General features: G+C 44.8%; 1 protein-coding gene across 2 annotated transcripts; it reads right to left on the reverse strand.

Annotated features, from left to right (window-relative positions):
* Positions 1-30871: 30871 nt before the first annotated feature.
* LOC143930643 (transient receptor potential cation channel subfamily V member 6-like) lies at positions 30872-116706 on the reverse strand. 2 transcript variants are annotated; one of them, XM_077455138.1, is made up of 16 exons: positions 116619-116706; positions 116394-116538; positions 108317-108414; positions 83617-83739; positions 81363-81503; positions 75309-75407; positions 74330-74502; positions 72544-72687; positions 72126-72338; positions 67663-67749; positions 63359-63435; positions 62541-62706; positions 60331-60397; positions 55384-55652; positions 47742-47842; positions 30872-34324 (listed from the first exon to the last, which is right to left on the reverse strand). In XM_077455138.1, the coding sequence occupies exons 2-16, from the start codon at positions 116483-116485 to the stop codon at positions 34108-34110; spliced, it is 2067 nt and encodes a 688-aa protein (XP_077311264.1). In that variant the 5' UTR covers positions 116486-116538; positions 116619-116706; the 3' UTR covers positions 30872-34107. The 2 variants fall into 2 exon arrangements, with proteins under 2 accessions (XP_077311264.1, XP_077311263.1); XM_077455137.1 differs by lacking the exon at positions 116619-116706 and having other exon boundaries at positions 116394-116609.
* Positions 116707-139782: the final 23076 nt, after the last annotated feature.

Genomic DNA, 139782 nt, shown 5'->3' on the forward strand with positions numbered 1-139782 from the left:
TCCGAATCTTTGAATAAAATAGTAATGAATAGTAACAAATTTTGTTGAAATACCTTAAAATTATTTTCGTTTATTTGCTGTCTAATGAATTCCAACTTTTCAGAACAATTGGAATTTGGATCCATGGAAAAACTATTGACCGATCTGAATTTTGTGTGAAGAAATAGCTGGTTTTTAGTCAGTGGCTTCCCCACTGACAGATGAATGCAAAGAGAAGAATGCCAGCAATTGCCCGGCAATAGAAAAATGTTTTAAAAAACAGTGTAGGGTACCCCCCCAGTCCATACTAGGCCCTCTGGGTCTGGTATTGATTTTAAGGGGAACCCCAATTTAAAAAAAAAAGTGTAGGGTCCCCTCCAAAATACATACCAGACCCTTACCTAAGCATGCAGCCCATCCGGTCAGGAAAGGAGGGTTGCGAGTGAGTGCCACCCCTCCTGAACCATACCAGGTCACATGCCCAAAGCCCCTTGTCCCCATGTTGATGGTGATAAGGGCCTCTTCCTGACATCCCTGGGCTGTGGTTGTTGGGGTTTGCGGGCAGAGGGCTTATCAAAATCTGGAAGCCCCCTTTGACAAGCAGGCCCCAGATCCCTGCCCCTCCCCCCCATGTGAATGGCACATCATAACCCTACCCATTTACTAAAAAAGTTCTAAAAAGTAATAACCACAAGAAAAAGCTAATTTTTTCTCAGTTTAAGCCAATATGTATTCTTCTACGTATCTTTGGTAAAAAAAATAAAAAGAAATCACAATAAGAGTATATTGATTGGTTTGTGCAAAATTTATAGCATCTACAAAATAGGGGATAGATTTATAGCATTTTTTTTTTTTTTTACTAGTAATGGCGGTGATCTGTGATTTTTTTTTATCATGACTGCAACATTATGGCAGACACATCAGACAATTTTGACACATTTTTGGGACCACTGGCATTAATACAGCGATCAATGCTATAAAAATGCATTGATTACTGTAAAAATGTCACCGACAGTGAAGGGGTTAACACTAGGGGGCAATCAAGGGGTTAACTGTATTCCCTGGGAGGTGATTCTAACTGAAGGGGAGGGGACTGACAAGAGGAAGTGAAGGATTAGGGTTCCTAGCTAACAGGAATAGGGATGGCCGAACTGTTCGCCCAGTGGTCGGTTTGCAGCGAATTTGGCGTGTTTGCGATTCGCCCGATCGGCGGACTATTGCCACTGTTCGCCCAGTGGACATATGTGTTTACAGTGTGAAAGAACTTTGACCCATGATGACACATCCATCATGGGGTACAGGACAGCCAATTGAGACATTTCAGCACATGGACAATTGGACATTCCCCCTACCTTATAAATAGACTTGATCTGGTGGCCATTTTAAATTCTGTCTTATGTCATTGTAGGGAGAGGACGCTGTGTGGAGCAGGAAGAGACTGTAGTGACACAAATCGCTAGCTATTCGGTCCACAAAAGTCCTTTTAAGGACTGGTATAGGTGTAGTACAGTATATAGGGTTCAGTGCACTGCTGTACTGGTGATTGCAGCAGCCTGTCTTTTGTCAGTGTAGGGAGGGACAGGACGCTGTGTGCAGCAGGGACAGTCAGTTTAATCACTAGCTAGCTATTACTATTAGGTCCACAAAGGTCCTTTTAAGGACTGGTATAGGTGTACAGTATATAGGGTTCTGGTGCACTGCTGTGCTGGTGATCGCTGAGTGCACTGCTGACTGATTCTGCAGCTGTCTTTTGTCAGTGTAGGTACAGGACGCTGTGTGGAGCAGGCACAGTCAGTTTAATCACTAGCTATTACTATTAGGTCCACAAAGGTCCTTTTAAGGACTGGTATAGGTGTACAGTATATAGGGTTGTACATGTATAATATACTTTCTTCCAACTATAGAAAGAATATTATACTTGACTGCTGCCTATTTCTGCAGCTGTCTTTTATCAGTGTAGGGACTGAGGGACAGTCTGCAAATCACTAGCTACTAGGTCCACAAAGGTCCTTGTAAGGACTGGTATAGGTGTACAATATATAGGGTGCTGGTGCAGGACTGTGCTGCAGATTACTGCCCTATTCTGCAGCAGTTTTTTATCACTGTAGGGACTGAGGTAAAGTCTGCAAATCACTAGCTACTAGGTCCACAAAGGTCCTTGTAAGGACTGGTATAGGTGCACAATATATAGGGTTGTGGTGCACTGCTGCTGACTGCTGCCCTATTCTGCAGTAGTCTTTTATCAGTGTAGGGACTGAGGTACAGTTTGCAAATCACTAGCTACTAGGTCCACAAAGGTCCTTGTAAGGACTGGTATAGGCAGGGCCGCTGTTAGAAATCATGGGGCCCCCTACAGCCTACCTGACAGGGCCCCCTTCAACCACGCCCTTGCCCCCACCCCTGACCCCGACCTGAAGTGAAATGCAGGTTTGTTGCCGTTTACATATGCGGGGGTGAAGCCAACAAATGTTTGCAATTAGTAAGCATGAAGGAGCAGGGGGCAGTTTAAATTTATTTTCAACAGTATTTTATTAATTACAGATAAAAACAAATCTTACACTGTATCTTTACATTTTTTATTGTCATTTTTGCTTTCACAGGGGATGGACAACATTCCTTGTGATAGCAAGGGCCATAACAGGTCCTCTTTATAGGGAGATATGAGGTCTTTTAGACCCCATATCTGTCCTCTGGCCTCCAAAGCATCTGCTCAAGCTAAGATCAGTTTGATCATATGCTTGTTCAAGTCAGTAATGGCTTCTTTACATGAGACCGAAACCAGAAGTGATAAAATCTTCATCACTTCTGGTTTCTAATGTCACACGGTGGGAGGAATGACAACCCTTCCCTCTCACTGTGTCCTAGTAACTGGATGCTACTGGTCACATCTTAAAAGCAGTAAAGGTGGTGGTGGGACCCCTTTCCACTGCCTGTAAAAGTAATCCAGGGGCTTCTTAGCCACTACGATTACTTTTACCTTTTGCAGAGTTGATGGGGCTAAAAAACGATATCTCGATCATTGCTGTAGTGATGACCGAGATGTCATCAACCTTCCAATCCAGCAACGATGGGAAGCAATTAAAGGGGATTGGTTGGGGGGGGCAGTAAAAATGCAGCTCCGCTGCACGTTTACTGCCCCTCCAAATTAATTTTTTAAAGTAGCATGTTTCTTATTATCATCAGGTTACAATTATCACACAGGCAGCACAGTAAGCAGGGCTCTATCATGACATTATCATGAATTTATCATGACTTTATGTCACTTGGCTGTTGAGTGCTGGCTTAGTTAACTTATGGCGGTATTGTATATAACAGACTGTAACAGTACAACCATAACAAAGTCAGCACCCAAAAGCAATGTAACACAGAGCCATGACAGAGACCCTGCTGTGCTGCCTGTGTGATGATTGTACCCTGCTGTGCTGTGAGATATATAATAGGACACAATGAGTATTCTTTCCTATATTCCCCACTCACTGTGTCCAGTGCAGCCACGATCTCCTCCTGCTCTTCCCTGTCAGCCACACAGCTTCTTCAGATCTGGTGAGGAATGCAGCCGAACGGAGAATCACAATATCACTCCGCCAGCCGGGACTAATAAAATAGTGGGGCGGCATGATGTATATGCGCCCCGAAAATAAAGAAATAGTCCCTCTGCTGTGCTCCCCTCCTGAGCCCCTGCGTTGACCAGATGAGGCCCAGGAAAACAATTTACCCACTCTGTAAGCAAGTGGAAGCAGGGAAGAGTTCAGAAAAAGTTTTTTTTTAAATGCAGTAACAAATTGTCATGATGCCAGGGCCCCACTGTGTAGCTGATCTGGGCGGGCCCAGTACATCAGGGCTGGTTGGACTGCCCTATCAGCGGCCCTGGGTATAGGTGTACAATATATAGGGTTGTGGTGCACTGCTGCTGACTGCTGCCTTGTTCTGCAGCAGTCTTTTATCAGTGTAGGGACTGAGGTACAGTGTGCAAATCACTAGCTACTAGGTCCACAAAGGTCCTTGTAAGGACTGGTATAGGTGTACTATTTGGTGTGCAGTACATAGGTGTGTAATACACGTATAAAATACTTGCACATATAGAAAGCATAGTATAGTGCAATTCCACTGTGCAGCATTGTGACTGCTGAGCGGTTCTGCAGCGATACTACAAAGAGTGACAAACTCAATAAAAAAAAAGTATTATAACTGGTGTGATAGACCAGTGGCCCCCAAAAACGACAGATTGAAGCGGGGTATTATATACCTTCTTCCACATACATACTGAACTTCTCTAGAGACCTAGTAGCTGGTAATAACACAAAAACTTTTCTTTCATCATTGGTTAGTGTTTAGTTGAAGCCATTTATTATCAATCAACTGTGTTTATGCTTTTTAAATCATAATGACAACATAAACTACCCAAATGACCCTGATCAAAATTTACATATCCCAGTTCTTAATACCATGTATTGCCCCCTTTAACATCAATGACAGCTTGAAGTCTTTTGTGGTATTTGTGGATGAGGCCCTTTATCTTCTCAGATGGTAAAGCAACCCATTCCTCTTGGCAAAAAGCCTCCAGTTCCTGTAAATTCTTGGGCTGTCTTGCATGAACTGCATGTTTGAGATCTCCACAGAGTGGCTCAATGATATTGAGGTCAGGAGACTGAGATGGCCACTCCAGAACCTTCCCTTTGTTCTGTTGTAGCCAATGACAGGTCAACTTGACCTTGTGTTTTGGATTATTGTCTTGTTGGAATGTCCAAGTATGTCCCATGCACAGCTTCCTGGCTGATGAATGCAAATGTTCCTCCATTATTTTTTGATAACATACTGAATTCATCTTGGCAACAATTTTGACCAAATTTCCTGTGCCTTTGTAGCTCACACATCCCCAAACAATCAGGGATCCACCTCTGTACCTTTCATCATAGGCCTTGTTGACTCCTCTCCAAATGTAGCTTTTTGGTGGGGGGAGAAGCTGCTGGCAAAGATGGCTGCATGCTGAGACAGCACGCCGCATCATTGAGTGCTAGGAAAAGCCTGAGCAAGCAAACAGAATGGAAGCATACGAGAAATAAGTAGATATCATGGATATCATAGACCCCCTACTTTATGCAATAAAGCTGCAGCAAAAGGATATAACCTGGACGGGAGTGATCCAGTGGCTAACGTTTTGTGGACCCCAGTGGACCCCGGTCTCGTCTTCTATCGTAGAGCTGGTGGATGGCCAACGAGCGTGAGTGATGCGGCAAGGATTTTTTCTGGAGGGGATCGGCACAGGTAAGGGCTTTTCGGCTCCTTTTGTCCTCGTCCGATGACGTAGTATTTGGCCAGCTTCGGCTCCCCCCGGGCAGTATTAAAAAAGGAGGAACTGTCTAGCAGGGTTGGAGCCAGGAGGAAAGGTGCTGGGTTAGGGCTGTTGTCGGAGCCCGGGGAGATCGGAGGGAAGATACCTCGGAAACCTGCGAGCCGCAGGACAAAATATTAAGGAGCTAAAGGGGGGGATCAAACAGGAGGGTCTTGAAGGCCTTGTGGAGACCGGCCGGCCTGGCAGAGGTATACTGGAAAAGAGTAATACATCAGGGACCATACATTATCTGTGGATACAGGCGGAGGAAGGGGAAAAAAAACGGAGTAATCCTGAAAATGGACGATTAAGGATGGTTAAGGAATAAGGGAAAAATAATGACAAGAAAATGATAAATTAAAGCATTATAATAGCCATTGATACTGGAGATAAAGAATAAGAAAAATAAGAAAATGAGGGTATTGTATATGGGATAATTTGTTAAAACAATAGTTTGGCATATTATATTGATCTAGTGAAAAAAATCTATGTACACCAACAATATGTACTATGTTACATATACAACTATTAAATATACATTGTAACATATACAACTATTAGTATATATTGTTGTACTATGTACAACAATATGTACTAATGTACTATTTGTCCTAGTGCATTTTTGAAAATCTACCATCAGTATGAAACTGCGATCTTAGAAATACTGTGAATGTGTTTGATAAAATAGAAAGAGCGATTGTTTTCCTTTTCTTTTTCTTCCTTTTGCTGATATGGCACCCAAAAAAAAAAAAAAACGCCTCAATCTCAGCAGAAAGGAAGTGATAAGAAGAAAAAAATAAAAGTCACAAAACAAAGGGGCACAGTCAACCCAAACAATGGATATAAAAGAGTATTTTCAACAAATGCAGTCCTCACAGTCATCACAAATATCACAAAATTCACAAAGGCTACTGAAAATAATAGAATAATAGAATGAAATCATCAACTACAGAGGAGGAAGAGGTAGATCAAATCAGGAATAGTTCACCAATTGAGGTGAATAGACTGCCAACAGAGACGGAGGACATGGAGAAAGAAAAATGGGATATGAAAGCTTATATTTGCTCTTACCCACAAGGGAAGCTATGGATCAATATGTGTGTATCGGCGGCTCCCGATGAGCACACACTATGTGGTTTTTCCAAAGTTAAAGTTTGCCTAAACTGCAGTTTTGGTTTGGGTACAATTGTCTAAATTAGACTTCAGCATCAGTCTGACTGGACCGTGAGATGTTCAGCCTGGCCACAGGAGGCACTGTCTCTTCTGGCAGGCATGGAACTATGGTCTGGTTGGGTGCTTAAAATACTCTCTCTCGGAGTCCGTCCAGTGGTAGTGGTACTCTAGCTGTGCTTTCTGGGAGAGGGTACTTAAGATGCGGACATCATGTGGTTTGGGGGTTCTGGTCCAGAATGATGTACTGACTTCATGGTCCTGGTCCTCCTGACCAGCCCCCAGGAAGGCTATGGCCTGGGGTGTGGATCCGCCTGACTTTGATGTCTCGGGGTTGGCTAGCCTGAGGCAAGGAAACTAAAAGAAGGATTCTGAGGTGGTTGGGTGCTTTCTCCAGTTCGGGAGAGACCCAGTGACTTCAAGCATTCCAGGGGAGGACTCTTCAGAAGAACACCACGTGCAGTTGGTTTCTTAGCAAGAGCCCTGAAGGGCTGAAGTAACCGAGAGAATCTGGTCTTGTGGATATTGCCAAGCTGGCTGAAAGATCCAGGTATTCTACAAGTGTTTCAAGTTTAGTTTTCCTACGTGTTCTACAACAACGTCTATGGCAGAGACATTATCTTGTACAGTCTACAACAATGTCTGTGGCAGAGACTTGTTCCTAAAGTAAGCACCTTGTTGGCTGCTAGGCCTTGTGAAAGAAGGACTGTCCAACCTGAGTGATCATGCAGTTGTGAATGGCTATTCTCTGGATGCAGTCAAAGTAAGCAAGTTCTTCAGCAAATTTGACTTTGACATTAAGAGTACCTGAATTTCTTTTTCAACCCTCTGATCCCAATTCAAGAGACTGTTTCATTGTCTACGTTTTTGCAAATAAAATCCACTCAAGTGGATCTGTTGCCAGTCTCTAAGTTACTGGGCCATCTACCATGGGAACCCCTAGACGTACAACAAGGAGAACGGGAGGTAACGGTAAGCCCAAATCTAACCAGCAGCTCCTTCGGGGGTTAGTGCTACATGTGTATACACTAGAAAACACATATAAAAAAAGAGCTATATGAGCTTAAAACATCTATACAAAATACTCAAGACAACATAGAAACAATTGATGGGAGAATGGCAGCTATGGAATTAAAAATGGGACAAGCAGGGGAAATTGCTTAAAACAGGCTATAAACATCATAGACGATCAAGAAAATAGAAACAGAAGAAATAATATCAGGATTAGAGGTCTGCCTGAAAAGGTGAGCCAAAAATAGTTAATGCCAACATTACAAAATATATTAAACAAATTAATACAATACAAAATATATTTAACAAATTAATACAAAACTCTTCTACAGCGGAAATAATATAGGATCAAGCCCATCGAATATTGGGGCCTAAGACATCAGACCCCGTAAGATCAAGAGATGTGATATGCAGGACACATCATTATCAAATAAAAGAGAAGATTATGTTAGCTGCTCGACAGAACAAAAATATAGATTATGAAGGGACACAACTTACATTATTTCAGGACCTCTCCAAACATACATTAGAGCTAAGAAGAGCAACGAAGCCCCTGTTGTAACCTCTTCAAAAAAAAATAACATACAATATAGATGGAAATATCAGTTTTGGCTTCAAGTACAACATGAAGACCTAGTTACATCATTTAGAGATTTGGAAGATCTACCTGAATTTTTAAAAAATCTCCAACTTCCAAAAGTAAAGCTACCATATTGGCCTAGATTATATTTCAAAACGTTGACTAAAAACTGCAAAAAAGTTTAAGAAATAATCAGGAGATATGGAAGAAATGTGAAGGCAAGAAAAGAAAAAAGAGTGACTTTTGAAGATGGGAAGGGGGGGCAGGAGGGGGGTGGGAGCAAGAGTAAGGGGGAGGGGGATGGAGTAAGGAGTGGGTAGAGAGAGAAAAGGGAAAGTAAATACAGAAGGGAAGGGGTAAAAGAAGTAATATCATGGAGATATAAATAATAATAACACACGGATAATAAATAGCACATATACACAGTAAATACAAGAATTTTATTTAATAACACATGCACACAATTCTTCAATTGGAGATAATGAAAGGTGAGGGGGGAGAGGGGAGGTAGGCAAATGGAATATAAATTCAATGTAGGGATGGGTAACAGGGATGTTATTTTGAAATTAAATGGATTTGCACATAAAATATATATATATATATATATTAATACTGAATACTAAGACACTACCAGGTGAAAGGGATTCCCTCTCTCTCCCAGCCCCCCTTCTTCCCCCCTCCCTTTTATTTTTATTTTTTCTATATGGGGGCTCCCATTATCATCCCAACGGTCTTCTGAAAAAAGAGCCTTTTTTGAAAGTAGCAGACATAAAAAAGGGAAGGAAAAAATTAAGAAAAAAGTGTTGCATACTAATGTGAAAATGATATAAGTAAAAACAGTAAGGAGACTATAAATAAGAAAAGAAAAAAAAAAAACAAAGTAAAACAGAAAATAAATAGATGTTGAAGATACCACAATGATGCTAGATGGATGGTCTCATTCTCAGGGCATGTGAAGAGGATTTTTTTTTTTTTTAGCCTTGGGAACGGAAAAACCTTAAACTAAGACAAAAGTTAAAAGAATAAAATAGAATAAATATTGCTCATAAAAAGAACTGACAAATAAAATAATGGCATGCAGCAGATTAGGAGGCAGCAGACTCAGACTCCCCCTATTAGGGATCTTACTAAATAGTAAGAAAGACTTTCAGATAAGTCTGATAGTTTTGGAGTGAGAGATAGTAAAGACTGTAGTTAGATTGGTGTGATTGTAGTTGTATAAATACTTTTTTTTTCTCTTCTCTTCTCTTTTTCTTTATGGATATGGTGATATTTTGTTCCTATAATGCAAGAGGCCTTAACGTTCCCTCTAAAAGAGCGCAAATCTTAAATTCATTTCATAAACAGAGAATTGGTATTATTTTGTTTAAAGAAACACATTTTTTATATAGTAGAAGTTCCCTTCCCATACTCTAAGTCACGAGCCGTGTCTATTGCAATACACAAAGACATACCTCATCAAATATTGCAAACATGGAAAGGTAGAGATGGTAGGTCCTTAAAGTGGTTGTATACCCACATTTTTAACTTTTACCTACAGGAAAGCCTATAATAAGGCTTACCTGTAGGTAAAAAAAATATCTCCTAAACCTGTACGGTTTAGGAGATATTCCCCTCGGTATGCGCCGCTGACTGCAGCGGCGCATGCGCACAAGGGGTTTCTCGCCGTCAAAATCCGGCAGCGGCCGAGCGGCCGGACTGAAATCTCCCGCGCGCACGCGCGGGAGTGACGATATCGCGGCTCCGGCCACTCACAGCGCCGGAGCCGCGATACCCGGAAGAAACGCCGAGGGAGCATGTCAGCTCCCTCGGTGTGGATCGGGCCAGATGTCGGGGCCTCGTTCTAAGGTAAGTATTTCATAATGAGCTAGTATGCGGTGCATACTAGCTCATTATGCCTTTTGCTTTGCAGGTTTAAAAAAAAAAAAAATGTGCGGGTTTACTACCGCTTTAATATTAAGGATCTTGTTTTATGGAAAGATGTTTACAAATATACATTTTTACCTAACAAATTATGACCAAATTAAAAATGGAATAAAGGCCTTTGTGGATGCAATGGATAAAAAAGCAGGAGTAGTAGTAATGGGAGGAGATTTCAACATTATAATGAATCCAAAAACAGACACAACAGCATCTCATTCATATAGGAAAAATAAACAACTAAAATAATTTAAACAACTACTGGAAACATATCAAATGGTGGATATTTAGAGAATGCAACATCAATTGGAAAAAAAATATTCATATTATTTATTTATACATAATATATATAACAGAATAGACTACTTTTTTATTGATCAAACAGGGTTAATGATCACACAAATTACTCATATTGGAAATTTTCTTTGGTCTGACCATGGCCCAATATATATGGAACTAAAGATAATTGAATATAAGAAACCATTAGGAAAATGGCGGCTAAATGATAACCTGATTGAGGACTGAGTACGGGATACCACATGTGTGGGACTTTTTGGGAGCCTAGCTGCGTACGGGGCTCCGAAAACCAATCTCCGCCTTCAGGATTTCTAAGGGCGCAAATTTTTGATTTCACTTCTCACTACCTATCACAGTTTCGAAGGCCATAAAGTGGCAAGATAGCACAAAAGTCCCCCAAATGACCCCATTTTGGAAAGTAGACGCCCAAAGCTATTTGCTGAGAGTCATGGTGAGTATTTTGCAGCTCTCATTTGTTTTTGAAAATGAAGAAAGTAAAGAAAAATACTTTTTTTCTTCTTTTTTTCAATTTTCCAAACTTTTTCACAAAAAGCGAGATCTGCAAAATACTCACCATACCTCTTAGAAAATAGTTTGGGGTGTCTACTTTCCAAAATGGGGTAATTTGGAGGGGTTATGTGCCATCTGGGCATTCCATGGCCTCCGAAACTGTGATTGGCAGTGAGAAGTGAAATAAAAAATGTACCGTACATACTCGAGTATAAGCCGAGATTTTCAGCCTCTTTTTTGAGGCTGAAAGTGCCCCCCTCGGCTTATACTCGAGTCATCGCTGTCTGCCTGCTCGATCAGCGTGTCGAGCAGACAGACAGCGGCCATTCTATTCAAAAGCCGCGCCTCCGGCTCCGCCTTCGCCTGTGATAGGCGGAACACTGAATTTCCCAGCAGCCTGTGTTCCGCCTATCACGGACATCGTATCATCCTCGTACTACGGACGAGGATGATACGACGTCTGTGATAGGCGGAACACAGGCTGCTGGGAAATTCAGTGTTCCGCCTATCACAGGCGAAGGCGGCGGCGCAGCTTTTGAACTTTACAATGGCCGCCGACGAAGAGGGCACGGGACGGCACGGCACGGGACGGGACGGGACGGGGGCAAGGCAAGGCACGACACGGGACGGATGCAAGGAGGCAAGGCACGGCACGGGACGGAGGCAAGGAGGCAAGGCACGGGACGGAGGCTCGGGACAAAGGTAGGCTGGACACACACACACACACACACACACACACACACACACACACACACACACACACACACACACACACACACACACACACGGATGGAGACACACACAGGGATGGATGGATGGATGGATGGAGACACACACACACAGGGATGGATGGATGGATGGATGGAGACACACACACACAGGGATGGATGGATGGATGGATGGAGACACACACACACAGGGATGGATGGATGGATGGACACACACACACACAGGGATGGATGGACGGACACACAGGGATGGACGGACACACAGGGATGGACGGACACACAGGGATGGACGGACACACAGGGATGGACGGACACACACACAGGGATGGACAGGCATGTCTCACCCTCGGCTTATACACGAGTCAATAAGTTTGCCAGTTTTTTTGGGGGTAAATTGGGGGCCTCGGCTTATATTCGGGTCGGCCTATACTCGAGTATATACGGTACACCCTTAATATATAATTTACACCAATATATTATTTAGTGACAACTTTGTGCAAAAAAAAAAAAAAAAAAAAAATTTTTCCAGCAACTTGTGTCAAACTATAAAATATTCCATGGACTCGACATGCCTCTCAGCAAATAGCTTGGGTGTCTACTTTCCAAAATGGGGTCATTTGGAGGGGGGTTTGAACTGTCCTGGCATTTTATGCACAACATTTTGAAGCTTATGTCAAACACTCTTCTAACCACTTGAAGGCACAGCCCTTTCTGACACTTTTGTTTACATGAAAACATATTTTTTTTACAAAAAAAATATGTTGAACCCCCAAACATTATATATATTTTCAAAGAAAAGGCCCTACAGATTAAAATTGTGGGCGTTGCATTTTTTTTCCACACAGTATTTGCGCAGCGATTTTTCAAACGCATTTTTTGGGGAAAAAATACACTTTTTTAAATTTTAATGCACTACAACACACTATATTGCCAACATTTTGGATGTAATAAAAAAGGTGATCTTAGGCCAAGTACATGGATACCAAACACAACATGCTTTAAAATTGCTTACAAACGCGCAGTGGCGACAAACTACATACATTTTTAAAAGCCTTTAAACATTAGATTTACAGAGGAGGTCTACTGCTAAAATTACTGCCCTCGATCTGACCTTCACGGTGATACCTCACATGCATGGTGCAATTGCTGTTTACACCAACGACCATATTGTGCCCATCCAGAACCTTTAGTGCGCAGTATTCCTTTTGTGCAGTTTCTGCGGTTGCGCAGAAACTGCAGCTTGGATACGGATTTTAAGATCCAGGCCGATGCCTTACATGACCGACTACTGGCGAGGGGCTATTCCTCCACCAGTTTGAGAAAAGCTTTTAATAAAGCTGTGTCACGTCCTAGAAGTACATTATGACATCAACGTCCTAAAACCACAGGCAATGAATCTGTGAAATGTATTACAACCTATTCTGCCCATCATAATACACTTCGGAAAATTCTAACTAAAAACTGGCATCTCCTTACGGACCACCATATTTTGGCAAAACATGTACGTCCGAACCCGGAGTTAGTTTTTCGTAGAGCATGTTCTCTCCGTGATCGATTAACACATAGTCATTATTCACCTACTGGCCCTACACGCAATGCCCCTGGTGGTACATTAAAATGTAACAATTGCCCCCGCTGTCCATGTGTTATGGAGGGCAAACAATTCGTTTTACCAAACGGAGAATTATCTTCACCACGTACATACTCTGATTGTAGCACCAGAGGCGTTGTGTATACATAATGATCTGTAGGTGTAAAGCATTTTATATTGGACAGACCACCCGTGAATTTAGACAACGTATTGGGGATCGCCTTTATTATTCGGAAAGCGGTAAACTTACAACAATTGGTAGACACATTGGTTTCCACCATCGCTTTGATACATCGGTGATCCAGTTCTTCATTTTCGAAGTGGTCTTTCCACCTCCAAGGGGTGGCTATTGGGACCGAACAATCCTACAGAGGGAGACCCTGTGGATCAAGCGGCTGAACGCCACCCTACACCCAGACAATTTCTTATAAGCCTTTTCTATAAATTCGATCTAACACGTCATCTTTATCTCTTAATACTTTTTCTTTATTATAGTCACCTGGTCTACTGCGTTTGGCATCACTATCCAGGCGTTATATAGCCTTGATATGCAAATTGTTTTATTCATAATTGTAACATGATATAAACAATATCTATATATTATTATGTTGTATTATGCTATTTTTATTGTATAAGGAGCCCAGCTCGACCACTATTTTTGAACAATGGTCCTTTCCCCCTTTTTCCCGCTCTCCCCCTTTTTTTTTTTTTCGCCCCCCCCCCCTCATTGTGGATGAGATACTAGAGGCCTCCTGTTTTTTATCCCCCCTCGGCGGACATGTGTTCCTCCTGGCTTTGGGACGGATACTATTCCTCCCTGGCTTGCAGGGTTAGCGCTGTGATCATTTGATCAGACGGCGCTCGTTTCCCCTGCGCACTTGCGTGGTAGCAGCTTGAGTACTGCACCTTTTCGCAATGTGGGGGAACTAACCACATGACGTCAGACGCCTGACGTGGAGTGTGTTGGAGAGCCTATTTAGCGGTCTCTCTGATCGCTGAACAGGTAGGCTGCACCGATCTCCGTTACTGACTTTGGCGTGTCTTGACTATCCCTGCTTGCCTGTGACCCTGACCTTTTGGCGTGTACCCGACTATCCTTCTCTGCTTGTGGCCCCGATCTTGGCTTTGTCCCTCACCATCCCTATCCTCCTGTTGCCTACTGTGGGTGTGAGCTGGGGGACCCTGGGGGGTCGCGACCTGGAGCCAGTTGCAGCCAAGTCCATCCTCACCACTGGAGGCTCTGGTGAACACCTGCTGGCTCTTAGACTCCGCGCCCCAGGGAATCTCACGCTCTATCCCCAGTGGGATCTGTCCCCCGTCTGCAGCAGTCAGCCGTAGGGTCCACAACCTTGCGGTGCACTCCGGATCCCTACGGTGTGCACCTGTCACCTCGCCTCAAGGTGACCTGACAAGTTGTAGTTAATTATCTGCTTTTGTTTTTTCCATTCTCTGTTAGTCATAAAGTTTAAGCTCCAGAAGAAGCGTGCATACACGCGAAACATGTAGAGAAATCAATGGCCGCCCCCTCATTATGGATCGCTCCTGAAGCGAAACGGACGCTGCCGCCACCGGGGGGGTCCAATTGGACCCCCCACCCACTGGAAGGCAGGCACGTACAGGTACGTTCATGTGCCTGTCCGTGCCATTGTGCCGACGTATATGTACAGGCGGCGATCATTAAGTGGCTAAAATGTGTATTAGGGGACTGTTCATCAAACACGGAGTTAGATTAAAAAAAGAAAAAGTGAACAAAAGGATACAATTAGTGGGAGAAATTTTAGGATTGGAAACAATTCATAAACAAAACTGTAAACCAATGGATGAAATAAGATTAAATGACAAATGCATTGAATTACAAAAGCTGTTTTATGAACAGTCCTTACAATTAAGGGATAAAAATAGAGCCAGGTCTTATGGGAATAAGACTGGAAAAATTCTAGGTAGAACATTAAAACAACAACAAGCCACAACCTCCATAGTAAAAATCTTAAAAACTTCTGGAGAAATAGCATATGATCCTAGAGAAATCTCCGGCATATTTCACAAATATTATTCTATTTTATATAATATAAAAGGCACAACAAATAAATGTTAGGGGAAAAAAAATTATAGAATAAATACGTCAATATATTAAGGATATAGCATTAACTACCCTATCTAAAGAAGTAACGGAAGACTTAGAAAAATAAATAACAGAAGAAATTAGACATGTGCAGAGTGAAATATTTTGTGTCGGAATTTTGTTTTCGTCTGAAAAATGTATTTATGTAGTTACTCCCGAAATTCGTTTTTATTTATTCTGTTTTTCGTTCAATAATTGCATTCATCCGAAAATCCACATGAATTACGGTCGAATCTGTCTTGGAAGGCTTATGGTGTCTGTCGAATGTATAAAGAAGATTCGACGGAGCTGCTAAACTCTGTATAGCCTATAGGCGGAATATTTGACTCCGGAAATGTACGTTTGCAGTGTCTTACAGTTTAGATTCTCCGTTGAATATTATTATAACCGCGTGTGCTTTTCGTTGCTTTGTCAAATCTCCGTCATTCATGTTGAATGAATGGTCTCACAGTGTCAGGTGTCAGATAGTGAGTGACTGATAATAACGAATTGGCGGCAACCCATTGTGAGAGCTACATGGAGGCATTGGAGGAGGTTCCTGGGCCATCTACAAGTGTTTCTGTATATATATATATATATATATATATATATATATATTATATACAGTGTTCCTTTGCATGTTTGTCACACTTAAGTGTTTCGGAACATCAAACCAATTTAAACAATAGTCAAGGACAACACAAGTAAACACAAAATGCAATTTGTAAATGAAGGTGTTTATTATTAAAGGTGAAAAAAAATCCAAACCATCATGGCCCTGTGTGAAAAAGTGATTGCCCCCTAAACCTAATAACTGGTTGGGCCACCCTTAGCAGCAACAACTGCAACCAAGAGTTTGCGATAACGTGCAATGAGGCTTTTACAGCGTCCTGGAGGAATTTTGGCCCACTCATCTTTGCAGAATTGTCCTAATTCAGTTACATTAGAGGGTTTTCGAGCATGAACGGCCTTTTTAAGGTCATACCACAACATCTCAATAGGATTCAGGTCAGGGCTTTGGCTAGGCCACTCCAAAGTCTTCATTTTGTTTTTCTTCAGCCATTCGGTGGTGGACTTGCTGGTGTGTTTAGGATCATTGTCCTGCTGCAGAACCCAAGTTCGTTTCAGCTTGAGTACACGCAGGGCCGCTGTTAGAAATCATGGGGCCCCCTACAGCCTACCTGACAGGGCCCCCTTCAACCACGCCCTTGCCCCCACCCCTGACCCCGACCTGAAGTGAAATGCAGGTTTGTTGCCGTTTACATATGCGGGGGTGAAGCCAACAAATGTTTGCAATTAGTAAGCATGAAGGAGCAGGGGGCAGTTTAAATTTATTTTCAACAGTATTTTATTAATTACAGATAAAAACAAATCTTACACTGTATCTTTACATTTTTTATTGTCATTTTTGCTTTCACAGGGGATGGACAACATTCCTTGTGATAGCAAGGGCCATAACAGGTCCTCTTTATAGGGAGATATGAGGTCTTTTAGACCCCATATCTGTCCTCTGGCCTCCAAAGCATCTGCTCAAGCTAAGATCAGTTTGATCATATGCTTGTTCAAGTCAGTAATGGCTTCTTTACATGAGACCGAAACCAGAAGTGATAAAATCTTCATCACTTCTGGTTTCTAATGTCACACGGTGGGAGGAATGACAACCCTTCCCTCTCACTGTGTCCTAGTAACTGGATGCTACTGGTCACATCTTAAAAGCAGTAAAGGTGGTGGTGGGACCCCTTTCCACTGCCTGTAAAAGTAATCCAGGGGCTTCTTAGCCACTACGATTACTTTTACCTTTTGCAGAGTTGATGGGGCTAAAAAACGATATCTCGATCATTGCTGTAGTGATGACCGAGATGTCATCAACCTTCCAATCCAGCAACGATGGGAAGCAATTAAAGGGGATTGGTTGGGGGGGGCAGTAAAAATGCAGCTCCGCTGCACGTTTACTGCCCCTCCAAATTAATTTTTTAAAGTAGCATGTTTCTTATTATCATCAGGTTACAATTATCACACAGGCAGCACAGTAAGCAGGGCTCTATCATGACATTATCATGAATTTATCATGACTTTATGTCACTTGGCTGTTGAGTGCTGGCTTAGTTAACTTATGGCGGTATTGTATATAACAGACTGTAACAGTACAACCATAACAAAGTCAGCACCCAAAAGCAATGTAACACAGAGCCATGACAGAGACCCTGCTGTGCTGCCTGTGTGATGATTGTACCCTGCTGTGCTGTGAGATATATAATAGGACACAATGAGTATTCTTTCCTATATTCCCCACTCACTGTGTCCAGTGCAGCCACGATCTCCTCCTGCTCTTCCCTGTCAGCCACACAGCTTCTTCAGATCTGGTGAGGAATGCAGCCGAACGGAGAATCACAATATCACTCCGCCAGCCGGGACTAATAAAATAGTGGGGCGGCATGATGTATATGCGCCCCGAAAATAAAGAAATAGTCCCTCTGCTGTGCTCCCCTCCTGAGCCCCTGCGTTGACCAGATGAGGCCCAGGAAAACAATTTACCCACTCTGTAAGCAAGTGGAAGCAGGGAAGAGTTCAGAAAAAGTTTTTTTTTAAATGCAGTAACAAATTGTCATGATGCCAGGGCCCCACTGTGTAGCTGATCTGGGCGGGCCCAGTACATCAGGGCTGGTTGGACTGCCCTATCAGCGGCCCTGAGTACACGAACAGATGGTCGGACATTCTCCTTCAGGATCGCTTGGTAGACAGCAGAATTCATAGTTCCTTTTATCACGGCAAGTCTTCCAGCTCCTGAAGCAGCAAAACAGCCCCAGACCATCACACTACCACCACCATATTTTACTGTTGGTATAATGTTCTTTTTATAAAATGCAGTGTTCCTTCTACGCCAGATATTCTTGGACACACACCTTCCAAAGAGTTCCACTTTTGTCTCATTGGTCCACAGAATGTTGTCCCAAAAGTCTTGGGGATCATCAAGATGTATTGTGGAGAAATTGAGACGAGCTTTGATGTTCTTTTTGCTCAGCAGTGGTTTTCTCCTTGGAACTCTGCCATGCAGGCCATTTTTGCCCAGTCTTTTCCTGATGGTGGAGGCATGAACGCTGACCTTAACTGAGGCAAGTGAGGCCTGCAGTTCCTTGGACGTTGTTGTGGGGTCTTTTGTGACCTCTTGGATGAGTCGTCGCTGCGCTCTTGGGGTAATTTTGGGCAGCCGGCCACTCCTGGGAAGGTTCACCACTGTTCCATGTCTTCGCCATTTGTGGATAATGGCTCTCACTGTGGTTCGCTGGATTCCCAAAGCTTTGGAAATGGCTTTATAACCCTTTCCAGACTGATAGATCTCAATTACTTTCTTTCTCAATTGTTCCTGAATTTCTTTGGGTCTCGGCATGATGTGTAGCTTTTAAGGATCTTCTGGTGGACCTTACTGTGTCAAGCAGCTCCTATTTAAGTGATGCCTTGATTGTGAACAGGTGTGGCAATAATCAGGCCTGGGTGTGGCTAGAGAAATTGAACTCAGGTGTGGACAACCACAGTTATAGTATGTTTTAACAAGGGGGGCAATCACTTTTTCACACAGGGCCATGATGGTTTGGATTTTTTTTCACCTTTAATAATAAACACCTTCATTTACAAATTGCATTTTGTGTTTACTTGTGTTGTCCTTGACTATTGTTTAAATTGGTTTGATGTTCCGAAACACTTAAGTGTGACAAACATGCAAAGGAACAGGAAATGAGGAAGGGGGCAAACACTTTTTCACACCGCTGTACTCGTTCAAACAGAAACTGGTGGACTGGTGATAGCAATCACTGATCAGACAGGTAACAAGATTCTATAATAATAAATGTCCCCCACAACACAGGTAGCCTCTGAGGCTATCACAACAACACTAGCAACAATAATAGTATCATATAAGGTTGTCACACTAACACAATAGCAGCAGATTATTAGGAAAAAGCTAAGTTGAACTGTAACTTGTTTCACTATTGTTCTGCTGCTGTGCTTATGCTTAATAATAATTTGGGTTCTCTGACAAGTGACAATTCAAAGGGATCAGCTAAGATTGACTGTCTTCTGAAATGATTCAGTGTCTGTGTCTCTCTCTGCTAGCAATCGTAAGTGAAAGTAAGTTGGCTGTACGTGTGTATTTAGTTCTAGCTATTTTACTGCTCCTCCTCTTTGGTTACAATCAGCCAATAACATTCATCATCATCATTATTTTTATTTTACTTCCCCCACCCAATTCCAGAATCTTTTCTCTCTGTCGAATCATTTCTCTCTATGTCGAATATTTTCTCTCTGTCGAATCTTTTCTCTATATAATCTTGGACTAATAGATATAAGGTTAGGCACATTCGACCACAGGTTCAATAGACACAGATTGTTATTGTCAGAGTCACGTCGAATCTCCTATTCTATATCAAACTGTTGTAACAATGAAAACGAAAATAAAGCATTTATTTATGTTGAATCTTTTGTTTTTCAGATTCTGCGCTTTCGTTATCGTTTGTCAAAACGAAAATGAAAATACCTGATGTTGCCTTATGAGGAGTTTATGAGTAATCTCCATTAGCAAGGGGGAATATTTGTATTATAGATGTATATATTAGTATAAGAAATAAAGAAGTAGTTTAGCTTAACCTGCCCAGATGGTTTGATTTACAGGAACAGACGTCTGGTCAGCGTATATAATTCAATTAACAATACCTTTGTCTCACAGGTATGCTAAGTGTGGGTGTGAGGGAGATGTCCTGCTGTTTACCTAATGTAATAATCAAAACCCACGAACAGATACCATTTGGGGTGTGTAGTCGGTACGGAGCCGAATTCATTTGCTAGATAAAGGCTTGTGTATTCTTCCGTGCTAATCAACCATTTATCCATTTCAAAGGGTGGTTGATATGCTTAAAATATTTCTTTGATCTGTTCAGGAATGGACAATTTACCCCGGCTGGGACTATGCATAGTTAAGTGTCCTATTCAAGAGCAAACTTCCTCTTTAATTAAGTGGGCTTCAGACTAATTATCACTTACCAATTAAACCCAAAAGAGGAGGTGCTATTGAGGGGAGGAGAGGGCTAACCAATCAGTGTGGTCCTATGCAAGTCAATGAGAGATGGCCCTTTTTAAGGGGACCCCAACCCTAGGATAGTGGCAGATGAGACTGACCAGAGAGTAGGTAAATTATCAGATCATCTCCCAGCACTTACAAGGTATACCTAATTGTCATATGTCCTGTTTTGTATTGTAATGAATGTATTGTACTCTTGTTGTATTTTAAACTAATATTTTACTCCCTCACTTAGACTATAGATATTTTCTGTGTATTAGATAAACCTGTAACGTACTCTAATAAATGGTGTTATGTTAATAAGAATTCTCTTTTCAACCCATATCATATCTTCTGATTAATAAATCAGAAATATAGATTTTGAAGGTTAACACTGAAATTAGGACGAAAATGCATTTGGACGAAAATGAATGCACATGTCTAGAAGAAATACAACAAGCTATATCAGCACTGGTCCTGGGCAAAAGACCAGGCCCGGATGGATATACCCCCAAGTTTCATAAAAAATTTTAAGAGATAATTATACACATTCTAAAAAAAACATATAATTCGATATCTGCATCGCAAACTTTTTCACTACAAGGGATGGAAGCATTTATCTCACTTATCCCTATGCCAGAAAAAGATCACACATTGTGTGGTGATTACCGACCAATCTCTCTTACAAACATAGATGTATGCCTATATTCTAAGTTTATTGCTAATAGGTTTGCAGGTATTTTACCTAAACATATAAATTTAGATCAACCTGGCTTTTCAATGGGGAGAGAAACGAGGGATAACATAATTTAAACATGTACATTAGTAGAATACGCTCAGAGGATCGCCATCCCAGTGTGTCTTCTGTCGATAGACGCTGAAAAAGAATTTGACAGGGTGGGATGGTGGTTTTTGGAAGAAACCTTAATTCAATTTGAGATTGAACCGAAGATGCTAAGTAAAATTATGGCACTATGTTCCAATCCCAGACTGAAAATACAAACAAATGGAATGCGTTCCGAAATATATAGCAGTAACAAATGGTACTAATGGTCCCCATTGTTATATGTGTTAGTAATGGAACATCTTACCACAGCAATACAGAAGAATGAGGATATTCAAGGGATAAAGGTTAAAGGAAAGGAATATAAAATGGCAGTGTATGCGGACGACTTGTTAATATACTGTATGTCACCAATCCAATTGTTACATTTAAAGTTAATTACGACAAATTAACTTCAAAAGGACTTTCCCTTTAATTGGCAAAAAAGCAACAATAAAGTATTTAGGGATATTAATCCCAAGGGATTTGACCCATTTACAGGAATTAAATCACTCTGTGATAATTGGTAAAACCATAAAAGCACTTCAAAGATATGATAAGATAATTCATTCTTGGATAGGAAGAGTTAATGTATTAAAAATTGACACATTGCCCAAACTATTATACGTATTTCAAGCTATACCTATAACCCTTCCAAAAAAAATTAATAACACAATTAATAACACAACTACGTAAAGATATAGGAAATTTTATATGGAATCAAAAAACACCAAGAATAAAAAGAGAAATCTAAATTAGAATAAAAAAAGATTAAACCTCAATTTTGGCCCAGAAAAAAAGATTTAACTATTTTTATGTTAGCAACTTTAAAAATTTGGGATACAGTATTGAAAAAGGGGGGACTCTCTACAATGAATGGGCCTATGACTCCATTGTTCTCCAACCCTGAATTACCTCTAGCAGTAACAGCATTTAATTTTATTAAAAGGAACAGGTTGGAGAACACAAGACTAGTTCAGACCCTAAAAGAAGGAAAACTTCTAAGATTGCACAAATCGGGGTCAGAATATAATAATAAATGGATGCAATATTATCAATTAACCACTTGCCTACTGGGCACTTAACCTCCCTGGCGGTATGATTCAGTCTGGAATTAGGTGCTGAAAGCGGTACAATTATTTTGCATGGAAATCTGGCGTTTTTTTTGTAGTCCTGTAATTCTTAGGAATAACGCTCTTAAATCTCTTCAAACCAGAGTCTAGCAGACATCCCGGGTATGATAAGGTTTATAATATAATAAAGAATAATAAAACATTTTCAATAATGTAATCAAATCCTAAAACACTGAAAAAGGGACACTTTTTGGTTGCTATGGACAATCTCCAAATTCCAGGCAGAAAAAACTGTATTTATAATATAAAAGTGCATGCAGGGCACTGCACAGACCACTAGGGACAAAGGGGGTGTGTAATTTTTTAATACAGCACTGTAATCTGTAAGATTACAGTGCTGTGTGTGTTTTGTGTGTTTTTACTTTTTTGAATTTGCCGCCGTTCTCTGCTCCCGTGCGGCACTGTGAATCGAGCGGAGGATGGCTCGATCACACAGCGCGGGGGACATCGCTGGATCCAGGGGACAAGGTAAATAAGTCTCACTGTGTCCTCCCTGTATCCAGCGATGCAATCCCGAGTTTGGCTCGGGGTTACCGCTCCTGCTAGTAAATTCCCAACCCGAGCCCGACTCGGGATTACCGCTAGGGAGGTTAAACCCCCCTCCTGCCCAGACCAATTTTCAGCTTTCAGTGCTCTCACAATTTGAATGACAATTACTCAGTCATGTAATACTGTACCCAAATGAATTTTTTGTCATTTTTTTCATACAAATAGAGTTTTCTTTTGGTGGTATTTGATCACCTCTGGGTTTTTAATTGTTTGCGCTATAAATGAAAAAAGACTGAAAATTTAAAAAATAAATTCTGGCCACACTTTATACTGTTACATACCTTTGGTAAAAATAACCCAATTTTGTGCATATTATTTGGTCTATGTGAAAGTTAGAGAGTCTACAAGCTGTGGTGCAAATCATAAAAAAAATGATCACACCTGATGTACTGGTGGCCTATCTCATTTCTTGCAACCCAAACAAGCCAGGAAAGTACAAATACCCCTCAAATGTCCCCTTTTTTGAAAGTAGACATTACAAGGTATTTAGTAAGATGCATGGTGAGGTTTATTATTTATTTTTTCCCACAATTCTTTGCAAAATGAAGATTTTTTTCCCACAAAATTGGCATTTTAATAGGTTATTTCTCTCACGTGGCATGTGTATACCACAAATGACGACCCAAAATACATTCTGCTACTCCTTTTAAGTATGGCGATGCCACATGTGTGGGAATTTTTCATAGCCTAGCCACATAGAGAAGGTCCAACATGCAGGGAGCACCATCAGGTGTCCTAGGAGCATAAATTACACATCTAACTTGTTGACTACCTATTACAGTTTTGAAGGCCCTGGAGCACCAGTGTCTTCACCATGGCAAAAAATGTCCGCCGCCATGGTGAAGATACCTTTTAAACAAAATGGCCGTTAATTCACTTCCTTTTCCTACACCTAAATAGAATAGCTCAACAGCCAATCCGGTTACGCTGATGAAGTCATGTGTTGTGATAAAACATGCGTAGGGATTGGCCGGGAGTCTGAGAGACAGGAAGTAATGCAAGGAGCGTGTTTGACACATGGATACAAACAGATAAGCTTGTTTTTATCTTTTTAAATGTAAGGGGCAACTTGGCATTTCTAATACACTGTATTATCTTTACATATTACACTATGGGAGGCCTGTTTTCTTTTATTTCTTTTAATGGCGAATATTGAACGTACTTAATGGAACCACAAGATCCTGAGGCTATCCAAGCTGTCAGCAGGGAGAAGGTTTATTCAGCAGGTGGCAAACCACGTCCATAACCATCCACACGGACATCGATTGGAAACACCTACGATATACAGGCGATCCCATCTCAGGATACCGATCTAAGGCTTATTGTTCTCCATCTGGAGGTAAGAGCTCTGAGAGTATTACGTGATTATTTAGTGACAAAGATTAACATCAATTTCACAACATAATTGTCTATTTAGAAGATTCACCAGGATTATGGACACTCATGATTATTGTCACTAATTTATCACTTTGATTTGGACTTTTTTTTTATATATAAACTTTCATTTTGGATTTCATTTACTGTGATTACTTTTTTACCAATGATTTGGATTATTTCACCTCAATATTAATGTGTTAGAAGTCTGCGCAGATCACTTTTAGACCATTAACTAAATTCAAACAATTATTAATAGAAGAACGAGAACCGACCCATAATCTAAAATTTATAAACTTCTACTTCCTGCGGGTCCCCTTAATGAAATAGCAAATATTAGAACATGGGAAAGTGAAATTGAGAGTCTTATATCTAGTAGAATGGGATAAAGCATTTTTATTAACACATAAATTATCGTTGGCAGTCAAGCAACAAGAATGTAATTATAAACTTTTGATGAAATGGTACTGGAGCCCAGTAGATATGAATAGGATGAATAAAGACAATACAGAAAAATTTTGGAGATGCCTAAGGGATAAAGGAACAATCACACATATTTGGTATGAATGTCATGTGGTGAAGGAATTCTGGTATAAAATATTCTAAATATACAATCTGGTGTCTGAAAACGAGACACAACCAAGTATTAAGGTCTCAATATTGTCTATATGGAAGAACAGATAAGTCCATAATGTGGCATCAATGGGATATGTTTCGGACCTCGATAAAAATGATGCAATTTTTGTGAATGGGAACAAAACATTTCGAAGAGGAAGGGAGAGAAATTCATTTTTTTTTTAATATGAATGGAAAACAAGTTAGTAAAGAATGATATAGATGGGAACAAATGTAAGAATAAGAATGTATATAAAATAAGGAAGACTGAGATGAATGGAGTATGGACATGGTAAATAAATATATATCAGATGGTTCCGTTTGGAACAGGTCATTAGAATGTAGGATGGAAAAATTATATTTTAAGGAAAGCATGCTGTATAATAATATAACGTTCAACTTGATGATGAAAGATATTTATATGTATTTTTATAATTGTTTTAAAAATTAATAAAGAAGGATTGAAAACAAATGTAGCTTTTATGGTTGTGGCCAAAAAGCTCAATTTTGGTCTCATCACTCCTAATGACTTTGTGCCAGAAGGTTTGAGGCTTGTCTCTGTGCTGTTTGGTGTATTGTAAGTGGGATACTTTGTGGCATTTGTGTAGTAATGGCTTTCTTCTGGCGAATCGACCATGCCGCCCATCTTTCTTCAAGTGCTTCCTTATTGTGCATCTTGAAACAGCCACACCATGTTTTCAGAAAGTCCTGTATTTCTCCTGAAGTTATTTGTGTGTTTTTCTTTGCATCCGAAAACAATTTTCCTGGCAGTTGTGGCTGGAATTTTAGTTGGTCTACCTGACCGTGGTTTGGTTACAACAGAACCCCTCATTTTCCACTTCTTGATTAGAGTTTGAACACTGCTGATTGGCATTCTCAATTCCTTGGGTATTTTTTTATATCCCTTTCCTGTTTTATACAGTTCAACTACCATTTTCTGCAGATCCTTTGACAATTAATTTGCTTTCCTCATGACTCAGAATCCAGAAATGTCAGTGCAGCACTGGATGAAAGATGCAAGGGTCTGTCAGGAGTCCAGGAACTTTAACATACACTTGATCAGACTTTTTGACAACAATGGTCCGACGGACCTGTTTTATCAGACAATCTGACTGCGTGAATGCTCCATCGGACAATTGTTTTCGGTTTTTCAACGAACAAGTGTTCACTGTGCATGCTCTCAAACTTTCCGGCAACAAATGTCCGATGGAGGATAATCCGATCGTGTGCACATAACTCCATGGGACTAAAGTATAAACACACATGCTCAGAACCATTGCTAAAGATCGTACAACAATATCAAAAGTTGCCCAAAGGGTGGCGGTAAAGAGCTGAAAAAACACGCAATTTGGTGAAAGTTGGCTGAAAGTTGGCTGAAAATGTTCTGCCATGTGTATGCATACCAAGTTCGCGGTCAATGCCCTTCCGGACCAAAATCCACGATAAAGTCCGTTGGAAGTCCGATCGTGTGTATGGGGCCTTATACACACACTAAAAATCAACTCGTGTGCATGTTATCAGGCTAAGATTACCAGGGTATGTAAACTTTTGACCAGAGCCATTTTGGTAGTTTCTGTTGCCATTATGATTTAAAGAAAGTAAACACAGTTATTTGATAATAAATGGCTTAAGCCAAACACTAAACATGAGTAAAAGAAAAGTTTTTGTGTTATTCATATTCTCTGAAAAATGGCTAAGATATCATAAATTCTGGCAGGGTATGTAAACTTATAAGCACAACTGTATCTGCACAGATTTTTGTTCTCCCATCCTCCTGAAGAAGATGGACAACCTGTGAAACACTTAAGCCGCGTACACACGTAGCCGTCTGTCCGACGTACTTAGTCTGGCGGACGTCCGCCAGACTGTCCGTCGGAATTTCCGAACGGGCTACTTGCCCACACACGGCACTTTTTCAGCGGACTAATACGGCGTACTAAGTCCGCCGTACTTTCGAAATGAACGGACTCGCCCACACACGCGGAGGAAAGTCCGCTCATTTTGAGCGCGTCTCCAGGTAGGCAGGGCCCGCGAAGGAGACGTCGCTGGCCCCGTCGCCTGGTATGGACTTAAAGGGGAACCCCCAACGCTGAAAAAAATCGGTGTGGGGGTCCCTCCCAAGTCCACAACAGACCCTTGTCTGAACACGCTACCCGGCCGGCCAGGAAAGGGGGGCGAGCGAGCGTCCCCCCTCCTGAGCCGTACCAGGCCGCGTGCCCTCAACATGGGGGGGTGCCTTGGGGAAGGGGGGGCCACGCGGCCCCCCCACCCCAAAGCACCTTGTCCCCATGTTGATGAGGACAAGAGCCTCTTCCCGACAACCCTGGCCGTTGGTTGTCAGGGTCTGCGGGCGGGGGGCTTATCGGAATCCGGGAGCCCCCTTTAATAAGGGGGCCCCCGGATACCGGCCCCCCACCCTATGTGAATGAGTATGGGGTACAATGTACCCCTACCCATTCACCTGTAAAATAAAAGTACAAAAAAAAACACAACACACAAGATAAAATACTTTATTGCACAGCTCCGGGGGTCTTCCGTCTTCGGGGGTCTTCTCGCCGGACTCCTCCGCTATCTTCTTGTAGCTCTTTTGCTAGCGGAGGAGTCCGGCTTTCTTCCTCGCCGCTGGCCTCTTCTCCCGACTTCGGGGGTCTTGTCCCCCTCTTCGGTTCTTCTGCCGGGCCACCGCGCCTTCTTATAGCTCTTTTACAGGCGGTGGCCCGGTCTTCTGTCGCCGCCGCCGCCTTCCGTTCTTCTTCTTCTTCTCCAGGAGATGTTGACTCGACGATCTCTCCGGCCGCAATGCCAGGGACGCCCTGCGCTGCCACTTATATAGGGACAAGGGGCGGTGTCACATGGCTTTATGTCACATGGGTTGGTCACATGGGTTGATGTCACATGGGGACTGTGACATCATAAGGGGGCGGGGTCACCATGTGACACCAACCCATGTGACATAAAGCCATGTGACACCGCCCCTTGTCCCTATATAAGTGGCTGCGCAGCGTGTCCCTGGCATTGTGGCCGGAGAGAGCATCGAGTCAACATCTCCAGAAGAAGGAGAAGAAGAAGAAGAAGAAGAAGAACGGAAGGCGGCGGCGACAGAAGACCAGATTGTTTGACCGTGTGTACGCGGCAATAGAGGAAGACTGATGATAACATAGGCTGATTGGCTTATCTGGATGTATACAGTAAGAGACTGCAAATAGGAGTCCACAAGAGAGGAGCATAGCTCCCAACTGTCCCTGATTTTGAGGCACTGCCCCTCATTAAAAACAATAACCCTCTGTCCTTCCTTCCTCCTTATTTGTCCCTGCACAGCCATGATTGGGTAAAACTTTGCCCAATCAGGGCGCAATAAAAGCTGGTTGTTAAGAATCAGGATCATGTGTCAATGGGCTGCCCTGCTGGCAGCTGAATAAAAACCAAGAAAATTGTTAAAAAAATGGGGTGGGTTCCCGGGTCCATACCAGACCGGTATGAATTTTAAGGGGAACCCCATGCTAAAATTAGAAAAAAACGAGGTGGGGCCCCCCAAAATCTATACCAGACCCTTATCCAAGCAAACAGCCTTGCAGATGAGAAAAGGTGAGGTTAGGGAAGTCGCCTCCCCCCGAACTATACTAGGCCACATGCTCTCAGCATGGAGGAGTGGGTGCAGGTGACGTTGCCAGGTGGCTCTGCCAGAACTGTCAGACGGCAGAGCCTGCAGTAGGTTTTACATTGAGGGCTTTTTTGGTGACCTGCCAGGCTGCTTATTTTGGCGTGGGGTTCCCTCGGGGGGGACCCCATTCCTTTTTTTCTTTATTTTTTTCAATAGCCGGGTGCCAGTAATTGCAACCGCGAGTCGATTTAAACGTGATTTTCTTTAGAAATATAATTTTTGCTGCAGCAGGTTCTATAAACAGTACAGATGCGCCACTTTACAGGCAGATTAATTGGACCCTCCAGGCAATTTTTCATTTTTATTATTGCACTTTAACCACTTCAGCCCCGGAAGGTTTCACCCCCTTCCTGACCAGGCCATTGTGTTAATTTAACTGACAATTGCGTGGTTGTGTGATGCTGTAACCAAATAAAATTGATGTACTTTTTTCCCCACAAATATAGCTTGGTGGTATTTGATCACATCTGCATTTTTTTATTTTTTGCGCTATAAAAAGTAAATTTAAAAAAAAAAAAAAAATTTTTGCTTTCTGCTACAAACCATATCCAATACAAAAAAATAAAATAAAAATCAAAGTTCTTCATCAATTTAGGCCAATATGTATTCTGCTACATGTTTTTGGTAAAAAAAAAAAAAAAAAAAAAATCCTAAGTACTTGCATCTACAAACTTTGGGATATGTTTATGCCATTTTTATTAATACTAGTAATGGCGATGATCAGCGATTTTTAGCACAACTGCGACATTGCGGTGGACAAATCTGACACTGATGTCGCATACACACGACCAGACTTTCCAGCAGACTAGGTCTGACGGGATCAGTCCGTAGGACAATCCGATTGTGTGTGGACTAATACGATCATTTTTTTTTTATAAAAATCTGACGGACCTGGAAAAAGAACATGTTTTATATCTGTCCGACAGACTCAATTCCTATCGGGAAAACCATTTGTCTGTATGCTGGTCCGACGGACCAAATACAACGCAAGGGAAGCTATTGGCTACTGGCTATTGAACTTCCTTTTTTAGTCTCGTCTTACATCATCACGTTCAAAATGAACAGACTTTCGAACAAACTCAGTCCGTTCATGTGTGGTCAAGTCTGTTCGTTCGGAAGTTTGTCGGAACTCCGCTGAAAAGTCAGCCGGGAAGACTGTCGGACCTAGTCTGCCAGAAAGTCCAGTCATGTGTACGCGGCATAAGTGACACTTTTTGGGGACCAGCGCCACCCATTCTAATAAGTGGAGTCTTCTGTATGCTGCGGATTGATATCTGTTGGAGGGAGAGTGTCAATGCAGCGGCCACCCATTGCAGGAGAACAGCTGAGGAGGAAGGTAGGAGCTGGGGGTGGAATGCATTCTTCTATTCTGTGGCAGCCCGGCTCCAGCATAAGTAACATGTTGGCTAAAAAATATAATATATATTCTTTGCAGGGGGGAGCTTAATTACAGCTCTGAAAGTTGAAAATTGGCCTATGCCAATGGGTAAAAGTGCCCAGTGTTTGGTTAAAGTCTATGGGCACAAGCCCAATAGAAGTCGCCTTGAAGTAGTATAGGAACCTTTTCTAAAGTCATAGTGACTTCAGTAGTACTAATTGAGACAGCTCCGATTGACTAACATGGGATTTCACATGTCATGCAACTTTGGGTCTCACAAGTCAGATCCCAAGTCGTAGCAGTGTGTATGTGGAAGTGTTCAGCCTAAATGAAAATGTTACTATGTAACAATAATGTTGTTACGCTGTACTTCTGAATGAAGCTTCAAAACAGTGTCCCAAAACCTGTCCTAAAAGCTTCAATTTAGAGCGTAAAGTCTGCAGTCACTGCTCTGATAAAGTTCCATCTTTCATTTTAACTGCAGGGATTTGTTTATAAGAGCTGCAGGTAATGTGGCAGGGGAAGAGAAGGATGGCCTTGTCAGTCAAAAAGGTCCCCCAGGCAGCCTGTTGGAAAACCCTGGTCTACAGAATAACCATTGACTCCAAATAGAAAATTCATTGAGAATGCCTTACAAACCTTAAACTCCAAGTCCGAAAATTTCACTTAAACTGATAGTCATGAAATTGAAGGTGGATTTTTTATACACTTGACATTGAATAAACCGATTAAGATTCTCCAACATTATGTTGTATTGAAGACAAATTATAATGGATGGCTGGATGGGTTCCTTGGGTGGCGTTACAGCATCTCTTTAGATCGAATATTTAAAGGAGGAATTTGAAGTGACAGAGAGGGTCTGTTTGGCTTTCCATTTCCATAGCTAAACCATCTTTTGGGTCGCAAGCAGCTGACACAGTTATTTGCATGGACGCTGCAAACAGTTATTTCAAATAGTCACACTTGTAATTAATTTATTATAGTGTGAAATAAACATAGGCAGAGACATAGCTTGAAGCTTGTGGGCCCTGAGGCAAAAGTTGACCTGCCCCCCCCCCCCCCCCCCCCCCACTACTTTCAACATGTGTGCAAATACATCCACCGCATGCAAGATACTCAAAGTGGCTCAAGAGTTTTGGTTCAGAGAGTTCCTCTTTACATCAGAGGACAGGGATCACCGCTGGAGAATCAGAGAACAGGGTCCCCTGGCAGGTCACTTGGCAGAGCGCCTTTCTCATCCCAGCACTGTATACAGCTCCACCCCCCCACACACATACTACACAGGGCTGAAATCACATTCCTTTACACACAGTCTATCAGTCTTCACAGGGTGTATCTGGCTTTTATGTTGCCCTTCTGACCTGTGAAAATCTCTGGTCAGAATGGAAAAGTAGTTACAGTAGGCAGATACACCCTGTGCAGATCATGGCTAACTGACTCTGGCTGTGTTGTACAGGAATGTAATTTCAGCCCTGCAGAGGAGGAACAGTATAGAGTGCTGTAATGGGAAAGGAGCTCAGCAGCCGGGCATAGCATGCAGGGTGGAGGTGGTGGTCAGGGGGCTTTGGGGGGGGGGCAACTTAGATCTGGGAGGGCAAAGCCATGTGACACAAAATCTGCAGCCTGCAGCCCCTCAGGGCCCCCCGGAGGAGGTATTAAGGGATTTGTTTTAGCAATTCCTGAAGGTTTCTCTGTCAGTGTTGGCAGGTGTTGGGGGAAGGTCACCTCTCGAACGGGTGTGTCTTTTTTCCCCAGCTTTCAAGGAAGTGTTGTAAGTAGACATCCCCGGTTGGGGGGGTACAGAGAATCCCAGCTGGTGACTAGGAGACACTGAGCGGTGTCATACCTTACCAGTGATATCAGTCCCATTGTGGCTACAGGATGGCACTTACCTCCTCTTGCCTTGCTGAGCTTGGTTACCTCTCACCTCATGCTCCTCTCCATTCAGGCAATGGCTCACAGTTTTTTCCCAGCCAATGGGAACAGATGGGTGTAGACTGTGGAAAGCTAAGTAGAAGCCCAGTACTGGACCGTGGCTGTGGGGCCCTAAAGCAGATCGGAGCTGGACTTTGTGGAGGATATTATAATATGACCAGGAGGATGTAGGGGCCCCCTGGAGCTAGGGACGGGGTTGCAATTGTGACCCTTACAACCCCTTATGCTACACCTATGAACATAGGCATTATTAGGCCCAAACCTGCCTTCTTTATTATTTCTTTCAGGGAGATTTTCTTTAAATGTTCAGTCTGAAATATTTAACATAAAATATATATATAAAAGCAACAGTTCTGACTATCCTAGCAATGCTTGAGTACACAAAGCCTGGACCTTCACCTTATAAAACCCATACCTAAAATGTGTTATTCTGGGAAAAGCTCTTCCTAACCAAGTCAGGGATTCACAGTCCAGCCCACACGGGTTTGTTTGCAGTCTTTCCTTACCAATTGTATTCTACAGCAGTGGTCATCCAGCCTCAGTCCTCACATACCGCCAACAGGCTATGTTGTGGAAATTTCCCTTATATAAAATAGCTGTCATGAATACCATGCCATTGACGTTAATTTTAAACACTTATACAAGGTGGAGGAGTTCCTCAAAACATGACCTCTTGTAGGTACTTGAAGACTGAGGTTATGAACTATTGCTAGATGAAACACCATATTCTTCATCCCTGCCTAGAGGAAACTCCCTAGAGGAAACTCCCTAGAGGAAACATAGAATGTCCTCCATCACCGCCTACCACACGTCCTAGAGGAAACGTAGCATGTTCTTCATCACCACCCACCACACTCCCCAAAGGAAACATAGCATGTTCTTCATCACCACCTACCACACTCCCCGTAGGAAACATAGCATGTTATTCATCCTTTCTCACCACACTCCCAGGAGGAATAATAGCATGTTTTTCATCACCGCCCACAACAATTTCTAGAGGAATCATAGCATGTTCTTAATTCTTGTTTATCACACACGCATGTTTCTCATCACTGTCCTTCACACTCCCTAGAGTAAACATAGCATGTTCCTCAACACTGCCCATCACATTCCCTCGAGGAAACATAGCATGTTCTTCATCACTGCCCACCACACTCCCCAGAGGAAACATAACATGTTCTTCATCCTTGCTCACCACACTCCCTAGAGGAATCATAGCATTTTTTTCATCACCACCCACCACAATTTCTCAAGGAAACATAGAATGTTCTTTATCACCACCCACCACACTCCCCAGAGGAAACATAGCACATTCTTCATCCTTGCTCACCACATTCTCTGTAGGAAAAATAGCATGTTCTTCATCCTTGCTCACCATACTCCCCAGAGGAATCATAGCATGTTCTTCATCACTATCCACCACACTCCCTAAAGGAAACATAGCATATTCTTCATCGTCACGCACCCCACTTTCTAGAGGAAACCCCCTTTCTTATCAGAAGCCAACTTTACATGAGTGAGTCACCCCTTCACACCAAAGTTCCCTCATCACATCAGAGGCCCCCTATACATAACAGTCACCCCTTCACATCAGAGTCCACACTGTACATCAATGGCTCCCATAAGGGCCCCTCATCACATCAAACTCATCCCTATACAAGAGAAACACTTATACATGAGTTCCCCCATCACACTAGAGCCCCCCACCACATCAAAGTAACCCCATCCAGAGCCCCCCAGTCACACAGCCCCCCTTCAGTCAGTCAGTTATTGTCTCCTCTTCACACCAGAGCCCCAACTTTTGCCTTCAGAAGCACAGCAGGGGGAAGGAGGTAGAGGAAATGTGGATGAGGCAGACTTACATCTTCTCCTAAAGGATATAGGTGGCCCTGAATGTCACCTGCCCTGGATCAGATTCATGCCTTGCAATGGTGTGGACAAGCCAGGGGCCATCACTATAGCAATGAATGATTACGTCCTGGCTTTAGAACGTTAATGGTTGTTATAGTGCTGGCAGATAGCTGGCCTGCATCATAGAAACTTATGATGCTGATTTGGGGCAAACTGGATCCTGTGCTCACCGCACCCAGGGGAAACCTAGATGGCGACCCAATGTAGAGCAGCACTATGGTTGGGAAACACTGATCTCTGGTCTAGAGGTAACATTATATGCAAAAGGTTTTAAAACTACTGGAGGAAAGTTGCACTGCCTAGAAGAGGCTGCAGTCCCACCCTTGTTCAAACCCTTCTCAATTTGCTAATAACAACAATACATGCCAATAAAAGTATATACAGATACATTTCTAGCTTTAGCACAATGGTAATGTAGCAGTTCATCCAATGATATTACTTGATGACTGAAGTTGATTTTTAAATCTGATAACTTTCCTTTTCCCATGTACTCTCTTGATTTTGTTTTAATTTTCCTGCTGCTCCCCCTCTCTCAGTAACATCTACAGTAATCTCTTCCCCGGCAAGCTCATGACTATCCTCTGTAGGCTTGCAAGATTCAGTGTCCCCCTCTGACTCTTCACTGGAGTCGCTGGTCTCACGCGGCTGGAAGGGGTACCATTTTCTTTCTTCCACACTAAAAAAAAGGGAGGTAATTTTGATTAGATAAAATGTTATACAAGAGGACAATTTTTGTTGAGTTTAATTATTTTGCAGTGTTGACACATCTAACATAGAACTGCAAAACTCTTTCTTCCCCTTATCTTTTCTATAACACAGGAGAGGTAGGGAGGTTTTGTATTCCATATAGAGAGTAAAAGGAACCATTGTACTGGAAATTGTAATAGGAAATTGTACTGTAATTAACCACTTGACCACTGGGCACTTAAACACCCTTAATAACCAGACCAATTTTCAGCTTTCGGTGCTCTCACATTTTGAATGACAATTACTCAGTCATGCAACACTGGACCTATATGAAATTTTTGTCCTTTTTTCACACAAATGGAGCCTTCTTTTGGTGGTATTTAATCACCGCTGGGTTTTTTATTTTTTGTGCTATAAAAGAAAAAATACAGAAAATTCTGTAAAAAAATGAATTTTTCTTCATTTCTGTTATAAAATTTAGCAGATTAGTAATTTTTTCTTCATAAATTTTGGCCAAAATTTATACCACTACATATCTTTGGTAAAAATAAGTACAAATTGGTGGATATTATTTGGTCTTTGTGAAAGTTATAGAGTCCACAAGCTGTGGTGCCAATATCTGAAAATTGATCACACCTGAAGTACTGACAGCCTATTTCAATTCTTGAGACCCTAACATGCCAGAAAAGTACAAATACCCCCCAAATGACCCCTTTTTGGAAAGAAGACATTCCAAGGTATTTAGTAAGAGGCATGATGAGTTTTTTGAAGTTGTCATTTTTTCCCACAATTCTTTGCAAAATCAAGATTTTTTTTACTTTTTTTTTTTTTTTTCACAAAATTGTCATATTATTAGTTTATTTCTCACACAGCATATGCATACCACAAATTACACCCCAAAACACATTCTGCTATTACTCCCGAGTACGGCGATACCACATGTGTGAGACTTTTACACAGTGTGGCCACATACAGAGGCCCAACATGCAGGGAGCGCCATCAGGCGTTCTGGAGCACCCAGGACAATTCTGACATTTCTCTCCTACATGTAAAAATCATCATTTATTTGCTAGAAAATTACATCGAATCCCAAAACATTATATATGTTTTTTTAGCAAACACCCTGGAGAATACAATGGTGGTTGTTGCAACTTTTTATCTCGCACGGTATTTGCGCAGCAATTTTTCGAATGCTTTTTTTGGAAAAAAAACAGTTTTGTGCTTAAAAAAAAAAAAAACACAGTAAAGTTAGCCCAATTTTTGCATAATGTGAAAGATGAAGTTACACCGAGTAAATCGATACCCAACATGTCACTCTTCAAAATTGCACAGGCTCGTGGAATGGCGCCAAACGTCGCTACTTAAAAATCCCCATAGGCGACGATTGAATTTTTTTTTTACTGGTTATATGTTTTGAGTTACAGAGGAGGTCTAGGGCTAGAATTATTGCTCTCGCTCTAACGTTCGCAGCGATACCTCACATGTGTGGTTTGAACACCGTTTTCATATGTGGGCGGGACTTACGTATGCGTTCGCTTCTGCATGCGAGCACATGGGGACAGGAGCGCTTTAAAAAAAAAAAAAAAAATATTGTTCATTTTACTTTATTTATTTTAGTTTGACATTTTTTTCCCCAAAAATAAATTTTTTGATCACTTTTATTCCTATTACAAGGAATGTAAACATCCCTTGTAATAGGAATATGGCATGACAGGTCCTCTTTACAGTGAGATATGGGGTCAATAAGACCCACATCTCACCTCTAAGCTGAGAAGCCTGAAAAAAAAAAAAAAGATTCTGGATTTGATCGTATTGGCGAGTCGGTAGAAGCACCGGAGGGCAGCGGGAGGGGGGGGGGGGGTGTCTATGGCTGGGTATTGCAGGGTATCACCGACTATGGCTGGGTATATCAGAGTATGGCTGGGTATCTCAGAGTATAGCGTTGCAGAGTATTGCGTTGCAGAGCATTGCAGGATATTGGCAGGTGTTGCAGAGCACTGCAGAGTGTTGCACGGTATTGGCGGGTGTTGCAGAGCATTGCAGAGTGTTGCAGAGCATTGCAGAGTGTTTCAGAGCGTTGCAGAGTGTTGCAGAGGGTTGCAGAGTGTTGCAGGGTATTGCAGAGTGTTGCAGGGTATTGCAGAGTGTTGCAGAGTATTGCAGGGTATTGCAGAGTAATGCAGAGTATTGCACGGTATTGCACGGTAATGCAGAGTATTGCAGAGTATTGCAGGGTATTGCAGGGTTATTGCAGGGTTATTGCAGGGTTATTGCAGAGTTATTGCAGGGTTATTGCAGGGTTATTGCAGGGTTATTGCAGAGTTATTGCAGGGTTATTGCAGGGTTATTGCAGAGTTATTGCAGGGTTATTGCAGGGTTATTGCAGGGTTATTGCAGGGTTATTGCAGAGTTATTGCAGGGTTATTGCAGGGTTATTGCAGAGTTATTGCAGGGTTATTGCAGGGTTATTGCAGAGTTATTGCAGGGTTATTGCAGGGTTATTGCAGGGTTATTGCAGGGTTATTGCAGGGTTAATTTTCGGTGAGCAGCGATGTGGGCACTGCAGATGCAGCCCACATCGCTGCTGACACCGATCTCTTCCCCCTCCGCTGTTCCGATCGGTACAGAGAGGGGGAGGGAGGAACCGGCGTCATAACATGACGCCGTTTGTTTACAAGTGATCGCTCCGTCATTTGACGGAGCGATCACGTGGTAAACGGCCGCTATGAGCTGCCGAGCAGCCGTGATCTGTGGACCCGGCGGTCACGGATGCTCTCGAGTGCGCGCCCCAGGGGGCGCGGGAGAGCGGAATTCTGGGAGGACGTCATATGACGGCCTCCCAGAGTTAAGAAACCGCCCTGAAGCCATCATTCGGCTATAGGGCGGTTATTAAGTGGTTAATAAAAGTGCAGCAAAAGCAATGAGCGCAGAGGGTGATCTGCTCAAAAGATTTCTGGCAGGATCTACAGTTATTTTTTCAGAACAGATGTAACAAAACACTTTTGATGGTATAGTTATTAAACCAAAAGGGTTGCAGCTGTGTGCTTTACCAGCTGGCAAAAGTCTTTCTAAAAACGTCACGTGATCACTCTAATGGGGCTCTCAAAGTCCCCTGCCCCCCGATTCCTCCTGAGACTAATGAACCCAGAAGAAATGTGTAATACATCACTTCCAGAGTAACAGCTTGGCTAGTGTAGTCAAAGATGCAGCTGTTCCAGCACAATTTGTGTTTGAATAGCTGCATTGGAGGGCTGGGAAGACATTGGGAGCCTAATAAATCCTCTAAATAAATGTCACCATAAAGAGGACCTGTCACCTGCCCATGCTATCACATACGAGTCCCCCTGTTAGTTAAAAAAATAAAATAAAAAGTATGTGAAAAAAATAAATAAAAAATAGAATTATATACAATAGATAAAAATAATGTAAAAACATTTCTAATGCACCTCTGTCACACCCTATTTAACCACTTGCTTACTGGGCACTTAAACACTCTTCCTGCCCAGACCAATTTTTAGCTTTCGGTGCTCTCACACTTTGAATGACAATTACTCAGTCATGCAACACTGTACCGAAATAAATTTTTTGTCCTTTTTTTCCCACAAATAGAGCTTTCTTTTGGTGGTATTTGATCACCTCTGGGGTTTTTATTTTTTGCGCTATAAATGAAAAAAGACCGAAAATTTTGAAAAAAAATCCATATTTATTTGTTTCTGTAACAGAATTATGCAAATTATAAATTTTTCTTCATACATTTTGGCCACAATTTATACTGCTACATATCTTTGGTAAAAATAACCCAAATTAGTTAGCCTGTGAAAGTTAGAGAGTCTACAAGCTGTGGTGCGAATCGCACAAAATTGATCACATCTGATGTACTGGTTGCCAATCTCATTTCTTGTGACCCGAACAAGTCAGGAAAGTACAAATACCCCGCAAACCCCTTTTTGGAAAGTAGACATTCCAAGGTATTTAGTAAGAGGCATGGTGAGCTTTTTGATGTTGTCATTTTTTTCCCACAATTCTTTGCAAAATTAAGATTTTTCATTTTTTTTATCTTTTTCCACAAAATTGTCATTGTAATAGGTTATTTCTCTCACATGGCATGTGTATACCACAAATGAGACCCCCAAAAAAATTCTGCTACTCCTCCTGAGTATTACAATACCACATGTGTGGAACTTTTTCACAGCCTGGCCACATAGAGAGGCCCAACATGCAGGGAGCGCCATCACGTGTTCTAGGAGCATAAATTATACATCTAACTTGTTGACTACTGATTACACTTTTGAAGGCCCTGGAGCACCAGGACAATTACACGTGACACTGATGACAGATGGCACTGATACGTGGCACTGATGACACTTATACATGGCACTGATGACACGTGGCACTGATGACAGATGGCACTAATATGTGGCACTGATGACAGATGGCACTTATACGTGGCACTGATGACACGTGGCACTTATACATGGCACTGATGACACGTGGCACTAATACGTGGCACTGATGACAGATGGCACTAATACGTGGCACTAATACGTGCCACCGATGACAGATGGCACTAATACGTGGCACCGATGACATGTAACACTGATGACAGATGGCACTGATAAGTGGCATTGATGACACGTGACACTGACAACAGATGACACGTGACACTGACAGGTGGCACTGATGACAAATGGCACTGATACGTGGCACTGATGACAGATGGCACTAATATGTGAAACTGATGACAGAGGGCACTATGTGGCACTGATGACACGTGGTACTGATGACAGATGGTACTTATACGTGGCACTGATGACAGATGGCACTGGGGACAAATGGCACTGACAACAGGTGGCACTGGGGACAGATAGCACTAACAGGTGGCACTGGAGGCAGGTAGCACTGGGGGGTATGGCACTGGGGTGGATGGCACTGGGGCGGATGGCACTGGGGTGGATGGCACTGGGGTGGATGGCACTGGGGCAGGATGGCACTGGGGCGGATGGCACTGGAGTGGATGGCACTGGGGCAGGATGGCACTGGGGCGGATGGCACTGGGGCAGGATGGCACTGGGGCGGATGGCACTGGGGCGGATGGCACTGGGGAAGGATGGCACTGGGGAAGGATGGCACTGGGGGAGGATGGCACTTTTTTTTCCTTTTTTTTTTTTATTTACACTTACGGCCGCTGCAGCCGTTCATCTCTTCCCTCTCACACGCTGTCTGTGTGAGGAGGGAGAGCGCCGCTGAGAGATGATCTCATATGTTTACATATGAGATCATCTCACATTGGACACGCCGATCGCGCTGTAAACGGCCGCTGTGATTGGCCGTTTACAGCGATCTGTGTTTGCCTGTCTCCGGGAGACATGGCAAACATAGAACTTCCCCGATGCGCGCCCGCGGCGGCGCGCATTGCGGAAGTAAACAACAGGACGTCCAGGGACGGCCACCCGGACGAAAGCGCCTGCTCTATGGCCGTCATTCGGCTATAGGGCGGGCGCGAGGTGGTTAAAAAGCGCAGATGTATGAAAACATCAGATGTGCCACACATGTCAGGTTTAGTTGTGAACGCCAGAGTGAGAGCAATAATTCTAGGAGCATAATTTATGGTTAACTTTAAATTGATAACCTGTAAAGGCTTTTAAAGTTTAGTCTAAGTTTAGTCTAAGGAGAATTTTGGGTACTATAGTGTTTTTGCAATTTCACAGGCATTCACAATTTTAATTCTTGACACAACCCAATGTTTTATATTTTACAAAAAATGGGTTTTGTATTGTGTTTGTTTGCAATAAATTTTATTTTAGTGTATTTTTTACTGAATATATGTGTTTGATAAATAGCTGAGCAATTATTGTGCAACATAAAAAATTTGCAGCTACCACTAGTGATGGACGAACTTCCGACGGGACGTTTCGCGAACGCGAAACGCGAACGGGCACAAACGTTCGCGAAAACGACCGTTCGCCGCGGGCTCCATTGACTTCAATGGGAGGCGAATTTCGCAAACCTTTAGGTCGAATTTGCGGCCACGGGGTAATTATTAGGGGGTAGCACGTAGTCCCACCACCTGGACAATAGCATAATACATGTATGAGGTGAATTTGGGATCGATAACTACAAGCATTTTTTTTTTATTTGGGAAATTGTTCTGACAATTCAGGACTATGGAGCTAATGAAGGCAATGGAGGAGAGGGAAGGTCAGGGACCAGGGTAGGCAAACAAGAGGGTGCAGGAGATACAGAGCACTGACAGCAGCACCGTAATACAGAGCACTGACATCAGCACCGTGACATACAGCGCTGACAGCAGCTCCGTGACATACAGCGCTGACAGCAGCTCCGTGACATACAGCGCTGACAGCAGCTCCGTGACATACAGCGCTGACAGCAGCTCCGTGACATACAGCGCTGACAGCAGCTCCGTGACATACAGCGCTGACAGCAGCACCGTGACATACAGCGCTGACAGCAGCTCCGTGACATACAGCGCTGACAGCAGCTCCGTGACATACAGCGCTGACAGCAGCTCCGTGACATACAGCACTGACAGCAGCTCCGTGACATACAGCGCTGACAGCAGCTCCGTGACATACAGCGCTGACAGCAGCACCGTGACATACAGCGCTGACAGCAGCTCCGTGACATACAGCGCTGACAGCAGCTCCGTGACATACAGCGCTGACAGCAGCTCCGTGACATACAGCGCTGACAGCAGCTCCGTGACATACAGCGCTGACAGCAGCTCCGTGACATACAGCGCTGACAGCAGCACCGTGACATACAGCGCTGACAGCAGCTCCGTGACATACAGCGCTGACAGCAGCTCCGTGACATACAGCGCTGACAGCAGCTCCGTGACATACAGCACTGACAGCAGCTCCGTGACATACAGCGCTGACAGCAGCTCCGTGACATACAGCGCTGACAGCAGCACCGTGACATACAGCGCTGACAGCAGCTCCGTGACATACAGCGCTGACAGCAGCTCCGTGACATACAGCGCTGACAGCAGCTCCGTGACATACAGCACTGACAGCAGCTCCGTGACATACAGCGCTGACAGCAGCTCCGTGACATACAGCGCTGACAGCAGCACCGTGACATACAGCGCTGACAGCAGCTCCGTGACATACAGCGCTGACAGCAGCTCCGTGACATACAGCGCTGACAGCAGCTCCGTGACATACAGCGCTGACAGCAGCTCCGTGACATACAGCGCTGACAGCAGCTCCGTGACATACAGCGCTGACAGCAGCTCCGTGACATACAGCGCTGACAGCAGCTCCGTGACATACAGCGCTGACAGCAGCTCCGTGACATACAGCGCTGACAGCAGCACCGTAAGCAGCCCCAGGAGGAAGTCAGCACAGCACAGGGATGGTGTGATCCCCTCATAATAAGAACCCCCAGGAGGAAGTCAGCACAGCACAGGGATGGTGGGAGCCCCTCATAATAAGAACCCCCAGGAGGAAGTCAGCACAGCACAGGGATGGTGGGAGCCCCTCATAATAAGAACACCCAGGAGGAAGTCAGCACAGCACAGGGATGGTGGGAACCCCTCATAATAAGCAGCCCCAGTAGAAATATGACACCGCTCAACCTCTTCAAAGAGGAGGGTAGGGGCATATAGTACGGTGTGCTTTTTTGGGTCAGGGAAGTGAGCCAAATGAATTAAGAAGGTCTGTGTGCTTGATTCCAAAAATTGTTTATAGACATATACATGGTCTACTGATCACATGTGTTGAATTCCTCCGAGATCCATGCCTCATTCATTTTTAGAAATGTGAGGTAGTTAACACTGTCGTGAGCTAGGCGAGTACGCTTATCGGTCACAATCCCCCCTGCTGCGCTGAACGTCCTTTCGGACAGGACACTGGATGAGGGGCAAGCCAACAGTTCGATTGCAAATTGGGCAAGCTCTGGCCAGAGGTCAAGCCTGCCCACCCAGTAGTCTAGGGGTTCATCACTCCTCAGAGCGTCCACATCGGCCGTTAACCCAATGTAGTCGGACACCTGACGGTCTAGGCGTTCCCTGATGCTGGATCCGGATGACACCTGTCGATGGGTCGGCTGAAAGAATGACCTCATATCCGAAGTCACCAACACATCTTCAAACCGGCCTCTTCTTGCAGGCGCTGTTGGATTGGTACCCGCAAATCCTTCTCTGGGAGTGGGAATTGCTCCTCTGCCAGCGCACGCAAAAGCAGAATGCAGCATTTCTCGAAGCAAGGCCTGGAAGTGCTGCATTCTGACAGCCCTCTGCGACGGCGGTAACATTTCCGCCATTTTGTGTTTGTACCGGGGATCTAAGTACGTTGCCACCCAGTACTGGTCCTTGACCCTCATGCTTTTTATACGGGGGTCCCTATTAAAACACTGGAGCATGAAGGCCCCCATTTGCACTCAAGCGGAAGGTATGTGGTGGTGGTGGTGTTGTTGGTGGTAGTGTCTTTGGGGGTGCACATAGCAGAGAGTGAAGAAGAGGGTGCAGATCGAGAGGATGAGGAGGGTGCAGAAGAATAAGGCTGAGTGAGCCACTCAACCAAGTCTGGTGCGTCCTTTAAAGTAATTGAACGCACCTTCTGCAACTTCCCACTTTGGCTCAAGGCTGTTGCTCCTGCCCTACCCCTACCACCCCTGCGGAAGGGCCTGCCTCTTCCTCTGCCTGTCATTTTTTAAATCACCCTGTGACAAAACTCTTAGTCCCTATACCGCTGAAGGACTGCTGCAGTATAGGGCAGCGGTCAGCAGTAGTGCACGTCAACCCTATGTATTGTGGACCGATAGCGGTCCTTACAGAACAGCAGACTGTACTGCACTCAGGCCTATGTACCGTAGCACCCTATACCAAGTTACCAGTCCTTATAAAAACTTTTGTGGACCAAGCAGGTTGTGTGTTAGTGATTAGCAGACTGTACGTCAGTCCCTATACCAATGAAGGACTGCTGCAGTATAGGGCAGCGGTCAGCAGTAGTGCACGGCAACCCTATGTATTGTGGACCGATAGCGGTCCTTACAGAACAGCAGACTGTAACGCACTCAGGCCTATGTACCGTAGCACCCTATACCAAGTTACCAGTCCTTATAAGAACTTTTGTGGACCAAGCAGGTTGTGTGTTAGTGTTTAGCAGACTGTGCGTCAGTCCCTATACCGCTGAAGGACTGCTGCAGTATAGGGCAGCGGTCAGCAGTAGTGCACGGCAACCCTATGTATTGTGGACCGATAGCGGTCCTTACAGAACAGCAGACTGTAACGCACTCAGGCCTATGTACCGTAGCACCCTATACCAAGTTACCAGTCCTTATAAGAACTTTTGTGGACCAAGCAGGTTGTGTGTTAGTGATTAGCAGACTGTACGTCAGTCCCTATACCAATGAAGGACTGCTGCAGTATAGGGCAGCGGTCAGCAGTAGTGCACGGCAACCCTATGTATTGTGGACCGATAGCGGTCCTTACAGAACAGCAGACTGTACTGCACTCAGGCCTATGTACCGTAGCACCCTATACCAAGTTACCAGTCCTTATAAGAACTTTTGTGGACCAAGCAGGTTGTGTGTTAGTGATTAGCAGACTGTACGTCAGTCCCTATACCAATGAAGGACTGCTGCAGTATAGGGCAGCGGTCAGCAGTAGTGCACGGCAACCCTATGTATTGTGGACCGATAGCGGTCCTTACAGAACAGCAGACTGTAACGCACTCAGGCCTATGTACCGTAGCACCCTATACCAAGTTACCAGTCCTTATAAGAACTTTTGTGGACCAAGCAGGTTGTGTGTTAGTGTTTAGCAGACTGTGCGTCAGTCCCTATACCGCTGAAGGACTGCTGCAGTATAGGGCAGCGGTCAGCAGTAGTGCACGGCAACCCTATGTATTGTGGACCGATAGCGGTCCTTACAGAACAGCAGACTGTAACGCACTCAGGCCTATGTACCGTAGCACCCTATACCAAGTTACCAGTCCTTATAAGAACTTTTGTGGACCAAGCAGGTTGTGTGTTAGTGATTAGCAGACTGTACGTCAGTCCCTATACCAATGAAGGACTGCTGCAGTATAGGGCAGCGGTCAGCAGTAGTGCACGGCAACCCTATGTATTGTGGACCGATAGCGGTCCTTACAGAACAGCAGACTGTAACGCACTCAGGCCTATGTACCGTAGCACCCTATACCAAGTTACCAGTCCTTATAAGAACTTTTGTGGACCAAGCAGGTTGTGTGTTAGTGTTTAGCAGACTGTGCGTCAGTCCCTATACCGCTGAAGGACTGCTGCAGTATAGGGCAGCGGTCAGCAGTAGTGCACGGCAACCCTATGTATTGTGGACCGATAGCGGTCCTTACAGAACAGCAGACTGTAACGCACTCAGGCCTATGTACCGTAGCACCCTATACCAAGTTACCAGTCCTTATAAGAACTTTTGTGGACCAAGCAGGTTGTGTGTTAGTGATTAGCAGACTGTACGTCAGTCCCTATACCAATGAAGGACTGCTGCAGTATAGGGCAGCGGTCAGCAGTAGTGCACGGCAACCCTATGTATTGTGGACCGATAGCGGTCCTTACAGAACAGCAGACTGTACTGCACTCAGGCCTATGTACCGTAGCACCCTATACCAAGTTACCAGTCCTTATAAGAACTTTTGTGGACCAAGCAGGTTGTGTGTTAGTGTTTAGCAGACTGTGCGTCAGTCCCTATACCGCTGAAGGACTGCTGCAGTATAGGGCAGCGGTCAGCAGTAGTGCACGTCAACCCTATGTATTGTGGACCGATAGCGGTCCTTACAGAACAGCAGACTGTAACGCACTCAGGCCTATGTACCGTAGCACCCTATACCAAGTTACCAGTCCTTATAAGAACTTTTGTGGACCAAGCAGGTTGTGTATTAGTGTTTAGCAGACTGTGCGTCAGTCCCTATACCGCTGAAGGACTGCTGCAGTATAGGGCAGCGGTCAGCAGTAGTGCACGGCAACCCTATCTATTGTGGACCGATAGCGGTCCTTACAGAACAGCAGACTGTACCGCACCCAAGCCTATGTACCGTAGCACCCTAGACAGACCAAGTTACCAGTCCTGATAAAGAGCTTTGTGGAACAAGTGAGTTGTGAATGATTAGCAGACTGCAGCAGAAGGGCAGCAGTCAAGTATAATATTCTTTCTATATTTGGAAGAAAGAATATTATACGTGTACAAGCCTATTACCGTACCACTGATACCAGTCCTGAAAAGAACCTTTGTGGAACTAATAGTAACAGCAAGTCTTTAAAATTATCCTCACTGCCTGACAACACTGCTTCCTGCCTGTCCCTATACAAATTGGCAAAAAAGAGTAGGCTGGAACGATTAGCTGGAACAGCTCTTTTGTGGACCTGATAGTAACAGCTAATGATGATGATGATGATGATGATGAAGAAAGACTAATCTGGCTGAGCTGTCCCTAAAATAGCAGCATACAGCGCTCTGTCCCTTTATCTAAACTGACAAAAGAAACTCAGGCTGCTGACCTAACACCTATACCAGTCCTGAAAAGAACTTTTGTGTACCAAATAGCTAGCGTTTTCTCTGTCCCTACTCCACACAGGATCCTTTCCCTACAGTGACAGAAGAAAGAATGTAAAATGGCCACCGGATCGGGTGTATTTATAGGTTAGGGGGAATGTCCAAGTGTCCATGAGCTGTCATGTCTCAATTGGTTGTCCTGTAACACATGATAAACGTGTCACGAAAGGTTAAAGTTCTTGTATACATTAAACACGTAAGTCCGCCGGGGCGAACGACGGAAAAAGGCGTTCGAACCCGCGGACGGCGAAAGTCGGAAATTCGCCGCGAAACGACCGCCGGGCGAACCGTTCGGCCATCACTAGCTACCACCATTTTATTCTCTGGGGCCTCTGCAGATTTTAAGGTGTGCAAATAAGTGCCATGGTAGGTAAGTGGTTAATCATAACCCAGCCCTGCGCAGAAACTTAAAGGAGTTGTAAAGGTAAAAGTTTTTTATTTATCTTAATGCATTCTATTCATTAAGATGAAAAAACGTTGGTGTGTAGCAGGCTACCCAGCACCCCCTAATACTTACCCTGAGCTCCTTCTCTATATAGCGATGTCCCCGATTCCCTCAGCCATCCAGGACTCTCCTCCTGATTGGCTGGGACACAGCTGCGGCGTCATTGGTTCCCGTGGCTGTAAATCAAAGTCAGTTAGCCAATCAGGGGAGAGAGGGGCGGGGCTGGATCAGGACTCCATGTCTGAATGGACGCACAGAGCTCTGACCTCGGCTCGGGTGCCCCCATAGCAAGCTGATGGTCTATGGAAGGCCTTGTCAGGAAGGAGGGTCAAGAAGCAGCGAAGAGGGACCTAAGAAGAGGAGGATCCGAGCTGCTCTGTGCAAAACCAACTACACAGAGGAGGTAAGTATAACATGTTTGTAATTTAAAAAACGAGAATTTATGATCACTTTAACCTCATTCATAAAGCTGGCCATAGATGGTAGCTTGTTTTCAGCATTAAAGTATACTTTTTTTGTTCTACCAGGTTAAAAGAGAAGTATAGCCAAAGCTATTATGGCTACACTTCTTCTATAGATAGTGAAGTTCGTTGTGCACTTCTGTGACTCATTTTCAGCTGACAGCGGGCTTAGCTCCCCTGTCAGCTGACATAGCTCAGGTGGTTCAAGCTTGGGAAAGATCCCAACTTTACAGTCAGGATCCACCCAGATGCCTGGACTGTCAGCTGGCTCAGAAACTCATGCAAAAAATTGTGAGCAAAAATAAAGTCCAGATGGCCACACTCCAAAATGTATTCCTTTTTTGAAAAACAGTCCATACAACAATGGAGATGAAAGCATAAACTGACGCGTTTCACGTAGCTTTACAGGTGCTTAAACATAGCCATAGTCTCAGCATGCAACTGAAAGCCTGAGCCAGCTTCTCCCATCCCCTCCACAGCGCAGTGCTCAAGTGAGAACTGGAGGGGCAGATCAGAGAGTCAATGACTGACAGTTACCAGCCCTCTGCTCAGGAGAGAGCAGCGGATAAAAATCTGTGTTTGATCACTCAGTTCTTGGGGTAGAGCCAGGGGGAGGCAAATGCAGCTTGGACCAGTGCTGCAACCATCTAGGTGATTAGGTGATTATGATTTTTTTTTTTTTAGTCCCATTCTTCTCTTTTAAACTTTTGACAGGCAAAATGTGCATTATGTTTTTAATGTTTCTTTTTTTCCCCATAAAGAATTGGATGGTAATCAAATGATCGTTTCGTTTTCCGATTCCAGTTCAATGTTCTACCCATTTATGGCCATCTTAACACTTATCCATTCTTATATTAAAGATGCCATTGTTCTTGCTCTCTGCTTTGAGATTAACTGAACAGACAGACAGACAGACAGACAGATAGCTTCAGCTGAATTAAATGCTTACATTAGGTAATGTCTTCCCTCCGAGTCATGTTCATTCATCCTTGAGCCAAAGCACCAACTTTTTGGGAATTTCTGCTCCATTCTTACTGTTGTTTCATTGATCTAAAAAATGGAAAAGAATAAGGGCAAATTTCTGAGGTGCAGTTGGTTGAACTTGATGGACTTTCAACCTTATTAACATATGTAACTGATGAGCAACTAATGGCTGAATTAAATAATGATGTGTGTTTTTGCAACCTGACTTATGCCCCATACACACGATGAGATTATCGGACGAATGATCGTCCGTTTTTTATTGCATGCTAATCTCAGATTGAATCTGATGAGTTTACTAAAGTCACGAAAATTCCCGCACGACAGAAAAAAAATTCGGAAGTGATGTCATGTGTTGTAATGCATTTGTATTGCATTTTCAAACGATAGCTGTACTGATTAAACGTAAATCGTACGATCTGGCATCGTACAAAAAAAAATTCCGTGCATGTCCGATAGAATAATATTGGATGAACTGTCCCAATCGGCTCTCGAAAGCTCTGTACTAACGATCCGATTATCGTACGATCGCTTCGAAATCGGTATTTTCCGTCCGATTTTCGGATCGTGTGTACGGGGCATAATTGTATTGAACTCTGACAAACATTACTGAATAATATGAATAAAAATAGAAAAACTGAGGACATGGACTAACCTGCTAATGAGACCTTATTGATCTTGTTTTGTTCTATTCATTTTGATATTAAAGAGTAGGGATGAGCTTCGTGTTCGAGTCGAACGTACGTTCGACTCGAACATTGGCTGTTCGTCCGTTCGGCGAAATCTGAACTTTTGGTCCGTTCGCGTCAAAATTCGTGTGGCGCTCACGGCCCACAATGCACTGCGATGGCGCAGTGCATTGCTGGCTCATGATTGGCCAAGCATGCACTGTGACCCCGCATGCTTGGCCAATCGCAGCGCCAGCAGCGAGGAGAGCCATGATTGGCCACAGGCAGGATGCCTGTGGCCAATCATAGCTCAGGCTGTGTAGTGCACGCCCCACACTATATAAGGCCGCCATTGAGGCGGCCTCGTGTAGTGTGTTGGCATCTGAAGCAGTGGGTGTTCTGTGTACCTTCAACACAGTACACACCGATCGTTTTTGGCTGATTTCCTATCTTGCTCTTGTGTAGTGGTTATTGTCTGTGCCCTGACCGCAGTATACACCACTATATTCACCTCACCTATATAGCTAGTGATCTATCTTTAATAATAGAGCTTGCAGTCAGTAGTGTTAGGAGATAGTGCGTGCTGTCTGCGTGCTCTGTACCCAGTACATACCGCTATAATCCACCTACATAGCTCTTCTCTATTTGAACCCACTTGCCATCTGCAGGAGTTATTGGAAGTTGTGTGTGCCTCCAGCACAGCACAGTATACATCTGTATATACCCCTTTATCTCTGCTGTTTTCTGGTTATTGTCTGCGTGCCCTGACCGCAGTATACACCGCGATATTCACCTCACCTATATAGCTAGTGATCTATCTTTAATAATAGAGCTTGCAGTCAGTAGTGTTAGGAGATAGTGCGTGCTGTCTGCGTGCTCTGTACCCAGTACATACCGCTATAATCCACCTACATAGCTGTTCTCTATTTGAGCCCAATTGCCATCTGCAGGAGTTATTGGAAGTTGTGTGTGCCTCCAGCACAGCACAGTATACATCTGTATATACCCCTTTATCTCTGTTGTTTTCTGGTTATTGTCTGCGTGCCCTGACCGCAGTATACACCGCAATATTCACCTCAGCCTAAGGCCCAATTTTTCTTCCCCTGTTTAACAGGGGCGTTTAAGTACAATTTTTGATGCAATGCTTTGCAGCGGGGCTAATTCCAGCAAAAAAACTAGAGTATATGGAAGAGGTTTCAGTGTGGTGGCACCAGCAGCAGTGCCTAAGGCCAAATTTTTCTGCCCCTGTTTAACAGGGACATGTAATTACAATTCTTGATATAATATTTCACAGGAGGGCCCCTTCCTGTGCCCACCCAGAGTAACGGTGAGGACTTATAGTGTTGTGACACCAGCACCACAACCACCAAAGGTCAATTTTTCTACCACTGTTCAACAATGGCATGTAATTACAATTCTTGATATAATCGTTCACAGCAGGGCACTCCAGCGCCCACCAAGAGTCACTTTGAAGGCTTACAATGTTGTGGCAAAACCAACACCTTGTTCCGCCATTCCTGCAGAGCATATAGGGCAGGCCCCTACTTTCAAACATCCAACTTACAAACATCTCCTACTTGCAAACGCAAGGAGACAGCAGCAAGTGAGATGAAAAAAGATGGACGACAAAACAAATTATACAGGGGTGATAACCCTTCCCTATGTTTTCCAAAAAGCTTAAAAATAGTTTTTTTGACTGGAGCTACACTTTAAAAATGTACCAGTTGAAAATTACAAACAGATTCAACTTAACACAACAAACCTACACAGTTCCTGTCTTGTTTGCACCGCCTGTATACTGCTGTTCTGAGTATATAGGGCCTGGGGGCCACACGCATTTCCTTTTTTTAATATGGGTACAGGGTTCCCCTTAATATGCGTACAAGACCCAAATAGGCTGGTAATGGGCAGGGAGGGCTACCCATGCCATTTTTCTCAATGATTTTCAACCATATTGCAGGAACCAGATATAACATTAAAACCGCAAGCAGTTTTAAATGGTGTTATTTCCGTTTAATGTAATTTTGTGCAGGGACTGTTCTAAACACGGGAAACACGTGGCACTTCACAGGCATACTACAGACACCCCCCAGGCACCATATTTAACCAGTTGCCGACCGCCGCACGACGATGTACGTCGACAGCATGGCACGGGCAGGCATATGGGCGTACCTGTACGTCCCTGCCTTCCCGCGGGTCGGGGGCCCGATCGGGCCCCCGCCCGGTGCCTGCGGCGGTCGGTTTTCGTCCGGGAGCGATCCGGGACGAGGGGGCGGCCATTCATTCATGGCCACCCCCTCGCGATCGCTCCCGACGAATAGAAATCCCCCGTGACATCACTTCCTCTCCTGTAATGTAAACACAGGAGAGGAAGTGATGTATTCTCTCCTCCGTGTCGGTATTTTTCGTTCCGACACGGAGGAGAGCGGATCGGTGAGTTGCACCAACACTCTACACACACAGTAGAACATGCCAGGCACACTCACACCCCCCCGATCACCCCCCCAATTACCCCTGCCCCCCAGTCACAGTGACACCAATGTCATTTTTTTTTTTTTTTTTTTTTTTGCATTGGTGTCATTTGTGACTGTAATAACTGTTAGGGCAGTTAGGGTTAGCCCCCTTTAGTTCTAATGTACCCCCCTAACCCCCCCAATAAAGGTTTAACCCCGTGATCACCCCCCGTCGCCAGTGTCACTAAGGCTGGGTTCACATTGCAGCGGTTTATGAGAACGAATGTGATTCGCACCGCACTGCAGTGCAAATCACATCCGATCTCTGTGCGATTCGAGTTCAGCCATTCGCCGCACCCGCCACACCCGCCGCACCCGCCGCAAATTCGCACGGGACCCTTTTTTTGGCCCGCAGCAGAATCGGATCGCATGGGTGTTCACACCATGCGATCCGAGTTTGCAGATCGCACTGCGATATGCGAACTGATCTGGGGGTGTCAGTAACATTTCACTGACACTCCCAGCAGTTCGCATAGGGCAGTGTGAACTGCCGCCGGGAGGCATGCGATGCGGGAACCCGCCGCGGATTCGTGGCGTTTCCGCATCGCTCCAGTGTGAACCCAGCCTAATAAGCGATCATTTTTCTGATCGCCGTATTAGTGTCACAGGTGACGCTAGTTAGGCAGGTAGGTATTTAGGTTCGCCGCAGCTTTTTATAGCGCCAGGGACCCCCATATACTACCGCATAAAGCCCCCTGATTGCCCCCTAGTTAACCCTTTCACCAGTGATCACCATATAACTGTTACAGGTGACGCTGGTTGGTTAGTTATTTTTTTATAGTTTCAGGGCACCCGCCATTTATTACCTAATAAAGGTTTAACCCCCTGATCACCCAGCGGGTGTCATTTGTGACTAATAACTGTTAGGGCAGTTAGGGTTAGCCCCCTTTAGTTCTAAGGTACCCCCTAACCCCCCCAATAAAGGTTTAACCCCGTGATCACCCCCCGTCGCCAGTGTCACTAAGGCTGGGTTCACATTGCAGCGGTTTATGAGAACGGATGTGATTCGCACCGCACTGCAGTGCAAATCACATCCGATCTCTGTGCGATTCGAGTTCAGCTATACAGATAGTATGGCTGAATTCGTGTCGCACCCGCCGCACCCACCGCAAACTCGCACAGGACCCTTTTTTTGGTCCGCAGCAGAATTGGATCGCATGGGTGTTCACACCATGCGATCCAAGTTTGCAGATCGCACTGCGATATGCGAACTGATCTGGGGGTGTCATTAACATTTCACTGACACTCCCAGCAGTTCGCATAGGGCAGTGTGAACTGCCGCCGGGAGGCATGCGATGCGGGAACCCGCCGCGCATTCGTGGCGTTCCCGCATCGCTCCAGTGTGAACCCAGCCTAATAAGCGATCGTTTTTTCTGATCGCTGTATTAGTGTCACAGGTGACGCTAGTTAGGCAGGTAGGTATTTAGGTTCGCCGCAGCTTTTTATAGCGCCAGGGACCCCCATATACTACCGCATAAAGCCCCCTGATTGCCCCCTAGTTAACCCTTTCACCAGTGATCACCATATAACTGTTACAGGTGACGCTGGTTGGTTAGTTATTTTTTTATAGTTTCAGGGCACCCGCCATTTATTACCTAGTCTCACTAGTGTACCCCTAAATTTAGGGGTGTCTACTTTCCAAAATGGGGTCATTTGGGGGGGGGGGTTTGTGCCATCTTGGCATTTTATGGCCTTCAAAACTGTAACGCCCTTAGAAAGCCTGAAGGCGGTGCTTGGTTTTCGGGGCCCCGTACGCGGCTAGGCTCCCAAAAAGTCCCACATATGTGGTATCCCCGTACTCAGGAGAAGCAGCAGAATTTATTTTGGGGTGTTATTTCACATATGCCCATGGCATGCGTGAGCAATATATCATTTAGTGACAACTTTGTGAAAAAAAAATAAAAAAAGTTTGTAATTTTCCCGCAACTTGTGGCAAAATATAAAATATTCCATGGACTCAACATGCCTCTCAGCAAATAGCTTGGGGTGTCTACTTTCTAAAATGGGGTCATTTGTGGGGGTTTTGTGCCATCTTGGCATTTTATGGCCTTCAAAACTGTAATAGGTAGTGAGAAGTGAACTCAAAAATTTACGCCCTTAGAAAGCCTGAAGGCGGTGCTTGGTTTTCGGGGCCCCGTACGCGGCTAGGCTCCCAAAAAGTCCCACATATGTGGTATCCCCGTACTCAGGAGAAGCAGCAGAATTTATTTTGGGGTGTCATTTCACATATGCCCATGGCATGCATGAGCAATATATCATTTAGTGACAACTTTGTGAAAAAAAAAAAAAAAGTTTGTAATTTTCCCGCAACTTGTGGCAAAATATAAAATATTCCATGAACTCAACATGCCTCTCAGCAAATAGCTTGGGGTGTCTACTTTCTAAAATGGGGTAATTTGTGGGGGTTTTGTGCCATCTTGGCATTTTATGGCCTTCAAAACTGTAATAGGTAGTGAGAAGTGAACTCAAAAATTGACGCCCTTAGAAAGCCTGAAGGCGGTGCTTGGTTTTTGGGGTCCCGTACGCGGCTAGGCTCCCAAAAAGTCCCACATATGTGGTATCCCCGTACTCAGGAGAAGCAGCAGAATTTATTTTGGGGTGTCATTTCACATATGCCCATAGCATGTGTGAGCAATATATCATTTAGTGACAACTTTGTGTAAAAAAAAAAAAAATATTTTTTTTTTGTCATTATTCAATCGCTTGAGGCAAAAAAATAAAATATTCAATGGGCTCAACATGCCTCTTATCAATTTCCTTAGGGGGTCTACTTTCCAAAATGGGGTCATTTGGGGGGGTTTTGTACTGCCCTGCCAATTTAGCACCTCAAGAAATGAGATAGGCAGTCGTAAACTAAAAGCTGCGTAAATTCCAGAAAACGTACCTTAGTTTGTAGATGTGACAACTTTTGCGCAAACCAATAAATATACAATTATTGACTTTTTTTTTACCAAAGACATGTGGCTTAATACATTTTGGCCTAAATGTATGACTAAAATTGAGTTTATTGGATTTTTCTAATAACAAAAAGTAGAAAATATCATTTTTTTTCAAAATTTGCGGTCTTTTTACGTTTATATCGCAAAAAATAAAAATCGCAGAGGCAATCAAATACCATCAAAATAAAGCTCTATTTGTGGGAAGAAAAGGACGCAAATTTTGTTTGGGTACAACATTGCATGACCGCGCAATTACCAGTTAAAGCAGCGCAGTGCCAAAGTGTAAAAAGACCTCTGGTCATTTACCAGCAAAATGGTCCGGTCTGAAGGTGGTTAAAGGAATATTTCCCTTTTTTTTCACTTTCATTGTCAGTAAAATCAGTGCTCCCGCCAAAACTGCCATTTTTAAAAACATTTTAGGCATTGACCCATGTCCCCTGGGGCAGGAGGCAGGTCCCCAAACCCTTTTTAGGACAGTATCTTGCATATTAGCCGTTAAAATTAGCACTTTCCATTTCGAACGTTCGAGTCCCATAGACTTCAATGGGGTTCTAACGTTCGTAACGAACGTGGGGTCCGTTCGAAAGTTCTGGTACGAACTGAACCGGGGGGTGTTCGGCTCATCCCTATTAAAGAGGATCTCCAGGCTCCTTCAGAGCAAAATTAAAAGTCAGCAGCTACAAATACTGTACCTGTCCACAAATCCAGCATTGCCTTCACCCCAGCCAATTTTACGATCTGCTCTCGGGTGCTGCCATGCCATCTTGGGTAAGAGAAAACCAGCAGTGAAGTTGTGCAGCTTAACAGCCGGTTCCATCCTACACATGCATGAAGCAAGCTATGCTTTGTGAATAACCTGGCGGTGGGGGGAGAAGGGGGGTCAAACTTCCAGCTCAGTTTGCGGCAAAGTCAGCCAGAAGTGGGACTGGGTACCTGTCAAAACTAGGTTACCCGCTCCCCCAGAGAAGGTGCCAAATGTGGCAGCAGAGGGGAAGAGGAGGCAAACAAGTGGAACTTGGAACTTGAACCCATTTGGGTGGAGCTCTGCTTTAACAAGTTATACCTTTTCTTTTTTCTGAACTCCATCCTGCTAGGTCAATTTTATTTTAAATTATATACTCCAATAAGTTCCAACTGTTGTTACTAATCTGTATGTTACAAAGGCGCAAATCAAAACTCTAAAAACAACCAAACCATATGAAAACAGAGTCCAGCTTATGTAAACGATACAAAAGAGAACATTATAGACACGTAAAGTTGAAGTACTGTCCCTCAATTGCTATACTTCCCCTGCAATAGTATCATCCTTTCCTATATTTGCTATTTTGACTCAATGTTCAACTCTTGACATTAAGAGATTACATTTTGTGTTACAAAAGGTCCTTGGAACCCCTCCAAAGTCACCTTTGACCTAAGCCCAAGCTTTCCCTATGACATGCCTTCTATCTAAGAGTATGCATTGTTGACAGTTATTATAACAAATGTCTTACCTGTGCCTTCCATAGTTCTTCCTTCTCCTTCACCATAGCTGCATGTGTGGCTCCCATCATGGCAATGAGTAAGTTGAACATCAGAAGAAAGGCAATAACACAAAATGAGCCATACAGTAGAATGTACATTTGAGGGAGGTCCACCGCATAGTTGGCAGGGCCATTGAGGATGTTCATGAAGAGTTGATATGTGCTTTCTAAGGAGGTTGCGAATGGGTAGAATGCGCCAAGAGCTGTTTGGTCTACTGGCACAAATACAATGTACAGAGCTAGAGAAAGAGAAAATACAATTAAAAATCAAGGGGATGATTCCCTGTGATATATAAGAGATAGGGAGAGGCCAGAGAGCAGCAGAGCATGCTGGCAGTTGCTTTTGACAATGGCCAGAAGATCAAAGGTTAAATAGGATTTAATGAGATCCGAGGTGCACAACCTTTAAACGGATTTTAGAATGGAATCAGATAATCAGTTTCCAGTTTCCAAAAAAGGACATTGAAGTTTATGTAAAACCACTTTTAAGTTTTAATTTTGGATGGGGTGTGAAAGGGTTAGTCAGAAGGGATCCCTAATGATGGAGGCTCACCCTCATTATTGGTCTTAGTAAACATTGATACCAGTGCAGAACGTGATGGGAAATCCAATGGGCACAGCAGATGGGGAATTTTCCAGTGGGTAAACCTGTTCTAGTGACTGCCTAAAAAGGGAATATTCGTTCATTTTAGAAATATTTCTCACTTCCTGATGTCTCTCTGGACAGGAGGAGATGGGACGTTACTTGACCAAAAACAAACATAGAATATATCTGATAGAGATACTATACACTCCTTATTCAATCCAAAGTAAAAAATAAATAAATATAAATATATATATATATATATATATATATATATATATATATATATATATATATATATATATATATACCCTCAACTTCCACTATACCATATCCTTCTGTATCGCTAAAACCCCAAAGTGCTGCTGGATTTTTGGATTCCCCTGCAACATGCATAATCGGCAAGCACTCATCATTAAATAATCCAATCTATAGGCTTGGTTTTGACAATGTATTAGAAAATATGAATTGGACAGTATTAGGGAATTATGGGTTGCCCAGAACTGAATTTAAAGTACAAACTGTGAAGACAGGTTGCTGACTCCCAGCACACATTTCCAGGCTGTACTCCTTTAAGAGAACTTCCAAACTGACGGCAGGAATCTTGAACTTTTCCACGGGAATAAATTCCAACACATGTAGCTCAACACTTGAAATGTCTCCAGCAAGGATGAAAGTAGACTAAGCTCTCTCCCTACTCTTTTGTAGGATTGGGGGTTGAACAAGTTAGAGATCACTCATTCACTCTCTAATGATTTATGGAGCAAAGATGGTGACTTCTGTTCAGGCCATCTGCTGTACAGGTATCACGATCAAGCATCAGGCATAAAGACCAGTTGCTATAGCAGTTCCAGGACTACCACCAATGAGCAGTATAGGTACACAGGCAGCCACCCTGGCAGATGACACAGGCTCATCTGAGGTGTGGAGTCTAAGTACTAACCAGTGTTCACCAGAGCTCCTTATTGTGGAGATGGATTTAGCTGCATGTTAGTACCAGGTCGCGGTCCTCAGGATTGCCCCACCAGGTGGTGAGCAAGCTGGGGTCCAGTAGCAGATAAGGATCAAATGGAAGCCTGGTCAGTAAACAAGCCAAAGGGTCGGTAACAAGTGGTTGCAGGTTGGGATCAGACAGAAGAGTAGTCGAGGAACAAGCCAAGGGTCGATAACGAGTGGTAGCAAAATATGGATGGTAGCAGGGTAGACAAGAGCAAGGCACTGGCTGAAAAAGCAAAATTATCTCACAAAGAGGAAGTGCAGAGACAAGGCTTATATAGGAAGTTCATGGGAGGAGCAAGGAGTTCAAGGTTCCACAGGAATCAAGACACAAGGCAGGGTTGTCCAATGGATCAGGCAGGATTGTCCAATAGATCAGGCAGGGAGCTGTGCAGCATTCCAGATATCTCAGTGAGAAGAGTCCATGCCAGACACAGAGAGGTCACAGGTCCTGACAACAGGTCTCTTTTGCTTGCAGGGTGTCACAGCTAAACCTGACTAAAACCACATGGAGTGAGGAAGTCCATGACCTTTTCTTCTTCTTTCTCTCTGTCAGCAGCACATCTGCCTGAAGGCAGAGCCCTCATGCACAGTGGTCCTCTGGATCTAAGACTCCGCTCCTCAGTGACCAGGCTCCAGAATACTTATAGGGCACTCTTCACCTACTGGGTGGTCTTTCCCTCAGGGATTGGTAGAGTCTACATGAGCATTCGGATGGAGTTTTTCCCCCAATCACCCTCTAAGTCCTGGAACCTTCTAGAAGCCAGGGGGAGGTGACTGAGACCCAACCCTCAGAGTCTGTCAGCTAAACTTTACATGACCCCAAATAACCTGGCTATAGTGACGCCCAACTAAAATGTATCTACACTAAGCAACTATGTACACAAGGGGTGCTACACTTATATAGACTAGTTGGACTTTGTGGAATAACATTTGCATTCTCAATTTTTTTAGTATAAAAAATATTTGTCTTTCATACTGGAAAGAGTTTAAAATGCACCTGTCAATAAAATCTGAATGACACCTCCTAAACATATGTCAAACGCAAGCTGCAATTGCACATCCACACAACTCCAAACCCATTTGACACAGGTCCTAATTCTGTTATGCATTTTTGTAGATCTCATTAATATGGAGTGCAAGGATGATGACCACTGGGAGGAATGGATGTTGGTTCAGCCAACCTTACGGTTAGGTTCACACTGCTGAAATACGATTTTGATCTGACTTTCAATACAATTAAGGAAACAACTTTGGTGCAACTTTGATGTGGCCTGTATATTCTATGTGGTCAAAATTGTACCAAAGTAGTAGAGGAAGTTTTTCTAAAATTGCTTTGTACTGAGACTGTATTGATGGGAACAGATACCATTGAAAACAATGGGATTTTCTTTGCCATGAGATTATTTCCGACTCAGGTCGCATCTGGCACTAGTGTGAACCAGACCTAAAGCATAGATCAAGGCAAAAAAAAAAAAAAAAAATGGCCATCTCTGCAATACATGCACATTTCCCCCAAGTTTTACACCTTTACACATGCTGCAAGTACAGAAAAAAAGGGTTGTTGTGCCAGAAATACAGAATACTCCCACCTACCTCTTTGACATGACAACACAGCTTTGAATTACTAAGCACATGGTGTCAGCTCTGTCTACTTTCCCAATCTCCATAACCCCTTTTTATCCCCTTATCTCAATATCTCTTTATCATCTCCATAACTTCTCCCCCTTTTAATTTTCATAATCCCCCCTTCTGCAAAAGCAGAGAGCACGAAAATTATCAGCCACAAGATTTCTGACAAAATCAACAGGTATATTTAACCAATTGAGACCCGCACTATAGCCGAATGACGGCTACAGCACGGATCTCCTTTGCCGGGACTACGTCTATTGACGTCATCACGTGCACGAGCGGCCTGCGCGCCCCCTGAGGTCTATGAGACTCGCCTGATCACCGATCCGAGCAAGGGGTTGATCCTGACCCCTTATCATGTGATCAGCTGTCAGCCAATGACAGCTGATCATGTGATACAATGGAGTCGGTAATCGGCTATTATTCCTCCTCGCGCTGATAAGGCGAGGAGAAAAAAAAAGAGCCGATCACCGGCCAGCCCTGCCAGTGCCCACCTGCCCCCTGCCAGTGCCCACCTGCCCCCTGTCAGTGCCACATCAATAAAAAATGTGTCCCCCTGTCAGTGCCACCCAGCAGTGCCCATAGTGCCACCCAGCAGTGCCCACAGTGCCACCCAGCAGTGCCCACAGTGCCACCCAGCAGTGCCCACAATCTGCCTCAACAAAGGTGCTGCACCCCAGTGCCACATATCTGTGCCCATCAGTTTCATCTACCAGTGCCCATCATTGCCGCCCATCAGTGCCCAGCAGTGCCACCTATCAGAGCCACCTATCAGTGCCACCTATCAGTTCCCATCAGTCCCATCTATCAGTGGTACCTATCAGTGCCCCTTAGTGCCACCCATCCGTGCCACCCATCTGTGCCACCCATCCGTGACATCTTATCTGTGCCCATCTTTGCCCATCAGTGCCGCCTTATCTGTGCCCATCGGTGCCGCCTTATCTGTGCCTATTAGTGCCGCCTTAACTATGCCTATCAGTGCCCACCAGTGCAGCCTATCAGTGCCCACCAATGCAGCCTATCAGTGCCCACCAGTGCAGCCTATCAGTGCCGCCTCATCAGCGCACTTCAATGAAGGAGAAAAATGACCTGTTTGCAAAATTTTATAACAAACTATTAAACATCTTTTTTTTTTTTTTTTGCATCTTTTTTTGTTTGTTTAGCAAAAAATAAAACTCCCAGCTGTAATTAAATACCACCAAAAGAAAGCTCTATTTGTGGGAAAAAAAATTATAAAAATTTAATTTGGGTACAGTGTTGTATGGCCGCGCAATTGTCATTCAAAGTGCATCAGCGCTGAAAGCTGAAAATTGGTCTGGGCATGAGGGGGGTTTAAGTGCCCAGTAAACAAGTGGTTAACATATAAAAAGTGAGAAAATACTGTAAGAGATGTTCTTTGTTAGAGTTTTCATGCTTTCAGGGGGGCAGGCTCAACTGGTAGTGACACTGGTAACCAATCATGAGACAGGAACACTCAGGAACCATTTGGCAACCCTTAAAGTCCATAGCATAAAACAAACATCTGGTCTGAACAAATAACAAAATGTATTTCAGTTCCTAACAGGGTTTCCTCTAATGGGTTGCATGTATACATTTATTTAATTTTATATTTTCTCATGCTGTGCTCTATGTTGTTATTGACTTTAGTATTTTATGGACATTTAAAATAGAAAGTGACATTGCTCAATTATTTCTCTTCTACTTACCTACGCTGTAACCAATCACCACTACAGCCATACGCAAAATAAACTTCAAGACATCAGTTGAACCTATCTATAATATAAAATAAAAAAATATGTAGACAGTTAAATTGGAAAAACATATTAAATAATTTATAGCAGGTAATTTTTCTTGTATTCTCTGCATCCTAACGATGTTGGAAATGGAGTCCATGTAAGTCTGCCACAATGGGCATTTATGCTGTGCATACTTGCTCCTTATGGCAAATGCTTCAGGGAAATTACCATATTTATCAGTGTATAACACGCACCCCAAGTTTAGGTGGGAATTTTAAGGAAAAAAAACTTTTAGGAGGGAAGTTTAAAGGAAAAAAACATATATTTAAATGCCCATCAATGCAGCTTTATCAGTGTCCATCTGCAGCCTTGTCCATCATTGCAGCCTCGTCCAGTGTCTTTGCAGCCTTGCCCAGTGTCATTGCAGCCTTGCGTCATTGCTGCCTTGCCCAGGCAGGCTGATTATTTAAAATTGGCAACGATCTCTGCTCCGCTGGGGGGAGAGGAGGAGAGCCATCGACATACACAAAGCCGAGTGTACTCGGCTAGGCTTGGCTCCTCTCGGCTCCTCTCGCAGTCCCGCTCCTATAATGGACATTAGACAGGTCTAATGGCGGAACTGGGTGTCACTGTGAGCGGAGCCGAGAGGATCCAAGCCTAGCCGAGTACACTCGGCTTTATGTATGTCAGCGGCGCTCGATCCGCTCACAATCAGGGATCGGCGAGGAACAGCGTATAACACACACCCACGATTTTCCCCTGATTTTGAGGGGGGAAAAGTGCGTGTTATACGCCGATAAATACGGTAATCAACTTTGAGTCATTCCCCTCCCCAAAACAAATGCAAAGGGGTGGGATGCTGTTGACATCAGTTCCTATATAAAGACACGTGCCCATATATAGTCAATAACAATGGCTAAATATGGGCATGTGTCCAAATAACAGCACTGATGTCACCAGCATTCCGCCTTGTTTATACATGCTGTGGGGTGGAAAATACCTGGCTGAGTGGACTTCAAAAGAGAGTGAAGTGGAAGTTTGGATAAAGATGTGTTCGGAAATGCACACTGTCATATCTATCCAGGAATCAAAGTCACTGCTTACAACAAAAAAACAGCCATGCATAAGCCAGAGACAAAGCACAGCAAATCAGTTCTTGTGTATGCATGGTTCAAATATAATGGATTACATTACTGCTCCAAAAGCAAAATACTGTGAACAGTGTGCCCAGAATCAAAGTGGCTACTAAGTTCAGAGGCTTCATGCTTTGAAGCAGTGTCATTCATTTACGTTTGCTGAACCCCGCACACATGCAAGTTTTCTTTGCTGTGTGAACAGGTAATAGTTGACTGCTTGTTTTCAGCAGTGACTCTGATTCCTGAATGCCTATAGCACTCCATTCAGCTAAAGGCAGATCCAATTTTTGAGGTCACATAATATTAGTACAGTGGATTAGCAAGCACATATTTAAGGTAACAAATTAAGAAAAGTATGTTTTAGGGCCCAGAAATGCAATATATTCTGTAAATAGATACCCAACTTGTCAAGCCTTAAAACTGCATGTGCCTATCAAACAGTGACAAACAGTACCCTAATTTTTTCATAGGCAACACTTTATAAGCCCCTACATGACCTCAGTTTAGCGTTATCGGTGAGTTATGGCCCTAGAACTTTTGCACTCACTCAGATGTATGTGGTTGCCATGCAATATGTGTAGTGCAAGCAACATTTTTGAATACAGGCATCCCTGACATCTGTATTTAAATTCATATGTGCCTGTACATGAATATGGGGTGGGATTTTTTTTTCGGGGGGGGGGGGGGCATTAGATGCTTGGTAGTAACACATTTTTTCCACCTTTTTCACTAAAAGGTTATTTATATCACATAGGAGACCAAAATGTGTGATATAATGTTGTTGTGACAGGTTATTTTAAATGGGACATCAGGTGAATTTTAGACCCCTGCTATCTCAGTATCTAAGTCAGTGATGCACAAATCGTGCTCCATTAGCTTCTTGCCCAGGCGTCTCACTCACCTCTACCTAGTGGCATCCACTATGTGGGCCCTGGGAAAGTCAGTCTTCCCCATTTTATCAAAGCTAAATGAAAAATAATAATCTGGTCTAGAGTCTGGGTTTATATGATCTTTGAATCTATAGTATGACTATTACCACTTTACCTTTTGTATTATGATTGTAAAAGGTCCCATCATCTGGAATCCACGTGCAAAATACATGAGATAGCACCAACCAAGCACCAGTGCGACAGACATAGGGACTACCTCGCCGTCCGTACTCGTCAGCCTCAAGATCAACACCAGAAAGATCATACAAGAGAAGGAAATTCTGAAAATGCAACACAAAATATTATAACTAATAAACACAAACAAATTGCAACTCAAAGCTCCACTAAGTATCAACCTGGTAGCCTCAATCAGTATTGGGTGCTAGCTTCCAAAGGACCCATCCGGGCAGACAATTCCAGCTGTGAGGAGGGAACACAGAAGCGCACAGTAAGTGCTTCTGTGTATTTCCTTTTGACAGTTGACAAAATATTCTAAGTTGCACAACGTTCCACGTGCATGTGATAATGAGGATTTAAAGCATAACTAAACCTAAGAGTTAAAATGTAATATATTGTAGCTTGCCTGCCCTTAGATGTGGTTACTTTCCTCTTTGTTAAAGCATTTTTAGACTGTAAGCTCTAACGAGCAGGGACCTCTGATTCCTCTTGTACCAAATTGTAATGTAGCTGTAATGTCTGCCCTCATGTTGTAAAGCACTGCGCAAACTGTTGGCACTATATAAAACCTGAATAATAATAATAAATAATATTTTAAAAAAGTTGAGCCTTGGTACCAGTGACTGACCACTGTTATGGCATATTTTGGATTCAGCTGCGATGGTCCAGCCTTTGCATATATGCTACAGACTTGTGTAAAAGAGACTGAAAACAAACAAATCCCCAACATGGTTAACAATGACAAAAATGTCTAACCTCATCAAATGGAATGGATCCTTCCATATTATATGACCGATGAAGCACCTTACCCCATATTTCATAGCCTGTGATATCTGAAAAGTGAGAAGTGAAGACGGTGTAAGGAAATCTCTGCTTCATGTGGTCCCCCTTGAGCTCCCACCCAGTATTGAGCCTATGTGTGTTTGTTTTGTCACTTCTTCCCCTCCAGCAATCTCCCATACGCTGTCTCCTCTCCCTCCCCCCCCCCCCCAGTGTTTCCCTGTACCTTTTTTTCCCCCTTCCTCTTTAGTGTCTTCCTGTTTCCTCTCCTTCCCTTTCAGCATCCACCATACCAATTCCTCAAATTCCCCTCTCTACCATTTTCTCTCCTTCCACTTTAGCGCCCTGTTTCATTTCCTCTTCTTTCTCTCTAATTTATATGCTCTATTTTTTTCTCTTCAGTACCCCTCCTCCTTGCTTTACCATATCCCTTCCTTTCTCTCCAGCATCCCTCTGTCTCATCACTTCTCTTTTCCCTTCAGTGTCCCTCTAGTGCCATTGCCTCCACTTTTCCTACAGTGTCCCCCTTATGTCAATGCCTTCACTTCTCTCACCCAGTGACCCCGCTTACCATTCATTCTCTTACCCCCTAGCACCCTCTGTACTTTTGTCTCTCCTTCCTCTCCATTGCCCCCCTCCATGTACCAGACCCTCTCCTTTCCCTCCAGAGTTCCCCTTGTGCTATCAACTCTCTGCTCCCTCCAGTGTTCCCTTCTACCTTCACATATCTTTCCCTTCCACTGTACCGTGTTCTTCCCCTCCAATACCCCCCCCCCCCCCCCCCCAGCATCACTCTGTATCAGTGCTTCTACTTCCCATTCAGCTTCCCCTTGTACCATTTCCACTCCTGTCCTTCCAGTTGCCCCCTGTACCTTTTTTTCTCCTTCCCCCTTAAGTGTCCATCATACCATTGCTTTTCTTTGTTTTCAGTGACCCCCCTGTGTTTTCTTGCCCTCCAGTGCCTCTCCTTTGCAATCGCCTCTCTTTTCCCTCGAGCATTCCCCTGCACAATTGCCTCTCCTTCCACTCCAATATCCCTCTAACACTTCTTCTCCTTATATTCCAGCAACCCATATACCATCACCTCTTCTTCCCCTCCAATGCCCCCTCTTACCTTCACCTCCCCTTCTACTGCATTGTCCCCCTGTATCATCACCTCTTTCCCTTGTGCCTCTCCTGAACATCACCTCCACTACTTTTTGCCTCTTCTTTATATTCTTTACCATCACCTCTTCTTTCACTCCAGAATCCCTCTAGCTTTGCTTGCTTTTCCCTCCAGTATCCCCTCTGTACCATCACCTCTCACTCTTCTCCTGCATTCCCCAGCACCATTTGCTCTCCTTCCATTCCAACACTTTTCTGTACTTTTCTTCTCCTCCCCCCTCAAGTGTCTCCATACCATTGCTTTTCTTTCTTTCCAGCACCACACCCCCTGTACCATCTCCTCTCCTTCCCCTCAAGTGTCCCCTCTGTATCACCCCTTCTCCTACCCCCTCCAACATCCCCACCACCATCTTTCCTTCTCTACCTGTGCCTCTCCTTTGCTATCGCCTCCCCTTCCCCTCGAGTGCTTCTTTTACACTGGGGATGGAAAGTATTCAGACCTCCTTAAATTTTTCACTCTTTGCTATATTGCAGCCATTTGCTTAAATCATTTAAGTTCATTTTTTTCCCTCATTAATGTACACACAACACCCCATATTGACAGAAAAGCACAGAATTGTTGAAATTTTTGCAGATTTATTAAAAAAGAAAAACTGAAATATCACATGGTCCTAAGTATTCAGACCCTTTGCTCCGTATTTAGTAGATCTAATCTAATACAGCCATGAGTCTTTTTGGGAAAGATGCAACAAGTTTTTCACACCTGGATTTGGGGATCCTCTGCCATTCCTCCTTGCAGATCCTCCCCAGTTCTGTCAGGTTGGATGGTAAACATTGGTGGACAGCCATTTTTAGGTCTCTCCAGAGATGCTCAATTGGGTTTAAGTCAGGGCTCTTGCTGGGCCATTCAAGAACAGTCACGGAGTTGTTGTGAAGCCACTCCTTTGTTATTTTAGCTGTGTGCTTAGGGTCATTGTCTTGTTGGAAGGTAAACCTTCGCCCCAGTCTGAGGTTCTGAGCACACTGGAGAAGGTTTTCGTCCAGGATATCCCTGTACTTGGCCGCATTCATCTTTCCCTTGATTGCAACCAGTCGTCCTGTCCCTGCAGCTGAAAAACACCCCCACAGCATGATGCAGCCACCACCATACTTCACTGTTGGGATTGGACAGGTGATGAGCTGTGCCTGGTTTTCTCCACACATATCACTTAGAATTAAGGCCAAAAAGGTATATCTTGGTCTCATCAGACCAAAGAATCTTATTTCTCATCATCTTGGCGTCCTTCAGGTGTTTTTTTTAGCAAACTCCATGCGGGCTTTCATGTGTCTTGCACTAAGGAGAGGCTTATCTGCCATAAAGCCCCGACTGGTGGAGGATTGCAGTGATGGTTGACTTTCTACAACTTTCTCCCATCTCCCGACTGCATCTCTGGAGCTCAGCCACAGTGATCTTTGGGTTCTTCTTTACCTCTCTCACCAAGGCTCTTCTCCCCCAATAGCTCAGTTTGGCCGGTTAGCCAGTTCTAGGAAGGGTTCTGGTTGTCCCAAACATCTTCCATTTAAGGATTATGGACAGCACTGTGCTCTTAGGAACCTTAAGTGCAGCAGAATTTTTTTTTGTAACCTTGGCCAGATCTGTGTCTTGTCACAATTCTGTCTCTGAGCTCTTCAGGCAGTTCCTTTGACCTCATGATTCTCATTTGCTCTGACATGCACTGTGAGCTGTAAGGTCTTATATAGACAGGTATGTGGCTTTCCTAATCAAGTCCAATCAGTATAATCAAACACAGCTGGACTCAGATGAAGGTGTAGAACCATCTCAAGGATGATCAGAAGAAATGGACAGCACCTGAGTTAAATATATGAGTGTCACAGCAAAGGGTCTGAATACTTAGGACCATGTGATATTTCAGTTTTTATTTTTTAATAAATCTACAAAAATGTCAACAATTCTGTGTTTATCTGTCAATATGGGGTGCTGTGTGTATGTTAACCACTTAAGCCCCGGACCATTTTGCTGGCTTAAGACCAGACCACTTTTTGCGATTCGGCACTGCGTTGCTTTAACTGACAATTGCGCGGTCATGCGATGTGGCTCCCAAACAAAATTGATGTCCTTTTTTTTCACACAAATAGAGCTTTCTTTTGGTGGTATTTGATCACCCCTGCGGTTTTTATTTTTTGCGCTATAAACAAAAATAAAGCGACAATTTTGAAAAAAAATCATTATTTTTTACTTTTTGTTATAATAAATATCCCCCAAAAATATATATAAAAAATTTTTTTCTCTCAGTTTAGGCCAATACGTATTCTTCTACATATTTTTGGTAAAAAAAATCGCAATAAGCGATTATTGATTGGTTTGCGCAAAAGTTATAGCGTTTACAAAATAGTTTTATGGCATTTTTATTAACATTTTTTTTTTACTACTAATGGAGGCGATCAGCGATTTTAATTGTGACTGCGACATTATGGCGGACACATCGGACATTTACTGTGTTTCCTGTGTAAATGACACTGGCAGTGAAGGGGTTAACCAGTGGGTGGCAGTGTAGGGGTTAAGTGTTCCTAGGGGTGTGTTACTAACTGTGGGGGGCTGGGCTTTGTTTTAGTGAACACTGATCTCTGCTCCAATCACATGGAGCAGAGATCAGCGCCACTTGTTGCTAGGCAGAACGGGGAGATGCTGTTTACAATGGCATCTCCTCGCTCAGCCGCTCCGTGAGACTATTGCGGGTATGCCTGCGGGGATTGACTCACGAGGGTCCTGAGGGGAAAACGAGAGCGCTGCCCGCGATGGCAGGGCGGCATTTAAAACTGTATGTACCTGTATGCCAGTATGCCTGCCTGTACCATTCTGCCAACGTACATTGGCGTGCGCCGGTCGGGAAGTGGTTAATGAGGAAAAAAAATGAACTTAAATGATTTTACCAAATGGCTGCAATATAACAAAGAGTAAAATATTGAAGGGGGTCTGAATACTTTCTGTCCCCACTGTATACTGTTTTGAATACTTGGTAAGGTCACATATATATCATTGCACCCTTTTCCTTAGAAATCTTTCTGCCTCAATGTTGATATTTCTACTTGTATGTACACAGCAGCTACCAATAACTTAAGGAAATGCTTTCAAAGCAGTGCATGGAAATTAATTTATGTGAATTCTGAAATCTCACCTCAGTCATCAAAATGATACATGCTCCAATAACAGATATGATCTCACCAACAAGTCTTAGGTAGTCGTTGGAGTTGATATAAGATTCCTGTGCAGGAAAACAGGGTAATGGTTAAAAAAGCAGTCAGTACAAGTGTATATGTATTCAGCAATTCACAAAAATATAGAACAATCCAAGACCAACATTGGTTGTGAATAGGGATGAGCTTCGAGTTCGAGTCGAACTCATGTTCTACTCGAACATTGCCTGTTCGCCTGTTCAGCGAACAGTGAACAATTTGGGCTGTTCGCAGCAAATTCGAAAAGCCGGAACACCCTATACAAGTCTATGGGAGAAATCTAAAGTGCTAATTTTAAAGGGTAATATGCAGGTTACTGTCCTAAAAAGTGTTTGGGGACCCGGATCCTGCCCCAGGGGACATGGATCAATGCAAAAAAAAGTTTTAAAAACGGCAGTTTTTTCAGGAGCAGTGATTTTAATAATGATTAAAGTGAAACAATAAAAGTGTAATATTCCTTTAAATTTCGTAGCTGGGGGGTATCTATAGTATGCCTGTGAAGGGGCGCATGTTTCTGGTGCTTAGAACTGTCCCTGCACAAAGTGTCATTTGTGCAGGAAAAAAAGTCTTTTAAAATCTCTTGGGGCTATTGTCGGGTCCCGTAATACAGAGAACACTCAATGAGTGTTCTCTGCATTAGCCGACAATTCATTCATTCATTGATAAAAAAAAAAAAAAAAAAGCGTGGGGGTTCCCCTAAATTCAAATACCAGGCCCTTCAGGTCTGACATGGATATTAAGGGGAACCTCGTGTCAAATAAAAAAAATTTTTTACGTGGGGGTCCCCCTAAATATCCATAACCAGACCCTTCAAGTCTGATATGGATATTAAGGGGAACCCCGCATCAAATTTAAAAAAAAATTGCCGTGGGGGTCCCCCTAAAAATCCATATCAGACCCTTTATCCGAGCACGCAACCTGGCAGGCCGCAGGAAAAGAGGGGGGGACGAGAGAGCGGCCCCCCCTCCCTCCTGAACCGTACCAGGCCACATACCCTCATCTGTGACCCCTCAAAGCACCTTGTCCCCATGTTGATGAGGACAAGGGCCTCATCCTCACAACCCTGGCCGTTGGTTGTGAGGGTCTGCGGGCAGGGGGCTTATCAGAATCTGGAAGCCCCTTTAACAAGGGGACCCCCAGATTGAAATGGTAAGGGGGTACAAAAGTACCCCTACAATTTCACAAAGAAAGTGTCAAAATGGTTAAATAAGACAAACACACTTTTGAAAAATTCCTTTATTAAAAATAAAAAAAATAAAAAAAAGATTTCAGCGGTGCTAATCCACTCTTGCTATCCAGCGACGGGTCTCCGGGGTCCAGCGATGGATGATCATATCCAGCAACGGGGGATCTCTCAGTCCAGCGCTGTCCATACATCCTTCTTCTGTCTCCACTCCGGAGACACTGCAGAGATCCCAGCGCTGACGTTTCTTATATTAGGAGGGCGGGGCCACCCGTCACCTGACCCCGCCCCTCTGACGCTGGAGAGGGAAGCCAGGGGTTCCCCAGTGACGTGTGGGTGACCCCGCCCCCTCTGATGTAACGCAGGTTTCCGTTACATCAGAGGGGGCGGGACCCGACGATTTTAAAAGACTTTTTTTCGTGCACAAATGACACTTTGTGCAGGGACAGTTCTAAGCACCAGAAACATGCGCCCCTTCACAGGCATACTATAGATACCCCCCAGCTACGAAATTTAAAGGAATATTACACTTTTATTGTTTCACTTTAATCATTATTAAAATCACTGCTCCTGAAAAAACTGCAGTTTTTAAAACTTTTTTTTTGCATTGATCCATGTCCCCTGGGGCAGGACCCGGGTCCCCAAACACTTTTTAGGACAGTAACCTGCATATTACCCTTTAAAATGAGCACTTTAGATTGTGAACGTTTGAGTCCCATAGACTTTAATAGGGTTCTAAAGTTCACACGAAGTTTAGGTCTGTTCGCAGGTTCTGGTGCGAACCGAACAGGGGGGTGTTCAGCTCATCCCTAGTTGTGAATGTGCAATCATGGATTGGATCAGCTGTTGACTCTTGAAGAATCCGATGGCTTGACCTTCCCATAGCTACCTGTGTCTCTACTCTATTTCCCAAGGCTGTACCAAAGGTGCATTTTGTTGTAGCTGAACTTTGCAATCATTGTCTAATCTAATTAGGGAATTATGACACCATGGTTTTGATTTAACTTTATGAGCAACACTACAACTAATAGTGGTGGAAAAAGGAAACTGGTATTGCACTGAAGTAACCGTGGTCGTTTTGATGGTTGTTTTTAAAAACAATTGAACCAGTTTACACCAGGACTCAAGTGAATTGGCCAGTTCACTGTTAGTGCAAAACGCGTCAGTTCCCTGTCTGCTGTGGCATGTATCTTTGCGTTTGATGTGATTTTTTTTAATAAAAAGGCAATTTCTTCAGAGTGCAGTTGTCCAGAACCATTTCCTGTTTCGTTGCTACTAGCAATTTGCCAGCACCTGTGGCTCCTGAACTGTGAGAGAGGTTCACTGCTTGTTTGTCCTCCTTCCCTATCTACCTAAGGGTGTCCTGGCCCTAACCCCCCTCTCCCACAATTCTTGGGAGAGAGGAAGAGAAAATAAATCCCTTTACTTGCATTCAAAAAGTGAATGGCACCCATCATTTCATCTAGCATTACACACACCATGCCTGGTAACCCACTCTACGAGGATGAATGTCAGCTCTCAGTGACTCTAGAGGTCACCATCAGGCCTCTAGAGGTCCAGGAGGCCACTACACTAGTTTGGGGCTTGTTTGCATCAGAGCTGCTTCTCTCTCCCATACAAGTCAATGAGAATGCAAAAGCAGCTTGAAGCAGGGCAGATGCAGGTCAGAAGGACCTTCAACTGTCCATTAATTTTTTTAGAATCTTAGAAGCACTTCAATTTGAAACTACAGTGAAATGCATTTGCCCATCGATCCAAGGCCCATCAGCAAAGGATAATTTACTAGTTCAACTCAGCAATTGCAGAATGCTCAACAGGCCTTCAAACCTTAAAACGTATGCTCTAAGGAGGAGCCAGCTCCTTGCCACCTGGACTATCCCTGTGTAAAATCATTGTCTTAAGAAGGATTTATACTTTCTTTTAGGATAGCATCTAATAACGCAGCACTACACAAGGTATGGGCATTCATTTGATGTAGTTCAGAAATTCACCCAAGGAGAAAGAGACCATTCTCTCTTTGAGCCTGGACCTCCTCTATGACAAGAGCCAGCAAAGAACTTCTCTTATTTGCTACTGCTTGCTCTGGTTAATATTCTGTACCATTGAAATCATTTTGTTATATCTTTGAAATATGTTCAATAAGTGAAACAAAATACCCACTGATCCTGCCAGAAATCTGTTGAGCTGCTACCTTTCTCGGCCTCTGCTGTACTGTTAGGTGACCTACAGAACACCTTGTATTATTTTATAAAAATGGGGACAAAGGGAGATGGTCTGCGGTCTTTAAACAATTTAAATCCTAGGATGACTATGCTGCTCCTCTAGAGATACAGTGAACACTCTCACCCTAGGACATGAAGTGTTACTGGATTGATCACCAAGGTAAAATAAAGGGAAAAAGCACCCAAAAAATAAAACTAATGCAGCCCCCATATCTAAGAACTAGTAAACTGAAATATATTACATTAATATGTAATAACATACATTAACATACATTTTAAATACATTATACACCTTCCTACATGCACTTTGTGCTTTTCACCTGCATAAGATGTTCGTCGATCATGTGGTTTCATGGTGCCATTTGTTGCCCTGTACACTGGCTATAGTACAGTAGAAAAAAATCTTCACACTCTGGTGTCAAAAGTTTCTGTTTGTGTTCAAAAATGAGGCAAGTGGCTTGGTACTGCACAGATTAATGCATGACCTCTGTCTGTAGTGTGAGAACTGACACTTTAAGAAACTACATATCCCACAATCCCTAGTGCTCTGTAAGTGAGAACTAAAAAGTAATCTGATCTGACACAAACAGGCAAAGCTCACCATGCAGCCTTTCATCACACTGGCACTTCATAATTGATGATGCAACACAAAAATCGCAAGGCATGCACTGGATGCTGTGTGACCCAGAACAAGAAGTTGCATGTCCTTTTGATGAACAGGGACAAGGTAGGTAAATTAATACGTGGCCATAAGGGACTCGATAAGCCAAAACCCTACAAACTGATATTGCAACAAGTTAGCCCATCATTACATTTTCCTGAACTTGAACTTAGCCACACCCCCTACAGCCAGACAACCAGGCAACTAGCTTTGTCAGTAGCAACATCTGCTGTATTTATTTCAGTACTGGTTTCATATAACAAATATTCACATTGCCCATCTAGTTAATAGATTTTTGCTTTGGATACAGAAAATTCAGACAGGGATTGATTGTCTCACTTGTAGGGTTTTCTGAACAAACAAGGTGATGTCCATTGGATTGGTGTTATTGTCTTCCCTCCGTTTGATGGGTCGGTTGGCACAGCAGAGGGACACACAAATCATATATATCAGATAAATTATGGCTAAGATCCATATGTATGGGCGCCCAGTTTTCTGCCACTTCTTCAGTAACAGCTCTTTTATAGGTGAAATGTTTAATATTTTGTTAGCCTAAAAAAGAAAAAAAAATATTATGATTTCTTATGGATTGGATCAATGTAACAAATTGAGCAGCTAATTCTTTGGGAAGAGGTACCCAGCCTAAAACAGTTCTGTAGGGGAGAAATTGGAGAGGGAGTCTCTTCTGTTTCTGCATCTAGACATCACTTGCAATATGGAGGACCAAATGTAATAAAATACAATTTTTTTTACTCACCTGGCTCTTTTTTGATGATGCAATCAACTCCAGTATGGATTGTCCTTCCCATGTATCGATCTCTGACATGTCATACATCACGGTAGTAACTGGGCCAAATGTCCATTGGGTTTTTCGTTTCTTCTGAATCAAGTGCTGGAACATCTGCCAGAAAAATAGCATTGACCATTTAAACCCAACTCCGGCAAGAATATCTGGTGTCGTTGCTGTCTACAAGTATAATGTGAAAATTTACCCTCATGTACTAGGTCACAGAGGTCTCAAACTGGCGGCCCTCCAGCTGTTGTGAAACTACAAGTCCCATGAGGCATTGCAAGGCTGACAGTTACAAGCATGACTCCCAAAGACAGAGACATGATGGGACTTGTAGTTCTGCAACAGCTGGAGGGACACCAGTTTGAGACCCCTTTACTAGGAGAACAACTGATGGGAACAAAAACACACACACTATATATAGTGTGTCTAGCTATGGCATGCTGCCATGTATGCCATGTAGCCTCTCAAACTGAAATTTATTGAGGACATCGACATCGGAGTCCATCCAACTCAAAAATTGAAGAATTGCTATGTTATAGGGCAGTGATGGCAAACCTTGGCGCCCCAGATGTTTTGGAACTACATTTCCCATGATGCTCAACTACACTGCAGAGTGCATGAGCATCATGGGAAATGTAGTTCCAAAACATCTGGGGTGCCAAGGTTTGCCATCACTGTTATAGGGAAATATAGAATGTTAATTGTATCTAAGCAGAGCCCTACAATATTTACTTTTTTTTCCTCCTCCTGAAAAAATAGCAGAGCACTTCCTGATGAGGGTACCTAAGCTCTCCTGTGTTACAAAATTATATTTACATATCTGCTCTGTGAGATCTAAGGTACTGCTGCCACTAACCGCTAGTCTCACCAGATTTGGAGTTAGATTTGAAAAAGTACCTGTTGTGCGATTCACCATTCTTTTTGATAGAGAAGACGCTGTAACTGAGGACCTGTAATGCAAGGACTCAGCTGCTTTATTCTATAGATTGGTGCTTCTTTTATCCCTTATGCTACTTCTTGAACATTTCCAAACCAGTCAATTCTTAAGGGTTGGGTCAAGACTGACACGAGGAAATAAAGCCCGCCCATCTGCCAAAATGGCCAAACACACACATGGACCCATTGCAAAACAAGGCATGGTAAGACAATAATGGGAATAAGATCGGCTGCATATAGGAAGGTGTAGTCCATTTTTTTCTCCACTGCAGGTAGTGCTCAACTGCAGCGGCAGTGCAGCGGGAGAAGAAGTCAAGAGGAACATGGTTTCTATGGTTTCCTGGGTCACTGGGGCAGCAATCTGGTTGGATGCTGACAGCCCATGTAATTATGGTGGCTATCTTGGGTCTGGCAGAATCTATTTAAGACCCTAGCTCCTGAGTTTGCTGCACATTTAGTGTAGGGACAGGTTACCCATCTGTCAGAGACAATAATATCAGCAGGGAAATATTCCAGACGAGTAGGGAAACAGACACTGTCAGTTTGGCCAAGATCTGCTCTGCTACCAGCTGCTGTTCACCAGTGAATGTTCCTGGTTGGGCTGCCTTTCTCAGGGCATTGTTGTTTTCTGACTACAATACAAGTCCTTTCTATTTTTAACTGGACTGTGTGTAAGTTATTGCTGCAGCAATGCACTGTATCCTTCCACATGCAAGTAGACCCGAGGCAATAATGGTGACATTGCCTTCTGTCTGTCTTTTTCGGGCACAACTTCCACAATACATGTCCCCTTCAAAACAGAGCATTTTCCTACCACCACATTCCCTTCAACAGCAGCCAACTTTAGTGGGGTGAGTCCTTGTTTGTTGGTGATCTCATTCAGTCGCTTCTCATGAGGTTTGCAATCCTGGGACAACAGAAAGTCAAACATTTGACACAAAAGATTTGCATTGGGTTGTAGAACGAGAATGTGCAGAACCGTGTTACCTGTTGATATCATAAAAACAAAAGGGTAAATGATTTGAATAAATATAGTATATATTAATGAAATTATTTTTATGACATTTTTTAAAACCAATTGAATAACTTTTTCTTCAGCAGTATATTAAATCTCTCTAGCAGGTCCATTTCATGGAGCATAGAGGGTTACTAGTCTTGAGGTTTTGCAGTATTCTTCTCTTTTCTTGAGGAGAGGTCCAAGTTTTTGATAATGGGAGGTAAGGGTTGAGTGTACATGAGGCTGGGAATCCAGAGTCTGTAATGTGTGAGTAGACAACGTCTCAAAATTAGCCCATGTCCCCAGTAGAAGGTCCACACACGCTCAGGGCTTTTTTCGCTCATTTTGGCGCCATTGGTGTCAATGGGTAATGGACGAGTGCAGGAGTATGAAGAGCGGGCAACTAGTGATATCTATGCTGGCTGATGTGTACTGGAGGTGAGGAATGAAGTTAATGTCCAGCTATCCTACTCCACTTCTCACTAGCACCCTCCCTTAATAACACACACTGGGTCTTCTTCCTCTTCTGATCTTCTCCCAGCAATGGTCCTCAGTGATGCACAAAGCAGAACTGAAGTGATGGAGTCAGCACAGCTCTCTGCATCAATAAACTGTGAATGCAGACCATAATAGTCATGCCTCCTCAGGGGCAGGCCCTTTATGCTCTGCAATCATAGCATATTCTACATATGCTGGGTATCATTAATCCCAGAAGCCGGGGTTTTTCTTAATAATGCTAGACAACCATAATATACAAAAATAGCCCAAAGTTGAGCTTTTAAAACAATATACTTGCCCCAGCAATCCTGGGCCCGCAGATCAGCTCCATTATCTAGAAGTAGTTTGACAATTTCCGCATCACCTACACAAGCTGCAAAGGTAAGGATATGTTCACCTGCAAAGCACATTAGAAAACAATTATAATTCAACAGAGTTTTGCTGCAAAATGGACCTACTTGATAAACTTTTAATAACAATTAGCATTTTTGCTCCCTGCAGATCTGCTCATAGAGATAAACTGGGCAGTGTTAATACCATTACTTGCGATATCACTGCAAAGGGAAGCAAGACGTGCTCTAGAATTTCCTGGTAGAGGGCTGTGCTGAGTTTGTACTTGATAAAAAACAGTGGATGCAGATGACATGGCTCCCTAAATCATCCCTGACTTCATTTGGAAATCAAGGTCCCAGAGCCTGGAGGAAGAGTGGAGAGGCACAGAATCCCAATTTCATGATTTCCAGTATGAAGATTCCACAGTCAGTGATGATTCTGTGCCTCGCCACTCTTCCTCCAGACTCTGGGACCTTGATTTCCAAATTAAATTTACATTTTTCTACAGTCAGTGATGATTTAGGGAGTCATGTCATTTGCTGGTGTTGGTCCATTGTGTTTTATCAGTCCAAACTCAGCACAGCCCTCTACCTGGAAATTCTAGAGCACTTCATGCTTCCCTCTGCTGACCAGCTTTATTGAGAGGCTGATTTCATTTTCCAGTAGGACTTGGCACTTGCCCACGCTGCCACGAGTACCAATACCTGGTTTAAAGAGGAAGTAAACCCTTCCAAACAACTTGGACCTACAGGTAAGCCTAGATTAAGGCTTACCTGTAGGTCCAAGCAATATCTCCTAAACCTATATGGTTTAGGAGATATTTGCCCGAAAATGGGCACCGCTGTCTACGGCGCATGCGCCGTAGACAGCGGCGCGCAGGCGCACTAAATGCGGCAAATCCATGAATGGATTTGCCAAATTTGTCGACTCCCGTGCGCATGCGCGGGAGTGACGTCATCGCGGCTTCGCCGAGTGGCAGCGGCGGAGCTGCGAGACGCGACTCCCGTGCGCATGCGCGGGAGTGACGTCATCGCGGCTTCGCCGCTCTGATTCGTCGGAGCTGCGAGACGCCACCAGCAACATGGATGCGGCGGACTACAGGGATCAGCGGCGACTTCGCTGGCTCCTGTGTCAGGTAAGTGACACATAATGAGCTACTATGCGATGCATAGTAGTCCATTATGCTTTACCTTTGCAGGGAAAAAAAGAGGAAGTAAACCCATCAGGGTTTACTTCCTCTTTAATGATCATGGTATCATCATGCTTGATTGACCAGCAAACTCAGCTGACCTAAACCCCCATAGAGCAGGAGGAGTGTCCACATTTTTTTCAAAGAGGGCCGGATTTGATGAAGTGAATATGCGTGAGGGCCGACCATTTTGCCAGACATTCTTTGAACCATTAAAATTTGGTCTAAGTGTGTTCGTCCGATCACCAATACACTGCCCAACAAGAATTATCTTGCCTTTGTGGCTGTGTGAGGTGACAAGATGAGCATGGGCGTGTTATATATATTTTCTTTTGTGGCCCCAACGAATCCCCGAGCACTGCTCAGGACTAAGGATGAGCTTGGGCGTGTTATTTGGATATACCTTATTTATCGGTGTATAACATGCACCTTTACTTTGAGAGGGAAGTTTCAAGAAAAAAAAATGTAAATAAAGAACTGTGAAGCAAAATAAGGGGACGAGCGCCAACAGATTACATACAGGAGAATCTCCGATTTACTCGGCGGCATCTTTAATACAAAGTCCCACCACCTATGATGGACAGACCAGTTGTCCAATGGCAGCCCAGGAGATGGGACTTCCTATTACAGACGTCACAGAGTAAACAGGAGATTCTCTTGTATGTAACCTGACGGCACTTGTCCTGCCCACCTGCGAGGCGGTGCCGATAAATACAGTATATATCTTTTGTAGCCCTGGGGGCCACAAAAGAGAGATTAAATAATCTCTATTTATGCAAATTACCAGGGGGGCCACATTAAACCGGAACGCGGACCACAATTGGCCTGCGCGCCGTGTTTTGGACATGCCTGCCATAGAGAATCTGTGGGGTATTGTCTAGAGGAAGATGAGACACCAGACCCAACAATGCAGATGAGCTGAAGGCCGCTATCAAAGCAACCTGGGCTTCCATAACACCTCAGCAGTTCCAAAGGCCGATCACCTCCATGCCGCCCCGCATTGATGCAGTAATTCATGCACAAGGAGCCCCAACCAAGTATTGAGTGTATACTATACTGTACATAGACATACTTTTCAGTAAGCCAACATTACTGTAATAAAAATACTTTTTTTTATTGGTTTTATGTACTATTCAAATTTTCTGAGATACAGAATTTGGGGATTGTGGGGAGATTAGCTTGTGGGGATCACATTTTCTTGAAATGAATGTCAGTTTTTTTTAAATCTGGCGGGTTGCCAGCTTTATTTACAGGTGGTTTGCAAAGTCATAAAAAGAAACAAAACAGTAAAACAAATCCTTGCCCTCTGGCGCTAAACTAAACAGTACATTGCTCTCTATACGGTTTGGGGCTGGTCCCCGTTACCCACAAAACATGAGGTAAAGCAAACCTCCGTTTTCAATCCAAACAAGCAGGGCTCCTCTCTCAGATTGCCTTCCAATGCCGCAAACACATGAGTGGACTTTTCGACGCACTAGGTCTGACGATCTTTCTGACGGACTTTCGGCGGAGTTCCGATGGACTTTCTGAATGAACGGACTTGGCCACACACAATCACACCAAAGTCTGATGGATTTGAACGTGATAACGTATGACCGGACTAGAATAAGGAAGTTCATAGCCAGTAGCCAATAGCTGCCCTAGCGTCGGTTTTCATCTGTCGGACTAGCATACACACGAGTGGATTTCTCGATAGGAACTGGGTCCGGCAGAGTTCCGGCGAATTTTTTTTTCTAAAGTCCGTCAGAATTTTGGACAGCAAAGGTCTGATGGAGCCCAGACACGATCGAATTGTCCGACGGATTCGCTCTGGCGGAACTTTGCTGTAGAAAAGTCCGGTCGTGTGTACGTGGCATTAGTCTCAGGCCAGAGCCCTTCTGTGCTCTTTTCCTGGTCATTTATAGTCCAGAAGACCTGGCCCGGAAACCAAGCTTGCCACAGACGCTGGAAAAATCCTGTCCGGATTCCGGTTCAGTCTCTGATATTAGTCTCTGATATTAGAGCAAATGCGAGGTGAAATATATTGATTATCAAAGACCTCACCTCGCATACCGTCAAAATAAAAAAAAAAATAAAAAAAAAATATATATATATATATATATACACACATATATATATATATATATATATATATACACTATATTACCAAAAGTATTCGGACACCTGCCTTTACACGCACATTAACTTTAATGTTATCCCAGTCTTAGTCCGTAGGGTTCAATATTGAGTTGGTCCACCCATTGCAGCTATAACAGCTTCAACTCTTCTGGGAAGGATGTCCACAAGGTTTAGGAGTGTGTCTATAGGAATGTTGGACCATTCTTCCAGAAGCACATTTGTCAGGACAGGCACTGATGTTGGGTGAGAAGGCCTGGCTCGCAGTCTCTGCTCTAATTCATCCCAAAGGTGTTCTATCAGGTTGAAGTCAGGACTCTGTGCAGGCCAGTCAAGTTCCTACACCCCAAACTCGATCATCCATGTCTTTATGCACCTTGCGTTGTGCACTGGTCCAATCATTTGGTGGAGGGGGGTGAGAGATTATGGTGTGGAGTTGTTTTTCAGGGGTTGGGCTTGACCCTTAGTTCCAGTGAAGGGAACTCTTAAGGCGTCACCATACCAAGACATTTTGGACAATTTCATGCTCCCAACTTTGTGGTAACAGTTTGGGGGTGGTCCCTTCCTGTTCCAACATGACTGCACACCAGTGCACAAAGCAAGGTCCATAAAGACATGGATGAGCGAGTCTGGGGGGGAGGAACTTGATTGGCCTGCACAGAGTCCTGACCTCAACCTGATAGAACACCTTTGAGATTAATTCGACCGGAGACTGTGAGCCAGGCCTTCTCATCCAACATCAGTGTCTGACCTCACAAATGCGCTTCTGGAAGAATAGTCTAAAGTTCCCATAGACACACTCCTAAACCTTGTGAACAGCCTTCCCAGAAGAATTGAAGCTGTTATAGCTGCAAAGGATGGGCCAACTCAATATTGAACTCTACGGACCAAGACTGGGATGACATTAAAGTTCATGTGCATGTAAAGGATATATATATATATATATATATATATATATATATATATATATATATATATATATATATATATATATATACAGTGCCTTGCGAAAGTATTCGGCCCCCTTGAACTTTTCAACCTTTTGCCACATTTCAGGCTTCAAACATAAAGATATAACATTTTTATTTTTTGTGAAGAATCACCAACAAGTGGGACACAATTGTGAAGTGGAACGAAGTCTATTGGATTTTTTAAACTTTTTTAACTAATAAAAAAATGAAAAGTGGGGCATGCAAAATTATTTGGCCCCCTTGCGTTAATACTTTGTAGAGCCACCTTTTGCTCCGATTACAGCTGCAAGTCGCTTGGGGTATGTCTCTATCAGTTTTGTACATTGAGAGACTGAAATTCTTGCCCATTCTTCCTTGCAAAACAGCTTGAGCTCAGTGAGGTTGGATGGAGAGCATTTGTGAACAGCAGTTTTCAGCTCTTTCCACAGATTCTCGATTGGAATCAGGTCTGGACTTTGACTTGGCCATTCTAACACCTGGATACGTTTATTTGTGAACCATTCCTTTGTAGATTTTGCTGTATGTTTGGGATCATTGTCTTGTTGGAAGATAAATCTCCGTCCCAGTTTCAGGTCTTTTGCAGACTCCAACAGGTTTTCATCCAGAATGGTCCTGTATTTGGCTGCATCCATCTTCCCCTCAATTTTAACGATCTTCCCTGTCCCTGCTGAAGAAAAGCAGGCCCAAACCATGATGCTGCCACCACCATGTTTGACAGTGGGGATGGTGTGTTGAGGGTGATGAGCTGTGTTGCTTTTACGCCAAACATATAGTTCGATTTTGGTTTTATCTGACCAGAGCACCTTCTTCCACATGTTTGGTGTGTCTCCAGGTGGCTTGTGGCAAACTTTAGACGAGACTTTTTATGGATATCTGTGAGAAATGGCTTTCTTCTTGCCACTCTTCCATAAAGGCCAGATTTGTGCAGTGTACGACTGATTGTTGTCCTATGGACAGACTCTCTCACCTCAGCTGTAGTTCTCTGCAGTTCATCCAGAGTGATCATGGGCCTCTTGGCTGCATCTCTGATCAGTCTTCTCCTTGTCTGAGCTGAAAGTTTAGAGGGACGGCCAGGTCTTGGTAGATTTGCAGTGGTCTGATACTCCTTCCATTTCAAAATGATCGCTTGCACAGTGCTCCTTGGGATGTTTAAAGCTTGGGAAATCTTTTTGTATCCAAATCCGGCTTTAAACTTCTCCACAACAGTATTACGGACCTGCCTGGTGTGTTCCTTGGTCTTCATGATGCTCTCTGCGCTTTCAACAGAACCCTGAGACTATCACAGAGCAGGTGCATTTATACAGAGACTTGATTACACACAGGTGGATTCTATTTATCACCATCAGTCATTTAGGACAACATTGGATCATTCAGAGATCCTCGCTGAACTTCTGGAGTGAGTTTGCTGCACTGAAAGTAAAGGGGCCGAATAATTTTGCACGCACCACTTTTCAGTTTTTTATTTGCTAAAAAAGTTTTAAATATCCAATAGATTTCGTTCCACTTCACAATTGTGTCCCACTTGTTGGTGATTCTTCACAAAAAAATTAAATTTTATATCTTTATATTTGAAGCCTGAAATGTGGCAAAAGGTTGAAAAGTTCAAGGGGGCCGAATACTTTCGCAAGGCACTGTATATATATTTATTTATTTATTTATAGTTACAGTTATATACAGTTGTAGTAAAGAGTTCCCCTTTAAAGGCAAATGCTGAAAATTTTTGATCACCTCATAAATAACCCACCAAAATAAAACAGGTTTTTGGGATTCAGTGCAAAGAAACTTCCAGTAGCTTTTGGAGATCTGACATCAGCACCTCTGTGGATCAGAGCACTAACTAGGTTCATGTTCTGGTTGACGGCAGCGATGTGTAGGGCAGTCTGACCTGAAAAGGAAATTTAAGCTATCAAATAAATATAACAATAATATTAAAAACAACAACAATAAATTACAATAAAAACAACTTAAAAAAAAAAACAATAATAATACTAATAATATGTATTATTACTACTACTGTTAATAATAGTTCAATATATATATATATATATATATATATATATATATATATATATTTCTTTATTTTTTATTAAATGATGGGCCTTGTTTTTCAAGTTGTTCATCCAGTCTACAGACCACCTCCTATACACCAATCTCTGGAATCCCTTCCTGTACAGCTAAAGGAGCAGCCTCTGGACCACCCTCTTATATACGGTAGCTACAGGACCAGCCTCCAGACCACCCTCTTATACAGTTACAGGGCCAGTTTCTGAACTACCCATAGGACCACTTTCTGGACCACCCTCTTATACAACTACAGGACCAATCTCTGGACCACCCATTTATACAGCTCCAGGACCAGCCTCTGGACCGCCCACTTATACAGCTTCAGGACCAGTCTCTGGACCACCCACTTATACAGCTCCAGGACCAGTCTCTGGACCACCCATTTATACAGCTCCAGGACCAGTCTCTGGACCACCCCTATGCAGCTACAGGATCAATTTCTGGACCACCCCCTTATACAACTGTAGGACCAGCCTCTGGATACCCCTCTCACAGCTACAGGACTGGTCTACAGACCACTTTCTTATACATCTACAGGGTTAGTTTTAAGGCCACCCTCTTATTCAGCTACAGGACCAGTCTCTGAATCACCATTTATACAGCTACAAGACCAGCCTCTGGACCAGCCCTATAAAGCTACAAGACCAGTCTCTGGACCAGCCCTATACAGCTACAAGACCAGCCTCTGGATCAGCCCTATACAGCTACAAGACCAGCCTCTGGACCAGCCCTATACAGTACAAGACCAGCCTCTGGACCAGCCCTATACAGCTACAAGACCAGCCTCTGGACCAGCCCTATACAGCTACAAGACCAGCCTCTGGACCAGCCCTATACAGCTACAAGACCAGCCTCTGGACCAGCCCTATACAGCTACAAGACCAGCCTCTGGACCAGCCCTATACAGCTACAAGACCAGTCTCTGGACCACTCTCATATACAGTTACAAGACTAGTCTACAGACCACTCTCTTACACATCTACGGGGCCAGTCTACAGACTCTTGTTCAAGGGAAACAAGTGTATAGGTGCTGCAACCTTCTCACATAAGAACCTGAACATAATGTTCTGTTTTGAGATAATATTAATTATGTATGTTAATGTGGATTGTTTTTTATATGCCAGTCTTTTCATATGCTCACAAAATAATATATATTTATTATTATTATTATTATTCTTAGTATCTAGGCAATATCATATTCATATAGCACCCACTATTTTTATGATATTCCATTTTGGAAAAAATACAAACTACGCATGCTATTGTGGTTCACTTTTTATATGTTTTGTATGTATTTGTATATACTATTTAAATCGGAGCTCCGCCGTTTTTTTTTTTTTTTAAGTCAGCAGCTACAAATGCTGCAGCTGCTGACTTTTAAAATAAGGACACTTACCTGTCCAGGGCGCCCGCGATGGTAGCACCTGAGGCCGATCTGTCCCTTGGCTCTTGGGTGCTGCCGCCTCCATCTTCGGTTAGGGAATCATGAAGTGAAGCTTTGCGGATTAACTTCCTGGTTCCTTTCTGCGCATGCGCGACTCACGCTCCACGTTTCCGCTGGTCCCTGTGGTCTTCTGGGACTGTGTGTCTCCCAGAAGACAACGGGAGGGGGGGATGTGGCTTGGGTATCTATGCCTGGAAGTGGGAGCAAAACACCTGTATTAGACAGGTATTTGCTCCCCCTGAAAGGTGCCAAATGTTACACGGGATGGGGGGGGGGAATCCGAAAAACGTTCCATTTTTGGGTGGAACTCCGCTTCAAGTGTTAATTTAGTTTTTTTTATCAGCCATGACTAAGGGCTAACATCTGAAATGCGTAGGATGTTTTACAGCTCTGCACATGTATTTAATAAAGGAATAATATTTTGGACGTCATCCTGAGTGCCGACCATCCCTTTCCTTATTCACAGACTCTTATTCAACTACAGGCTTACCGCGATAAAGGTCAGAGGTCATAGGCTGGTTAATCAGTTCAGGTGCCTCATCTAGAAGAACCTTCACAGCCTCCAGGTTATTGTACTGGACAGCCACATGTAGAGCCGTCTCTCCCTTAGCACCTGTGTATAAAAAAATAGATGTATATTCTGAAATAAACATATTCAGGCTTCTTTATAGTAGACCTGGCATCAAATATATATCAACCACTTCCAGTACAGGCCAACTCTGACATTCCTCTCCTACATGTAAAAATTTTTTTTGCTAGAGATATATATATATACAGAAGGGAGGTGTATACAAAGGATTACAATACACCTACTCAGCTACTCAGCGCCAGATCAATCCCACAGATCTAAATAAAAGCAGAAGTATAAAAATAAACCGTCAGAACACTGGATCAAATACTAAAACAGCAAGAATTAAAATTTATAAAATGATCACAACATGTGGTCATCATCACAGTAGAAAGTCTCTATGCAGTAGATGGTAGTAAGGACAGTTCAAAGCATTTTAGGTGTTGAATCACGGTGGTCCTAGAGTGCACCTTTCACCAGAGACAGTAAACGTATTCCACCTTGTGAAGCACACTCCCCCAGGGGGTCAAACTCACCAGAAACCTCTTAATGAGATAACCTTAAGGTTAGGTGTTCAACAGCCACTCAAATACTAAGTCCTCATTACCAACAAGATCCACTGGTCTAGGGGCTCCAAATATATGTCATGAAACACAAGTATAACAGCACATAGCATAATCCTGCTTATTTATATTTATTTGATTTATTTCAGTTACTTATATAGCACCATCAATTTTACACAGCGCTTTACATATACATTGTACATTCACATCAGTCCCTACCCTCAAGGAGCTTACAATCTAAGGTCCCTAACGTGCATTCATACATACTAGGGACAATTTAGACAGGATCCACTTAACCTACCAGCATGTCTTTAGAGTGTTGGAGGAAACCGGAGTACTCGGAGGAAACCCACACAGGCACAGGGAGAACATGCAAACTCCAGGCAGGTAGTGTCGTGGTTGGGATTCGAACCAGTGACCCTTCTTACTGCTAGGCGAAAGTGCTATCCACTACACCACTGTGCTGCCCATTTATAGACAATACGCCCCATACAACAGAGGACCCCTTAATATTAACTGCGCACATGAAGATAAAATCAACAAGCATACAGAGTATGTGACCCAGAGGGCGCTATCACCATATTCAGCCGTTCCAGGATGGAGCGAGTGTCTCCTTGCAGGTACTGCAATCACTTCCAGGTAGGGCGTAACCAGCATGACATCTCGAAAGGGACGTCTGCGCTCCACCATCCATCACCGCCTACCTGGATGTGATTGCGGTATCTGCAATGAGACGATTTATTCACTCAGGAACCATCACAATGTTATTCTGTAGAAAAAAAAATATAAAATATATATATATATATATATATATATATATATATATATATATATATATATATCAAATCATACATCAAACCATTCTCTGCAGCTATTACCTTTTGTACCACCACCCCCTCCCTTTAGAATGTAAGCTCTATGAGCAAGGCCCTCCTGTACCTTTTGTATTGTACTGTAATTGTGTTGTCCCCCCCATACATTGTAAAGCACTGCGTAAACTGTTGGTGCTATATAAATTGTTAATAATAATAATAATAAAAAAAAAAAATATATATATATATATATATATATATATATATATATATATATATATATATATAGACATCATAATCTAAATATTCAAAAGAATACTGTAAAATAATTTTATAAATAATATATTATAAATCATACAAATAAATAAAGATCCAGATCTGTATTTAAACCTGTTGGAGTAATAGTATTAAGAAAATGTATCCAATGAGCCTCACGTTTTCTTAAAATTAATTCACGATCACCTCCTCTCCTATTTTTATTAATGCTTCCCAACACCATGTATTTAAACTGGGAGATTGTATGTCCCGTCTCTAAAATGGCCAACTAGTGGGAATTGTACTACTTTATCTCCAATTGAATATTTATGTCTGGCTATACAATCTTTAACCTTTTGGGTTGTTTCTCCAATATACAATAATCCACATGGACATTTATGGCATAAATCACATATGATTGGCAGGTATAGGAATATCAATGTTTTGTATATTATGTGGGTGTGATATGCTTTTTCCTTTGATCATGGAATTACATTGGACACATGATAGACATGGGAATGATCCCAAATTTTTTGGTGCCAGAAAAGTTATCCTGGGAATAAGAGGGGAAAATTGATCGGATCTTACCAATTGATCTCTCAAAGTTCTACCCTTTCTATATGAGGGTAATGGTAAATTCCAGAATTCTTCTATGGTGGGATAACTTTCCCTCAGTGAATTCCAGTGTTTCCTAATATAGCGATACCCTCACTTAAGAGGGCCGCAAGTTTGGTTTGGGCCCTGAGCACAGCTCCGCCAACCCCCACCGGCAATCTGCTCTACCCACTCTGGCACAGTTAGTATCTAGCAATACACATGAAATCGCTTATACTCTAAATATGTGTGTGCGTGGGTGGATAACTCAAGCTCATAGACAATCTTTGAAAGTATATAACTGACTTTACTTGTTGTTTTATAAAAGGAATAACATTAATCGAACATTTGGTTTGCAACACATAAGCAGGTCCCTGCAGTAACCAGTAATAAAGATAAACAGAGTAATCAACATAATAAAGTATTGCTATGCAACTCTAACGCTGCCCTTTTTCAGCTACTTCCCCGCATGGGTAAACTAACACCCAGCACTATCTACCTATGCAGTCAGGCCTGACTGATCTAGATGGAAGTCCAGTGAAACAATATTCGCTAGCAATCTTTCGGTGGTGCACTTGAAGAACAACTTTGTAATCCAAACGAATAATAAAGATAAAGTATCTGTCTTTAAACAGCTCTCACCACCCGGACAGATCCAAGTCCATTTTCTCCGCCGATTCGTCTAGGAACAGGAATCCACCAACCTCCGAGTCTTCAATCCTTCTGGTGTACTGCAGCAAGGATGAGAAGATGTCTCTCAGGTGCAGCTAGGCTGGCAAAGGGCTCTTTGGAAAAGAGCACAAGGCCCAGGCTTCAGGCCTTGTGCCTCCAGCAGTTCAGCACAAACCTCCTCTTGCTAGGAGAGGGGGGGGGGGGGTGTCCAAAGAGAAAGAACTAGGCCTCTCCCCCTCCTTATATGCCCTCCCCCATGAGTCTCTGGGGCATAACTCCAAACATCCTTGTAACCAGCGGGGTTCTGGGAACAGTAGTTTTATAGTCCTTAAAGAGACCCCTCTACACACTCCCCCCACTTAAACTCTTTGGTCCCCAAAGATAAACTTTTAACACATATCCTGTACCAATTTTGAAAGTGCTGGGTATGATGTTGGTACAGGGAATTTCCACCAGAACTCAGAGGTGGGGTTCCCTGTCCCACAGGTCACACTGGCATGAGTGGCCTGCCTAACTGTGCCAGAGAGTGAGCTGGGGTTGCCCTCCACCAAATGGTCAGTGGAGGGATTAGAGCATTCAGCACTTCTTCTAGCAGTCACAACAGAGTCCTCAGAGCTCTCCCCCATTTGAGAGTAGGTTAGCTTCTTGGGGGGGTTTACAACTCGGCGAGCTCTCTGTTCTCTTGGGATTTCAGGCCCTGGTGCCACAGGCTCTACTTCAGGAACACACTCTGACAGCATCACTGGTTCTGAAACATCGGTCCTTTCCTCTTCTGAGTGAATGCTAGGGATATCTTCCCAGCCTTCAGGCACACCACTAGATGGAATGAACTCTGTAGCTTCTGGGTTCAGCGTCCCATCCTGTGTATCCTCAGTAGGTGGGAGATCTATGGCAGAATTTCCTGGAGTTGATGAAGGCCACAGCCACTCAAGCTCTCCTCTTCCACCTTCACCTCGTTGGGAATCTTGTCCATCTCTAACCTGGGAGGTCTGAGACCGAGTGCTAGGTCCCGGGGTATCCAGAATGGAAACAGATTCTGGTGGATTTCTCACTGGAGGTATTCTGACTGCTTCAGTAAGCGGGAGCAAATGATTCCTGTGCCAAGTCTTCAAGGGCCCCACTTTCCCCTCTGGTTTTAACTTATACACAGGCAATCCAGGTAGCTTTCTGCAAATGACATAGGGCTCTGATCTCCATCTATCAGCAAGCTTGTGCTTCCCAGGGATCCCCAGATTGCGTAGCAGTACACGGTCCCCAGGCTGCAGGTCTTGCACTCGAACCTTCAGATCGAAGTTCCTCTTGTTGCGGGCTCCCCTTTGGTCCGAAGGCCGCCTGAGCTCGTTCATGGGCCACTTTCAAATTGTGTCTAAGTCGGTCCACATATCCCTTGTGGGAGGTAGCAGAGGCATGGTCTAGGGAAATGCCAAAGGCCAGATCCACCGGCAATCTTGCTTCTCTCCCAAACATGAGCCGGTAGGGGGAGTAACCCGTCACATCACTTGTGGTGCAGTTGTAAGCGTGCACCAAAGCTGATATGTGTTGGCTCCAGTGTTGCTTCCTCTCTGTCTCTAGAGTTCCAAGCATGTTTAGTAAGGTCCGATTAAACCTCTCAGGTTGGGCATCTCCTTGTGGATGATAAGGTGTAGTCCTGGTCTTCTCTACTCCCAATGAGTCCAGTAGGTTCCGGATCAGACGACTCTCAAAGTCCCTTCCTTGGTCTGAGTGGATTCTCTGTGGTAATCCATAGTGGACAAAGTATTTTTCCATGAGCACCTTGGCCACAGTGGAGGCCTTTTGGTCTTTTTTGGGGAAAGCCTGGGCATAACGGGTAAAATGATCGGTTACCACCAGAACATTTCCCAATCCACTCAAATCGGGTTAGAGGCAGAGAAAGTCAATGCACACCAGATCCATTGGACCCTGACTCTGTAGGTGGCCCATTGGGGCAGCTTTATGGGGTAGAGTCTTCCTCTGGATGCATCGTGCACAAGAATGGCAATATTCCTCCACTTCTGCCCTCAAACAGGGCCAAAAGAACCGGCTTCTGACAAGCTGGAAAGTTCTCTCCGCCCCTAGATGGCCATGCTGGTCATGTAAGGCAATTAGTACCGTCTCTCGGTGCTTCTCTGGGAGAAACAACTGCCACTTATCTTCTGAGTTATCAGAGGGGCCCCTTCGGTAGACCACTCCCTGATGTACTTGTAGCTTATCCAACTCTTTCCTCAGCAGGCGAGCCTCCTTGGAAGGGTGATGTCGAAGTCCCTCTGGATTCTCGTTCTCCAAAGCTTCAAGGACCAATCTCCCCATGGGGTCTTCCAATTGGTCATAGCTCAGCTCCTTTCTGGACAGCTTTTGCAGGAGTTCCTCTGCTAGTTGAGTTACCCCACAGTAGGGTTGAGGGACTCCCACTGCGGTGACTCCTATCTCCTCTGCTCTGGAGCCCCCTCTTGCTTGAAACTCAGCACCCTGACAGAGTGCTCGCACTCCTTCCGGTGCTACCTGGGTCCAGTCTTCCCAGTCATTGACCATGACATGAGATCTTCGGGACAGGGCATCTGCATCCCTATTTCCAGCCCCTGGTCTACTTTAGACTGAAGTTGAATCCGGATAATGCAGCCAACCATCTGTGTCCGGTTGCATCTAACTTTGCAGTAGTGAAGAGGTAGGTCAGAGGATTGTTATCTGTCTTTACGGTAAACTCCGCCCCGTAGAGATAGTCCTTCAGTTTGTCTACTACTGCCCATTTGAGGGCCAAGAACTCCAATTTATGAGTTCTTCTCTGAGGGAGTCAGGCTCCGGCTCACATAGGCCACTGGTCGCAGCTGCTCTTCATACTCTTGATAGAGCACTCCGCCTAGGCCCTCATGACTGGCATCGACATGTAGCTCATATGGTCTGGTGGGGTCGGCATAGGCCAGGACTGGGGCCGTGGTAAGGCTCCTCTTCAAGGTTCAGAAAGCCTCTTCACACCTTGGGTTCCACTGATCTTGAACCGACTCACCGGCCCTCCTAGGTTCCAAGCCATCCTCTTCTCCTTCAGTCTTGAGCAATTCGTTTAGTGGCTTGGCAATCCGGGCAAACCCATCCACAAATCTTCTATAATAGGAGCAGAACCCCAGGAAAGATCTGAGCTCTGTGACTGTTGTCGGTCTTGGCCAAGAGGTAACTGCCTCCAACTTCTCAGGGTCTGTAGCCACTCCCTTTTCAGACACTATGTGTCCCAGATAGTTCACAGAGGATTGGTAAAACCGGCACTTCTCGGGAGAAAGCTTGAGTCCCTCTTCGCTGAGTCTTTTCAACACCTTCTCCAACCTGGCCTCATGTTCTTCCAAAGTCTTCCCGAAGACAATGACATCGTCCAAGTACACAAGGACTTCTATGAGATTCATGTCTCCAACGGTCTTCTCCATGAGGCGTTGAAAGGTAGCAGGGGCTCCAGACAGGCCCTGAGGCATTCTGTTGAATTCAAAGAATCCCACTGGGGTTATGAAAGCTGTCTTCTCTCGGTCTTCCTGGTGCATGGGTATTTGGTAGTACCCACTCTTGAGGTCCATTACACTGAACCACTTGGCACCAGACAAACTCTGTAGGGCATCCTCTATTCTCGGTGTGGTATACTGGTCGGGGATTGTCCTCCTGTTGAGAGTCCTGTAGTCGATACAAAGCCTCAACGACCCATTCTTTTTCCTGACCACCACTATGGGGGAGGCATAGGGACTTCTAGACTCCCAAATCACACCAGTCTTCTTCAACTCCGCAAGCTGCTCCCTCAGATCCTCCAGATCAGCTAGAGGGACCCGCCTAACCCTTTCCCTGAAGGGTTTGTCTTCTTGGAGGCGGATTCGGTGGGTGGCACTCCTGGCACATCCCACATCAAACTCATCCTTTGAGAAAATCATCTCTCATCTAGTCAGCTAGGCCTTGGCTCTCTCCTTCCAGGCTCCAGGTAGGTCCGGGTTCTCCATGGAAAGTTTTTCCCAAACATCTCCTCCTTCACCCGTTCCTTTTACTTCTGACCAGCTGACTGGGGCCGCAGGACTCACCTGCCCCAACAGCATCCTGGCAGGGATCTCTATGGGTCTCTCCGTAGGGTTTCTCACACTCACTGGGACTCTTCCTCGAGCCTTCTTCAGGGCCTTGATTGGAATCACTTCCGGTATCACTTCCAGGCCTGAGTGGTCCTCCCTTGGATCGGATTCCAGCATGACAAAGGGGCCAGGCTGCTCCCAGGTAAGCTTCACCGTGGTCCTGAGGCAGGCTACCTCTCCGGGCTGCAGGACCACTCCTTCTCTCCCAAGTCTCCACACCTTCCCTATCCCCTCTCCTGGGGTCTTCTGCTCTAGGACCAACCGTTGGTAGGCTGTCTTCAGCATGGGATGGATATTGGGATCTTGATGATTTCTCGTCTTCACTAGAGGGGTCAGAAGTCTTCGCACCAGATCCGTATTGGTCCCTATGATGAGGGACATCTTGCTGGCCCCGGGCGGTCTAGGACACACAACGGCCAGGGTGTCAAACACCTCTATTTTCCCCGCCACAGATGGATCGAAGGTCAGTTTTATGGGCAGGTAACCATCGTAGGGGAAACTCTGAGTTCCCAGGGCCCATATCTCCAGCTCTTCTATCTTCTGTATAGGCAAATGGCTCAAGTGCCTATCATAGAAGTCTCTGTACAACAAAGTCACTTGAGCTCCAGTGTCCAGGAGGGCCTTCGTGTAGACTCCTTCCACCTGGATGGAGACAGTGGGGGACGGGCCGACCAATTCTTCTGGGTAGGGCCGGGTTGAGGCCACCCTCTTCTGGGGACCCGTCTTCATCCAGTTGGTTTTTGACTTTATTCTTTTTCGAGCCTGGTATGCATTGACCCTCCCCACAGTAATGGGAGTACAAACCCACTGAGGGATGTTACTGTTTCTTATTTGTAGACATTCCTTCTGAGGGGTCTGGTTTTCTCTCTTTCTCTTCCTTCTATTCAGTTTGGAGTTCACTGAAAGGCATGGGCACCCGGTTGACTCCCTCACCGGGGCCCTCTGGAGTTTCCCGCCGGCTGGCGGTTATCTATCTTCTTCTTCTTGGGACTGGAACATCTACTGGCGAAGTGGCCACTGCCCCCGCAGTTGTAGCATAGCATCTCTTCTCGGTCTCGAGTGGGGCTTGGTGTTGGTGTATCTGGAAACAACTCCTTCCTAGGACTTGGTTTCTCGGCTCCCCCTTGACCTTTCGCCATCATAGCAGTCAACATCTCCATCACCTGGGACATCTGTAACTTCAAAGTGTCCACCTCCTTATCTCTAGCGGGAGTCATGGCCGGTGTAACTATTGCTACCGGTTGTTTGACGGGCTCGGTGAGATGTTCTTCCCTTTTCTCTTCCAGTAGGGCCTCTTCCTCTCTGATCATTCGGATGAGGTCAGTGTACTTCAGATTCTTCCCATCCTGTCGGGCACGCAGTGTCCATGCAATAGGATCCATGGGTTGAGCTCCCCTCAGTACCTGTTGAGCACGGGCCTCATCTACTTTCCCTGGGCTGATCCCCTTCCTTAGGATCATCCTATGCAGGATTTTATCTAAACGTCCCATGTAGTCTGATAGTTTTTCACCTTTCTTCTGGTAGCAATGCTCTAAGGCCGCGTACACACGCGCGGACTGTTTGCCCAACCTTGTTCGTCAAACAGTTTCGGCAAACAGTCCGCTCAAAATTTGCATGAGCGGACTTGCCCACACACGAGCGGACTGTTTGACGAACAAGGTTGGGCAAACAGTTCGCTCAACTTTTGAAATGAACGGACTCGCCCACGTAAGGAGGAAGCAAATCCGCCCATTTCGAGCGCGTGTACAGGTAGGCGGGGCCCGCGAGGGAGACGTCGCGGGCTCCGCCGCCTGGAATGGGCTTAAAGGGGAACCCCAACGCCGAAAAAAAATCGGCGTGGGGGTTCCCCCAAAGTCCACACCAGACCCTTGTCCGAGCACGCTACCCGGCCGGCCAGGAAAGGGGGGCGAGCGCGCCCCCCCTCCTGAGCCGTACCAGGCCGCGTGCCCTCAACATGGGGGGTGCCTTGGGGAAGGGGGGGCCGCGCGGCCCCCCCACCCCAAAGCACCTTGTCCCCATGTTGATGAGGACAAGGGCCTCTTCCCGACAACCCTGGCCGTTGGTTGTCGGGGTCTGCGGGCGGGGGGCTTATCGGAATCCGGGAGCCCCCTTTAAGAAGGGGGCCCCCGGATACCGGCCCCCCACCCTATGTGAATGAGTATGGGGTACAATGTACCCCTACCCATTCACCTGTGAAATAAAGTACAAAAAAAAACACAACACATGGAAAAAGTATTTTATTGCACAGCTCGGGGGGTCTTCCGTCTTCGGGGGTCTTCTCGCCGGACTCCTCCGCTATGTGTGTGTAGCTCTTTTGCTAGCGGAGGAGTCCGGCTTTCTTCCTCCCCGCCGCCGGCCTCTTCTCCCGACTTCGGGGGTCTTGTCCCCCTCTTCGGTTCTTCTGCCGGGCCACCGCGCCTTCTTGTAGCTCTTTTACAGGCGGTGGCCCGGTCTTCTGTCGCCGCTGTCGTCGCCGCCGCCGCCGCCGCCGCCGCCTTCCGTTCTTGTTCTTCTTCTTGTTCTTCTTCTTCTTCTCCTGGAGATGTTGACTCGACGAGCTCTCCGGCCGGAATGCCAGGGACACGCTCCGCTGCCACTTATATAGTGACAATGGGGCGGTGTCACATGGTATATGTCACATGGGTTGGTCACATGGGTTGATGTCACATGGGGACTATGACATCGTAAGGGGGCGGGATCACCATGTGACCAACCCATGTGACATATACCATGTGACACCGCCCCATTGTCACTATATAAGTGACCGCACAGCGCGGCTCTGGCATTCCGGCCGGAGAGCTCGTCGAGTCAACATCTCCAGGAGAAGAACAAGAAGAAGAACAAGAACGGAAGGCGGCGGCGGCGGCGACGACGACAGCGGCGACAGAAGACCGGGCCACCGCCTGTAAAAGAGCTACAAGAAGGTGCGGTGGCCCGGCAGAAGAACCGAAGGCGGCGACAGAAGACGGCGACAGAAGACCGGGCCACCGGACCAGGCGCGGTGGCCCGGCAGAAGAACCGAAAAGGGGGACAAGACCCTAGAAGTCGGGAGAAGAGGCCGGCGGCGGGGAGGAAGAAAGCCGGACTCCTCCGCTAGCAAAAGAGCTACACACACATAGCGGAGGAGTCCGGCGAGAAGACCCCCGAAGACGGAAGACCCCCGGAGCTGTGCAATAAAATACTTTTTCCATGTGTTGTGTTTTTTTTTGTACTTTATTTCACAGGTGAATGGGTAGGGGTACATTGTACCCCATACTCATTCACATAGGGTGGGGGGCCGGTATCCGGGGGCCCCCTTCTTAAAGGGGGCTCCCGGATTCCGATAAGCCCCCCGCCCGCAGACCCCGACAACCAACGGCCAGGGTTGTCGGGAAGAGGCCCTTGTCCTCATCAACATGGGGACAAGGTGCTTTGGGGTGGGGGGGCCGCGCGGCCCCCCCTTCCCCAAGGCACCCCCCATGTTGAGGGCACGCGGCCTGGTACGGCTCAGGAGGGGGGGCGCGCTCGCTCGCCCCCCTTTCCTGGCCGGCCGGGTAGCGTGCTCGGACAAGGGTCTGGTGTGGACTTGGGGGGAACCCCCACGCCGATTTTTTTCGGCGTTGGGGTTCCCCTTTAAGCCCATTCCAGGCGGCGGAGCCCGCGACGTCTCCTTCGCGGGCCCCGCCTACCTGTACACGCGCTCGAAATGGGCGGACTTCCCGAGCGGGAACAGTCCGCTCATTTCGAAAGTACAGCGGACAGGCCCACACACGGGCGGACTGTTCGCTCAAACACAGTTTCAGCGGACAGTTTTTCGGAATTTCCGAAAGACTTTGTCCATCCAACTGTCCGCTGAAACTGTCCGCTGAAAGCCCACACACGGGCGGACTGTCCGCCCAAACACTGTTCAGCGGACAAGGTTGGGCGAACAGTCCGCCCGTGTGTACGCGGCCTAACTGATAAGCAAGCTCAGAGATTTTCTCTGTCCCACCAAACACATTCTGTAATACATCTAGGTACTCCTGCGCATTACAGTCTGTCCTGCTCATCTTCAGGTTGCGTACGGCCTCTAGAGCAGGCCCCTTTAGACTTTCCACAATCCTCTGCTTCTTTCTGCACTCTGGAACTTCCCATTCCTCTAGTGGCTGAGTTGCGCTATCTAACCACTCTTCAAATCCCTCTTCTTCCGAAGGTACAGGTTTCCTCCCTGAAAACATCCGGAGTTTTCTGTACCCCGACATCGGGTAATCTGTGGGATCCTTCTTGCACTGGGCCACAATCTCCCCCAGGACAGCACACAGTTCTGCGCTAAGGGTGGCCGGTGCAGGTCTGAGACTCTCGGGTGAGATACGGGCCGCAGCCTGCGGTGATCCCGTTGGTGATGGCTCCTCCTTAGTTGCGTGCGTCAACCTATAGGATCTGTTGTCTTGGGTCCGTACACAGTTGCGCTTTCAAGCCTCCGGCATCCCATCCCAGTATTCCACTAGCGCGTACTGATATGAGATGTCTGGGTCTGATTTTATCTCCATCACCCATGGTTCATGGTCTGGGGACACTGACTTCATTAACTCCTCTACGGTCTCAGTCGACCATTTCTCCCCTGGGAGGCTAATGACCACTGACTGACTTGGGTCGGCCTTAGCCGCTTCACACCACTCTCTGACTCCCTGTGGGTCCATGCCGGTACCTCTGGCGTGTTCACCGCTGTCTCAGAAATCCCGGATTTACGAGCCCCCACGTATAGCGATACCCTCACTTAAGAGGGCCGCAAGTTTGGTTTGGGCCCTGAGCACAGCTCCGCCAACCCCCACCGGCAATCTGTTCTACCTGTCAGGGTCGTTACCTGGATGGTCGCGGTGCTGCCCGTGTTGGTGCGCGCCGATGTCCTGCAGTGCGTGCTGGGGTGCGTGTTCCTGTGCGTGCGGTGTTGCGCGCTCCTGTGGGCGCTGGTGCGCGTCGGTGTGTGCCCTCACGTGCCCCTGCTGGCGCTGGTGCGCGTCAGCGCGCGCCATTGCGCGCTGTGGTGGGCACTTCGGGTACCGCTGGTGTGTCTGCCGGCATTCGGGTGCGTGCGCGCGCGCGTGCGGGTGCGCGCGCGCCCGCCCGTGCGCCCGCCCGCGGGTGCGCGCGCGTCGACGCGCGCACGTGCGCGGTGCTTGGCGCCAATCGGCCTATTTAGGTTTGCTACTGACATCTCCCAGGTGCTGCCTGATCAACAGCTTCTCGGTTCCTGTCCCGTTGTTGGTATCCTGTGTTCCTGTTTGCTTATCTCCTGACGACCCGGCTTTCCTTTGACACCGCTGACCTCTGCCTGCATCTGACCTCTGCCTGTTTGACCTCTCTTTTGCCTGCTCCTTCTGTGCCTCTGCTGCCCGCCTGTTGCCGTACCCTGCCTGCACCCGGACCTGCCTGCTCTGCTCCTGCTCTGTACCCAGTTTGCCTGTGTCCTACCTACACACCTGCTGCCGGAAGCTTCCTGCAAGTTCCTGCTCCTGGAGCCATATCACAGGCTCTCTTACCACTCCGCACTCTCAGCCACCTGTCTGCTCTATCAGGGGTTGTAAGTCGGACACGTACGGGAGACCACCCTCTGCCCAAGCGGACTCATTCGGTAAGTGCCAGCCTGACAGTATCAGGCAGCCATGACTGAGTCCGGGCAGGGGGCCTCCCCTATGGATGAGTTATGCAGACATTTAGCCGGTCTGACCCAAGCCGTGAAGAGTCTCCAGGATGGCTACTCAAGGTTGGAGGAGCAAGTCCAAGCCTTGTCCTCCTCATCTAACCCTCAAGGAACCTCCCCCACCGGTCTCTCATCTGCACCCGCCGTAGTGATGCTTCCTCCAGAGCCAAGGGTACCTACACCCGAGAGGTTTTCCGGCGATCGCACCAAGTATCGTGCGTTTCGCAACTCTTGCGAACTGTACTTCGCACTGCAGCCCCGGACATTCTCTCTAGAGGCAACCAAGGTGGGCTTTGTAATATCCCTGTTGTCCGCCTCAAACCTGGGCCCATCGTTTACTGGAGCAGAAATCTGGAACCCTGGATAGCCTTGACAACTTCTTCTTGGCCATGTCTCAGCTTTATGAGGACCCTCAGTTGACTGCGACTGCAGAAGCCGCACTACACTCTCTCCAACAAGGTCGCAGAGCGGCCGAGGACTATGCAGTGGAATTCCGCCGTTGGAGCTCCGACACGGATTGGAATGACGCCGCCTTGCGCCACCAATTCCGGATGGGACTTTCTGACCCCCTTAAGGATGAGTTGGCACGGGTAGGAATACCACAAACCCTGGATGAGTTAGTCAACCTCTCCATTCAGATTGACCGCCGGTTAAGGGAACGCCGGTCGGAGAGGTCCTCCAGCCACTTCCGTCCCACCTGGGTGCTCCCCAAGGTCCCCAGTTCTACTGGTCAGTTCTCTTCTACCTCTTCTGCTCCCGCTCTGGAAGCTCCGGAACCAATGCAGCTCGGGTTACTTCGGCCCTCGTTGACCCCTGAAGAAAAGCAGCGCAGACGTACCCTTAACTTATGTCTCTACTGTGGTGAACCTGGGCACTATGTCAGGGCTTGCCCCAACAAGACACGTAATTGTGTTTCCTCTTCCTTCATGTGTGCCTCTGTTCTACGAAAACCCAGTTCTCACCTTGCCCTTCTCCTCACTTTGCAGCTTCCAGGAGGGAGTTTTCCAGTGTCAGCCATCATTGACTCCGGAGCATGCAGCTGCTTTATCGATCTGACTTTCGCTGCCAACCATCACATCTCGCTCATACCCAAGGCTCAGGGGCTTGCTGTACATCTAGCCGATGGCTCGCTCTTAGTTCCGGTCCGGTCACTCAAGAGACTGTTCCTTTGCTGGCTTCTATGGGCACCTGTCACCAGGAGCACCTACGTCTGGATGCCATCTCCTCCCCCTTGTTTCCAATTATCCTGGGGATACCCTGGTTGCAGGCCCACAATCCAAGCATTAACTGGGCCACAGGGGAAATCAAGTTTCTTTCCGATTACTGTCAACAACACTGCTTGGCCCAACCAACATGCAACTCCTCTCAACTCCTCTGTTTGGATGTCGATCCGAAATTGCTTCAGACCGTTCCGGAACCCTACAAAGACTTTGTGGATGTTTTCAGCAAAAAAGGCGCAGATACTCTTCCCCCCCACAGGCCTTATGACTGCCCTATTGAACTGTTACCAGGTACCGAAGTCCCCTTTGGGAGAATTTTTCCATTAACGGAACAGGAGTTAGGCACGCTGAAGGAGTATATTGCCGAAAACCTAAAAAAAGGGTTTATCCGTCCGTCTACTTCCCCTGCCGGTGCTGGCATTTTTTTCGTCGAAAAAAAGGACCATTCCTTACATCCCTGCATTGACTATCGGGAATTGAATAAGATAACTGTCAAAAACCGTTACCCTTTACCCCTAGTACCCGAGTTGTTCCAGAGGCTGGGGTCTGCAGTCATCTTTTCGAAATTGGATCTTCGCGGAGCTTACAATTTAATCCGTATCCGAGAAGGAGACGAGTGGAAGACAGCGTTTCGTACTCGTTTTGGGCACTACGAGTACCTTGTCATGCCCTTCGGGCTGTGTAATGCACCCGCAACCTTTCAACACTTTGTCAACGACATCTTTCGCGACTACCTGGATCTATACGTAATTGCATACCTGGACGATATCCTAATCTTTTCCTCATCATTGGAAGACCATCGTAGACATGTCCGTAGTGTGCTAGCTCGTCTCAGGGTACACGGGCTTTACGCGAAACTCGAAAAGTGCGAGTTTGAACGCCAGTCCATCCAATTCCTGGGCCTGGTTATATCTGTGGAGGGCATCAAGATGGATCCCCAAAAAGTATCTGCCATCCTGGACTGGCCTGCACCTGTGGACAGGAAGGGCGTACAACGTTTCGTCGATTTTTCCAACTTCTACCGGAAATTTATCAGGGGTTTCTCTGCAATTATTGCTCCCATCACCGAACTGACCAGGCAGGGTACCCGATTCTCTTGGACCCCTGAGGCACAGCTGGCCTTCGAAAAACTTAAGATGCTGTTCACCTCTGCCTCTATTCTAAAACATCCGGACCCAGCCTTACCCTTCGTTCTTGAATTGGATGCTTCGGAAATCGCTGTGGGGGCGGTGTTATCCCAACGGCAGGGTGCCAAGGCCCTTCTTTTACCGGTGGCGTTCTTTTCTCGCAAACTGTCGTCATCCGAAAGGAACTATGATGTTGGGGACCGAGAACTTCTGGCCATTAAGGCGGCTCTGGAGGAGTGGCGTTATCTATTGGAAGGTGCTGCACATCCCATCCTGGTTTACACCGACCACAAAAACCTGGAATATTTGAGAACTGCCAAAAGACTTAGACCACGGCAAGCCAGATGGGCTCTTTTTTTTTCCCGGTTTCAATTTCATATCACCTATAGACCTGGTTTTAAGAATGTCAAGCCGGATGCCCTGTCACGCATGTTTTCTATCCCTGAAGAGACTCGGCCTCCTGATACAATTCTCCCTTCTGGGAACTTCTTGCTCCTCCAAGGGGACCTTATCTCCCGGATCAGACAGGCTTCTGTTGGAATGCCCCCGAGCCCCGAGGTCAGCTGTAGTGAGGGGTTGTTCTGGCATAAAGGCAAGATTGTGGTCCCTGAAGCCTTGAAGGTAAACGTGTTGGAACTCTGCCACGACCATAAGATGGCCGGACACTTTGGTACCCTGAAGACTGCCGAACTGATTCAGCGCACCTTTTGGTGGCCTCAACTTCTTAAGGACTGCAAGGACTATGTGGACTCGTGTAGCACTTGCGCCCGAAATAAAAACAGCCGGACACGGGCTTGGGGCCTACTGAAACCTTTACCTGTCCCTGAGAGACAGTGGAAAATGATTTCGATGGACTTTATCGTGGAACTCCCCCTTTCCGAGGGGTTCTCTACTATCTTTGTTGTCGTAGATAGGCTGTCCAAGATGGCCCACTTCCTCCCGATGAGGGGCACTCCCTCGGCTATGGACACGGCAAAGATCTTTGTCAAAGAAGTTGTAAGGCTGCATGGGATCCCGGCAAGTATTGTTTCCGATCGAGGCGCCCAATTCACCTCGAGGTTTTGGAGAGCGCTCTGCGGGTCTCTTGAAATTGAATTGGCTTTTTCCTCCGCTTATCACCCCCAGACAAACGGACAAACGGAGAGAACCAATCAGTCCCTGGAGCAGTACATCCGCTGTTTTTCTTCTTTCTCGCAGGATGACTGGGTCTCGCTACTACCCATGGCGGAGTTTGCTTATAACAACTCCTTGCACTCCGCCATCAACCAGACACCGTTCTTTGCCAATTACGGCTTCCACCCAGCCTTCTTGCCCAGCTCAGTCCCAGAATGCCTTGTTCCGGCAGTTTCCGAGACATTGGACTTCTTTTCTAAAAACAACCAACTCCTAAAGGAAACCATGGCCCGGTCCCAGGAATGCTATAAACGGGCGTTTGACAAAAGGAGACGGGGAGAACTCGTTCTGGCTCCCGGCAGCCAAGTATGGTTATCTACAGTCAACCTTAAGATGGCCTGTCCTTCCAAGAAGTTAGGCCCTAAATTCATGGGCCCTTTCTCAGTAAAGAGGAGGATAAACTAAGTTGCATATGAACTTAACCTGCCTGACTCTTTTAGAGTGCACCCGGTCTTTCACGTGTCCTTACTGAAGCCCGTCACCCCAAATCCCTTTGCTGACCGCACTACTGACCCACCCGAACCTGTTATAGTGGACAATGAAGAGGAGTTTGAGGTTGAAGCAATCCTTGATTGCAGGAAGAGGGGTAATGTAACCCAGTACCTCATCAAGTGGAAGGGTTATGGACCTGAGGACAACTCCTGGGAACCCGAGGACAATCTACATGCTCAGGAACTTTTGCGGGCCTTCAAGAACCGTCAGGTTTCCAGATCGGCTCACCTGGGCAGCCGGAGTCTGCCCTTAGGGAGGGGGCACTGTCAGGGTCGTTACTTGGATGGTCGCGGTGCTGCCCGTGTTGGTGCGCGCCGATGTCCTGCGGTGCGTGCTGGGGTGCGTGTTCCTGTGCGTGCGGTGTTGCGCGCTCCTGTGGGCGCTGGTGCACGTCGGTGTGTGCCTTCACGTGCCCCTGCTGGCGCTGGTGCGCATCAGCGCGCGCCATTGCGCGCTGTGGTGGGCACTTCGGGTGCCGCTGGTGTGTCTGCCGGCGTTCGGGTGCGCGCGCGCGCGCGTGCGGGTGCGTGCGCGCCCGCGCGCGTCAACGCGCGCACGTGCGCGGTGCTTGGCGCCAATCGGCCTATTTAGGTTTGCTACTGACATCTCCCAGGTGCTGCCTGATCAACAGCTTCTCGGTTCCTGTCCCGTTGTTGGTATCCTGTGTTCCTGTTTGCTTATCTCCTGACGACCCGGCTTTCCTTTGACACCGCTGACCTCTGCTTGCATCTGACCTCTGCCTGTTTGACCTCTCTTTTGCCTGCTCCTTCTGTGCCTCTGCTGCCCGCCTGTTGCCGTACCCTGCCTGCACCCGGACCTGCCTGCTCTGCTCCTGCTCTGTACCCAGTTTTCCTGTGTCCTACCTACACACCTGCTGCCGGAAGCTTCCTGCAAGTTCCTGCTCCTGGAGCCATATCACAGGCTCTCTTACCACTCCGCACTCTCAGCCACCTGTCTGCTCTATCAGGGGTTGTAAGTCGGACACGTACGGGAGCCCACCCTCTGCCCAAGCGGACTCATCGGTTCGGTAAGTGCCAGCCTGACACTACCCACTCTGGCACAGTTAGTATCTAGCAATACACATGAAATCGCTTATACTCTAAATATGTGTGTGCGTGGGTGGATAACTCAAGCTCATAGACAATCTTTGAAAGTATATAACTGACTTTACTTGTTGTTTTATAAAAGGAATAACATGAATCGAACATTTGGTTTGCAACACATAAGCAGGTCCCTGCAGTAACCAGTAATAAAGATAAACAGAGTAATCAACATAATAAAGTATTGCTATGCAACTCTAACGCTGCCCTTTTTCAGCTACTTCCCCGCATGGGTAAACTAACACCCAGCACTATCTACCTATGTAGTCAGGCCTGACTGATCTAGATGGAAGTCCAGTGAAACAATATTCGCTAGCAATCTTTCGGTGGTGCACTTGAAGAACAACTTTGTAATCCAAACGAATAATAAAGATTAAGTATCTGTCTTTAAACAGCTCTCACCACCCAGACAGACCAAAGTCCGTTTTCTCCGCCGATTCGTCTAGGAACAGGAATCCACCAACCTCCGAGTCTTCAATCCTTCTGGTGTACTGCAGCAAGGATGAGAAGATGTCTCTCAGGTGCAGCTAGGCTGGCAAAGGGCTCTTTGGAAAAGAGCACAAGGCCCAGGCTTCAGGCCTTGTGCCTCCAGCAGTTCAGCACAAACCTCCTCTTGCTAGGAGGGGGGGGGTGTCCAAAGAGAAAGAACTAGGCCTCTCCCCCTCCTTATATGCCCTCCCCCATGAGTCTCTGGGGCATAACTCCAAACATCCTGGGAACCAGCGGGGTTCTGGGAACAGTAGTTTTATAGTCCTTAAAGAGACCCCGCTACACTAATTATATTAAACACATTGGGGGTTTATTTACTGAAGGCAAATGCACTTTACACTGCAAGTGCACTTGGAAGTGCAGTCGCTTTAGATCTGAGTGGAAGCTCTGCTAATGTTATCATCCAATTATGTACAAGCAAAATGCTGTTTTTTATTTTCCTTGCAATTTCCCCATCTACAGCGACTGCACTTCTAAGTGCACCTGAGGTGCAAAGTGGTTTTGCCTTTAGTAAATAAACCCCAATATGTGAAAATGGTTGAAATTGTGGAACAAAAGGTATCCTTTTAGTGTGTTTTTTATTTGTACTAATCTTATTTAGATTTAAACGTTCCTTTTTTATTGATGCTTCGGGATAATTTCTGTATCCCGTTAATGCGGATCACTAACTATTCTCTGAACCCTCATTAGTTGGCTTTTAGGAATAGAATTAAAGACAGCTTGAGGGTGAAAACTGTCAAAATGTCAATCCACAGATTTTCAATGGGGTTTAAGTTTTCTCCTTCAACCACTGTGTGGTCATTTTTGCTGTGTGCTTTGGGTCATTGTCATGTTGGAAGGTAAATCTTCTTCCCATTGATAACCTTCTGGCAAATGGCAGCAGATTTTTCTCAGGAATTTGACAGTATTTTCCCCATCCATTTTCCTTATATCCTGACAAGTGCTTCTGTCCCTGCTGCAGAGTAACACCCCCATACGAGTATATTAACCCCCTCTACCATAACAGGATATTAACCCCCTCCACCCTAAAAGGATATTAACCCCCTTCACTAGGGATGAGCCGAACACCCCCCTGGTTCGGTTCGCACCAGAACTTTCGAACGGACCCCAAATTCATACCAACGTTAGAACCCCATTGAAGTCTATGGGACTCGAACGTTCGAAACCCAAAAAAGGTTTGGGGACCTGGCTCCTGCCCCAAGGGACATGGCTCAATGCAAAAAAAAGTTTTAAAAATGGCCGTTTTGGCGGGAGCACTGATTTTAACCACTACAATACAGGGCACTTTCGCCACCTTCCTTCCCAGCCCAATTTTCAGCTTTTATCGCTCTAGCGTTTTCAGTGACAATATCGCGGTCATGCTACACTGTACCCAAATGAAATTTTTAGCATTTTGTTTGCACAAATAGAGCTTTATTTTGGTGGTATTTATTCACGACTCCGTTTTTTATTTTTTGCGATATAAGCGCAAAAAAAGCAGAAATTTGGAAAAAAAATATATTTTCTTTTTTCTATTTGAAAAGAAATCCAATAAAATCAAATGTTGTCATAAATTTAAGCCAAAATGTATTCTGCTACATGTTTTTGGTAAAAAAAATTCTGTTAAGTGTATAATAATTGGTTTGTGTGATCACGGACATATGTACGCAAATGATCATGTACATATGTGTCCAGGTGATCACGTACATATGTGTGCAGATAATCATTGGGACATGTGATTTTAGTGGGACATATGTGGGGGACATGTTTTTATTATTAGGGACATGTGTTTTTATTATTTGGGGGCATGTATGTTTTGGGGACATGTGTGTTTTGGGGACATATGTGGGGGCTGTGTTTATACTGTGTGGTGTGTTGTCTGTTTACACTAGACTGGTGATCAGTGAGTAAAAAGCTGTAAAAAACAGCTCATACTCACTGATCATCAGCCGGCTGCAGCGATCTGCTCTCCTCTCCTCAGCGATGACTTCTGTGGGAGGAGAGGAGGAGCCGATTGCCTAGCAACCGGCTGTTTGTTTACATCACATGATGGCCGTGATTGGACACGGCCGTCATGTGAATGAATGAATGAATGAAATACTTGTATAGCGCACAATGCGAACTGAATCGCCTCTAGGCCAATCACAGAGCCCTCCTGCCAAAAGGTGACACGAACACGAACGAATCGGGATCGCGCCGCTGCGTGGGCACGCGCGATCCCGCTCCTTCTGAAGGACGTTCCTGAACGTCCTATCAGAAGTAGACGGCTCCCATCCAGCCGTATATGTGCATTGTGGGAAGTGGTTAATAACGATTAAAGTGAAAAAAAAGTGAAATATTCCTTTAAATATCGTGCCTGGGGGGTGTCTATAGTATGCCTGTGTTTCCCGTGTTTAGAACAGTCCTTGCACAAAGTGACATTTAACCGAAATAACGTAATTTCAAACTGCTTGCGGTTTTAATGTTATATCTGGTTCCTGCGAAATGGTTGAAAATCATTGAGAAAAATGGCATGGGTAGCCCTCCCTGCCCATTACCACCCTCTTTGGGTCTTGTACGGATATTAAGGGGAACCCCGTACCCATAAAAAAAGGAAATACGTGTGGCCCCCCAGGCCCTATATACTCAGAACAGCAGTATACAGGCGGTGCAAACAAGACAGGGACTGTGTAGATTTGTTGTGTTAAGTTGAATCTGTTTGTAATTTTCGACTGGTACATTTTTAAAGTGTAGCTCCAGTCAAAAAAACTATTTTTAAGCTTTTTGGAAAACATAGGGAAGGGTTATCACCAATGTATAATTTGTTTTGCCGTCCGTCTTTTTTCATCTCACTTGCTGTTGTCTCCTTCCGTTTGCAGTAGGAGATGTTTGTAAGTTGGATGTTTGAAAGTAGGGGGCTGCCCTATATGCTCTGCAGAAATGGCGAAACAAGGTTTTGGTTTTGCCACAACATTGTAAGCCCTCAAAGTGACTCTTGGTGGGCGCTGGAGCGCCCTGCTGTGAACGATTATATCAAGAATTGTAATTACATGCCATTGTTAAACAGTGGTAGAAAAATTGACCTTTGGTGGTTGTGGTGCTTGTGCCACAACACTATAAGTCCTCACAGTTACTCTGGGTGGGCACAGGAACAAGCCCTCCTGTGAAATATTATATCAAGAATTGTAATTACATGTCCCTGTTAAACAGGGGCAGAAAAATTGGGCCTTAGGCACTGGTGCTGGTGCCACGACACTGCAACCTCTCCCATATACTCTAGTTTTAGTGCAGGAATTAGCCCTGCTGCAAAGCATTGCATCAAAAATTGTAATTAAACGCCCCTGTTAAACAGGGGCAGAAAAATTGGGCTTTAGGCACTGGTGCTGGTGCCACGACACTGCAACCTCTCCCATATACCCTAGTTTTAGTGCAGAAATTAGCCCTGCTGCAAAGCATTGCATCAAAAATTGTAATTAAACGCCCCTGTTAAACAGGGGCAGAAAAATTGAGCTGATGGCATCACCCAGAACCAAAAATGTTCTTCCAACATATCAGCGGAGGAGGAAGAGGATAGACAATCAACAGAGAATGTAGGTGGATATAACGGTGTATACTGGGTTCAGAGCACGCAGACAGCACGCACAATCTCCTACCACTGACTGCAAGCTCTATTTAAAACGAGCAAGATAGTTAGCTATATAGGTGGATATAGCGGTGTATACTGGGTTCAGAGCACGCAGACAGCACGCACAATCTCCTAACACTGACTGCAAGCTCTATTTAAAACGAGCAAGATAGTTAGCTATATAGGTGGATATAGCAGTGTATACTGGGTTCAGAGCACGCAGACAGCACGCACAATCTCCTAACACTGACTGCAAGCTCTATTTAAAACGTGCAAGATAGTTAGCTATATAGGTGGATATAGCGGTGTATACTGGGTTCAGAGCACGCAGACAACACGCACAATCTCCTCACACTGACTGCAAGCTCTATTTAAAACGAGCAAGATAGTTAGCTATATAGGTGGATATAGCGGTGTATACTGGGTTCAGAGCACGCAGACAGCACGCACAATCTCCTAACACTGACTGCAAGCTCTATTAAAAAAGAGAAATATAGCTAGCTATATAGGTGAATATAGCGGTGTATACTGCGGTCAGGGCACGCAGACAACAACCACTACAGAAGAGCAAGAACGAAAAATTGACCGATAACGATCGGTGTATACTGTGTTGAATGTACACAGAACACCCACTAACTCCTACAGACGCCAACACACTACACAAGGCCGCCGCGCTGGCGGCCTTATATAGTGTGGGGCGTGTACTACACAGAATGAGCTATGATTGGCCGCAGGCATCCTGCCTGTGGCCAATCATGGCTCTCCTCGCTGCCGGCGCTGTGATTGGCCAAGCATGCGGGGTCACAGTGCATGCTTGGCTAATCATGAGCCAGCAATGCACTGCGATGGCGCAGGGGAATTTTGGGCCGTGAGCACCACACGAATTTGGCGCGAACGGCCCATAACGTTTGGAATTCGCCGAACGGCCGAACAGCCGATGTTCGAGTCGAACGTATGTTCGACTCGAAACACGAAGCTCATCCCTACCCTCCACCATAACAGGATATTAAGCCCCTCCACCATAAAAGGATATGAACCCCTTTTACAATAACAGGATAGTAACCCCCTCCACCATAAAAGGATATTAACCTCCTCCACCATAACAGGATATTAACCCCCTCCACCATAACAGGATATTAACCCCCTCCACCATAAAAGGATATTAACCTCCTCTAACATAAAAGGATATTAACCCCCTCCACCAAAAAGGATATTAACCCCCTCCACCATAAAAGGATATTAACCCCCTCCACCATAAAAGCATATTAACCCCCTCCACCATAACAGGATATTACCACCCCCCATAATAGGATATTACCACCCCTCCCCCATAACAGGATATTACCACCCCCCATAACAGGATATTAACACCCCCACCCCCCCCCCCCCCCATAATGGGATATTAGCACCTCTGTGCTTTACTGTAGGAATATTTTATTTATTAAAAGTTTATTTATTAAAGTTATTTAGATGGTGAGCTGTATTGGATTTCCGCCAGACATATCGCTTGGTGTTGAAGCCAAATAATTACATTTTAGTCTCATCTGACCACCTTAAACACACCTTGAAGATTCTGAGGTCATATGGAAAAAGGTGTTAAGGAGACTAAAATTTAATTATACTGTATTCCTACAGTAAAACACGGGGGAGGTAATATCCTGTTATGGGGTGTTTCTCTGCAGCATGCAAGGAGCACTTGTCAGGATAGAAGGAAAAAAAATGGGGCAAAATACTATCAAATTGTTGAGGAAAATCTGCTGCCCCTCTGTCAGAATTTTGTCAATAGGAAGAAGGTTTACCTTCCAACATGACAATGACCCACAGAATGGGCAAATATTGCAAAGTCTAAGTCTAAGTTCCAACTTAGTGATTCTGTTTTTGAATTTGTTTCTGAAAAGCACTGTATGTGTTATATCCTTTACTGGATGTTATAAGTGGCTCTAGTTTATACAGCTGGATAAAACAAAAACTGTGTCTGTTTCCGGTTCTCTGAGGGGAGAACTGACAGATCGTCTGTTCATACAGAGTATGAAAAGCAATCTCTTAGTTTCCCTGCACAGTCCCCTCCCCCTTCAGTTAGAACACAAACTAGTACACACATTAACCTCTTCACTGCCCCTTAGTGTTAACCCCTTCAATGATTGCTGTACTAATGCCAATGTTCCCAAAAATGTGTCAAAATTGTCTGACGTGTCCGCCATAATGTCACAGCCATAATGTCGCAGTCATGACTAGTAAAAAAAAAGATTAATAAAAATGCCATAAAACTATCCCCTATTTTGTAGACGCTATAACTTTTGCGCAAACCAATCAATATGCGCTTATTGTGATTTCTTTTACCAAAAATATGTAGAAGAATATGTATCGGCCTAAACTGAGGAAAAAAATGTTTTTTTATATATTTTTGGGGGATATTTATTATAGCAAAAAGTAAAAAATAATGCGTTTTTTTTTTTCCAAAATTGATGCTCTTTTTATGTTTATAGTGCAAAAAATAAAACCTGCAGAGGTGATAAAATACCACCAAAAGAAAGCTCTATTTGTGGGAAAAAAAGGATGTCAATTTTGTTTGGGCGCCACAACGCACGAGCAATTGTCAATGAAAACGACGCAGTGCCGAAGCGCAAAAAGTGCTCTGATCTTTGGTCAGACAAATGGTCCGGGGCAGAAGTGGTTAAAGGGGGAATGATTCTTTTGTATACCCACTGTATATATAAATCAATGTTTGTGTGTCTGGAGCTCAGCTTTAAGCCAAGCCTCCAGTGTCTTCAGCTCTCTAGAGTATTATCACTCACCCCTTTGAAATGGGTCACATTTTTCATCTTCCAGAAGCTCTTTCAGTTGTTGGATATCATTTTCTTTTGCGCCCCGAAGTAGCGGAATATCGTGAATCCTAAACAAAAAAGTAGTACTTCTAAAATGTAATTCTGGGTAGGTAATATAAGAGCTTTTGTATGCATCATTGAATAAATATATAAACCATTTAGGGGATTCTAAGAACAAATATTTCAAAGAAAAACTTGAACAATGACTTACAGGTCTGCTTTGCAGAACAGCCGTGTCTGGACGGGGTGTTAATTTTTTTGCAGTTAAGTGACAGTTATAGGTCTTGTCCCTCCCAAAGCCTGTGACTGGACAGTGCTAAGAGAAGCAGCAGGCTGATGAGTTCACCTTTCTGGTGCTCCGCTCTCCCCTCCTATCAGCATGCTCTTTGTTATTTTATATCCCCACTCTGTGCTTATAGTCCAGGGGTAGGCACTAGGCAACCCCCGGCACACAAAGCGTCTTTTGCCAGCACTCGACTCCCTCCCCATCAAGAGAGCAGTGCAGGGAAGTGTCAGTGAGACACTAATGCATTCCAGTTTCAGAATTCCCCACCCTGCACTGAGGGGGAGGCACTGCGCCCCCACACATTGTAAAAGATGGGAAACTTTATTTGGTTTTCTAACTTTGCTGTAGCTGCGATCGTCAGCTTTTGTGATGGGGATGAGATTGGGTGCAGTTCTGCTTAGGGGGCTGTCCCTGTTTCCAGGAGGAGAAGGAGGACTGTCATTGGCCACTGATAAAGTCAATCACAGTCCTACTAGCCCCGCCCACCATCTGGAGGAAGATGACTCGGTTGCCACTACCAATCTACCCTGTGTCCCTGAAAATAAGACCTAGCATGATTGTCGGTGATGGCTGCAATATAAGCCCTACCCCCCAAAAAAGCCAGTGTAGGTCTTATTTTTAGGGTAGGGCTTATTTGGGGGGTAGGGCTTATATTGCAGCCATCACCAACAATCACGCTAGGTCTTATTTTCGGTGAAACAGGGTAAGAAGAAGGGATTTCACTGATTGAGAAAACCACAATCAGGTGACAGTTTGTGGAATTACTGTTGAGCTTCTGAGAACTTTCTTGACAATATTCCTGAACCTTTGTGTCACTTACTACTGAACCCCGGCACTTTGTGTCCATTTAAGCCACAGCCAATATTCAGTGCAATGAAAATCACACCCAACTTTTGCTGTAAGCGCCGCATTTATTCTCAGCTGCGGCGGCCCACCTTTTGATCCTGCACACAGGCACACTGCTCTCAGAAAATGCCCCTGGCCTGAGCTCATCATTGCACATCCATTCCAGATGCTTGTATGTGACATCACATACATCAGATACATCACGTGGGTTGGATGCGAGAGGCGGATCAGCAGGATGAGTGTGCCAGGACAGGTAGATGTGTCTCATCTCTGCTTCCTTTCACCACTCTTCATATCACTTGTATCATAGATGAGAAGAGGGGACAGTGTTGGAGCAGATGAGCAGGAGGGGTTCAGAGGTGGGACAGAAGAGCAGGAGGGTACAGCGTTGGGGCAGATGTCCAGGGAGGTAGAATGGTGGAAGAGACGAGAAGGGGGTTCAGCAGTGGGACAGAAGAGCAGGGGGTTACAGTGATGGGGCAGATAAAAAGGGGGTTAGAGTGGTGGGACAAATGTGCAGGGGGGTTCAGTGTTGGGGCAGATGAAAAGAGGGTTCAGTGGTGGGACAGAAAAGAGGGGGGGGGTAGAGCAGTGGGGTAGATGTGAAAGGAGGTGTATTGGTAGGACAGATGGGCGGGGAGATACAGTGTTGGGGCAGGAGAGCAGGGGGTTCAGAGGTGAGACAGATGTGCAGGAGGTACATTGGTGGGGTAGATGAGAAAGTGGGTTACTGTCAGGGCTGGCTTAGCCCTTCCTCCTCTGGGCTGGCTGCTCAGCTGTCGGCTAATTGCCAGCTCTTTTCTCTCTCCACAGTTACCAGCTGTTCCCAATGATGCTCGTCTGGCCTGCCTATTTAAAGTCTACCAGTTCATTTCTCCATTGCCTTCACGTTTGGTCACATCACTAGGAACCATCTCCTGCTGTTGTTTCAAGACTGGCTTGCTACATCCCTCCTGGCTTCCATCCTGCTTGCAGTTGCTCTCCCTGGATTCCTGACTTCTGGACTGGCTGTTTACCCGATCTAGTTTATGAACTTTGGACTGGCTGACTATCCGATCTGGCTACTGGACTCTGGCTTGCTTGACTATGCTTTTTCCTATTTACCTTTTTATTTTTATTAATAAACAAGTGTGATTTGATTGTACTTCTGTCTCTGTCTGTTTCATGGTTCCTGACAGTTACAGAGGTGGGGCAGATGAGTAGATGGGTTCAGTGTAGAACAGATGAGAAGGTGATTCGGTAGTGAGACAGAAGATCATGGGGACAGTGGTAGGTACAGTGGTGGGGCAGATGAGAAAAGGGGTACATTGATGGGGCAGATGAGCAGGGGGGTTACAGTGGTGGGACAGAAGAGCAAGGGGGTACAGTGGTGGGAGTGATGTGAAGAGGGTTCAGAAGTGAGACAGAAAAGCAGGGGGGTACAGTGATGGGGCAGGTGAGCAGGGCTTACAGTGGTGGGACAGATGAGCAAGGGGGGTTCAGTGTTGGGCCAGATGAGAAGGGGGTTACAGTGGTGGGAAAGATAAGCAGGAGGGGTTTAGTGTTGGGGCAGATGAGCAGGGGGGTACAGCAGTGGGGCAGATGTGAAAGGAGGTGCATTGGTGGGACAGATGAGCAGGGGGTTACAGTGGTGGGGCAGAAGAGAAGGGGGTACAGAGGTGGGGCAGATGTACATGGGGTACAGTGGCGGGGCAGAGGAGAAAGGAGGTACATTGATGGAACAGATGAGCAGGGGTTTACAGTGGTGGGGCAGAGGAGCAGAGGAGAAAGGAGGTACATCGGTGGAACACATGAGCAGGGGGTTAAAGTGGTGGGGCAGAAGAGAAAGGGGATACATTGGTGGGGCAGATGAGCAGGGGGTTACAGTGGTCGGACAGATGTGCAGGGGGTTACAGTGGTGGGGCAGATGTGCACGGGGTTACAGTGGTCGGACAGATGTGCATGGGGTTACAGTGGTGGGTTAGATGAGAAAGGGGGTAGATTGGTGGGGCAGATGAGCAGGGGGTTACAGTGGTGGGACAGACGAGCAGGGTGGTACAGTGGTGGGGCAGATGTACAGGGGGTTACAGTGGTGGGGCAGATGAGCAGGGGGTACAGAGGTGGAGCAGATGTGCAGGGAGTTAGTGGTGGGGCAAATGTGCAGGGGGTTGCAGTGGTGGGGCAGATGTGCAGGGGGTTATAGTGGTGAAACAGATTTGCAGGGGGGGCAGTGATCTGAAGTGTGGAGTTGCAGGAATTGTGGCTGATCTGTGGCATGAGAGTGCAGGATATTCTTTTCCCACTACTACAGTCGTTTACAGCATTTACTTTATAAAAAAAACCTTTTCATGATTGAGAGTGTGAAGTTGACTTTTTTCGTTATAAAATTGGCACGCTCAATTTCTTTGAAAACATTTTTCAGCACACTGTGCTCAAAAGGTTGCCTACCCCTGTTATAGTCCTTCTTTTAATGCCAAATTTGAACTCAATAAACTAGTGAAAAGTGTTATCAAATAATATTATAAGCAGCCACACTGAAAAAAATAAAATAAACCTGCTATCAAAACATTCTTCTCCTCTTATGGAGAAGTCGTCACATCGACAAAACACGCTGGGGAGGAGCCAGACCACGTGTGTGACAAAGCGGTTCGATCAGCGGGAGTATTACCCAGTGCTGCTGCCTGTGTTAAGATCAGGATCCGAGCGCAGCTGGTGAAACAGAGACACAGCTGATTTATGGCTTTGTGCGTAAGGGTTTTTATATGAATTTAATGCGAGTGCATTATGATTTTAAGAAAAGGACTTCTAGTTTTTTAATGGAATTATGCTATGTGGCATTATTATATTTTACCAGTGTCTTTATTTATAATCATGTGGAGCGAAAATGAAATGAAAGGAAATTATGGAGGAGAGCCAGTGCTGGCAGAGCTGAAATTGACCCAAGTGGTGGTTTAAGCTTGTTGATTCCTACTTAGCCAGTAGGGATGAGCCGAACACCCCCCTGTTCGGTTCGCACCAGAACCTGCGAACAGACCTAAACTTCGTGTGAACTTTAGAACCCTATTAAAGTCTATGGGACTCGAACGTTCACAATCTAAAGTGTTAATTTTAAAGGGTAATATGCAGGTTACTGTCCTAAAAAGTGTTTGGGGACCCGGGTCCTGCCCCAGGGGACATGGATCAATGCAAAAAAAAGTTTTAAAAACGGCCGTTTTTTCATGAGCAGTGATTTTAATAATGATTAAAGTGAAACAATAAAAGTGTAATATTCCTTTAAATTTCGTAGCTGGGGGGTATCTATAGTATGCCTGTGAAGGGGCGCATGTTTCTGCTGCTTAGAACTGTCCCTGCACAAAGTGTCATTTGTGCAGGAAAAAAAGTCTTTTAAAATCTCTTGCGGCTATTGTCGGGTCCCGTAATACAGAGAACACTCAATGAGTGTTCTCTGCATTAGCCGACAATTCATTCATTCATTGATAAAAAAAAAAAAAAAAAGCGTGGGGGTTCCCCTAAATTCAATTACCAGGCCCTTCAGGTCTGACATGGATATTAAGGGGAACCCCGTGTCAAATTAAAAAAAAAAATTGACGTGGGGGTCCCCCTAAATATCCATAACCAGACCCTTCAGGTCTGATATGGATATTAAGGGGAACCCCGCATCAAATTAAAAAAAAAATTGACGTGGGGTCCCCCTAAAAATCCATATCAGACCCTTTATCCGAGCACGCAACCTGGCAGGCCGCAGGAAAAGAGGGGGGGACGAGAGAGCGGCCCCCCCTCCCTCCTGAACTGTACCAGGCCACATACCCTCAACATTGGGAGGATGCTTTGGGGGTCTGTGACCCCTCAAAGCACCTTGTCCCCATGTTGATGAAGACAAGGGCCTCATCCTCACAACCCTGGCCGTTGGTTGTGAGGGTCTGCGGGCAGGGGGCTTATCAGAATCTGGAAGCCCCCTTTAACAAGGGAATCTGGAAGCCCCCTTTAACAAGGGGACCCCCAGATCCCGGCCCCCCCCCTGTTTGAAATGGTAAGGGGGTACAAAAGTACCCCTACCATTTCACAAAGAAAGTGCCAAAATGGTTAAATAAGACAAACACACTTTTGAAAAATTCCTTTATTAAAAATAAAAAAAATAAAAAAAAGATTCCAGCGGTGCTAATCCACTCTTGCTATCCAGCGACGGGTCCCCGGGGTCCAGCGATGGATGATCATATCCAGCGACGGGGGATCTCTCAGTCCAGCGCTGTCCATACATCCGTCTTCTGTCTCCACTCCGGAGACACTGCAGAGAGCCCAGCGCTGACGTTTCTTATATTAGGAGGGCGGGGCAACCCGTCACCTGACCCCTGTAAGGGTTGTGAGGATGAGGCCCTTGTCCTCATCAACATGGGGACAAGGTGCTTTGAGGGGTCACAGACCCCCAAAGCATCCTCCCAATGTTGAGGGTATGTGGCCTGGTACGGTTCAGGTGGGAGGGGGGGCCGCTCTCTCGTCCCCCCCTCTTTTCCTGCGGCCTGCCAGGTTGCGTGCTCGGATAAAGGGTCTGATATGGATTTTTAGGGGGACCCCCACGTCAATATTTTTTTAATTTGATGCGGGGTTCCCCTTAATATCCATATCAGACCTGAAGGGTCTGGTTATGGATTTTTAGGGGGACCCCCACGTCAATTTTTTTTTTTTTTGACACGGGGTTCCCCTTAATATCCATGTCAGACCTGAAGGGCCTGGTAATTGAATTTAGGGGAACCCCCACGCTTTTTTTTTTTTTTATCAATGAATGAATGAATTGTCGGCTAATGCAGAGAACACTCATTGATTGTTCTCTGTATTATGGGACCCGACAATAGCCGCAAGTGATTTTAAAAGACTTTTTTTCCTGCACAAATGACACTTTGTGCAGGGACAGTTCTAAGCAGCAGAAACATGCGCCCCTTCACAGGCATACTATAGATACCCCCCAGCTACGAAATTTAAAGGAATATTACACTTTTATTGTTTCACTTTAATCATTATTAAAATCACTGCTCCTGAAAAAAACGTCAGTTTTTAAAACTTTTTTTTGCATTGATCCATGTCCCCTGGGGCAGGACCCGGGTCCCCAAACACTTTTTAGGACAGTAACCTGCATATTACCCTTTAAAATTAGCACTTTAGATTTCTCCCATAGACTTGTATAGGATGTTCCGGCTTTTCGAATTTGCTGCGAACAGCCCAAATTGTTCACTGTTCGCTGAACAGGCGAACAGGCAATGTTCGAGTAGAACATGAGTTCGACTCTAACTCGAAGCTCATCCCTATTAGCCAGATGCTTCTCTGGCTGTCAGCTGCTCAGGACATTACAGGCGATCCCCGGGTTACAAATAAGATTAGTGTCTGCACCTTCTCCCACTCTCGCCTTAAGGACTTTTCCCAAGCCTCTCTCGTCCTATGGAACTCCCTACCACAATCTGTCTGATTATCTCCTATTCTGCTTTTAGACAATACCTGAAAACCCTCCTCTTCAGAGAAGGCTATCCAGCCCCCACCTATCAATTGTATTTTAATTTTCTCCATCACCCCTCTCCCACCCACAGCTATTACCTTTTGTATCATGGAACCCTCCCCCCTCTCCGGTGTCACATTTGGCACCTTTTATGGGGGAGCAGATACCTGTCTAATCCAGGTATTTGCTCCCACTTCTGGGCATAGATAGCTGCAGTATCCGTGAATATCGACGGCATGTCCGGCACCTCGTCCACCCCCCCGCTGTCTTATGGGATTTCTGTGTGTTGCATCCTTGATAGAATATTACACCAGGGACAATATTCTTTGCCCCTCATCGTATTATTGTTATACCATGTTTGTATGTTAATCTGCAATATGACAAACACAATAGCATATTTTTACCTACGTCTGCTGTCCTGCCCCTTTGGGGGTTTTCTTATAAATCATTTTGATGCATTGTTTTGATTAAAGCTTACAGATTTTATAGTATCTTTTGGTGTGATACCTAAAAAATCCTACATTAGTTGCTGTCGGTTTAGGGGCTTTTTCTTTTGATGTTTTTAACCCCTATTCACAATGAACGTGGCTTTGAACTTGCGCTACTTCAGCACGATTCCAAAGCCACCGGTCAATTCAATTTCATGTGCGTCTTGCCAAAATCTGTGCAATTTCACGTACACATGTCAATGCAGGTCTCACATGAAATCGGCAAAAATAATGCAGGACACTTTTTCAAATCGGTGCAAGTTGGAGTCGCACCGATTTGCATAGTTCCGTAGGTACAAATAGGGTGCGACTTTCTATGGGATTTTGAACTGTCAAATGGCATGACAGGTTGCGCCGATGTGAACAGGGGGCTTAAGCATGTACGCAAGAAAAAAACTAAATGCAAAAACGGCTCTGGCAGTAAAAGGGTTAAAATGACCGTGTCTTCTGATAGCCCCTCCCCTAACTAATTAATGCCTCTTTGCTACCTAACTGCTGCAAGATCTCAAGGTCTAGTTTCAAACCTTACCAAATTGGCTGATTTCACTACCCCGTTCCCCCCCCCCCCCCATGTCACAGCATCCAGGCCTGGCGATAGGCCACTGCAGGCCGAGCCCTCTCACATGGTGGGTAGTCAACATACATGGAAGCCCTGCTAGACAAAGGGTCTAATGCAGTGGAGAAGTAGTGAGGGGCTTGAGATTTGTAAGTAGACGTTGCCTGCTCTGAATGGGCAAAGTGATCATTTCCCTTTTAGGCATGGCATACAGAAAGTGAAAGGCTAAGGTACAGTTCTTGTTGGGAAAACCCACTCCAAAGTCAACATTTCTTGGGATGTCAGTTAAAATCTAAAACCTCTCCCTGTAATTAAAGCCAAACTTTATCCAGAGAAAACACTGATTCAAAATTAGATAGGAAGCTGAATCTCCTACGGTGAGGCGGGGAATATCTCCATTACTGTACCTCTTCCATTGAACCAGCTCTGTCTTCTCCTCATCCAACTGCAGACGGTTCATAGTCCATGTCCCGATGTCCTGTGTGATCCTATGTAGCATCTCTGATGTGTCATCCGGTGTAAACCATTTGAATTGGCATTATATGTTGGTGTCTAAAGAAATAAATAGCAAAAGACATAGCAACAGACGGTATAGCTGTTTTCTCAATCCTTGTACCTGTCCAACGTCTCACCTGAACACCTCCAGCCCCCAGCCTCACCAGACCAGTTTCTCTGCTCAGTCTTAACCTAGTCTGAACCGGGACATATGTTGTAGCCTCAACCTTTCCTGTGTCTGGAATGTAAACCACAGGGCATTCTATTCAATTGTGTAATAAAGATAAGAATCTAAAATGGAATTGAAGAAATATTTGCATCTTAAAGTGACACTAAACAATATCCTTATTCTCCAAAAATAATCCATACTCTTCCAATACCTAAAGTAGAAGTCCAGGCTTTTCTTAATTACGCTAAAACCTGCTTTATCCCCTTTCTAACAAAAAACACATTGAGGTTTCCCTATGGGGTTTTTTAGCAGCAAAAGTAAGTCAAAAAGAGAGATTTTTCATACAACTGGATTTTATTGACAAAAAACTTTAGACATGGGCACAATACAAAAGTTTAAAACATGAGCTATTTTGATGCATATTCCCTATAACAAAAACCTTTTATGATACCATTTACTGTTCAATCTGCTATCCAATCCAAGTTGTCTCGTATTATGTAAATTGGAGCTCATGTTTTAAACCCATGTCTAAAGTTTTTTTGTCAATAAAATCAATTTTTATGAAAAATCTCTCTTTTTTGACTTACTTTTGCTGCTAAAAAACCCCATGGGGAAACCTCAATGTGTTTTTTTGCAAGATTTGTTTCGGGGTGTGCAGCCTTATCAGACTCTTGATAGGTGTCATTCTATGCTATAGTTTTTTCCACCTCCTTTCTAATTCCTAATTTAACTACACTGTGAAAAGATATGTGCACTTACCTATTCTAAGGGCATTCTGGTTCCCAGAAGTGGCTATAGGGGAGAGGAGGGACAGCCAACAACAGTTGCACCATAGTGACGTCACTGTATAGGCATTGCCACTGTTGTCGGGGACTTCTCCCCTGAAGCTTACATCAGGGTCACCAGAGAGCCTCCCCCTTACATCAGGGTCCCCAAAGAGCCCCTCCTTACATCAGAGTCCCCAGAGAGGCTCTGCCTTGCATCAGGGTCCCCAGAGAGCCTCCCCCTTACATCAGAGTCCCCAGAGAGCCTTCGCCTTGCATCAGGGTTCCCAGAGAGCCTCCCCCTTACATCAGGGTCCCCAGAGAGCCTCCCCCTTACATCAGGGTCCCCAGAGAGCCTCCTCCTTACATCAGGTTCCCCAGAGAGCCTCCCTTACATCAGAGTCCCCAGAGAGCCTCCCTTACATCAGAGTACCCAGAGAGCCTCCCTTACATCAGAGTACCCAGAGAGCCTCCCTTACATCAGAGTACCCAGAGAGCCCCCCCCCCCACTTATATCAGGTTCCCTAGAGAGCCCTTCCTTACCTCAGAGTCCCCAGAGAGCCGCTTCTTACAGCAGGGTCACCAGAGAGAGGGCAGGCAGTGAGAGATGATGTAATCTCTTTGCTGCCCACGAATGCACAGTTAGGGTGGAACAGCAGTGATGCAGGGCGGGTGGTGAGAGATGATGTCATCTCTGCTCTCTCCCCCGCCTGGCTCTCCCGTGCCGCCTGCCCACTCTCTGACTCTTCTATGCTGCCCACCACACAGCTGCAGAGTGGCCACAGCTCAGGAGTGGGCCATGGCCCTGTGGTTGGGGACCCCTGGGACTCTGGGCTTTTGGCCCCAGGTTCGGGGCTATAGCCTCAAAACCCATCCCCTAGCGACGCCACTGGCTGTCACTGAAACTGGTCCACTGAACCATCGGCCCACCGAGAAACTCCCAGTAGTCCCGATGGCCAGTACATGCCTGTTACATATACTGCGGCAGGGCAGCCGCTCTGTGCCATATCACGTACCTAGTACATGATCTGACACTTCTGGGCCTGGGGGACGCACGCCGGCGGCGGCCCACTCCCACTGTGATCACAGACAGTGGGAGCACAGTGGCGGGTACCAATTATAGGCAATCTGCCTATGTAAACAATGCAAGTGGCCAATCTGTTAGAAGGGAAGGTATTTATCTTGTGTTCCTGTAAAGCAGGAACATGGATCAGTGCCTTTCCCTAGTCAAAGCATCTCCCACACAGTGAGAATGCACAGGCTAGGCACACAGTTAACCCTTTGATTGCCCCTGATGTTAACCTCTTCCCAGCCAGGGTCATTAATAAAGTGATATTTTTTAGCACTGATCACTATATTAGTATCACTGGTGCCCAAAAAGTGTCAAAAGTGTCAGTTAGGTGTCCAATTTGTCCGTCGCAATATCGCAGTCCCGCTATAAGTTACTGATCCCCACCATTGCTAGTAAATTACAAATAAATAAACACAAATATCCCATAGTTTGTCGATTCTATAACTTTTGCACAAATCAATCAATATATGCTTATTGGGATTTATTTACCAAAAATATAAGAATACATATTGGCCTAAACTGATGAAGACATTTGATTGAAATTTTTTTTATTGGATATGTGTTATACCAGAAACCAAAAAATATATATATTTTTTTTTAAATTGTCAGTCTTTTTTGGTTATAGTGCAAAAAATTTAAATTGCAGAGGTGATCAAATACCCCCACAAGAAATCTTGTGGGAAAAAAAAAAGGACAAAAATGTTTTTTGGGTACACACGACCGAGCAATTGTCAGTTAAAGTAACGCAGTGCCGTATCGCAAAAAGTGGCCTGGTCATGAAAGGTGGTAAATCTTTCAGAGGTCAAGTGGACAACATACTTTATGTAAGTCTTAAAAAATATATATCATTACAAAAAAAATAAAAAATTTCATAATACATGTTCGTCGGCAAGCCTGCTTATTGAATAGTCAAGAAAATGGGTATTTTTGATACTGAAAATTTATTTCCCATTGATGCCAGGGCAGTTGAAATTTCACTCATATTTTTTTTTTTTTATTATTATTATTTCCCTATTTTATTATTTATTTATGTATTATTAAATATTTTGTTATTCAGCATGACCTCCCATTTATTAGTATATAAAATTATACCTATATCATTTTGGATTAGTAAATAATATACAGTAGATTAGAGAGGTGTCTTATTCTTTAAGAACTTTTCAAAGATTGCCATTTATAACATCCTATTTTTGGTTATATAAGCTGCAGTGTCCTTGATTGCAATATAAGTAAAATACTTCTATATCACTGCATCTAATCATTATAAGGAATAATCTTATAGTTTATCAGACGTTGGGAGAGAATTTCTTTGTCTTTTATAACCTGCAGCAAATGGTCAGTGGTCTAACCTGTGGTTCTTGCTGGACTATTCCAATAAATCAAATTAGCTGACCTAACCTTCAGGCTACCTTTGTCAACTTGTTTAACCTGCCAGATGTTGGTTTTGGTTGGTTTTGTGTAGTTGAAATATATATTGCTGAGTTCAAAAAACACCTGTCTGAGCAGTCCATACACCAGTAAATATGATAAAAAAGATACCAGCGCTCTATTATGATTTCAAATCAGTGATCTTCCTAAAAATTATATATTGATAATATATATATATATATATATATATATACATATACATATATATATATATATATATATATATATATATATATATATATATATATATATATATATATATATATATATTAATATAAATATAATGTTTATATAGTTCTTATGTCCATAAATGAATTTTCATGAACAAAAATGCTCACAATTCCATGCAGCCATTTATTCCCACCGTTGGATATCATCGTCATGCAGTACACCACATCATCACCAAGTAATAAGCCCCTGAGAAATCAGTAGGTCTTATAACACGTGATGTAAGTAAAAGTGCGGCCACCAGATGTCGCTCCCCTTCTCTCAGGTCCACCTTCTAAACATCCATCCATGTCCCAGGTAACTCCAGGAAATGCTGTAATAAAGACCAAGAGGCCAAATCATTAGTGTAGTCATTATTGCAATAAAATTACAAAAATAAAAATATGCTTACATGATATTAACCACTACAATACCAGGCACTTTTACCCCCTTCCTGCGCAGGCCAATTTTTAGCTTTCAGCGCTGTCACACTTTGAATGACAATTCCACGGTCATGAAATACTGTATCCATATGACATTTTTATCATTTTGATCACACAACTAGAGCTTACTTTTAGCAGTATTTAAGTACCACAGGTTTTTTTTTGTTTTGTTTTTTTGCTAAATAAACAAAAAAAGACAGAAAGTTTAAAAAAATCGTTTTTCTTTGTTTCTGTTAGAAAGTTTTACAAATATATAATTGTTCTTCATTAATTTAGGCCAGAATGGATTCTGCTACATTTCCTTGGTGAAAACAGCTCAAATCAGTGTATATTATTTAGTCTCTGTGAAAGTTATAGAGTCCACAAACTATGGTATATATCAGGAGTATTGAATTAAAATGCATGAAGGTCCGATTACTAAAATTTGCTGCTTCCTGTGATCAAGAGCAGAGATCAGTGACGTGTCACACGTAGCCACGCCCCCTCCACAGTTAGAAACACACCCCAGGACACGCTTAACTCCTACACTGCCCCCTAGTGGTTAACCCCTTCACTTCCAGTGTCATTTGTATAGCACTGATTGCTGTATAAATTACAACGGTCCCAAAAATGTGTAAAAAAAGTCAGATGTGTCTGCCATAATGTCGCAGTCATGGTAAAAATGGTTGATCGCCGGCATTACTAGTAAAAAAAAGAAAAAAATGCCATAAAACTATCCCCTATTTTGTAAACGCTATAAATTTTGCGCAAACCAATCAATAAACGCTTATTGCGATTTTTTTTTACCAAAAATATGTAGAAGAATAAGTTTTGGCCTAAAATGAGGGAAAAAAATTTTTTTGAATATATTTTTGGGGAATATATATTACAGCAAAATGTAAAAAATAATGCTTTTTTTCAAAATTGTCGCTCATTTTTGTTTATAGTGCAAAAAATAAAAACCGCAGGGGGTGATCAAATACGACCAAAAGAAAGCTCTATTTGTGGGAAAAAAAAGAACATCAATTTTGTTTGGGAGCCACGTCGCACTACGGCGCAATTATCAGTTAAAGTGACGCAGTGCCGAATCGCAAAAAAAAGTGCTCTTGTCAGGAAGGGGGTAAATTCTTCCGGGGCTTAAGTGGTTAAACATTCACAGTGCTGTAGAAAAAGTAAATTAACCCTTGCAGGTGATAGCTAGTTGAACCTTATTTGAAAGCGATGACTAAAGCCTCTGTAGCACTGAGCCCTGAAGGAGCTGCTGGTTTTATTGGGCTTACCGTTACCTTCTTGACCTCTTCTCCGTCTAGGGTTTCCCGTGGTAGATGGCCCAAAGAAATGTAGAAACTGACACACTGAATCTTCTTTTGGGTTATTTATTTGAAAATAGAAACAGATTCTCTCAGTTTAGGGTAGAGGGTTAGGAGGAAATCTCAGGTACTTTTGGAATGCAAGAATAGAAAGTCTCTTATAGAAGAAATCCAGAGAAAAATACATTTCACAGATGGATTCTCACAACCCCCGGATAGACCTCCTCTCACTAGGTCTAGCAGCTGGTAGGGTGTTAAGTAGAGCAAAATCTCTGCCACAGACTTGGATGTAGAATACTTGTGAAAAGTCTCTGCCACAGACTTGGATGTAACTGAGGGACGTAGACAAATTTAAAGAGCTATCATACGGTACCAGCATCTCTCAGCCGGTCCGGCGATACCGTATGAGTGTAGATCCATGAAGTGTCCTTCAACTGAGCCTCTAGGCTCCTTCAGAGAAGCCAGCCATGCACATGGCCTTCTCCTGAAGAGTCCTCCCCTGGATGCTTCTCCAGTTGCTGGGCCTCACCTGAGATGAGACGGCACCGGACCACCTTTAGGCCCCCGATATCCATTCAGGCCTGTCCCTGCAGTTGCTTCGCCTCGGGCTATCCAGCCCCAAGGCTTGGAATTGCATGGATCTGCACCCCAGGCCAAGAGTGCCATGAGGGCTGGTCAGGAGGACCAGGACAAAACAGACAGGAAATATCTTCTGGACCAGAACCCCGAAACACGTGATGTCAGAACCTTAAATACCACCTCCCAAAATGCACAGCAGGAGAACACTCCCACTGGGCTGGTTCAGAGAAAAAGAATGGCATTCAATACACCCAGCTAAACTGCATTCTCATACCTGCCGGTGGTGACAGCGACACCTGCGGCCAGGGAGAACTCAGTGCAATCCAGATAGACTGGTACTGAAATCATAATTTAGCAAAATTAGCCATAAAAACCCAACTGTGGTTTCAGGAATATTCATTTTCAAAAAACAAATAGCGCATGCTCGTCAGGAGCTAGCGCTTCACCTCGTGCACACTCTCAGATTTTCCGCGGACAAAACATTTGACTTTTGTCCAAAGGAACTTGTCTTGCATACAAACGGCAAGGAATTGTCAGCCAACAAACACAAACATAGTGATGTATTGGACGTACTACATGACTACAAAGACGAAGTTCAATTATGACAAGGATGACTTTGGGCTCCTTCTGCTAATTTCATGTCAGAAGAAGTTTGGTGAGTGTTGATTTGCTCTGCTTTTCATTTCGCGCTTTTCAGTTTGCTCTTTTCAGTACGTTTCTGAACGGCCGTTCGTCAACCAGCCATGTTGCAGAATCGAAGGAGATAACGTGTTATTTATTATTGGCCTTAGAGTTATTGCTTTGACCTAAGTCCAGTCCAGGAACAGGAGGAGGAGAAGTTCTTGGACCAAAAATTGGTTGCTTTATTAATCGTGGCCAATTATGTCATATGGCTTTGCTGCTGGAGCTCCAAGAGAATAATCCAGATGATTTTTGGAATTATCTCTGGATGACAGACCCCTGCTTTCACCAAATCTTGGCATTGCTGACCCCCTATATTAAGAAGCAGGACACATGCATGAGGCTTTTATTTAATTTTTTGGTTGAATATTGATTTGATTTGTTATATTTTCTATATTTTTGGATGCATAGAATGCACTTTTTGGTTGAGTTCTATTGGTAGATAGCATGTCTAATTTTATTTGTTTTCTTTTTTCAATACACAATAAAAAAATTGTGGACCATAATACTTGGCTATGTGTTTTACTGCAAATGACAGTTTGGGAGTATTCAGTTACATTTTAAAAAATACAATGTAAAATTAACAACAAACACCAACATTGTTGTATCTTGGATCTTAAAAACTATGGGATAATGGTGTAATGATAACTTGCACCAAAAAAAATAAAAAATAAATAACAAACATAATAATATTATTCTTGATATCACTAGAAAAAAAAAGCCTTTGAAAATGTGTTTGCAATAACTCCATCAGTATCACCAGCAAAGCAGCTTCATTATTATCCCAAGAGAACTGAGCGCTGCATTTCGAGATTTCATAATTTGCGGCACCACGAATGTTAATTCTCCATTACGAGCACTATTTTACAGGACTGACCTCTTCTGGCTCGTCCTTGCTTCCGAGCATGCGTGTTTTGTGCTTTATACTTTTGTCCGATGGACTTGTGTACACGCTCTTGGAAAATCCGACAACAGACATTTGTCCACGGAAAATTTTAAATCCTGCCATCCAACATTTGTCCGCGGAAAGTCCGACAACAATTGTCTGATGGAGCGTACAAACGTTGGATTTTCCACCAACAGCCTATCATCACACAATTTCCATCGGAAAATCAGAACGTGTGTACGCAGCTCAAGTCTAGGCTAACACCTATGCATTTTTTATTGCATTTTGCAGTTTGTAGTAACACACTACAGTCCATTTAATATGGTTTCCTATGGTACACGTTCACATCTATGTGTTTTTCAGCCAGTGCGTCTTGCAGGACTTTTTCCCACAGCAGATTGCATTTTGCGTGTAATAGACTTTAGTGGTCCCACACCAAAAATGCAAGTGTTGCGTTTTTGATTTGTTTTTGCGTGCATTTTGTATTTTGTGTTTTGATTTCTTCTCCACACTGTGAATAGCTGGTTGCAAAAGAGTGGGCAGAGAAGCCAGCCACCGCATCCTTAATCACTGATGAGTCATCAGCTGTCAGCGGGCTTCCCCACTGTCAGTTGAATGTAAAAATAATAATTGCCAGCAATAAAAAATTGACAACAGAAAATGGCATGGGGCCACTCTAATCCATTCCAGGCCCTTCAGGTCTGGTGAGGATTTTGAGGAAAACCGCATGCCAAAATCGAAAAAAATAAATAACCCCCCCCCCCCCCCATCCAGAACCTTATCTGAGCATACAGCCCTGCAGGTCAGGAGAGGGAGGGGATGAGCAAGGGTCCCACCCCCCTCCTGAACTATACCAAGCCACATGCCTTCAACATGGGGGGGTGCTTTGGGGCAGGATGGACTCTGGATCTACACTGGGGGACATGTTGTGTCTTTACTTTTACACCACTTTTTACACTTTTTTGGCTAATGGGTAGAGGTACTATGTAGCCCATACTCATTGACATGGGGGACAAGATTGGGGGGTTCTAGATTCTGAATAAGCCCCCTGCAATGGGGACAAGGTGCCTTAGGGGCACCCCCCATGTTGAGAGCATGTGGCCTGGTAGGGTTTGGGGGCTGCATGCTCAGATAAAGGTCTGGTATGGATTTTGAGGGAAACTTCATGCCATTTTTTTGCCGATTTTTTTATTTTTTTTTTATTGCTGGCAATTCTTGTTTTTACATTCAACTGTCAGCAGGGAACCCCAAAGACAGCTGATGACTCATCGGTTGTTAACCTCCTCGCGCCCGCCCTATAGCCGAATTACGGCCGTAGAGCAGGCGCGTTCGTTCGGGCGGTCGTCCCTGGACGGCCTGATGTTTACTTCCGCAATGCGCGCCGCCGCGGGCGCGCATCGCGGAAGTTCTGTGTTCGCCGTGTCCCCCGGGGACAGGCAAACACAGATCGCTGTAAACGGCCAATCACAGCGGCCGTTTACAGCGTGATCGGCGTGTCCAATGGGAGATGATCTCATATGTAAACATATGAGATCATCTCGCAGCGCCGCTCTCCTTCCTCGCACAGACAGTGCGAGAGGGGAGAGATGAACGGCTGCAGCGGCAGCCGTTCTGATTCTGTAAAAAAAAAAAATTAAAAAAATGAAATAAAGTGCCATCCGCCCCCAGCAGTGCCATCCGCCCCCAGCAGTGCCATCCGCCCCCAGCAGTGCTATCTGCCCCAGTGCCATCCACCCCAGTGCTACCTGCCCCCAGTGCCATCCACCCCAGTGCTACCTGCCCCTAGTGCCATCCACCCCAGTGCTACCTGCCCCTAGTGCCATCCACCCCAGTGCTACCTGCCCCCAGTGCCATCCACCCCAGTGCTACCTGCCCCCAGTGCCATCCACCCCAGTGCTACCTGCCCCCAGTGCCATCCACCCCAGTGCCACCTGCCCCCAGTGCCACCTGCCCCCAGTGCCACCTGCCGTCAGTGCCACCTGCCGTCAGTGCCACGTGTCATCAGTGCCACATAGTGCCATCTGTCATCAGTGCCACGTATCAGTGCCATTTGTCATCAGTGCCACCTGTCAGTGTCACGTGCCATCTGTTGTCAGTGTCACGTGTCATCAATGCCACTTATCAGTGCCATCTGTCATCAGTGTCACGCGTCATCGGTGCCATGTATTAGTGCCATCTGTCATCGGTGGCACATATTAGTGCCACGTATTAGTGCCATCTGTCATCGGTGCCACGTTTCAGTGCCACGTGTCATCAGTGCCACGTATTAGTGCCACGTGTCATCAGTGCCACGTATAAGTGCCACGCGTCATCAGTGCCACATATTAGTGCCATCTGTCATCAGTGCCACATATTAGTGCCATCTGTCATCAGTGCCACCTGTCATCATTGCCACGTATCAGTGCCATCTGTCATCAGTGTCACGTGTCATTGTCCTGGTGCTTCAAAAGTGTAATAAATAGTCAACAAGTTAGATGTGTAACTTATGTTCCTAGAACACATGATGGCGCTACCTGCATGTTGGGCCTCTCTATGTGGCCAGGCTGTGAAAAAGTCCCACACATGTGGTATTGTAATACTCAGGAGGAGTAGCAGAATTTTTTGGGGGGTGTCATTTGTGGTATACACATGCCACGTGAGAGAAATAACCTATTACAATGACAATTTTGTGGAGAAAAAAAAAAAAAATGAAAAATCTTAATTTTGCAAAGAATTGTGGGAAAAAAATGACAACATCAAAAAGCTCACTATACCTCTTACTAAATACCTTGGAATGTCTACTTTCCAAAAAGGGGTCATTTGGGGGGTATTTGTACTTTCCTGACTTGTTCGGGTCACAAGAAGCGAGATAGGCCACCAGTACATCAGATGTGATCAATTTTGTATGATTCGCACCACAGCTTGTAGACTCTCTAACTTTCACAAAGACCAAATAATATCCACTAATTTGGGTTATTTTTACCAAAGACATGTAGCAGTATAAATTGTGACCAAAATTTATGAAGAAAAATTAATAATTTGCATAATTCTGTCACAGAAACAAAGAAATATGCGTTTTTTTTCAAAATTTTCGGTCTTTTTTCATTTATAGCGCAAAAAATAAAAACCCCAGAGGTGATCAAATACCACCAAAAGAAAGCTCTATTTGTGGGAAAAAAAGGACAAAAAATTCATTTGGGTACAGTGTTGCATGACTGAGTAATTGTCATTCAAATTGTGAGAGCACCGAAAGCTGAAAATTGGTCTGGGCAGGAAGGTGTTTAAGTGCCCTGTAAGCAAGTGGTTAAGGACACTGCGGCCCATGGCCCACTCCTTAACAACCAGCTTTACATAGTTTTTAAAGAGAAAACACAAAACGCATGAAAAACATATATTCAAAAATGCACCTGAAAACCACATGAACCGCAACACCGTAGATGTGAAGCTAGGATAAAAGTAAATGCATTGGATAGTTCAGGATCAGACCTAAACAATCTTCAGGAGGAATCCTTGACCATACCTCTTTACAAAACTGCTTCAGCTCAGACACATTTGTAGGGTGTCTGGTGTCAATGGCTCTCTTAAGGCTATTCCACAGCATCTCTATGGAGTTAAGGTCTGGGCTGTGACCACACCAAAAGATACAATTTATTTTTCTAAAGCCAGTCTGTGGTGGACCACCTTCAATTGTACCTAAAATGTTGAGACTGTCAACATTTTGGTTTGCCAAAGTTTTTATTTTTTTTTTTTTTTACAAAAAAAAAAATCAAAGAAGGCTACTGTGTAGTAGCATTTTTAAACCTTTTAAAATAAATATCAATATACCAGCACATTGTGGTTACTTAAAAAGCCTTTCCAGAACTTCCGAACAGACTGCGTGGTTATGGCATGCTTAAAGGGATTAATTATTTATCATTACAGGCATACCCCACTTTTAGGTACACAATGGGGTTTATTTACTAAAGCTGGAAGGTGCAAAATCAGGCTCACTTCTGTATAGAAACCAATGAGCTTCCAGGGTTTATTACCAAAGCTTAATTGAACAAGCTGGGGTTAGAAACTCATTGGTTTCTATGCAGAAGTGAGCCTGATTTTGTACTTTCCAGCTTTAGTAAATCCCATTCTGTACATAAAAGTGGGGTATGCCTGTACATTCTGGAATGCTCAGCACGTTTACCTAGAGCCTCTGGCGGTACTGGCTCAGCACTGACACAAGACTCGCAATTGTCAACGCAATTGTCAATGTTTTCATGTTTAATGGAGGAAGAAGGTGGATTAGATTATAGAGCTCATACTTTTCTATTTCAATCATTTTTATTTGATTTTCAAAAAGCAATGAGAGATATAACAGTAATATATAACAGTAGCCGAGAATTACCAGAAGCCAAAAAGAGGTAAGTAAGGCTCTATTCACATGTATGCGACTTCTCATGAAACTTTGGACATCAAGGTTGGATGACAAGTCATCCCCCATGTTTTCCAATGATACCTATTCATATATGCGCAACTTAAAGTTGCAGCAACTTCAAAGTAGTTCTTGCACTACTTTGCTCTGACTTTTATGCAACTTGAAGGCCATAGACTTTAATGTTAACCCTCAAAAGTTGCAAGAATTTTACCTGAATGCTATACAATGCAACTTATGTGCAACAGTTGTCCATTATCACTGGTCAAACTTCAAAGCCAAAAATGTATCCAAGTTGCACCCATCCAAAGTTGCATCAAAGTTGCACTCCAAAGTCGGCCCAACTTTGGAATTGTACAAGTGTGACTGGAGCCTTAAGCACATCTGATAGTGCTCTCAGAGGTATATTTACACACAGTATATAATAATGACTGACATAGCAATCATAAGATTCAAGATGGATTCCAAATATCATACATTACCTCTACCGATATGCAATGTGTGCTTGGGTTTATACTGTGTCAGTCAGTGGAAAGTGCCTATAGTGCTGACGAATACAACTACCGCTTAAACTCCCTGGCGGTACGATTATTTCGGATTTTAGGTGCTAAAAGCGGTACAATTATTTTGCATGAAAATTTGGCGTTTTATATTGTAGTCCTGTAATTCTTAGCAATAACTCACTTAAATCTGTCCAAACCAGAGTCTAGCAGACATCCCAGGAATGATAAAGTTTGAAAAATGAAATCATAAATTATAATATAATAAATAATTATAAATAATTGTACCAAATAATAATATAACAATAATAAAAATTATTCAATAATGTAATCAAATCAAAAACACTGAAATTTGCTCAGTTGCAGAATTGTCACTGTCATTACTTTTCAATATTTGATGACGGATCTCCCCACAAATCACTATCCCTCAATTCTGCGAGTGATTCTAATTTATTATCGCTGTTTTCTAGCTGGTCTAAAATCATTTTTGATGTAAAGGGACAGTTTTGGTTGCTATGGAAATCTCCAGTTTCTAGGCATAAAGAACAGTTTTTATAAGATAAAACTGCATGCAGGACACTGGACAGACCACTAGGGACAAAGGGGATGTGAAATAATTACATACAGCAATGTAATCTGTAAGATTACATTATACTGTATGTAATGTGAGTGTTTCACTTTTTGAATTTCGCGCCATTCTCCGTCCCCGTGCGTTGCAGCGCTCGCAGGGAATGGTGATCGGCTCCGTGATAGATCGAGCGAGACACGGCTCGCTCGTACAGCGGGGGGACATCGCTGGATCCAAGGGAGAAGGTAAGTAAGCGTCCTCCTGGATCCAGCGATGCGGTCCCGAGTCTGGCTCGGGGTTACCGCTTTTGGTATAAAAATTCCACCCCGAGCCAGACTCGGGAATACCGTCAGGGGGGTTAAATCAGAAGTGGCAGTGCTGTGTATCTGTGCCTCCATGCTTGAAGTGAAACTACTTGCATTACTGCTGTAAATACTCTTTCTACTACCGTCTCTCCGGTAATAAACGTTGCCTGGTTTATAAAGTCAGTACGTGGGATTCCCTCAGTGAAGCCGCTACACCCTACACCCGCTTACAAGTTCACAGGAATGACTGCTGTGGGCTGTGATCCACCATGGCCGGGATCGTCACTGACTGACGTACGGCCATCTTTGAAACCTTTACGTGATTCAAATGTCTTACTGCGGCTGAGTGTCCCATCACTGTACTGTGCTTGAAATCTTCTATAGATATCCGTGGGTTTTACGCCTTTGTTCTATGCACACACTAACACTGTTGTCTTCCATTAAAGGTCTCTGGACTGGCCACCGCCTATCAGTATTGTGCACCGCCTATCAGTAATAGGACACACTTGCTACTTACTACTGCATGGAGTACCACCATGCTAGCATCCCTTTTTAAACCTGTAAAATGTAAAGTCCCGGTTTGAAATGAACGCCCCTCATATAATCTTATTGAAAGATTGTTGTTGCAACTGGATGGTCTGCTGACACTGACTTTTTAAGCATTTTTTGATAAGTGCAGCTTTCTCATTAAATATTTTCTGCCTAGGAATACTTCAAAGTTTTAAAGTCCAACTCGGTGGCCATATTCTTTCATCACCTATGCATGCTCTGCATCCTGCTTAGTAGTGCTGTAAGCTGGTTTTGTATTATGGTACCCATAGACATGACTATTGTCCACGGTGGTCTCTTTCTGAACAGACCATTGTCACTTCATGTTTATGTAGACTCCCAAGGGAAGTAAAATAAAGAATTATGACAATGGATGGCCACCAATCTTGTTGGTTGGCAGAGGCTGAGGGAAACACATTCGTGATGCAGAACCCACTCAGCGAAACTCAGACTCAAGTGCCTGAGGGTGGTCAAAACCCGTCCCAGCCATTATTGTTCTCTTTAATAAAAAAAGATCTCCCTTTACAGCACTTTAACGTATTTATCAAAAGTTTTTATTGATGTGGGTTTAATGACACTTTGAGTAGCCGCTTCTGCATCATTTGTTGCACCAGCAGTGGAATAGGTCAGAAACAGGGACCTGCTGGAAGGGAAGGGAGAGAGTCAGGGCATGGCAGTGTTAGGAGAAGGTATCATCGTGATTCTAACAACATCCACTGCTCAAGTCCTGAAGGGGGGCCTTTGACTCAAAATTCACTGCTTGTATTTGATGCTCTTAACCACTTCAATACCGTCAAATGACGTCCACAGATAGGATCTCCCATCCTGGGTGGGCGTCATATAACGTCCTTGGTATCTCGCCGCTCCTGCGGACCCCTGGGGGCCCGCAGCGCGGAAATCATGGATGATATGTCTCCCTCGGACACAGCCCATCACTGATTCATGTGATCCGCATGCCTGATCCATGTGACTGGCTGTGTCCAATCACAGCCGGTTACATGTGCTGTCTACATGCACGGCGCTCGTGCACACCCCTAGGGCGTGTGCAGAGCGGCAATCAGGGACGAAGCTTGTCACCCTGACACAGCCCAACCCCGATCGCAGTAAAGAGCCAATTAATTTGGCTCTTTACCACGTGACCAGCTGTGTCCAATCACAGCCGGTCACAGAATGTCAACAAACCGCTGTAATGAGATGTTACCAAGTTCTCCTCCTCACACCTCACACCGATTGTGTGTCAGAAGATTGCAGTAACATTTCGTTACCACTTAGTGTACACCAACACACACTGATTGCCCCCCCCCCCCCCTATAAAGAGGACCCATCACCAGCCATCAAAGTACCTGTCATCATCCATCAAAGTACCTGTCACTAGCCATCAAAGTACCTATCATCACCCGTCACAGCTCATTTGAGTACCCGAGTACCTGAGTACCTGTCCCAGCACATGTTTCAGGTGGAATGAAACATAATTCATCCAAAAGGAACAGGGAAATAGGGACAGTGGGGATAAGGGATACCTAAGGCACGGGGGGGGGGGGGGCAGTAAATGGGACACACATGACCAAGCACTGAAAAGAATTATGGTAGAAAAAGAACTCCACCCTGGGAGGACTGGGGGAGGTGGTTGTATTCAGCCCACCTCACTGGGCCACCACTCAGCAATGAACCATAGAGTGAGATGGCTTGTTAAGGTTTAAAAGTTGGCACTATATAGTTGAGTGTCCGCCACATGATCCATTTATGTCAAGTTTTAGGGTTTAATGTGAATTCGGTGGCATGAAAGGGCCCTTAGCACTTTGTATGTAGGTGGCTAAGGGCTTTAAGTATGGAAATCACTGATACACATACTGTAATTACAGTGGTGTGAAAAAGTGTTTGCCCCCTTCCTCATTTCCTGTTCCTTTGCATGTTTGTCACACTTAAGTGTTTCGGAACATCAAACCAATTTAAACAATAGTCAAGGACAACACAAGTAAACACAAAATGCAATTTGTAAATGAAGGTGTTTATTATTAAAGGTGAAAAAAAATCCAAACCATCATGGCCCTGTGTGAAAAAGTGATTGCCCCCCTTGTTAAAACATACTATAACTGTGGTTGTCCACACCTGAGTTCAATTTCTCTAGCCACACCCAGGCCTGAGTATTGCCACACCTGTTCACAATCAAGGCATCACTTAAATAGGAGCTGCTTGACACAGTAAGGTCCACCAGAAGATCCTTAAAAGCTACACATCATGCCGAGACCCAAAGAAATTCAGGAACAATTGAGAAAGAAAGTAATTGAGATCTATCAGTCTGGAAAGGGTTATAAAGCCATTTCCAAAGCTTTGGGAATCCAGCGAACCACAGTGAGAGCCATTATCCACAAATGGCGAAGACATGGAACAGTGGTGAACCTTCCCAGGAGTGGCCGGCCGCCCAAAATTACCCCAAGAGCGCAGCGACGACTCATCCAAGAGGTCACAAAAGACCCCACAACAACGTCCAAGGAACTGCAGGCCTCACTTGCCTCAGTTAAGGTCAGCGTTCATGCCTCCACCATCAGGAAAAGACTGGGCAAAAATGGCCTGCATGGCAGAGTTCCAAGGAGAAAACCACTGCTGAGCAAAAAGAACATCAAAGCTCGTCTCAATTTCTCCACAACACATCTTGATGATCCCCAAGACTTTTGGGACAACATTCTGTGGACCGATGAGACAAAAGTGGAACTCTTTGGAAGGTGTGTGTCCAAGTATATCTGGCGTAGAAGGAACACTGCATTTCATAAAAAGAACATTATACCAACAGTAAAATATGGTGGTGGTAGTGTGATGGTCTGGGGTTGTTTTGCTGCTTCAGGACCTGGAAGACTTGCCGTGATAAAAGGAACTATGAATTCTGCTGTCTACCAAGAGATCCTGAAGGAGAATGTCCGACCATCTGTTTGTGTACTCAAGCTGAAACGAACTTGGGTTCTGCAGCAGGACAATGATCCTAAACACACCAGCAAGTCCACCACCGAATGGCTGAAGAAAAACAAAATGAAGACTTTGGAGTGGCCTAGCCAAAGTCCTGACCTGAATCCTATTGAGATGTTGTGGTATGACCTTAAAAAGGCCGTTCATGCTCGAAAACCCTCTAATGTAACTGAATTAGGACAATTCTGCAAAGATGAGTGGGCCAAAATTCCTCCAGAACGCTGTAAAAGCCTCATTGCACGTTATCGCAAACGCTTGGTTGCAGTTGTTGCTGCTAAGGGTGGCCCAACCAGTTATTAGGTTTAGGGGGCAATCACTTTTTCACACAGGGCCATGATGGTTTGGATTTTTTTTCACCTTTAATAATAAACACCTTCATTTACAAATTGCATTTTGTGTTTACTTGTGTTGTCCTTGACTATTGTTTAAATTGGTTTGATGTTCCGAAACACTTAAGTGTGACAAACATGCAAAGGAACAGGAAATGAGGAAGGGGGCAAACACTTTTTCACACCACTGTAACTCAGAACAATTGGAAAATAAATCTTTTTTCATATACAGTACCGGAAATAATGAACAGCTTTTCACTTGTTTCCACATTTTGTTATGTTACAGCCTCATTCCAAAGTGGATTAACTTCATTATTTTCCTCAAAATTCTACAAACAATACCCCATATTGACAATGTGAAAAAAGTTTGAAATCTTTTCAAATTTATAAAAAAATTAAAAACTGTACATAAGTATTCACAGCCTTTGCCATGATACTCGTGCAGTGTGGTGTGAGTATGTGTGTGAGAGAACCACGTGAGAATCGCAGACCCCCTCACTGAGACTGAGAGAAGCTGTGGGCACAGATAGCGGGGATAGGCGCAGGCATCAGGACCGTGGAGCGGGAGTGACTGAGGACCGTTCCACTCCAGTATCTCCAATAGAGGAAGCGGACTGGGAGACCAGGAGAAGCAGAGGTGACAAGGTGTTAGGGTAAGTCACGGACCTGAGGGGGAGGGCGTCAGGTAAACCTGGGAAGCGGAGGCAGTAGAGACAGACAGGCTGGCCAAGGGAGGCTGAATGGTGACAGATTGTAAGGCTAAGCTAAGGATTGTGAGGCTAAGCAGAAGCAGAGGGCACACAAAGTGGCAAAGCTAATAGAAGACTGACTGACTGACTGTGTGTAGAGGGGGCGCTGGCTGAGGTGGGTGTAGTGTGAGGATCTAAGTACTGATGAATATTGTGGTATAACTGAGTAGTGAGTATCATTGAGCAACTGAGTAATGGGGTACTTCTGAGTACTGTTGAGTATTGTGGTATAACTGAGCAGTGAGCACTGTTGGGTAACTGAGTATTGTGTTATACTGTATTTGTGTAGTGCTGAGTACCTGAGTATTGTGTGTGTATAGTGAGTACCTGTGTATAGTGAGTACCTGGGTTTAGTGAGTACCTGTGTATAGTGAGTACCTGGGTTTAGTGAGTACCTGCGTATAGTGAATAAGTTTAAGGCTCACTGCAGGTCAGCCTGTGTTTGTGGGAGGAGTCAGGCTGCATAAAGCCTGCCCTCCTCTGCCTCCTTCTCTCGTGGACGCTGGCTCTCGTGTGGTCGTTTCCGGGTCAGCCTAACACACCACTTCTGGTTTCGTTTTGGCTAAGCAGCAGCATAGATGGCTGCAGGGGGCATGACTCAGGGCTCATGGTTCCGGTAGGCAGGGGGGGCATCAATGGAGGACTGCTCCGAATGCCTTCCGTCCCACTCTAGTGGTCGCCTGCCAGCCCCTCTCTTCTCCCCATGTTGTCTCAGCCGCCCCGCCTCCTCTCCCGGTGTTCATGCTGGGGGCTGTGTTTTGGCCCCCGCCAGCTCCACTCATTGACCCCACTTCTCCCGGTGTTCCGCTTGGGTGGGGTGTTCGGCCACCCGACGACTCCCCCGTCTCCACGGGGGCGCTTCTCCTGCCCGCTTGCTTGTTTTTCCCACCTGCTTCTCCTGGCGTTTCTGCCGGGGAGGGGGGTTTGACTGCCCTATCAGAGCCTGTCTGCCAGGGGGGGGTGGGAGGATTCGGCCACCGGCTTCCCCCCTGTGTTTCTGCTGGGGGAGGGGGGGTTCATCCGCCGGCGGCTGCTGTCTCCTCTTCTCCCGCCCGCCTCCTTCTCCCGATGTTTCTGCCGGGGGGAGGGGGGAGGTTTAGGTCGCCTGCTTCTGCCGGGGGAGGGGGGAGTGGGGGAGGGGGGAGCCTGGTGGCTCTGGTGGTTCTGCCGGGGGAGGGGGGAGCCTGGTGGCTCTGGTGGTTCTGCCGGGGGAGGGGGGAGCTTTTGATCGCCTGCCGAGGGGAGGGGGGTTAGTCCGTCTGGTGGCTGCGGGGGAGCTGCTTCTCCTGCCCTCCTCATTCTCCCGGTGTTTCTGCCGGGGGAGGGGGGAGAATTCAATCGCCTGCCTCTGCCGAGGGGGGGTTAGTCTGAGGGAGGGGGGTTAGTCCACCTGGTGGCTGCGGGGGAGATGCTTCTCCCACCCGCCTCCTTCTCCCGGTGTTTCTCCCAGGGGAGGGGGAGGTTAGGTCACCTGCTTCTGCCGGGGGAGGGGGGTTTGTCCACCTGCCTCCTTCTCCTGGGGGTTCTGCTGGGGGGAGGGGGGAGGATTCGGTTGCCTGGCTCTGCCGGGGGAGGGGGGGTCCGTCCGCCTGGTGGTGGTCCTCATGCAATTTACGGTTCTCACGCATGTACAGTTTCCCACACAATTTTTTGGTTTCTCATGCAATTTACGGTCTCATGCAATTTACGGTTCTCATGCAGTTTACGGTTTTCTCATGCAAATTTAAGGTCTCATACAATTTGCAGTCTCATGCAATTTACGGGTTATTATGCAATTTACGCTTTTCTGCAATTCATGGCTTTATGCAAATACATTTTTTTTACGCAATTTACGGTTCTCATGCAATTTGTGTGTCTTATGTAGTTGACGTTTCATGCAATTCCAGTTTCTCATGCGATTTAAGGCTTCTCGTGCGATTTATGGTTTCATGCAATTTACGGTTTCATGCAATTTACGGTTTCTTACGCAATTTACAGTTTTCTGCAAATTACGTTTTCTTACGCAATTTACAGTTTTCTGCAATTTACGGGTTTTCTTGCAATTTGCGTTTGTCATGCAATTTGCATTGCTCATGCATTTTGTGTTTCTCAGGCGGTTGACAGTTTTTACAAGTTTTACGATTCTTATATGGTTTTCATGGAAATTTATGGTTCTCAGGTTTTACATTTTCCCATGCAATTTGCGTGTCTGATGTATTTTACATGTCTGATGCAATTTACGTGTCCCAGGCAACTTTTATATTTTTTTGTTTCTTATGTTTCCCATGTTTCTTACATTTTTCCCATGTTTCTTACGTATTCATGTTATTGCCCTTCGTTCGCTTCATTTCCGTTAGCTGGTACTTACATACAGGATCTGTCACGTCTACAGGTCCATACGGGCTGAGGTTTCATTGTTAATTGATTGTCGTCCCACAATCTTCTTGCCTTTAGTCCACACATCATACGTATATATTCACCATTACACCTTTTACTACTACCCACCATGGTCTGTGGGTACCTTAGCCCTGAGTGTTCGTTTTAATTTCCTGTCTTGGTGCTGCAGGTTGCTCGGGCTCACTGCTGCATTCATTAGGGTGGTGTTGTCATCAGGTTCATTTTCATGCGCTGTTGGTCCTGTCATTTCGGCACCCACATCTTTATACTTATTAGGTCCCACGTCCTTATACTTATCAGGTAGCAGGGGGATTGTTGTGTCACGGGTGGCTTGTTTTATTAGGTTTTCTGGTTGTTTCACACAGCTGGGTTGTTCATGTTCTTCCACCGCGGGTTACCCATCACGCCTATGGGTTTAACAGATTGAGGTGATCGTTTTTAATTGGCTTATTCGGTGGCAAGTCTCCTCATCTGTTCTTACACCACTCACTTTTTGTTCGAACTCACGTTTCTCAGGCAGTTTGTTTCTCATGCGGTTAGTTCTTATGCAGGTAAGTTTTTCATGCAATTCACGGTTCTCATGCAATGTTACGGTTCTCATGCAATGTTACGTTTCCCACGCTATGTTACGTTTCTCTCGCTATGTTACGTTTCTCACGCAATGTTACGTTTCTCATGCAAATGTTACGTTTCTTATGAAAATGTTTAATTTCTCATGCAAATGTTTAATTTCTCATGCAAATGTTTCGTTTCTCATGCAATGTTTCATTTCTCATGCAATTTTACGTTTCTCTCGTTTTCCAGGTTTCTGTCGTTTTTCCAGTTTTCTCATGTCCCCAGGGTTTTTCTCTTGTGCCCCCAGAGTTTTTTCTCTTGTGCCCCAAGCGTTTCTCTCGTGCCCCCAGGGTTTCTCTTGTGTCCCCAGGGTTTCTCTTGTGCCCCAGGGTTTTCTCTGGTGCCCCCAGGGTTTCTCTTGTGCCCCCAGGGTTTCTCTCGTGCCCCCAGGTTTTCTCTCATGGTTTCATCGATTCACATTCTCATGTAACCTGCGTTTCTTATGCGGGGGGTATTTTTCTTGAAGCCTTGGTTCTTATGCTGCTCATGTTTATCAGCTCACGCTACTCATGTTTCTCATTCAGCCACGTTTCCTTCTAGCAGGTTGCAGGCTTGTCACAGGTTTCTTTGTCTGCTCACGGTTCTCTCACTAGTTGTGTTCCTGACCAGTTGGGTGTCGTTCCACACTACCTTTTTATTTCCTAGCTGCGTCCAGCCAGGAGTTGCACGATGGTATGGAACGATTGGTAAATCAGCCTATTGCAGCTCCGCAGCTTCCACTAGCTTAGGGGCTTTGGTGGAGAGCGGGACCCTCTCGGGGCTCAGGCCGGTATCAGTAGGCTCAGGGCTTGGAAGCAGGTACCGGCATCGCACTTTCTCTTCAGTTCCAGTTTTGTGGTGGTTTGGTTTTCCATTTGGCTGTCGCAGCAGCCTTGATCATTAGGTTTAGTTTTAAATACCAGGAAGGCTCATGACACTGCTTGGCATGTTTTCCAGGCTCTCTGGTCTAGGTTTCCAGTCCTGATGGTTAACATCCAGTTCTTATTGTCTTTTTGTTTTTTGCCTCTTTCAGTTCGTAGGCCCACAGCACTTTCAGGGCGTTTCGAGTTGAGTCTCAGCATTTCATGTTAGTTGACCCGCCAGGTTCCTTTATTTTCTGCACTTTCGATTGAAGCCGTCCTCAGGCGACAGTCAGGATGGGTAGAGGGGAAAGTGCCAGGGAGGCCGATCCTGGACTGGAACATCCCAATATGTATGCCCTGTTGCGTGAGATTGGCGAAACCAGTCAGTGACCAGCGCTGCTGGAGCACAGGGGAAGAACTCCTCCAGTGTGAGTGTGAGGGGGGGGAGCGAAGGGAAATGAAAGACAGATTCTGGTGGTAGGGGACTCAATTTTTACAAGGACAGGCAATCTGTGACAAAGACCTGAAGTGTCGAACTGTATGCTGTTTGCCAGGCGCTCGGGTTTGGCACATCACGGATCTGGTGGACAGATTACTGGGAGGGGCTGGGGAAGACCCGGCTGTCATGGTGCACCAATGACAAAGTCAAAGGAAGACTGAGTGTCCTAAAGAATGATTTTAGGGATTTAGGAGTTAAATTGACAAAAAGGATCGCCAAGGTAGTATTCTCAGAAATACTACTGGTACCTCGAGCTACACCAGAAAGGCAGAGGGAGATTAGGGAAGAAAATAAATGGCAGAGGAGCTGGTGAAGAAAGGAGGGGTTTGGGTTCCTGGAGAACTGGGCCGACTTCTCAGTCAGTCTCCAGTTCTATAGAAGGGATGGAGTGAAGATGGCCGAAAAGTTAGAGGGGCTTTTAAACTAGGCGACGGGGGGGGGGGGGGGGGGTCCAGAGGTAGAGATAGCCAGCGTGCAACATATTCCAGAGGGTAGCATTGGGGGGCATTAGTGATAGGTTGACTAAAGCACATAAACCCAAGGTAAGTATAGTAACAAGTCCTATGTGCAACCTCGAAACACCCAACAAGAGGACAGTATGCAACCGGTCTAAACTACATGGCATGTATTCCAATGCCAGGGGCCTGGTGGACAAGATGGGAGAACTAGAGATACTGTTGTACGAGGAGGATTTTGATTTTGTGGGAATTTCAGAGACTTGGTTCAACAGCTCTCATGATTGGCTGGCAACCATTCATGGATATTCCCTTTATTGCAGGGATAGAGAGGGTAAAAAAGGGGGAGTGGTATGCCTGAATATTAAGAATAATGTACAAGTAAATGTAAGAGATGACACCACTAAGGGAGCTAAGGAGGAAGTGGAATCCTTATGGGTAGAGCTTCAAAGGGATAAAACTAAGGAGAAAGTAATACTGGGAGTATGCTATAGGCCCCCTAACATGGGGGAGAAGGGGGAGAGGGACCTCCTATCACATTTTGGATTAGCGGCAGGGATGGGAAGTGCCATCATAACAACAATACAGACCTGATCACGGATGTGGAAATACGGAGCAATTTAGGAAACAGCAATCACAGGTCAATTAGCT

Source organism: Lithobates pipiens, unplaced genomic scaffold, assembly GCF_037356315.1.
Source record: "Lithobates pipiens isolate NorthernLeopardFrog02 unplaced genomic scaffold, aLitPip1_a1.2 Scaffold_25, whole genome shotgun sequence".
Taxonomy (NCBI): Eukaryota; Metazoa; Chordata; class Amphibia; order Anura; family Ranidae; genus Lithobates; species Lithobates pipiens.

What these genes read in the sequence shown, in the direction of transcription:
- LOC143930643 (XM_077455138.1), bottom strand. Translation starts at nt 116,485, where the DNA reads ATGCTACATAGGATCACACAGGACATCGGGACATGGACTATGAACCGT. An exon ending in CAAAAACCTGTTTTATTTTG is followed by an intron (nt 75,408 to 81,362) that starts GTGGGTTATTTA and finishes TGTGCTTTGCAG; the next exon opens with GTGAACATATCCTTACCTTT. An exon ending in GATCCATTCCATTTGATGAG is followed by an intron (nt 62,707 to 63,358) that starts GTTAGACATTTT and finishes TTGCATTTTCAG; the next exon opens with AATTTCCTTCTCTTGTATGA.